Source organism: Clinocottus analis, unplaced genomic scaffold (genome assembly GCF_023055335.1).
Source record: "Clinocottus analis isolate CAN_PGR_092001 unplaced genomic scaffold, fCliAna1.0.p SCAF_7, whole genome shotgun sequence".
Taxonomy (NCBI): domain Eukaryota; kingdom Metazoa; phylum Chordata; class Actinopteri; order Perciformes; family Cottidae; genus Clinocottus; species Clinocottus analis.
The window spans coordinates 4,782,504-4,885,977 of NW_027176229.1; the positions used below are offsets into that span (position 1 = coordinate 4,782,504).

A 103,474-nucleotide genomic window follows, 5' to 3' on the forward strand; every position below is an offset into this window, starting at 1 on the left:
CTGGCCTCAGGGACTCATGGGACCCCCACCCTCATTGTTTTTTTTCCATGTAAAACACACAATCCCGTCCTTACTGTCCCACCTCGCGTAGCGTGGTGAAAACGGGCCCTGATGCCCTCACAAAGGGGCGACTGAAGCCTCCCCGTCTGAGGTCTCTCTGCAGTATCGGCTCAGGTTTGACTCACTCGCTGTATAATCTCCTAACTGGCTGCAAGTTTCCCTGCTTTCATGTGTCAGTCAAAGCTTACGAGAGCGGCAATGGAGCAAGCTGCCGCGTCTGTCGGAGGCTGATTAACTGTGAACGGATGAAAGTGGAGGGTTTTCCTTCCCCTGCGGGGGCCTGTTCCAACCCCCGAGATGTTTACACCAGCTCACCGTCCCAACAACCCGGCGTAATGAGTTTGATCAAATTCAAACGCGAGTCAACACTAATGTGTTGTAGAAGCCCGTTGCTTTCACGTGGGACTTTTCCCATTTCTCAGATCTGCCCCACATCCCCGGATTATGAAGAAAGCCTTCTGAAGTGGCTTTTGTTTTGGGTGTGTTTTATTTTTTTTGGTGTAATTTATGTCAGCTCCAGCTTTGCAGGTGGGCTTTGTCCCTTACCTCTTAATGCCTCATTGGTTGAGCAGCGTCTTCTGATGTTAACTCCTAATTTCAAGGCGTAGGTTGAAATGAAGATGGATTTCAGGATTAAGGTGTTGGCCCAAACAGAGTTTAGTGTTTGAGTTTGTTACTGGCAACACTTAATGCTGAGGAGGTTTGAGTCAGCTAATTCTAAGGTTGATAAAAACACAAGATGTTTGTTGTTTTTGTCACAACTTTGTTATATTTCAATACATTTATGCATTGCAAACAGCAGAAATAAATGCTCAATTAAAGAATAAATTTAAAAAAATCATCTTTTACATATGCTCATTTGATTGTGACATAAAAAAAAGCCCAAATCCAATCAAAAACAGATAGCTGTCAATATACAGCATAAATATACACATCCATCCATTAATAAATATGCAAACAATACGATGAGAAACACAGGTAAATTAGATGGACACCAACCAACTTTCTCTACATTGGAGACATATAACATATATTAAAAAAATAGTTCACAGAAATGTTCTTCCGTAAACATTTGAGGCGAGAGCTCAGAGAGGTTAAGCTTCAGGAGGCTCGTCCGCAGTTACACTGTGTCACGGGATGAAAAGCTTCTTCAATCTTAACACGTTTGTGTAGTCTTGTCGTCTAGCACTCCCTTTTTGTTTCCATTTCTTCTGTTTCTTTGCTCTAATGTTTCATGGTCTCTCCGTTGATGGGCTCGGTTCCATGCTTTAAAACCCTTTAAGGAATTCATGAAACGTCAACGGCGTGAACGGACGGGAAATTCCCTTCCGGTGCCGTTCAAATAGCGTGCGCGCTCACTGCTGAGTCTCGCTCAAACCGAGCACGCGGCCCGGGCGCTGAAGTCCACTGAGTGACCCGAAGCTGAACCTCGGCTTGTTGGAGGACTCATTGAAGGTGCCCCTCGAACACTAACTGCTCTTGACATGAAAACACAGTATAACTTTATCACTCGCAGGCCAGCTACTAGTGTGTCCCCCCCCCCCCCCCCCCCCGCCGCCCCCGTTTCAGGCACCAACATCAGAGGCTGAACTTCTTCCCCCGAGGCAATGTAATCCACTCAGCGACCAGCGACCGGCCGCTAGGACCCGAGGCTCATTTTTCATTGCAGTCAGTTCTTTTTATACTGGAGCACGTCATTCTCCCGGGCCACAGAAAAGGCAGATACCTCACTTTACTACACCACAGATGAGCGTAGCAGAGCAAAACAGCCCCAGCATGCCCAACCCACCCTTACAGATGTTCGTCCCCAGACCATGCCCAACACAGGAAGCCATTAAAGAGCAAATCAATCAGTCGGCATGTGTGGAAACTGGGGAGACAAACCTCCATGGAAAGCTTGTGGAGGGGCACATTGCCAGCGGGAGTGAGATGCACTACGTAGTTTGAACCAAATATAAATTCATTGCAGGCGCTTGGAAACTTGTGTTTTTATAAACACAAGAACTGGGTGGAAGTGATTTTCCCGATTTGGAGCGATTGAAATGCAAAGCAGTGGAGAGCACGGACAAAAGCAACGTGAGAGGAGAAAATGAATACTGGATTGTTTGCGTCTGCCTTTTATTTGCCTGGAGGGGAAATATTTTCAGAGCTCATTCTCATCCTGAGAAATAATTTCAGTGCATGGCGATAATCCCTCCAACAACATTCCCCTCAGATTTTTCCAACTGAAAGGAATACAAACCATTTTCAAAAGCTTTTTATGCACAGATCAAGTGTTCTCATGAATAAAGACGTGCAGCGTGGCTCTTCTCCTCGGCTTGCAAAGATGAGGTTTTGCTCCGTCGTGGTTGTTTGTTTCCCTTTGAAGGAGTTAAAGCGTTACCAACGCAGCTTCCTGTGACTCTCCTTCACCCTTTCAAAAACACGTTAAATCAAAGTAGACCGCAACCTGCAGCCCTTATGATTGAGTTTAATCTGCTTCAATCAGATCCCATTTAAAGTCACGTCTCTTATTGTTTTATTCACTCAAAACTGAGATGGCGAAGGTCATTTATATATGTTTAGGATTCACATCAAGGGGTTTGAATAAAAGAATACGCTTCTTTTTCATAATTATTTCTTCCAGGAGGATCATGCGATGGGTCGCTTGCGTCCGTGAGCGAGCGTGCAACTCGTGTCTGTCCCCAGCTAATCGAGCACTCTGCATACAATTTTCTGTTGCCCGGTTATGGATACATGCTCAAGAACCACTCATGACTCACACTTTCTCAAAAGATCTTGTATGGCCTGTATTTATATTGGCATTGAACGAGTTACTAATGAGTGCACATGTTGGAAGGATGCTTTATAAATGATGGAGTAAGTGTTTACTCATGCTTTACGAATGATAAATAGTGTGTAGTTATTATAAAGTGCTACCTGAGTTTCACATTTGTATTTTTGGCAAGATTGTAAGTGGCGACGTCGAGCCGATTGACAGCACGCATCGCTGTTTGTTTTTGAGTTTTTATTAAATGTGTTCAGCGACGCCTCGCAGCACTTTGGTGTCTAGACAGGCGGTTAGCCAGCTGTGGGTTTTATTAATTAAATCACACGATACATCAGCGGCTGTTGCAGGCACACCTGTGGAGATCTGCGCTCGACTGAGTGCACCTTTCCACTTTGATGCGCGTTTCCTCGCGTCGTCAATTCCTTGTCCCGTGTCACTGCCAGACGTTTGCGTGGCGTCTGTCCAAAGGAGAACCTTCAATCACAAGACGTAATCTGTCGAAGGACAACTTTATCCCCATGTACCTTAAGTCTCAGTATTTAAAGCTGAGCGAGTAATTCCCTGACTCTAGATTTATGATAGCACCTGTCTGTTAGCACAAGTGAACTGCCCCAGCAGGCCTGGGAATTCCCATCAAATCCAGCCCCAGAATCCCCCCAGATCATCAAGCACTTTGTTCTTGCCATCAGAGATAAAGCTGCGCAATCCTCCCCAACCATTACGCTTAATGATCTTCTTAGCTTGCCGCGATACGCCAAAGCTAGCTCCAAGAAGAAAGGCAACTTCAAAAGGCTTTAGTTCGTGTGTCCCCTCCCCTTTTTATCCTTATCGTGCACTGTGGAACTTGCCCGATGCACAAATATGATAAAGAAGGAATTAAATCTCTGTGTACGTTGAGTTTCATCTATGGATTTGTCTGTGGTTGTCAGTATGTGGGTGTGGATACAGTCTGAAACCCCGCAGTGGTAGTGACACCTTTCAAATGAACTCATATCGGGTGATACAAGCCCGCACTTGCCTCCGTCTCATCTTTTATTTTGACTGACGTTAGTGCCTTAACGAAGAAGATTTTAGTATTCAGCCGTTGTGACATGCAGTGCGTGTTTTTTTTTCAGTTTTTTTCTTCTAAATATGAGTGCATGAGATGACAAACTCACACGTGTTTCTGTAAACTTTTGCTCACTATCAAGACTTGTGCACTCTGTATCTCGTTCCCCCTCATGCGTTGGCCCTTGAGGCAGGTATTGTTTACTGTCTAGACACACCTGCTCGTGGTATCTGTGTGTTCTTCTCGGTGTGTGCCCGTGCATAGACCTGCTTGTGGACGCGCGTTTCGTACCGCAGCGGCGTCGAAGGTCCTTTTTATTTGTCTCGCTCGCTCCGGCGTATTAGGAATTCTGAACGTCGCGATTCATCATCTATTGTCTCTTCCTCAGGATGTCTGAACCCTCGAGGTTGAAGGTCTCATAAGCATCCGTGTTCCCATCCCCGCTCAGCCCCGACGCTATTGAGAGGACACAGCAGCCACGGCAGCGTCAGGTTAATTTCGTTGTTATTCATGTTGATGCGGAGGTGGAAGAGGAGGTTTACTTTGTTTTTTCTTCGCTCACTAAACCTGACACCTTTTAAGGTATTCCAAGTAGTATGGAAACTTCTCCAGTGCAATGATACCTGCAATCGATCCTTCTTGTGCCCTAAAGATTGCTATTTGTGTGGTCGTGCTCGCAGCCAATCACCATGAGCGTTCCTTCAGTAAACAGCACGTGTGATCGGCCCACAACCGCAGCGGCAACTGGCATTAATTTATTTATTTTTAGGATACTCTCTCCTGATTAAAACTATATCTTAAAGAATTACTTGATCAAACTAGTTTTTACACTTAAACATGTTTAAAAATGCGGGATTTAATACTTTTTTCTTGTGTACTGCAAAACAAGGAATTTGAAGAAGCCGCCGAGGAAATTGTGATGAGCATTTTTTTCCCCCATTTGTTAACATTTCGTAGACAAAATAATAATTCAGTTAATGAAAAAAGGCTTTCGTTTACCTGATTTCCTCTATGTGATCTGTATGGCATATGCTCTAATGCGACAGCTGAAACTTGTCTGTACTGTACAGCTCTGCATTTTGCTTGAAAACCCCACATGATATAAACTTCTAAAGTTCACAGATTACAAATGTAACACAGTCAAATTTAAGCAATTCAAATCGTCTGCAGCAGTCTCTCGCTGCTCCTCCTGTGGAGGCTCTGCATGCGCAGCGCGGCGTAATCCTCTGGATGCAAACAGATATCTCCGCTCAGTTTCAGTATGATTCACAGCCAAGGATTTGTCACGCTTTCTCAATTGAGTTTTCGAAGATCGCATGGAGGACACAGCCTCCCTCGACTAGTTTCATGTCATAAGTGGGATTGAGGTGCAGCGGGAGACGTGCCAGACGTCGGCCCAACGTGGTGTATTAGCGGCGCCTCCGCAGAGGATCGTCTTGTTCACAGCTTGAAACCATAAACCTGCAAACATACGTGACGTTCCTGGATCCTGTGGCCTGAAACGCGGCTCATGGATTTAGTTACCGCCGATATGTGTCACTATGGAACTGTTTAGCTGCTGAAATGCAACGTGACGTCAAGGCGCTTTTCATCTTTTTGTTCAGCTCTTGTACACAACGTAACCAAAGTTTGCATCCCCCCACGCGTGTTTCTCATCAGCAGTTTACACTTTACATATGTTGGGTTGTGGGTCTCACATTGCATTCCCCTCAATGGATGAAGCGGAGAAAAAAGTGGCCATCAGAGGATGTTTGCAACGTTGTCGAGGTTTGACATGGAAGGGGAAGTGTAAAAAACAAGTCTGGCCTCAATATACCCCACACAGCTCAAACCGCCTGGACAAAACAAAAAGCATTTGGATTGAAGTTGACTCAGTGCGGTGACCACTTTCTTCAAGTCTTTGAAGACGATGCTCAGAGGACTCTCAACAGAAACGCACCACTTGTGAATGTTAAGGACCCTTTTATAATTTGATTTGTTCTGTATTCGGGCAAAACAAGGTTTCTCAGAATTATGCAAAAGCCATCCAATCCCAAGAAGATATTCAGAATATGTTATTTCAGCCCAACAGAGACAAGTTTTTGTTGTTTAGAGGCCACAGTTGAGCTTTGTGCTCCATGTCGCTCTCCAACACGAAATGGCTCCGATGCTCCTTTTACTTATTATGAAATGTGCTGTCATTGTCACTATACCACAACCAATATGCATCTCCTCAGGATGAGCCCCACAAACCGACGCACAGGGCGAGGACATTGTTTCGCGGCGAGAAGGACCGGGCCAGCAACTCTCTGGCTTCCGGCTCTTTTCCAGGACTTTGATGAGTTAACACGAAGATATTTCTGACTTGGAAGAACGGATTTGGTGATGATGTTAGCCAAGATGTCCTTATTGTTGTTGGAAGTAAAGGGCGCATCTTATTTGTTATATTACATCAATCGCAAGCGTCAGGAAAGTTAAGTTATACAGTCTTCCAGTGCGTGAAGAATTGACCCCAGTGTGATCGGCCTCTTTTTTTTCTGTTCGTTTGTGATATTGCTTCTTAGTCGAATCTATTATAGTTTAAATATGTTCAAAATGAAAGCAAATTGAACAAATCACAGTCAATATGCCATCTTTCCATTGTTTTCCTACAGTTTCTCAGCACTACTGCTACTGCTGCCGCCCTGCTTCAAATACATTTTTACTGCATCACCCAATAAATCAGTCACGTTTATAGGATTTCCCAAAATTGGAATGATCACTTATGCAGGGACCGAGCTCTGGTTTACGAGGGCTGAGATGCTTTAAGTTTGGTTTTTGGTTTGGTTTTGGAACTTTTGAGGGCTTTTGGTATTTTCGCTCTTTTGAGGCTGGTGGCCAAGGCGCGAGAAACATGAATGGCTGGCGTCCAGTGCGGTTAAAGGAGGGCTACTGGGTCTATGTTTTACCAGCCATTCTCTTCCTGTGCTCAAGTTTTCTCTTCCTCTTCTCCTTTGTTCAACTGGAGGAACAAAACAACAATGCAACGTACTTACGTCAACCCACACATGATGTCATCTCGAAGGGGAAACAGTTTACATGTTTCTATATTCATGTCTCTTCGTTCTCTATCAATTTTAGGATTTATTGGCCGTCATCGTCACGGCATCATCAGTAAAGCCAACGCTGAAGAGCCTTAAACTTGCATCCTCTCTAAAGGCCAGCAGGGGCGACTCTGGTTGCAAAATGAAGTCTGGTTGTATAGAAGTCTATGAGAAAATGACTTTACTTGTCTCTTGATTCATTCCCTCAGTAAACATTGTAAACATAAGTGTATGGTCTCAATCTCTAGTTTCTTCCATACAGCATGATGTTCATGCACAAATATTGCAAATAGCCTTCAATGGTTGCAAAAATTCCAAGATGGCGACGAACTGATGGGCCGAACTCAAGGCTCCCTAACAAACAAACTAATGGGTGACGCTACGGCCTATTCAGGTACAATCCACGACTTTTACTCACCGAGTTGACTTCTTAGATCTCAGGGCACGGTGACATTGCCAAAAGGAAATCTGACGGGACAAGATACACAAGCAGTCAGACATGTTTTGAACAAACGTTCAAAGGTTAGCCAGGAAGAGATAACACAAGCAAACAGTAAACTTACTACTCTAACTCTCTGTTGTAAACATTCATTACAGTTTACAGCTGAGACTTTGAGGTTCAACTTTTAACCTATAAACGTACTTAAAGTGCGCACTGTGTGATGTGGACTTTTTATAGACAGACTATAACCTCCAAAGTAACCTTCAATTACCATGGAGGGTAAAATGTTCCCATAACTGACAGAAAAGACGCATGTAATACGCAAAATCAGACCCAAGTTGGAATAAACTGTGATAAACTTATTTACAGTAAATTATTCCTGATGAGAAGACAATAGTGCTCTGTCCACCTCGCATGCTTTCCCTGCCTGCTTTCTATTATTCCCCCTTTCCTTTTGCTGTCCCCTTTAGAGGAGATAAAGGCTGAGCAAAGTTACAACAAACATTCCTGAGGGTGTCACCCACCCGGAGCCTAATTAGAGACCCGGGAGGCCGAGCAAGACGGATGACTGCCGCGTGTGTCAGCGGAGAGAGGCGGAGGAGGGTTTGCGGTGCTGCTGGGGGCTGCTGGTTACGTGCAGGTGGCTGGACGTAAACGTTAGCTTTTATCTTGGCTTTGAACGCGGGTAAGCTCACGGGCCTGCACAGGTGTGTGTGTGTGTGTGTGTGTGTGTGTGATAGGAGTTGAGAGAAGATGGTGGTTGGGGGGGGGGGTTGTTCCTGCTGCAGATAGGGCCAGAGGCAGTCATTTGTCAAGGGGAGCCCACCTCAACAAAGCTTTGCTGGGGTCAGAGAGTGACACCATAATGTGCGTTGTCTGTGCAGCCACTAATGATGCGGCTCATATAGACGCTGATGTGGCCGCGTGGGGGTTGGTTGGCCGGGTCGAACAGACTTCAGACACCAACCAGATGCTTTGGTTGAGTCATGGCGTTGACTCACCCCCATAGGAGTAGATGTGAGAAGTTGTTCGTCAATGTGTGTGGCAGTGTGTTTTGTTTTTCATTGATGTAATGACACGAGCGGCGGCAGAGTTTATTTCGGCAGTGAGAGGAATGATCGGGCCAGCGAACGGTGACTCAGTGGTGAACCCGAAGAGGGAGATAAAAATATATGAATCAGTGTCCTTTTTATTGGCAGGTTCTTCAGTGTGTGCACGTCCCCTAAAGTTAGACCCAGAAACAAATTTCCATCAAACAAGTTTTGCAGGATCATTCTCATTTCAACACTTGGATTTGTTGTGTGTGCTCATGTTTTTAAAAGTGCTAATTCAGAGCATATTAGGGATTGCCTCCATGTGGCTCTCCGGCTGAGCCAACAGCTAACAGCTAGCAGCTAACAGCTAACATGGTGCAAACAACAACAAATGTACTGACAGTGTTTACTTGAGGAGGAGACTGCAGGGTGTTATGCTTTCATTATTGTTAGTAACCTCTGTATGAGCGCGGTGCAGCGCACACACACACACACACACGCACACACACGCACAAACGCCCACGTTGCTATTGTAAAAGCTACACAATGGCGAGGGCGTCTTTCCAGAAACAACATCCTGGATCCGGTGGATAATCCAGCCAACAATGGACTGTGATCAGTTTTTCATTGGAACTACTTCTTACTCAAGCTGCAACTGTCCTCCACGTATTTACTTGATTAATTGAGTTATTGTTTTTTGTCCGTAAAATGACAGAAAGTAGCGAGACCACACTTTGCCAGAGGCCAAAATGATTTATTCATGTTGTTGTTTATAGCATAAATGTATTACATTTGAGTTTGATTGACACACACTCTCTCTCTCTCTCTCTCTCTCTCTCTCTCTCTCTCTCTCTCTCTCTGTATGTATGTATGTATGTATGTATGTATGTATATGTATATATATATATATGTATATATATACATATATGTATATATACATATATGTATATATATATGTGTGTGTGTGTATATATATATGTATATATATATATATATATATATATATATATATATATATATATATACATATGTGTGTGTGTATATATATATATATGTATATATATATACATATGTGTGTGTATATATATATATATGTATATATATATACATATGTGTGTGTATATATATATATATATGTATATATATATATATATATATATATATATATATATATATATATATATATATATACATATATATATATATAATCTGTTCATACTGCTTCTCTTTACACTCTGGACAGATACAAACTACATTTCTCTGTTACAGTACTTGTACGATGTGCAATGACAATAAAGTTGAATCTGAAGGTAGTTGCATAACTCTGCTCCCAGTCGGGTCTGTGAGTTATCCTGAATACTCAGGAAACTGTTTCTATGAGGCACGCTGCTGTTGAGCTTTTACCTGTCACTTTTAATGCTCGGAGCACCACAAATGAATTTCCGTTCACATTTTTTTATTGCATTGAAGCGCTGGCAGGACTGTCAAAGACGGCAATGCTGGAATACAAAACACTGCATTTCTTTTCTCTTTTTTGGTCATCTGAGTGAATAGGCCTTTTACATTTTGTACCTCTCTCTCAGATGAGACTGAAATGAAATGGACTGTCAGAAGATTTGAGAGCTTCAAGTTTAATGCAACCAAAGATCCTCTCGGATGCCAAGAAGGAGAGACGGCAAAGGACAGAGGGAGACGTAGTTTTGTCCCAAAAATGTGGCATTACAATTCAGGGCCAGGCGCTCATGTTTACCCGAGAGAAAACAAGGACATGACATAGTCTTGGCTCCTGGATTTGTGAATTCAAAGCATCTGGGCCAACTTCAAATTCAGCTATGCACAACATCCCATTGGCAGGCAGGTCAGGGATGCCAGAGTACTTTCCAATACATCCCGGTGGATTATTCTTGCTGTGACCTCCACCCTCCGTCTTGCATAACAAAGCGGGCCGAGAGGGCTCGGCTCCTGCTGCCGGAAACGGGCACGCGTGGAGGACGGACTCCGGATACTCGAGATCCGATGTTCTCAACCAGATGAAAACAAAATCAGCGGAGCAATCTAAAAGGGCGAGCGCCCCCTCCCCCCCCCTCCTACGAAAAATAATTACGTGTGAATGGCAAGTGTGGAGGTTTCAATCTGAAGAGAGCAAAGACACTGAGTAGATTGTACAGTAACGCCAGCAGACCACAAGGAATGTGGAAAGGCAGCATGTATAGACATGCCCAACATGTGATCACACACACACACACACACACACACACACACACACACACAGACAAAGGAAGCCTTGCTATACTGACTGATAGCATTACGGGAAGATGGGCGGTAATGACAGGACTCCAGTTCAGGTTAATGATCGTATAGTTAATATTCAGTCTGAGGGCACTGAGACGCCTTTGTGCGAGCGCACACTCATAACAAGTCCCGTGCTAAATAAGGAGAATAATACAATGGATACTGTGGTGGAGGAAGTGTTCGGGTCCTTAGTTCAGTTCAAAGCATTAAGTCAAAGTAACGATGTAAAACGTTGCAATGATAGTTTATTGTGCACTCGATGAGCGTATACATATATATATATATATATATATATATATATATATATATATATATATATATATATATATATATATATGTATATATATATATATATATGTATATATATATATATATATATATATATATATATATATGTATATATATATATATATATGTATATATATATATATATATGTATATGTATGTGTCCGCTCTGGAAACAAGTGTTCATGTTTCATGTGCAAACATTCCACGATGTCTCCTTTCAGACTAGTGGGAAGTAAAACCATCCAAAAGCTCACATATCGGGGTTCATTTTACGACTCTTGCCTATTGGATCTTTAATGTTACACTTTGATAACGTTTCAGGAGACTTGCAACACAGAAATGTACCGTAATTGTCTTGATGTCGGGGGAAGTCTCACGTTGCTATCTGTTACAATACAAAGTGTTGCATATCTTTTAAGGCGGTTTTCTAAAACATATTTTTGTTCTCAGACATCTTCACCTCAGCAGCACTCACTGACACCAAACTTTCCAATTTTCATTCCTCTCAATGTCCTGAAGGTTTCCTCTGAGGGGTTTGTTCATATATCATTAAAAACCTGATTTAATTGCAGAATTGTAATTGTTCTGGCTGCTGAGTGATTCCCTCTTGAGAAAAACCTTTGACTCTAATATGTCAACACTATGAAACAATTTCTTTTAAAACACAGCTTTATCCCATGTTTAAAAACCTCTGGTTTCAGCCTCTCCGCAGTGTGAATATGTTCTGATTTCCTAGATTGCAAACTGACTGTGTTTTTGTTTTGGACCGTTCAGACCAAACAAAACATATGAAAACATTAGTTTTGGCTCTGGGAACATAATCAAGAACTAAAGTGTTGGAATAATGAATTGATAGAAAACAAGTGTTAGTTGCCGATGTAAAGATTTATCAGAAACTAATTTTAAAGTTTTTCATATCCTGATAGGTAGTTTAATATATTTAAATTAGTTTTTCGTTTTATGTTTGTATGTAAAATCATAAATCGCAAAGTACTAAAGCTGCAAAATATCCCCTTTGAAAGGGAGTGGAAAGAAATGTAAAGTGACAGAAAAAGTAGATACTGATGTAAAGTATCTCTGAATTGTACTTAAGTACAGTAATTGAGTAAGTATAATTAGTTATTGATGGAGCCTTTAATGGGATATATAATGCATACAATGTTAGTAGTTACTGACAACTGGTTTCAGAAAAGGTTAGACATCTCAGTCAACTGTCCGCATGGTTCAATAAGAAATCTCCATCCAGCGTCTCCTGGCCGAAAAGGGCACACGTCATTCCAGATTACTTTCCCAGTGCTCCTCATCTCAACCCCTGTCGGTTTGGCCAAAATAAAATGTTGGGCCTTCTTTTCCTCAAGAGCAGTGAGCTCATACGGGATCTTCTATTTTTAGGCCACCCGGCTGCGTTTGACGCTGCGGACTCCTCTTCATGCAGCTTCATGCAGCTTCATGCAGCTTCATGCAGCTTCATGGAGCTTCATGCAGCTTCATGCAGCTTCATGGAGCTTCATGCAGCTTCATGCAGCTTCATGCAGCTTCATGCAGCTTCATGGAGCTTCATGCAGCTTCATGGAGCTTCATGCAGCTTCATGCAGCTTCATGGAGCTTCATGCAGCTTCATGCAGCTTCATGGAGCTTCATGGAGCTTCATGCAGCTTCATGGAGCTTCATGCAGCTTCATGCAGCTTTATGGAGCTTCATGGAGCTTCATGCAGCTTCATGGAGCTTCATGCAGCTTTATGGAGCTTCATGGAGCTTCATGCAGCTTCATGCAGCTTCATGGAGCTTCATGCAGCTTCATGGAGCTTCATGCAGCTTCATGGAGCTTCATGGAGGTTCATGCAGCTTCATGCAGCTTTATGGAGCTTCATGGAGCTTCATGCAGCTTCATGGAGCTTCATGCAGCTTCATGGAGCTTCATGCAGCTTCATGCAGCTTCATGCAGCTTCATGCAGCTTCATGGAGCGGCGCGATGCTCGCAGGAAAACACACGAGGGCGCTGTTTCCCGTTTAGGAGGAGACTGCCAGTGTGACATGAAGGGGAGAAGTGGGCGCACATGCACGCGCGCAAACACACGCGCACACGCGCGCACACACACACACACACACACACACACACACACACACACACACACACACACCTGCTTATTGACAGTGAATAAGATAAGAAAAGCTTTAATGGACAATTCTAAAGGAAAAAGTCATCCAAGGAGTACAATTAGCGTTGCTTTTTTTCATCCATATTCTGGTTTTATTTTTAAATTGATTGAGTTTCATTAAGAAAGAACTTTCATTATATCCCAGAAATGTAAATATAATCTGCTTGTTTGTTTTAGTTTGTGACTCTTCTTAGAAGTAAATACACCTCGCCTCTGTGGAGCAGGATGAGCTAACAACTTCACTGTGGACATCAACAACTAAAACTCACACCAGAAACAAGTCTTGTGATTCCCCCAAATTGTGCCCATGGGACTCACTTCCATTGATTTAATATCAGGCAGACAAACAAAAATAAAAACGGCAATGTTTTTTTGATCACAACCTCAGCCGCAGGAAGAAAAAAAAAAATCGAATTTGCGTTTGAAATTCTTGGCAAGTCAAGTAATTCCCCGACCTCGTCCACGTCTTAATTAATCTCTCTTGCAATCAGCCACAAGCCCACCTACTGTAACGTCTTCTCTACTACGATCATGGGCAAGTCCCCCCCCCCACACACACACACTTCCACTTACAATTTAGCTATTAAAATGACGTATTGCCTTTGACTTGCCTTTGTGTGCATTTCAGTGTTGAGTACGTCGGAGCCCAGAGGCCTCCAAACATAATGGACCACCAATTACATTTCGACCCAACATAAAAACCGAGACACTACTCCCATAGTGCACGCTAGATACTAGTTATGATGCACGCACATCGTGGGCTGGCAACCGTTTATAAAAAAAAAGAGTGTTGCTGCCGTCTTTCCTGACATGCTCTTTTCTGTTCAGACGTGCTCAGCTTGACAGTCTTGTTGACATTTTGGGCCTAAACTATAGCCACCATGTTGGATGTCAACAGAAATAACCATTGCACCAATACATGACCCAAAAAAATGATCAATACATAACCATCTATTTGTTGGATTGAATAGTTCTTGTAATAGTTTATGTACAATAAGCACACAGTTGCATATTTGCGAGGTGGCAATCTGGGCCACCTTCCTCCATCCAGTACAATACATTATTGTAGAGCCTTTACTCTCTCTATGGGCCCCTATGTCTATATTTAGGCCCCTGCAGCAGACTGAATTCAATGTGCGTCACTGGTGCTGCATGTGTCCTGTAGCATCACCTCCATACTTTTTACTATAGGGGCCTCACAGTAAATGACTTAAAGCCAGTTGTTATTACTGGAATATGTTCAGAATTATATTCCAAAATCAGCTTATACTTTATTAACCTGCTGTTCGTCGCACCACTGAGTCCAGCCTCCAACCCCAGCAGCGCCACCCTCTCTCTCTCTCTCTCTCTCTCTCTCTCCTCCTCCTCCTCCTCCTCCTCCTCCTCCTCCTCAGTTCTTTCCGCCGCTTCCCCAGCGCTGCAGGTTGAATCTATTGCCCCTATTTCCTGTCACATGGGTTGGAAATCGGATCCCTGCATACTACTTACTATCTGTTGCCGTCTCCGTGGTGTCAGTGTAGCAGCGGCTCTAGGACCTGCCTTGAAGTTCAGGGACTTTTAACGCCGACCGAGGAGCGACTCCTGCACAGACCCGGACAGCAGCCAGCAGCCAGCAGCCAGCAGTCAGTCAGTCAGTCAGCAGCCAGTCAGTCAGCCAGTCAGTCAGTCAGCAGTCAGTCAGACAGTCCGGCAGCTCGCCGGTCTGCGCATCACGTCCGTCTGGCTGCACTTCACCTGAGAGGCAGCTCAGACTCTTTACTCACACGATGGACTCCTGGACGCTCACGTCTGCTCTGCTCCTCGTTGGGGCGATTTCTTCTGCGGCTTTTGGTGTCTTCGACACCGGTAAGTACAAACTTTTCCACTCGCCTCTTTCTGTGGAGGCATTCCGATGAATCTCTGCGTTTTTTTTTTTGTCTTCTTCTTTTTCGAAAGCGTCCCCAAAGTTGCTCTTTTGCGCGCCGGACAGACCGTTTATCCTGTCAATAGTGTCTACAACACACCACTAACGCACGCACGCGCGCGCGCGCGCGCACGCACGAGAGCGTGTTGATTGTTGCCATCCGGGACCGAAGGTGTCAGTGACTTCATGTACAGTTCATCGTCTGGTCCCAAAGCCCAGCGCGACGCTGTTTTACAAACTACGACGTCTCCACTTGGTGCTGACATGAAGGCGGCCAAAGCGACACACGAAAAGAAAAAAGGGGGAAAATTGTTTGGTTGTTATGAGAGTGAGGTCATGCGAGCCGAGGATCAGACTGCAGATACTGTGTTGCCTGCGCAGCGACATGGTAAACACTTCAAACCGCATCCAAAGGTCCTCAGACCCGTAGAGAGTCCCCGTGACGAACACACACACACACACGCACACACACACACACACACACACACACACACACACACACACACACACACACACACACACACACACACACACACAAAACACAAGCAAATCCGACCAAACAGGGTTTCAAGTACATCTGGAAAGAGCTCAGAAAACATCTGGAACCGACGTTATGTTGTTCGGAAAGCTACGTTTTTTTTTTATTTGAATCAGACCCAAACCGGCAGCTTTTACGCGCCGGCCTCTCCAGCACGCTGCGCGCGTCGGTGTGTGTGTGTGTGTGTGTGTGTGTGTGTGTGTGTGTGTGTGTGTGTGTGTGTGTGTGTGTGTGTGTGTGTGTGTGTGTGTGTGTGTTTACCTGCTCTGCATCGATTACTCAGCAGTCTTTTGGGATTTGGTCCCGTTGCCAACAGTTGTGGCAGTTATCCTGCATCATGCCTCTCACAGCGGGCTGCACGGCGTTATTTGTGTCTTTTTTTTATTATTGAACCCTACAGACCCACACCTTCCTCCTCCCCAAAAATAATAAACTCTGCACGCCCAGCTCCGTCATCTGATAGCATATCCGTTTAAGTTACCACCAGATTCAGATTAATACGCGGGGATGTGCGTGCGCGTCTATCTGCGGGAAACTTCAAAGCCACAGCCGGATCCCCACTCACTGAATATTTAGCTCCAATGTGCAGATCTAATAACAATGACCACACAAACCCAGCCTCTCCTTGCTGTAATTTGTGCCGCGTTTCATGTCGGAGCAGCAAATCCTCATGCTTTCCTTTTTAATTTTTTTGTCTCTTAATTATACCCCTGGATTTCAAATTAGAGGGTCCACCATCTGGGCTAGTGCGTAAGTACTCCCATGTGTACCTATGTATTAACAAAGTATTTAAAGCCATGGTGTTCCCCCTCATAACACTGGGGAGGAACAAAAAAAGGTTTATGTTTTAGTTTAAGTCAGCTGTGCCACATTTACTGTATGGTAAAACAATAATTTCATGCGTCTACAAGAAGTCAGTCTCTTGTTTGATGCTCTCTTTGCTCTGCTCGGATGTGTTTGCAGTGCGCAGGTCTGCACCAGTCATTGTTACTCCAGCTTTGTTTCTTATAATCACCCATTATTCCCTGAACGTCTGGAGCTGTGGAGTTCAAGAGGGGGAAAACCTTTTTTGCTGCAGAATCAAGGAGTTCGGCCTTGTTTTTATTCCAAAAGAAAACTACAGTTTTGTGCTCATGTTCAACAGGAGGAATCCAATCAGAGCGGGTTTGGCTCATGGTCGACTGGTGAGGGGGGAAATAGAAGACGCAGGTCGAGGGGAAAGTGGACGCACTGAACCACGAAGGGCTGCAGAAGAACTCCTTGATTTGTAGGACTGGTTGAATTATGCACCGCGTCATTCTTGTGGGGGTTTCGCATCGTCCAGAGGAAATTTATGAACGCGAACCCTTATCAGAAGAATCCATGTGCAAAACATGAATCCTTCAACTCGGCGGAATTTGCTTTTTTTTAGCGGCTGCAGAAAAGCCGGCCGGCCGCTGCTTCCTGTGACTCGTGTCTGAAACACGTACACTGGAGCGCCGTCGCCGTCCTGGTGCAGCTGCAGCATCGCATCAGCAGGGAGAGTGTGAACAGCAGAAGTGTCGTGCTGAGTGATACCGGTATACACACACACACACACACACACAACATATGAAGAGGAAGAGAGTGAACATGTAGTGGGTTGGAGATGTGTCGGTTGGAGAAGCGGCTAAGTGCCCCAATGCCAACTATCACATGAGACTCGTATCTTTAATGTGTGTGATTTCTCCTCCACCTGAACTCGGGGGCTTTAGAAAGGCTGCATGCTTATTTTGTCTCCCTGCGGCCCGCCCCGTTGCTCTCTTGCCAGCCGCTGAGGCCCTTCACACTAGCGTACACACACACACAAGTGGAAGCTGAATCCTGTCAGAGCTGTCGAGATGAGGCGTAATTGAGAGTTGCTTTGTAAGCCGGTAATGATGGAGTTGACGGTGTTGTTGACGAGCTGGTTAATCAGCGGGGAGTTATTTTGTGCTTGATCTTCCGGGTATCCGTGACCCGGCCTCACTGACAGGTCGACAACCGTCCCAGACTTCACTTCCATGTGTTTGCCTTTAGTTTCTGTTGATGAGGTTCAGGCCGGTGGGTTTTTTTTTTTTCGTGGAGCCGTGAAGTGTTGGCGTTCCAGAAAGGTGGCTCGCCGTTTACAGTGATCCCTTTTTTTTTTTTTTTACATTCAGGAGCGGAGTGAGCGAGCGGTTTTCCTGTTAGCACTTGCAGAGAGAGAACCGACAATCTTCCTCACTTGAGATCAGGGGATGATTAAAGGATGTAGGATGACATTTTGGGGAAATATGCTTCTTGGCTTTTCTTGCTTGCGACTTAGATGATAAGATCAATACCACTCTCATGTTCTTCTAACAGCCATCAGCTGGTTAGCTTACCTTAGCACAAAAACTGGAGGCGGGGAGGGGGGGGGGCTTTTTCAGGCCTCGACAACTTTGAGGTCAAGTACACCTTCTCTGAAACAGTTTGTACGCTTGTTTTAAAGGTACAGTTTGTAGGATTTGGTTGCAGATTGCAACCAACTGAGTCCCCTTCGCTAGCTCCTTCCTCCCTTTTCCAAGACCGCGGTAACGCGAGCCGCCGAGTGCAAAACCCTCGCTCAGAGGCCATCCTCGCTATGGTGACACTGCTGCAGGGCCAATGGGAGTCAGATGGTCGGTACCATGGTTTTGCATTCTGTGGCTCGTATTCCCGCACTTTCTCAAGCGTCTCGGAGAAGACCACGGTGGCCCTCGGGTAACCTATATAGAGACGACCATTGTTTCTGGTTTGCACGACCAAACATGGCGGGGCACTCTGTGTGGAGGACCAGATCCCGGAGGGTCATTCGAAGCAAACCAAAACTAAATTATTCTTAGTTTCAGCTGATTACGCACGAATGACAAACATAGCTGGGAATGTTATTTTCCATTTCTGCTCGTAGATCCTTGAAATGCTACTCACTGACCCTTGAAACGACGAGATATAACATGTTTAGTGACCTTTTTGAGGTTCTGGTAGAGGTGGAAACAGCCAAGCTAGCTGTTTCCACCTGTTTCCAGTCTTTGTGCTAAGCTAAGCTAACAAGCTGCTTGCTGCAACTTTAAATTTAATGGAGAAATACGAGAGCGCTATCAATACAGATAGTGAGTAAGCATATTTCCCAAGATATTCGGAGTACAGAAGCACATTTTGTCTTATTGACTGTGGAAACCCACGCAGGTCCGCAGTAATATTAAAAGGAGAAATCACTCTTTTTGAGCGGCTCAGCACTCTAAGTCATATTTAACCTGTGATGAGAGATTGTAAGAAGGCAGTCCTTTCATTCACAAGCTAGAAAGGTCAGCAACCATTGACCCACCCGATCCCAAGTTTATTATTATATTATTATCGTGAATAATAGCAACATGAATCCAGTAGAGCACCGGGCTCTTCTAAAGGACATCGAGCTCTGGCGGTGTCGAGCTGAGGCTCCAGGAGGAATGCACTCTCGTTGTGCGATCACAGGAGCTGTCAGAAATAAGTCCAAATGAAGAAAATCATGAGGGGAACATCAGGCTGTGCTCGACCAACTGAATATTGGCCTGATCGGAAGAGGCAAGAGGTTTCTTTCCTCCTTTTCATCTGCTCTTGGCCGAGTCTCTCTCTCTACTTAACTCGACATGCATGAAATAACTTGTAAGGCCACAGTGGGAGGATTTGCAGAGGCGACCCTCTGCAGTGAAGTATCTTATCAAAACTTACTTTCCGCAGGTAAGTTAATCCCGGAGCAGATGTTTAAAGCTTTTTACTCTCATTCAACACCGGTAGCTCTTCTTTGTTGCTCGAAGCATCGCAGCCACAAGACAGAGTGATGGGGTTGAATGGCAGCATGTGTTATGATTTCTTCTTTGTGGCTTGACATGCGTATAAGCTGCTGCATAAACATGGCAATCCTCTGTTTTATCTGGCAAACCCCGCTCTCTTTCCTGCTCCCTGTCTGATCGCCGTCCAGCCGGGCTCCATGTTGGCCTGGACTCTGTGAGAACCCGCAGACGGCAGCGGGAGTCGCCGTGCGGCGCAGCAGCTCGGAGACGCCGCTCGGACCTCCTGAACCGGAGCTCACGCCGAGCTTTGGATGTTTGTTTTTGGTGCTGGCAAACGGTCGAGCAGCTTCTGTGTTGAAGTGTGATTGAGGGAGGTCGACAGTACACGCGTTCCTGTTGTCAGATGTTGGGCTGAACATCAACTCAAAGTGTTGAGTGCTTGTGTGTGTGTGTGCGTGATTGTGTGTTTGGGTGTGTGCGTGCATATGCTTACTTGGGAAAAAGATGCCAGAAGCTTTTCAACATTCCCATGTAGGGATGATTGAGTATTTTGGTGTGTGTACTTCTGCTTCTGTATCATCAATCATCTTTAAAATCAATTACTGCTATCCGTTGAGGTTTAAAGTTCACTTTTCACGGTGGAAACTGTTGTTTCAGCAGAACATCTCTACCATGTAGTCAGTTTAGAAGGTCCTCTGGAGCTTTTGATCATATCACCTGGCCGACTCTGTCAGCAGATGATATCAGCCAGTTGTCATGAAGTCGCAGATGTTAAAATGTCCTTTTCTTCTCAACACTTGACGGACATCTTGTCCGTATTGGATCAAAAACTTCAAGTTCCACGTTGATTTCGTTGATTTTTTTTTGAACAAAAGGTCACTAATTCACTCGAGTAATCAACTCATCATCAAGAAAATCCACCACTGCGCGTGTGTTTTTGAGCGAAGGTTCAAATTCGAGGCAGCTGTTGCCGTCCGCAGCCTCCACAAACGTATAACATTCCTGCTCGCGTTTTGTAAGGGGGCCACATCAAGTGCCAACCCAAGAGGTCTCACATCCTCTATCTGATTTCCCTCATCCCACGCTTGCACACACACACACACACACACACACACACACACACACACACACACGCACACACAAACACACAAGCAACCGTCTGTCTTTGTCCAACACACAACTCCCTCACACAGCCAATCACCATATCTGTCTCGACTTAATCATCTCTCAACTTGTAAAAGCAGTTCATACAGTGCAGTTTATTACTGGCCGCCAACAACCCCGGAGACAGAGGGATCTTTGTGACTGTGTGTGTGTGTGTGAAAGAGAGAGAGAGAGAGAGAGAGAGGGAGAAAGAGACAGAGGTGCTCTGAATCGTCTGTCTCGGAAGATAATAACAGACCATCTTCAACCACGATCTGAGGAAACACAAGCTTGTCTTGGCAGAGGTGATCAGGAGTGTTGGTTTGAGGAGGGACGGCGGGTTCTTAAATAGTTTAACGTAAAAGCTTTCGGTGTGTGAGTAAACCATCTCTGCTCAGCGTGTGGAATTTCAGAGGGCATTGTGGGAAGGAGGCTCATGGGGTGCGGGTCTCAGATGTGGGCCGTGTGGTCCCAATCCAGCTCTTCCGGTCCGGAGATGGAGATAGAAACCTCTCCCCCTCCTGGTGAGCTTCTGCACTGCAGACACAAGTTCAGACAAACCGCTGGCGGTCGATCGGTGAACTGTGTGAGTGTGTGTGTGTGTGTGTGTGTGTGTGTGTGTGTGTGTACGTGCTGTGCTAACCAAGTACTTATGATAATAAGTCAGGGGAACCGATACCTTGCTACGAAATCAAAGCCGAAATTCAGAAAGCGTGACGATACTTGTTTTTACACTACGAGTACCGGGGATCGGGGCTCGAGACAGAAGGCGTCCTCTCATCCTGGGGACAATAAACAATTTCTCGGATAATGCTACATCAAAAACTAAAAGTCGATGAGGAATTTGGCATGAGGAGACTTGCTTAATGCGAGCTGTTAGCCGTTGGGCAGCACAGTCCTGCTCGGCTCAATATTAGGGAGCGAACGGCTAACGTACGGAGGTTACAGGTTATCATCATTTCTTTTTCAAAAGAGTAAGAGGAAACATTAGTGTTGCAGCTGTGCTCTTATTCTGACTTTTGGGATGCACGTCCCTTGCTTTTCATTCAAGGGCATGCAACGTGTCGGCATCCATCACCGGCCCACAGCACAATCTACCAGGGACACACGGTGGCTTTTACTGCCTATTGTCTCATCACTCATCGTAATCATGAGTAGGCTGATAAATGGGCTAATCTCCCCTAAAACCTTTTGTACAGTCTGTTAAACTTCATGCTCCTTTAAATGTCCTGTCGGCTGCACACAGGTCCAGTCAGCATGCCGTGGTTGTTTTCACAGCAAACCCGGTCAGCCTGGACAAGCCCACATGGAGCCCTCATGAATATTCAGCAAGACAAAAAAAACACACACAGACGCCAACAAAAACCAGCGACGCATATCGACTTCAACTGACACTGGGAGCGCAAGGTCACCGACATCAGACTGGGCTGCAGAGTTATTGCGATGTCAACGACATGCTCAAGAAATTGCAAAGCGCTTTGAACGAGTTATATTTCTCCGTTGGGAACGCCACAATGTTACTTTTTAATGGCTATTCAAACTTTGTAAAAGCCACAGACGATTGACCGAACATTTATTGCAGTTATTTTGATAATTGAGTCACTATTTTATCAAAAATGACTAAAAACTGCATACAGTTTTGTGTTTAGCTTTAAGATTGTTGGTTGGACAAAAACAAGAAAATAGTGGTTGGCAATTTTCAGGAATAACAGGCAGGAAGAAGCTCTTCCTTCGGTGTACATTTGTATGGTTCTTCATTGACAATAAGGCAGACATATAAACTAAATCATAGCTGATTATACAAACCTCCAGTGGCAGTAACACCAGCTCATAGTAGCTCGTGATAGATGCTGAGGCAGAGAGAGTTTCACTCATTGAGGAACCAGACAGAGTACGAAGTCTGAAATAGAAGGAAATAGAGCAGAGCATTTTCCTTTTTTTTTTTTGCATCCCAACACTCGTGGTACTCCACATGTTTTGACTTGTGAGGACAGGCCAAAGTTTTTGAAGAATTCCCTCATTTACTTGGCCGAAAGTAAAGTTGCATCTGGCTCACAGTTGGCCACAGAAGAAGAGCGAGAGAGCGAGAGAGCGAGAGAGAGAGAGAGAGAGAGAGAGAGAGAGAGAGAGAGAAAAAAAAGCTCCAGGTCAGAAATGTGTGCTTCTGTGTCAAGCTGGTGCCCATTTTACTTCCTGATGACCTCAGGGTGGTGCCCTAAGAAGGTCAAGTTGCGGGCAACGCCCTTCTTCTTCCATGCCGAGGGATCGGACCGCCCACAAAACCACCAACCACTAAGACGGAGAAACAGACCTAGTTATTATACACACAATCATGCTTATTATCGTGCCACTGTGAGTCGCGTCCTGTCGTGTTCAAAGGCTTACATTTGTTTTATCAAAGTGCCTCTCTCTCTCTGTAGTGCCCGGCTCGCTCCGAGCCTCCGTTTGAACTTCCGCTGGGTGCAGCTCTTCCATTTAAAAAAAGAAAAAAAGAAGAAGCGCCTGGTGTAAATCAACACCTGCTCCTGCTGTTTGCATCGGGCACGCAGAGCTGGCCGGGCCAGTCCTGGCTTCCAGGATCTAGGGTGGCGGCCATCGGAGGTGACGAGGCGCGACGGACGCGAGAGCTGCAGTGCGGCGAGAGAAACGGGAACCCCCGAAACAAAGTGTTGCGAGGTTGAGCGCGTCTTTCCGGTCCCTGATCCAGGGAGGCGGTCCCGTGCGGCAACATGGAATTAAGCTGTCAAAGCCGCTGCCGGCTGTACACAACTGTCAGACTCGAAGGAGATAAACAATGTTGAGGTGAGAGGCTGCGCTCGTGTGGCCAGAATGGCGGTTTGTGAGGTTTTGTTGCCCGAAGGTCAGTCAATACCAGTCGGGAGCATTTTATGAATGGGCTGTGACTCGTTGGTTTTGGATGCAGCTCTGTGAAGCAACATAACCGCCTCACTTATCCGTCCACGACTCCCCTTTCGTCTCAAGTTTTCTTCTCCCCTCTGCCTTGCAACCAATTCACCTCACTCTTCCCTTGTTTGCACATTTTAACACCATTATGTATGAGCTGTGTTCCCCGGCCTCTCCGTGTACCTTGACATTTGCGTATGCATGAGCAGACCCACTCCGGTGCCAGATGACTTTCTCCCCGAGCTTTTTTGACGTCGCTCGCTGCAGCGGCCTGAGCCCATCAGCTGGAGCACTCTCCAGGGCAAGAAGGGGTAAATCAAATAGTGAGAGAACAGTAATGAAATACCGTAGTGCCTCATGTTCTTCTATGAATTCTATTAACTCTCAAACAAACAATGGCTGTCATTATCAAAACTCAATTTAATTCACAGACAATGGAATTTTAAAGGTTTTAAGGCCCCGGGGGCATCGGGGGCCGATGCATGGAAAACATTACACAAAATATAACTTTCTCCCTCAAAGCCGGAGTTTGTATGCTAACGTGAAATCAAAATAGAGCGTTATCGGCTCTGGCCGCGTTGATAAAAGGACGCGCAACTTTGCCATTCCCTTGAACCGCTGATGTGTTTCTGCATTTCCAGGAGACGAGGGAGGAAAAAGCGATTATAATTCGGTTTGATTTGCTTCGGTTCAAGCTCAAAACCATTCTTGCTTCCTGTGTCTGTGTTTCTCTTTTTGAGCATGCTATTAATAACACGTATAAGTATGATTAAGGCAAATTATCTGTTATTCTTTCTTTGATTTAATAGTGTAACATGTTCCAAACATCTCGCTCCTGATTGGTTGGGTGTTTTTTTTTTTTTTTTTTTTGCAGGATCCTCCACGGACCGAGTTTCAAAGCAACCATGTATTTTTGTGGTGTCACTTTCAATTCTAAGTTTTGAGAAGCGTAACCAAGAACATAACGGGAGGATATTGAATTGCTACTGTGTGAGACATGACCTGTCCGACGAACCTTGTTTCTTTTTATACTGGAGTTGTGCTTGGGCCGGGGCCACTTAGGCCTGCGCTCTACTGCGGTAGAGTAATGGCAACCACTTTAAATAAATGGAGAGTAATTTCGCTGCTGAGCCCCGGGGTCTGGTTTGTGTCCAGCTGCAGCAGTTTGTGGCCGAAGAGGCAAATTGTCGCCTTTCCTCTTCGCAGGAAAACGCCCACAGACGGCGCTGATTTGACAAGGCCGAGCAAGTGGACATGGCTAAGTGGACAGGGCAAACACTTGGACAAGTGAACGGCGCAGACGTAGCTAAGTGGACGGCAAACAAAGGAACAACGCCAACAGCGGGCAGAGCTAAGAAGCCGTGACGGGGAACTGCGCAGCGGATGTTTCGGTGTGGTCGAACTTTTTGAAAGTATCTGGAAATGAACGGCCATTAAATGGAGCGGCGATACCCCGGCGACAGTTAGCTGGGCTTAAACAGATCTTGGACCCGACTTTACAAACACGAACATCTCAGTCAACCGCTTCCCACAAACAGCCTTTGTCCCTCCAGCCAGGGAGCCGCTGATATCCCCTTGCAGTGCGAGGCCCTTTGAAAGAGGCTCGGACTCAAAAGGGGTGAAACCCGAGTCGCCAAGAGGCCCTGATTCGGTTGTCCGTCCCGCATCGAAGGTGAATACAGCTCCCCGAGGTGAACACAAAAAAGGGCTAAGTCGACGGCGGCCTACGCGACACCGGCCCACGGCCAACGCCAACCGGGGGGTGGTCACACTCGGGTGATGCCGTGAAACAGAATCTGCCGGCCCTCAATGGATCCTCCCGTAATGGATCCCCCTCCCAGGGAGGCCAGTGGGATGCCTCCCACCCCCTTGTCTTTTACCACAGCCATCTGGTTCCCAGTACTGCTGCTCTTCCCACAGCCCGCACCAACCACAGCGAAAAAGGATCGCTTTCACAATCAAGATCAGAAACTGGAGACGTGGCCGGTTAAGAGGGGGTCTGAACGTGGAAACGCCGCGGTCCCCGTCCGCGGCAGCCTATTGTGCCGTTGTTAGTGTGTCCTCGGAGGTGCACTCTGTGGCGGTTTGTCTGACAACCTTTTGTGATTTGATCCAGTGCTCTGGCAGGTCAGTCGCACAAGATATTCCAACAGGAAAGATGTGCACTTTGGCGACAATGAGCGCCGACTGTTCGAAAGCCAACGAGTGTCACCAGGCGTTTCGGTGCAGCCAGAGATAAAGGCAAGACGTCTGGACGCAGAGGGGATTCTCACCACAACGTACGAGGATTTTAAAGTGTTAAAAACTCCAAACAAGCCAAAGAATGCTGAGGGAACAGACCAATGTCTCCATCCGTAGTTTACAAAGTTAAACAAAACAAACACGCTGGTGGCTTTTTTTTTTTTCTTCTTCTTTCTTTTTGGATGAATTTGCGACGCTCTGCAGGCGAGCACGCTGGAGATTCGTCGGCTGCAGATGGGAGCGCGTTCGTGCTTCACACACTGGGCTCGTTCCTCCACGCGCAAATAACAAATGAAGTCAACCGCAGCACTCAATATATTCATCTGTCACTGTTCCTCTGATGTTGCCTCTCCCATTCGTCTAATTCTCTGCCCTGTGCCGAAGGTGTGGTCCGACTGTAAAGAACATCCAGACAGAGAGGCCTACCCACCTTTTATATTCCTCTAGTTCTGTCAATTTGTATACGACGTCGAGGTTTAAGGGTTAAAGCAACACACACAAAATGTGACCGCTACTATTTAAAAATATATATATTTGTACGCGGCCGCACACAGAACGCAATGTCTCAGGAACGCCTGGAGGAGGTTTCTTTCATTTTTAGTTCAAACGTCCACCTGGATTCAAGGAAGAGCTGATTTGATTTCGGTGGTCAAAGGTCAAGGTCCCTGTGATCTCGCTTCTGTGCGTTTCTCGTCGCTGGGAACGCCGCCACGACTTCCTTCCAATTTGACACAAACGTGGACTTGGACTCAAGGATGAGCTGATAAGGGTTTGATGTTCAAAGGTCAATGTCAACCCAAAACCTTAAGAATTACTGTGCTAAATATGACACTTTACCACAAATGTCTATTCAGATTACATTGATGTGTAGGGCAACATGACAACCGCTAGGCAGCCATTCTGGTTTAAAGCAAAACGTCTTCTCTTTTTTTTTTAAATGGTTGCAGCTTCTCCCTGAAACGCAAAGCCACGGCTATTTTCATCCCCCAAATTATACTATTACGGTGTCACTTATGACAGCTGTCAGGAAATCTGCACAACAAGAAATAACGACTCAAAACTCGAGAGCAAAATCGGACACACTCTTCCAAACAGCAGCAAAGATGAAACGAGGAAGCGGGACAGTGTTTGAAGGATTAACCTGCGCCGCCATGAACATGAACATGGGTCATGGAAGGTTTACTGAACGTTCAGATCCTCAAAACCAAACAACAAACCATCTGCAAAAGCCCTGAGACTCTCAGATCCAGTAAATCTCTCCCGCCGCTTTACACAATGTAAGAGCTTGTCTCGCCTCGAGTCATGTCTTGTTTTAATAATGATATCTGTTAAGAATGAACAAGAAAAAGAGCTGAGCTTTTGATCTGGCGCGGCAGTGTGTTTTTTGTTGTTGTTTGCATTAGCAGGGCAGCTCCCTCCCCGAGGCCTTTTATTTATCCAAGTCAGACTTCATCTTCCCCTCAACCCTGTATTCACACAGGACGTCAGGAAAGAAGAGACCGAGGAGGTGGTGTGTGTGTGTGTGTGTGTGTGTGTGTGTGTGTGTGTGTGTGTGTGTTGCAACTGAAAGAGCTTCAACCCAAACCACATATAATTTACATTCCTCAGATAGCGGCTAACCTGAGCGCAAACAGGACGATCGAAAGCAGGTGTGTTTGAGCGACGACCCCTTTTTTCTTTCAGCGTCCTTTGAGCTAATATCTGGCTGGTGTGTCCCAGCTGACAGTGGCTGAACCTACAGGGGAGCAAAGGGCCCACATCTGGATCAGAGGACCCATCATTCGTGTACGGGCGAATCAAAATCGGCGGAGAAACGCGGAAAGCATCTCCTGCACGAGAGCCCGGGGGGCCGTGCTCGCCGTACACGATGTTACCGCACATTGATTACTGCCTTTTACCGGGATGGCCCATTGTGAGGAGAGGAGTTAGGGGACTTGACAGACACACAAACACTCGGAGGGCAATTTTTCACAGTGAGGGAGGGGGCGAGGGAGGGCGGGCGGGGGGGTGAGAATGGCGTCGCCTCGATGACACTGGGCCTACCGCCGAGGGAACAAAGGAGCCTGTGTGCATGTTTATGTGGGTGTCCTCCTTTCCCTCCACATCGCACCCATCTTAAAATACTGCGGCCGCTCCACTGATGAAAATTGCTCCCTTTCATTCTCGCTGTAAGTGCATCTGTGGGTGGGTGGGGGGGCTTTGGAATGATGTGGGTAGGAGAGCAGATTAACGCATGTTTTCTCACTGCTTGCGTTTATCGGAGCATCTGACACTGCAAGTTGACTGAGAGATCATTTTACCATCCATCTACAGGCCAGAACAACAACAGAGACAGGGAAAAAAGATCAGAGCGAGCTGAGAATACCCCCATGCGAAAGGCGCACACGGCCATTAGCAACTGTGCGCCATCCATCGTGACTTGTATCACAAGCTGTGGCTCTATCAAGCGGCTGCATGCGATGGGGAACCCGCAAGGGGTTGTGTTGTTTTCTCAGCGGGACGTTCCCTCTCCCCTTAAGCCCTGCGTCGGTCGTCTTGCTCGCCGCTCAAAAAGGCCCCGGCACACGGCTGCGACGCAGAGCGACAACTGTACCTTCGTGCTCGGACCGCTTCGTGTCGGAGACGCCGACTCTGTGTTTGCTGTTAACTTCACAAGCGTCGGTCTCTTGTCGGCCTCGGGTGTAGCGTGGGGACATTTTAAGAAAAATAAAACAGAGTTGACTTTGCCGGTGCTGTGAAGAAGAAGGAGAAAATTAGAGCCGGGTTTAACAATCTGTGGGATCATTAAAATGAACTTTGTCCCTCCCTGACTCCCTTTGTTTTCCTCTCTTCTTTCTTTTCTGCTTAATTTTGCTTCCCCTGCCACCTCCGCTGCCTTCACTTTTAATGCCACGCTCTAATTTGCAGTTTGGTTTGATTTAAGACGGATCGATCGCAGACACACTAATTGTTCACCCTCTGAAAGCCCTGAGCCGAACACCCTCAGCCCAATGCGTCTCGACTTATATAGAGTTCCTGCTTTCTCCTGGCTGTTAAAGTCTTGTTTACTCTGGTGTCAGAATTGGTTTAGAGACGCTTCAGAGGCGCGAGAGTTCACCCTCTGTTTGTTTAACCCTGAAACTCCCGTCTTCTTATCGCGCGGCGAGGCGTGTGATCGCCTCGATGTGTTAGTTTGTTAGAAACTACAAAAAAAAAAAACAAGAAAGAAAGTGCTTTAGAGGCAAAGAAACTTTCTTCTTCTTCTTTTTTTTTTCACCAGATGTGGATTATGATTTGAGGAAACGGTGAGGAGTAGCCAGAGAGAGGTAATTGAACGTGACACCTCGTCCGCCCTCATGTCAGGTTTGCTGGCGGGCCTCCGATGCCCATAATCTGCCAGTGGCTTTTTTCTTCCCAGGGTTTCAGGAAGTCCCTGAATGTCCTTTACGTCATTGTCTGCAGCCCATCAGTCACTCCCTGAACGTCTGCCAACCAAAACTCAAAGTTGTCCCTGCCCGTTGCATCCCGGTCCACTCACAGAGCCAACTCTCACTCAGTCTGCGCTGCGTCCCGTCAGAGATCCCGACCGCGACGGGAAATCCAACAAAGCGGGATGTCTTATCTGCTTCTGCATATTTGCTGATTGATTCTTTTTTTTTTAAACCTTCAGACGTAACACTTAGAAAAAGTCAAAGCTTTCTTTCTTTTTTTTTTTTTTAAAGAAGAAAGAAATAAAATGAAAAACGGGTATGCATTTTTTGTGCAACTTTTTTTTTTTTTTTGGCAGTGCGTTCAGCTCACCACCGGCTCCAGCAGATTAGACTCTTTCCATTACGGAGCTAAATAATAGGGGCCGCACTAGAGCAAGATGGGGCCATGTTTTATAGGTGCTACCCAGCAGCTTTGGCAGCGAGTCCTGCGGCTCTGTGGCTACTGTGGCAGTGAACCTTTTTGCAGAGGAAGAATGGCGGTGTTGGAGACTATTTTTGGACTGAATGAGGTCTTGGTTTATTGCCTGGTTATCTGGGGCTACAACCTCTGACAAAAGCATCAAATGAAGAGAAGGACCGTTAAACCCCATTGAGAAGTCAGCGTCGGCAGATTTAACTCGTTCAAGGCATCTGCTCTCAACACTTAAGAGGCGCTATTGCTTTCTGTTTGCACTTTCATCAGCCCTCTTTGCACAAAGTGTTTTTTCAACCTGACACTGGAGCGCAGAGATCAGAAAAAGAGGGACGGCGAGGTGTGGCCCTTTGACTGCCGAGTGCCCCCTCTGAGAGATCCCTGACCTCTCCTCGGCCACTTCCTCAAAAGAGCCTCGCTGAATGTGAAAACGTGGATAACGAATGTGAAGCAGTGCTCCTGAAGTCTTCCTCTGAAGTCTGATGTGGTTTTGATGTGGAAAGGGATGCTGCCGGGGGAAAAAGGGACCAGACTTGTGTTGCAGCCAGCTGTGCCCCCCCCCCCCCCCCCCCAACCTCCCTTCATAGAGAAGAAAACTGCAACCCACTACATCTGGCCCGGTTTGGCCCTGGCTGTGTTCTCACTACACTGACATTAATGAGCCCCGCAACGCTAATGGCAGCCAGGACGCAGTGGAGGGGAAACATATCGTGGCAGGTTGTGCATTCGTAATCTGGAGTTTCTGTCACCTTTGTTTGAAGGCTCTCTGAAAACCTTCTCACTGTGCATCCTCCTGCACGTGTCTCTTTCTGCTCATGCGCGAGGCCCGTTTCGATGCCCCGAGCGTGTAACATGGATGGAAGGAAGTTCTTCGTGCCGGCCCTCTTGGAGGAAGCGGTCGTCTGTAATTATCGCCGCTATTCATCCCTCGCAGAAACAAATAAGTGCTCGTGTGTGACCTGGCAGCGCGCCGCAGAGAAACCATTTGTTTGTCAGCTTGTTTGTTTGTGTTCTTGAGATCACGTGACCAACATACTCCTCTCCCTCCGTCCCCCGCCTCTCTCTCTCTCTCTCTCTCTCTCTCTCTCTCTCTCTTTCCCCCCGCCTCTCGTTCTTTCGGAGCATCAAGTGCATTTGAAGTTGCAATGTGGAAGTCATTAGCCACAAATCCCAACCAATATAATAACAGGGCGATTAGCTCTCTCTCAGTGATCCTCGGCTCTTTTCCTTTTTCTTTTCTTTTTCTTCCTTCTTCTCTCGTCGCCGCGTCGGTGCAGTACCCTGTGAGCGCAGGGCTCGGTCAAGGGCGAGTCCTCCTCTTCCATTTCCCGGACTTTTTCTATTTCTAGATATGCATGTATTTTATAGAAGCCCCCCCCCCCCCCCCCCTCCTCTCAAACACCCACTACCCCCACCCTTTCCTCCGCCTTTCATGCGGTGGAGGTTCTGTTTCCCATCACGGCCTCTGATGAAACCACAAGAAAGCTCGGGCCCGCGTGACGAGAGCGCAACAGTTGCTTGGTGACAGGGAGAAGGGGTGTGGCGTGCGCCCCGGCGTGCTGACGGCCCAATCAGCAGATGAGCTCGACATTTCCTCCGGGACGAGGGTGAAATGTCCACACCGCGCCAAAGCAAATTCGCCCTGTTTTTCTTCTCCGCTTGATCGATGTGTGGTCGTCCGCGGCGCTCTTAAAAAAGGGCCGTTCATCTTTAACGACGGCCTCACTTCTCTCCGAGGCCTTTGCAGATCTGCTACTTCCCATCCGCGCCGCAATCAAATGGGGCCTTGAAACCACCTGGAACACCCGCCTGCCCATCTCCCTCCCGGTGGCAAAAAAAAACAAAAAAAAAAAAAAAGGGAAACTGCTGCCATATTTACCCGCTCGTCCTGAAAAGCCAACTTGGCAGCAGCAGCAGCAGCAGCAGGGCGGGACGGTTGCCAGCAGCAGCAGCTCCTTCCAAGCGGACCATGTGCAGACGAGCTCTGCTTCATCCTGAAACGCCAGAGGAAAGTTTCCCGAAGCAGGAGGGAAGGAGGAGGGGGGACGGGGGGGCATTTACAAAGTCATTTGGCTCATTGATCCAGTGTGTTGAGCAGCGCCGCATGCAGCCAAGTTCAGTCATTTTAATACGCGCTCTTTGCGAAGGAGGAGATATTTTGAAGGACGTGAACTCATTTGGGATGCAGCCGGCTGCCCTGTGCCTGCCTGATGGTTTCCTCTCTGACTGTGGCAGTAACAGTCGTGATTGCTTTTGGGCAGCAGTGACTCATGGTTGTGCTTATACCGCTGCCAAACGCTCAATAGCGGCGTTTCCTTCGCTTTGTTTCATCTGCCGCGGACCGCCGGCATCCAGAACAATCGTAAAAAGCAATAAGGGATTCATCATGTGTCTCCTGTAAATATCATATTGGACATGCATATCCCAATGCCATCTTTCTTGAGCAACACCAGGGCAGCTGAGACTGATGTTGACATCAGAACACATGCTCATCTCCAAAGTCCTCCAAAGGTTAAACACCGATCCCTGCTGATCGCCCGCATCCGTTGTACAAGCAACAATTGAGACGGATGCATTATTGAACACGCCTGTGTGTGGGTAACAAAAGCACTGTTGTATTATGCTGTTTTCCTATTAAATTTTATGGAATAGTGTTCGGCCTCATTCGCCCTCAACTGGATTTACCGGTGGTTGATAACCTTGCATGGCGAGGTGGTATTAATTGTCCAAGAGAGCCATTCAGAGACAAGAGAGCAGCATCGTAGCCGCAGGAATCCGACACCCTGCGGCTTCTCGCTGCTGTTGAACTCCCGTCAGCCGTGCGATGGATGGCTGACGGGCTCGACTGAACAACACAGCCCAAACAACTTTAATTAACAGCAACTTTGGGTGACACACTGAGAACAGCTGGGCCCTTTGATTTACTTTCCAATGAAGTGCAGTACTTCTGCGGGGGATGCAGGAAGGCTGCAATGCGTGTTTGCGTGTTTGCGTGCAAGCTGGCGGCTGTAAATATTGCACAGCGCGGTCAAAAGTATCGGCGAGTCAATTACGAAACACGTGCAACTTCCACAAGATTTATTTCTTGCCAAGGCGCCCACGCTTCTGCCACATTACACACTTTCTGAACGGCTTATAATTAAATCGACGCAGTTCACGGATCTCCCACAAATAAAAGAACACACCGTATTTTTGCAGGTCTTCGAACTGTCGTTATTGATGCCACCGGGCTCCTCCGGACCTGTGAGACGGCATCGATATGGAGGTTGCCATCTAATTGCGAACAGCGACAGAGCACAGACGTTGTATTGGAAGGCCGTGAAGCCAAACGGTCCCCTAAGAAATGTGTGTCTGTGTATGAGTTGAAAGGGGAAAGACAGCAGAGAAGAGGAAAAAAAAAAGAAAGAGGTAAGACAGGAGAACAGGCAAGAGGGAGGAAAGAGAGGGGAAGTTGGGAAACGTTGGCGTCAGAAGAGATTGTGAAAGAGCCTTGGAGCACAGCTGGCTCACCAAGGGGTGTAATGACTGTCATATTGCAATGCATGAGCTCATCCTCAGACAGCTCCTCTTGATGAAAGGGGCCGGTCATCGGCGAAGCGCATACATAGCAACAAGACCCCGTAGAGACCAGCCAAACAAGCGAATATTGTTCTTTATCTCTGTAACGTTTGATTGACAGGCATTGAGGTGAACCAGTTTGATGCGCTCTCGCTTTGACGTGTTGAAAAAGCAGATAAGTGTTAATGCATATACGGCGTGGAGGGAAAATCCGAGCTTCAAACTGTCGCGCCCTCGCGGCACCGTTTCGACTCTTTGTGCAACTTCATGAATAAACACTGCAGATAGACGCTGTTCACTGGAGCGAGGGGGTGTCCCGCTCTGCCGCTGCAATCATGAGCACCTCCGGTATGAATAATCATAACAGTCTGATGATAAATTAATGTGTTCCACTCTAATGCATCAAAAGAGGAATTCAGTTGTTGCTCTTAAAACTCAGTGTGAGCGATGAGCGTCGCTGGCTCATAACGCTCCCATCAGCCATTGTTTATTTTAATTCCCCCTTTCAGGGAAGAAAAACCTTCCACCAGCCATTGTTTTGCCTTGGGAAACAAAATCTATCTCGCTCTGACTCGGCCACATGGTTGTCATACACTTCCTGGAAATTGGAGCCATGTTTGCTTTTGTTGTATATCTGAGGGCCATTTTCTTTTTTTCCCTCCTTCTCCTCCATGCTCCCACGTTGACGTTAATTAAAACAATACGGTGATTGATCTCGCTTTACCTCGTTTTCGCCGGATCTGAGATGAATTGCGCCTGGGCAAAGGATACCATTACTCCGAAGGAGTCGTCTGTGGTCCTTCCAAAACACATTAAAACATTTGAATAAGCACATCAGGGTATTTCACTGAATCCAGATTTTCAATAAAGCCCATCACATATGTGGCTGCCTTTTTATACGAGCACGTTTTAACGGCCCTCGCAAGGCTTTTGATTTCCTTCTTGATAGCCTCATCCCCTTGTTGAAGTGATTTGTCTCACCTCCTCCATCTCGTCGCTCTCTTTTCAGAGTGTTACACCGCCAACGGAGAAGACTACAGGGGCTTTCAGAACCAGACCAGCCTGCATGGTGGTAAACCCTGCCTCTTCTGGAATGAGACCTTCCAGCACCCTTACAACACCCTCAAATACCCCAACGGAGAGGGGGGTCTGGGCAGCCACAACTACTGCAGGTCAGTTCCTTTTACTCATTAAATACAACACGATAAGAGAGTGAACCAACTTCTTTTTTCAGCGTTTTGGTTGCAGATATTGTGGTAGAGACCGTCGGGTCATTAATGGAGGTTATGGGATTGAATATTGGGACGCAGGGTTGGGGGATGAAGACAACGTCGTCTCTCGGGGATAAGTCAGATTATGGGCAGATCTCTCTTGAGCAGTGTTTCCTTGTGGATTGTCACCCTTTATTGCAAAGTTGGGGGAAACTTGTTGGAGGCCTTTAAAGGTACTTTAAGTCTGTCTGAAAACATTCATGACAAATCAGCATCAGATTTATTTTCCCCAGAGGTCCCACTCATCTTAAGGATTGACATGTAGCATCAGCGGTTGCATTTATTAATTCATTATGCCAGAGGTGGCCAAACCTTTTTCACTGCGGGCCATAAAGAGAGCGGTGTAAGGAGTCACAGGCCAAACAATAGTGGACGTTTCTTGACTAGAAAAGCTCATGTGCCACAGATAATGATCTTTTCCTCAAAATAACTGCACAAAACTAGTGAAAAGTACTTTCAAAAGAATATTTGCTATTACAGTCATTTATTTCTGTTGGAACATATTACAAAAAGTTATTGTTTCAATAGTTTTAAACTCTGGTAGAGAACATAGATAAGGTGCCCACTTTAAGTATGATGATTTTTTGTGCAGGTCTGTAAGTCTGTTAAGTTAGAAAAGGCCGAAATAGCCAAATATAGTTTTATGTGAAAGGCTGAAAGGCCCACTTGAAAAATGCCAATACAAATTTGGACGTAAGATGTAAATTTGAAATGAAGATAAAACAGGCAGAAATAGTAAAATATTAAGTGTCTATCTAGTGTTTCATCTCCAATGTGCATTGTACATATGGGGCAATTTATTAGGTAACGGGGCACAGTTTGAATTAGACGGTGTTGACATGACTTCATGATGTCCTACTGGGCTGCAGATTGAGCTTAAGGTAAAAGTTTAGACATTATTCTGTAAGCTTTTCACTCATTTCATCACCCTGCATTTCAAGTGCGTGTCATCTGTCTGCAACCAGAAGAGGAACTGTCCCCCTTGTCTTTTTTATTGCCGTTATTATACAAAGCAATCTCCTCTTGCGCTGGATATCCATCAAGCAGCTTTGGCTCACAGTGTAAGCCTGACAGTCTTATTCCCAGCTATGACATTTCTGATGGATGTTATTGATGTCAAAATGCTGTGAGTAGCACCTTTTTAAAAACTCCGGCGGATGCTGATGTTTGACGGAGCTTTGAACTTCCCAGACAAAGCGCTCGGCTCCCTGAATAATTTAGAAGCAGGAAGTGTGAGCATCTGCTCAGCCGTTCACCTGCTCCGCCGTTTGATCGGCGGTCCCCAAACAGAACATTTAGGCCCCCCGTCATTGCGAGGGGACGCAAACACGCACTCGGAGGGCTCGCGTTAACTAATCTCCGTGCCTCATCCCCGGGATGCGAGGGGACGCGGTGGCTTCGGGCGTCTCAAAAACCCTTTTCTCTCCGTCCGTCACGCTCCGAGTTACGGCTGGCGGCGATGTGTGTGCGCCGCCGGTCCGAACTTGGTGCACTTGCAGGGAACCACGCTCTTTTTCGGGAGTCAGTTCAAATTCACCAAGACATCCAGAACAGTGGCTTGGCCCGGATTGCCAAGCCGTAAGAAACAGAACACCCTCCGCCTCCCCCTCCTTCCCTCCTCGGCCCCAAGCCTCCGAGACATTTCTCTAAGTCATGGTTGTAAACTCATAACGCAGCAATGCTTTGAAGTGGCGCTGGACGGATTTGTTTGTACTTGAACTGGATGGGAATCCTGAAGATTTACGAGTAGGATACATGCAGAGCATCGCGGAAGGCTTTCTCAGCACATTAGGAGCATATTATGTCCAACAAGCCATCCAAAATGGACGTCTTCATTGTTTGGATTGGGCTGTTTTCTTGGCCACCGATGCAGTTCGCAGCTTTTCCAACTCACTGACAGCTCAGAGCTTTGTTTCTTCCTGACAGAGGGATTTCTGTCACTGTAGCTGCAACGACTCCCGAGTCCCTCTAAGACCTTCTCCTTGTAAAGAGTCGGCGGAGCCACGGCGACCCAAGTGGCCACTTCATTGTGAAAAAGAAGCGGGATGGCATTCGCGGCATCTTTGCCCAGAGGTCAAGTATTTGTGCCGGTGCCTGCACGCAGAGAGGGTCATCCCGGCCGCCAAGCAGGATGGGTGATTAGTTTCATCACAGAAAGTGGGAGATGTCGTGCGACTGCGTCCCTCAATTTGGATCGCAAATCTCCTAATTTGCATGGAGTGCAATTTGCAAACTCTCTTGTTCACCTTCAAACTCTTTCTTGTCTTCCTACCCGTCCGTCTTTCATTTGCGGCCTAAATTTTTTGCGGGTATTCTTGGCTGGAGCACAGGAGATGGGAACTCTGAGACAAAAGTTGGGGGAGGGGGTTTAGCAAAGGAGAGGCAGTGCAGCTTTGGCACGTATGACCCCGAGGCAAATTGGGGTTTTACGAGATGAGAGCTGAGGCCAAGGCACAGGTGGATAATGCGAAGCTGCGTGTCTTAGCTTTAACGCGGCTATCGGGCGTGGAGAAGGACCACAAACTCACTCCCCCGTCCCATCGCTGGCATTTCCCCCCCGGTGGTGTTTTAAGGTCGAGAGGGCACCATAATGGAGCTGGAGAAAGAGCCCTTACAGCCCCCACATTTCATCTTTATAGCCCGCTATAAAAAACCCAGTGTAAGTGGGGAGACACTGGGCAGACGGGAAATGTCACATTGTTCCCCATGCGGAGAAAAGGAGCACAAAGCTTCAGGAAAAGGACAACAGCTCTCCTGTCTCAGCTGAGATTTAGCGAGACTCAAGAGTGAATATCACTCTGCTCATCATCAGCGGCGTCCGATTTTAGTATTCAGTGCGTAGGACTGAGTGACATTATCCGCTCGTGAGTCTGGTATCCAGCTTGGACGTTGCCTTTAAGGCCTTGTGCAAATTTACACTTAAACAAGCTTTTTCTTCTCTTCTTAAGTACGTTTTTGACCTTTTCTACTTCATGACATTCATGTGAAGAACGCCACACAAAAAGTACTGATATATATTTTGTTTATTGTTCCAACCGCTGATATCAGACCGCCCCCTTGCATTATTATGAGGGTGTGAAGTGTGTGACGGTTCAGTTGAAGCGTTCTGCCAGCCATTTCCTGGCTATTTATATGCAGGTGCGTGTGTGTGTGTATGCGTGTGTGTGTGTGTGTGTGTGTGTGTGTACTGTACAATTTATGAGCGTTCACTATGGCTTCTAGTGCTATTCCCTTACATAGATGAGATAATAGAAATGCCAGAGTGAATAGTGCTCCGCACGTTGATTGTAATTGAATCTCCATGATGTCAGGTGCAGATCTGAGGTCAGGCCAAGTTGTCGTTTGTGGGACTTTACGGTCCCAGTGCGCTGCTTTGTTAAATAGAGGAAGTTAATATAAGTGTGGAGCTAAAGTTTCAGCATGATAGTAATCTCAGAATTGAAGCAGTGGCAAATTTCATGCAATAAAATGCACCCTTTATATGTTCGTACGTTTGGCTTTGAAGGGTCAATTCACCCAAAATCACAATATTTTTTGCTGTGGAAAAGATTTTGCCTTTCCCGTTTGTTTCTGACGAGTCCAGTTTTGTTTGTCAGTTTGTTTTGGCGGCTCGCTGAAAATAGTACAATACCCATGAGCCCGCAGCCGCTGTTCCTATAGATTAGAAGGGTGTCCGAGGCGTGAATCCAAAATAAACCCAAAATGAAATGCATTTAAACTACCGATCATCAGTGCAATCTTTAGTTTTCGTGCCTGAATGCAAGCAGCTTTCACTGGACCTACTTTCTGCTGAAGAAATAAAAGAAAAGTGTCCACTAAGTGGGATCATTCCCCCTGTGTGCACTGAAAATGAAATTCCATTAATTGGACTGAAACAGATGAGAAATGATAAACGCTCCACATGGCGAGATCTCAGGGAGGTGAGGACATGATCCTTTCATTAGTCAGGAAACACGTGCGTGACGCGTCTCCCAGCCACACGGGACACATGGTGCGACGTCGCAGCCTCCTAATGAGCACAAGTGGACCGTGAGAGCGCAACAGTAGACTATACATATCGGCCCGCAACCAACGAGCCCTCTTCTTCAATACATGCATTCATGCAGCACAGCAGCAGGCAGCGGTTTGCATGCTAAATCATCCGAGTCAATTAAAGAGTCGTCTCTCAGGCAGTAAATTGCCAGACTCTGATCTGCCGTTGACCTGAGATCCCGACCCAGACGAACCTTTCACCGCCGATCTCCAATCAACATTTCTCATCGCTCCAATGGTGCAAAATCGGCTTCCATCGTGTTTTGCTTTCACTGCTTGCAACTTTTTTTTTGTACCCGAGAGACTAATGGGGACAACATTTTTTTTTAATTGGTCCAGAATTGAGGAAGAACGCTGCAGCTGCTCAACAGGCTGCAAAGTGTCTGACGGCGTTATGGGAAGGACGCGACACCTTGCGCTTGGTCTCGTGTCGGAGAAGTCTCCTTCTTCAGTCTCGTGTCGCATACACATTGAAATTGAAATCGGCTACACACACACACACACACACACACACACGCACACTTTTAGTGGTACTTTTACAGTACAGTCTGTGTAGCGGCTTAATACTGGACCAATGTTCAAATATGTTGCCCCTGTTAGTCACTTAGACACAAAAACATGAGGCGCTAAGCTCCAAGTTGAGAAATACTGAAGTTAGCTTTCAACTCAACAAACGTCTGAACGAATCTCTCGTTCAACTGGACGCATGTTATTCCCAGCTTTTGCTCATATAGTTTGATGGAAATTGTTTTGGAGATTTTTACACGTAGTTCCTTGGTGCCATAACTTTTCTGATTAAGGTGCACGGAAAATAGTTATAAAAAGGGGAAACCTTTTTGAGCAGCAGCCGGTCAGGAACAGCTGTTTTTCCTCTGTGTTTCAGATGCGAGCCGCTCTTGCCTTTAAGTGCAGGGCCGTATATGTCGAGCCTGGGAGGTAAAACGCACTGTGGCTACAATTGGCTTCGCGCCAAAGTGTGTGGCTCGCTCCGAGCAAAATGAATCGGCGTAATTGTGCCAATTAAGTGTCCAAACATCTTCTGTGATCTACCTCTGGGTATGGGAGAGTTTCAACAAGCTCCTCCACTCGGAGCCAATTGGCGGGCCGTCTCTGACGCACATGGATGCGAATGCAACCCCCCCCCCCCCTCCTCCGGCTCTCCCGAAAAGAACAAAAAAGAAAACGTAACACACACACACACACACACGTATACACACACTGGCAGCAACTTTCATCAGAGTGTCACCACAAGCACCAAAGTCTTTCTCTGTGCTGCCAGGTCAAACTAATGGATTTCCGTCCGGTGAGGTTTGCTCTTATCTGCACTGTTGCACCTCGGCTATTCTGACACTGTCTGTTTCCCAACCCCCCTCTCTCGCCTCTCTCTCTCTCACACACACACACACACACACACACACACACACACACACACAAACACACGGACTGGCACCTCGGGGCTGGATTGATTATGTTTCTCTGTCATGTTGGCTGGCCTATTCACCTTAGGCCTGTGGCTGATATTTCCATGCTCCTGCTAAAAGGGTGTGCAGGTGTGTGTGTGTGTGTGTGTGTGTGTGTAAAAGAGAGGGAGAAAACATCATTTGGGGACCAAGACTTTGGGAGCCAGGGCTTGGAGGGGCACATCTCGTCATTTACTGATCAAAGAGGCCGACGGGTCCGACATGGGACGGGTGGTCGACCGAGGATGTGTGTGTTTTTTTTCCATGCCGATGGTTGTAAATCATGTGAGCCTCCTTAGGGTGTGATTAGGAAAGTGCAGTAAATGGTTTTAGATGAGTTGATATAGATGGGTTGAGGAAAGAGGTCTTGGGAGTCTTATTTCAAACGGGGCTATTACCCGTTGACAGCCATGAAAAAGAGAAGCAGAGAGAGAAATAGAGAACGGGTATATTAATGTTTTTTTTCCAGTTCCTCAGTAGCCTCAGGCCAAACAAACAGGTTTCTGCCGCCATCAAAATGTACCGGACCACAAGGGTTTCCTGCAAACACAGGGACGTTTTCCTGGGATGTTTCGATGTTTCGATGGCAGTGTGTTCGGATAAAGTAAACGAGTAAATAAAAATGCGACTATAGATGAGCTCTCGCATCGCAAATTCGACAGGCCGCTCGAAAGAGAAGGATGAATGTTTGCCAGATATCGAAAGTGAGCGAGAAGCTTTTTGAGACACTTCAACTTGAGTTCAACCGACAGAAAATAAAAAGTCTCCGCGCCGACGTCTTTGTCCATTCCTCACTCTGAGAGTGAAAAGAGAGGAGGAAACTCCGGATGGTGTTTTTGATAGGAGAAGAAAAGAAATGGAAACGCCCTTCACAACTTTGCTCACAAAAGGCGTAACGGGATAGCGCAGCACCGCGGGGCTTTTTCAAGGTGCCACAATGAGGTGTGTCAGAGGAGAAGAGAAAAGGTCTCTGACAATTACAGTCAGGTCTGCGAAAGAAAAGAAAATAAAGAGCAAAGTCATCAAACTTTTTTAGACTTCATTTAGTCGACAGGGTGTGTATTCTTACAGTCCACGCTAATCCTGAAATAGAGCTTAAGGAGCTGAAGCGGCACCAGGATGAGCTCCCCCTGCACACGCGCTGCTTTGATATCGCTTATCCGCATTTTAGAAGTCGCCATGAGGGTCGTGATGCACAAAGTCGCATGATCACCCTGGAGATATGGAGCCTGCACCAAGCTTTTGAGGCATTTCTATTGTCAAACCCACTTCTCATCGCCTTTGTCGGTGAAAATTGAAATGCAAAAGCACCGAGGGGGCCTGTTAGCCTCATTATGATGGGTTAAAAGTGCCTTGATGATGTTCCAAAGAGGCCGCAGCCTCAGACAAAGGCGTAGCCCCATCAACCATCGCTTTTTTCCAGGTCTGCGTCTGGCCCCCGGGACAAAGGGCCCCACCCCTCCCTCCCCCCTCTCCCGACCTCCAACCATCTCCACCCATCAAAGACACATTGGTCTGGCCCTTGACTGACATGCGTGGACGGCCCCTCAGAGGAAGAGGCTAAACCAACAAGCGCCAGGGGAGTGCTGCTGGGGATGATTGACACCGCAAAGATAATCTTCCTCTGAGACATTATTGAGCATTCAGTCCTTTGCTGCGGGTCGTCAGTTGGTCTTTGTGCTGTTTTTTTTTTTTTTTTGCCCTCATAACTTCGCCGTCACCCTTCCTTCCCTCCTCCCTCCACCTCTTTTCATCCCATACGACGTCCCCAGCACACCTCTGCCTCCACTCTGACGCGAACGGATATCTGAAGACACGGATGTGTGCTTCCACACTGTTTCTTTTGTTTTGTTTTATACAGCCAGTGAATCCACGCAGCCAATCGGCAAACAGTCGTCCTGCGACTCCTGTGACACGTTGACATGTGTTACAAAGAATGTATTTCCGCCTGAAACATGGAAACATGCCTCCCGGCTGCAGAAATATTCAATTATTCACTGGTATTAGTGGTAATATTTATGAATTTATTGATGTATCGCCACTGGATTTTTGTATCCCTTTCCTCAGGCGAGAGGAAAGGGCACTGCAAAGGTCAAGGCAGAGTAATACATTTGTTTTTTGGGGTAACTAACTTCTCGCCCTCTGTGTCCACAGGAATCCTGACGGGGACGTTCAGCCGTGGTGCTACATCGCGGACCACGAAGACGGGATTTACTGGAGATACTGCGACATCCCGACGTGCCAGAGTAAGGGGCCGCCTTCGGCATTGCGTGGTTGTTTTTTCGGTCTCTCCGAAATTTCCTTACCTGCCGTTGGGAGCGGAGCGTGGTCACGCGGAGCGGCCGACTTCATATGCTCATCTGCTCGCTTGCCGAGAATATCTTTAACAGACTGTTGGCTTGTTCACAGCTATTAGCATCTAAAAAATGTCTCTAATTGCCTCCCGTCACCCCTCCTCCGGCCATGCCCGGGCCTGCCTTTGCTTTAATTTGAGCTGTCAATCACTGCCTCTGTGTGTGTGTTTTTGTGTGTGTGTGTGTTTCCTCTCTGGCTTTTAGCTTGTTTTGACACGTTTTTATGAAAAAAAAAAGTACTTGAGTGCTGATGCGCATCTACCTGTTTGTAGATATAGTTGCATGTTCTGTCTCCACCTCCAGTATTTCCTTGTTGCATGTGTGAGAGTTTGCGTCTGTCTTCTCTACCGGTTTGGCACACATTTACAAAGAGCTGCTTGGCTCTAATCCTATTCCCTGCACCTTTTTAACCGCTTCTGTTGAAAGGCGACTCAGGTGGATCCACCCGACACAGTTTTTGATGCCAAAGATCGTTATCCCTGCAGAAGACGTTCAGATATATAGCAAATTGCTGCGAGCCTTTTTTTTTTTAAAGTATCTGTCAAACATGCTGACATTTCCAAGGCAATAATCCCCTCATGTTCTTTACTCTTGCATTTATTTCCAATATATTGTTTTGCTATAGTGCAACCGTTAAAAGCCTCGTCTTAAAGCCACAAAGATAAGACAGCAGCATATGTTTGAACTTTGGCATGAGGCCGTGGAGGAGCAACGCTGAGACTCAGAGAGACGTTGTGAGTTTTCTGTGCAGTCGGTAGAGCCGCCACAACCCCTCCAGCTATCCCACCATCTTCCTGTCTGAGCAACATGCTTGCCTGAAGCCCGCTGTTTGAATGGCTTGCGTGTTCATGGGCATGGGAGCTTGTGTGCATCCCATTAGACGTTTGACTGACCTTTTTCAGACAACTGTCCATTTAGCTCATTTTTTTTCTAGGCCAATATCCCAAACCTTTGTGGTTTGGGTGGAGAGAGGAGAGCAGCCCACAATGTCTCCGCGAGGAATCGAGCTCGTCCCTTATCTTTGGCGAAATTAGGCCAGCTTTTGTTCCAGATGGGTTTGCCATGTGCTGGTTCAGCCTTGTTTTTGTCAAGGATCCAGTGCTGTGCATATGTGTAACTCATCCTCGCTTCGCCCGTATCAAATGCAGGTCCTACATGAGCGTTCCTCTTTCTGTGGGGAGGGGGGGGGGCAATTAAAGTCCAGCGTCCCGTCATGCAAGATAAGGAGGTTTGCTGTGAGCCGGAGGGTCCAGTGTCGGGAAAACATGCCCGCTCAGTGGAGACGGTTTCTCCATGCAGGGACCCCGAGGCGCTCGCTCTCATCTATTGTGAAAACGACAAGCGCCTCGTGGTGCCTCACCTTCCAGCGCTCTCAATCCGCCGCTGTTGTGAAAGATTCGGCTGCCGAGCGGGAGAATGCCGACGCTCTCTCTCTCTCGGTGTCAGTGTTCTCAGTCAGCGGCTGGCAACAAAAGGCTGAAAAACACAGCAGTGTGCCAGAGAGAGGGCAACAGCGCTCTTTGTTTTCATTTTGTCTGGCTTTTTGTTTTGTCTGGGCCTTCGTTTTGTCTACTTTTTTCCTTTTTTTTTTTGTTGTGCTTACGTTTGATGTTGCGTGGTTGGTAGTTGGTGGCCGCTCGCTGAGGCACCTGTAGCCTGCCAGCGGTCGGCCTGTTATCCGGCTGGGCTCCCTGTCATCTGGGGTCATGCCACCCTGGTGAGGGTGACACACCCTGCAGGTCACACGAGGCCAGAAACACATAGTTGGACGAGGTGGATTATAGCGTGGGTTAAGGCGGTCGTTGATCCCAGTAATCCCTTATGGCAGCAGTTATCATGTGGTGGAGTTATCGAAACACTTCAAAAAGGCGCGCCGTCAAGGCACATCGGCTACAGTACAAATTGAAATTTCACGGTGGACGCTGGTTTTGACGCCCTTCTCGTTCCCAGGCCACTGAATGCCCAGCGAGGCATGACGCTTCTCGTGTGAAATTCAACTGTTCATTACTGCGTCATCGACATCAAACCTCGGTCCGTAAGGCAGGGATTTTTATGTGGTGTGAAGGATTTGTTGGTGAGGCCGGTAATCTCTAGAACAGTGGTACCCCAGAAGATGCCACCTTGTTCCAGGACACAGACAGATGTGCAAAGCTGTGCTATCTGGCAGATGAGTTCAGCGAACTGAATGTGTCTCTTTAGAGCAAGGACACCAGCATGTAAAACTTGTGTGACGAGGTGGGTGGCTGCCAGAAGAAAGCAGAGCTGTGGAGAAGCTCTTCTGCAGAGGGAGATGTCGCCTGCTTTCCTCAGGTGGAGGGTTTTCTCCCTGGTGAGGAGCTGAGCCTGGAGAAGAGCATGATCACAAGCCCTGCCACCAAGACTGACAGTTTCTCACTGAAATGTAAATGCGAAAGCATTCAGTTAAATGAAACAATAATTGTTGACAGCTTAATAAATCCAACACTGACGGCACAGCGCTGTGTAGAAGTACTTATTATTGTTTTTGGCCAAAAATGCTTTGCACCGATTAGGGCGTATTTGGCTGAAAAAAGATTTGACTGAGGGTACATCACTGAAAAAAGCTTGAGAACCACTGCTCCAGAGTTAGCTCAATTTAAAAAGTGCATTGGATTCACACTTGTGATGAAAGATCCATTCACATTGCTGGTTGACAAGATGACGAGTTGAGATTGTAAAGAAAACCCTCGTTACCGACGTCGAGCAAAGCTTGAACTGTGCGTCAAACTGTTGTGACATCTGCAGAGGTCTCAATAATTGTTAACTTGACAATTGCTGTTGAGAACTTCATTTCTCAGAGTGTCTTCCATACTGGAAGGATATTCAGTTTTGGTGTGGCTCCTTTAAGCTGACGGGCGTTCGCTTCACAATGTGCCTCGGCTGACTTTGATTGACACAGAGTGAAACTGTACGGGTGAAGGCCTCGAGCGTTTATCCAGACAAAGACGCTTTGATCTGCACGCCGGGAGCTCATCTCAGAACAGCATAGTGTATAACCAAGAAGAACTTGTTGTTCCACTGTCTTTTCCTGCAGTCGAGAGGCTCGCAGCAGCTGTGAGGCTTTCCATTAATAGGACAATGGCTCTTAGAAACGCACTAAAACTCATTTCTTATTACTTTAAATGTGCACCCTGCAAGATCACAACAGGAACATCTCACTGGTGCAATAAAGTTCTTTTCTTAACTTTTACCCGACCAGATGCTGAGATTTCTTACTTCCTATAATCCCTATGCTGTTGAGGGTTTAAAGGCACATGTTACTTGCTTGGAAAGTTTCCTTTAGTCGCTTTTGAAAAAACCCTCAAGACGTTTCTGCTGAACCTGCATGATGACAATGTCTGATTTTGCGAGGAATCGGACCCGCTGGGTTAAGAATAACTATGTAGATGTAGCTGATGTTTTTGTTGACTTATATCGGTCATATAGAGTCATCATGATTAGTTTCATAACCAGTTAAAACATCCAGCACAGTAGCTTTCAGTAATCTTCACACATTAGTTGTGGTACTATTCTACCTCTGATTTAGACATAATGAGGACAGACTTGAAAAATAAACATTTCCCTCAGAATTTGGATAAAATATATTAATAATGTTATATTAATAATAGAATGACAATAACCCACTGTGTGGTACTGTACGGTCTTTCTTTGTTGTAAAGCCATCAATGCGTTGGCACCTGAGGTTTTAAGAGACTTGATGGCTTGAATACCTCACTTAAAGTAGGCTACACTTTATTTTAACCATAAAGGGATCATCTGATTAACCTCGTCTGTCACCGTGGAACAATATTCTTAATGACAGAGGCACCACATCCATCTGGCAAGCGAACCAGCCACACCTTGAAGACGTTAGAACAAAGTAGTTATTTATGTCGTTGGCCCACGGTTTAATTGGTGAGTGCTGAGGAAAAATATGCGGCGATGAGATATTGTCTTCATTAACAAAGATTTATGAAGCCGCTAAATGGCACTTTGAAGTTGTGAGACACTTGAGAGGATCGCCAGCTTGAATGAATCGGACCAGATATTCAGGTCCAAGGTGCTCTTGCTCAACCTTTTGGGTCTTTCTTTCACAGGTCTTTTTTTTATATTATTTTTTATTTCACTCTGCCTCAATTGCTGTAAATGTCCATCTTTTTTTGCTCAAGCACACGGCTGTTAAATTTACAGGTTTATGAAGTACAATAAATACCACCACTTCTTTGCAGTATGGAGATTTTTTGGATGAACACTTGACACAGAAACCTTAAAATGTACCAGTTAGCGCGACTGTTGCCAAAATAGGCTGTAATTAATATTGTTTTCCATATTGGCTGGATTATTTCTCTGGATAAACTGTAAATCAGTTGATCCCCTGACTTCCAGCGCCACCATGAGGCTCACATTTTGGATGTCTAGTTAGGTTTTTAAACTGATTGCCATGAAATTTGGTACAAACATCATTCATGATCCCCAGAGGATGAATCCTAATCTGATCCCTGAGTTTTCTTTCTACCTGCTGATCAAAGTTATCACTTATCCAGTGAAATCCTTCCACCTTTACTGGACGTATGGAAGTCCACAGACACCAGATTTAAGTCCAGGGTGAAATCTTTGGCATTTATTCTTAATAAATTACTTGCAAAGAGGATTTGGAGACAAGGAGAGGTCTGAGTGGGTGTCAAGACCAGACAGAAGCACAGCCAAATCATCAAGGGAATATGCAAGGCTAAAATGTGAAAAGATTGAGCTACTAAAAGATGACGCCCTGTACCTGTCTCCGCACCGACTTGTCTGACGGAAGGAGGAGAAAGCATCTGAAAAGATTTCGTAATACGCGGGAAAAGGGAAACGATTTCCTGAGACGAGAACAATTGGGAGTCAAAATAAGCAAGAGGCCGATACAAGACGATGTGGTCTGGAAAACAGGCTGAAGGACCACAGCTTTGCCCTCGTGGCTGCTGTGGTTGCCCGACCCAGGGATGCTTTCAGGTCCTGTTGTTGCAGAACGTATCTCACTCAACTGTCATTGCTTTCAGAGGCAGAATATTTCCCCTCGGTGGTCTCGTACCAGCTTTCACCACATCCCAGCCAGCGTACTGAGGCAGGTTCAGGCATCACTGAGTCGAGAGGAGTGTGTGTGTGTGTGTGTGTGTGTCTTTGTTTCTGTCCTTCTTACGGGGTGAAAACCGGCCAGAGATTTAGACCTACAAGGTGAGGACATTTCAAAGTGAACCGTTCCTCGCCTTTAAAAGACGCTGCTGTAGGTTAAAATGGTGAGGAAAACGGTTGGCGTGAGGTCAGTCGTGTTGTGCTGATGGTTAAGTCTTGGCAAGGCCATCGTACTGTTCTGTTCATTTATTCAAATAAATGGAAAAGAACGTTTAAAACGACTCAGCAAAATTTGAGACCTGTTAAATCTCAAAGACAGATTTCTAACAGATGATCCAATAGAGCAGAAAAAAAAGGAGCTTATCACGTTGCTGCCCCATAAAACTATGTTCATAAAAAGCTAATGAAAAGAATATTTGTGTGCACTCGCATGCAACCGGTGTCCAAAATTAGCCACACCGCCCCAGGCTCGTAAATAAAGATTATTTCCTTCCAACCAAATTAATTAGTAAATTCAGAGGTTTAACTTAAAAGCTGCGCACTCACACAATAGAAGCTTTTGTCTTCATATTGTTCCCATTCTTCCACATAGAAGTTAGCTTTCTGCTTAAATTAGACTTGTTAACCATTCACACACTGGAGAAGCAGGAGAGATGTTCAGAGAGATTGAGAGCAGCGAATCAGGAAAAAAACCAGATTTGACCCCAGTTTGATTTCTCTAAAAAATTAAGATTTAGCAAATTTTGCACCAGTTTTTAGCGGTTGACGTGCGCTAACTTTTTGTGTCAGTTCGACGTTCCCCTTTCACCTCCATCAGGCATGTCGTTGTTTGGCAGAGAGGAGCTTTGAACACACTCGTTGTTATTTTTGCTCTGACCTCTGACCCGCTCGTGGCTCCACCCACACCTGCCCTTAGGGGAAATACCTGCCTGCAGTGATGTGAGGAAACTCTCAAGACAGAAATTACAGAGTAGAAACTCTCACAAAAACAAGCCACAGGACGACAGGTAGATTTAATCTCTCAGCATCTCTCTGGCTCCTTCCCTCTCTCAACATGGCTGGGGTTAAATTAGCCGGGGCCATTAGAGAATTAAAGGTATTGATTACGAGGCAAGCCTGTTGTGTTGAATGTTTGCTAATGAGAACAAGTGGATGGTCATTGTTTAGTGCTCGTCTTTGGAAAGCGGAGTAGATGAATAGCGGTTCACCCGATTTAGCCCTCAGAAATGAGGGCTCAAAGCCAAATGCAGACCTGCATTGCTCTGAGCAGGTGCCATAAATGTCATTTTATTATTGGATTTTGTGAAGCTAGTCTAATTCAGGCTCACAAGGTGCGGTGTGCCTTATTTGTTTCAAAATGTCTTTGCATTGCGATAAAACAACCTACATGTTCGCAGCTGTGTGAGGCTGTTCTTAGAGCTAAGTGCTAACACCAGAATGCTAGCACGATCAAAACGACAATGCTAACATGTTTACAACATGTTCGCCATCTAGAGTTTAGCACGAAAGCAGTTTTTTGTCCTGATGGGTATTTGTATTCCAATAATCTTGACAATTCATCAATTTTTTTTTAGATATTTCACGAAAAATGACAAAGTCTGCTGGTGGCGTGAGTTGAAAGACAAGGAATCATTGGACGTTACTGTCTGCACCACAGTGTTAGATTGACCGCAGACTGTATATAGTGAGTAGATTCAGGTAGCTTGATGTCACCCATTTGTTTGTGGACTGTCGCTCTGAAGCCTTGAATTCGGCATTTCCGACATTTTTTTGTTTGGCATTGCCACCTTAACTTTTTTGAAAGTAACACAAGAAGTTGGAGCTGTGCACTCAAAGTACAGCCGAAAACCCTGAATAACACTTTAAGGCAACCAAAGATGTCGTAATTAACTTTCATGAAATGAAAACAAACTGTACAAAATCTGTACAAAAGTTGTAAGACAAAACACAAGACAGCTTCCAACCCGGACGACGCTGTAGTAGTGACCCGTCAATCAACTTGTAGCCCCGCCCTAAAGCAAACCCTGCTGTGTAGTCTATTTTACTCCAAAAGGGACCATAATTTACAAAATTAACAACCTGTTGTATTGAATGAGACTTAAAACCAGCGATTGAGACCATCGACTCATGTTTACAATGTTTACTGAGATAAAAAGAAATCATCAAAAAGGCTCATTTTCTCAAAGACTTTTATACACTGCCAACCTGACGGCTATTGGAAAGAGTTTAAAACACTTCCATCGACCAACATTGTGGCTCTTGATAAAGTGTCTCTCCGTATCTGGCCAAACTGTTCTCTGCACAGTCGCGGGGACTTCACCACCGCCGGTGACATTCAGATAAGGAGGACAACCTGCCACAGCGGACAAACAGGAAGTCGATCTCTTTGAAAGTGAATGATGATGAATGGAAGAGCGCCGCCGTGCGCGTCTAACGCCCGAGGTGGTTGCAGAGCGTCTGCCCGTCTTTTCATCCCCAAGTCGCTTCGGCGTCGAGTTCCTATGGGACTCCTCGGGACACAGACTATTTGGTTTGTCAGTGATGCAGTGTGGCGGCCATTTTTCATCTGTTCCCCGCATTGTTCGGCCCGGTCTCTGAGGAGGCACTAATTATTCATTTACAGCTTCGGCTCTTCCCTCTTCCCTCTAATTAGATGGTTAGTCACTCTCTTAGGGCCCCGGGCTTGGGGCATTGATCTCCTCCGTCCCAATGTTGTAACACACACACACACACACACACACACACACACACACAGAATTATTGAAATTGCATAAAAAAGGACATACCGATACAGTAAACATGCACGTAATCAACAAGAAACAGTGAAGTCTCCCTCCCTCTCTCTCTCTCTCTCTCTCTCTCTCTCTCTCTCTCTCTCTCTCTCTCTCTCTCTCTCTCTCTCTGCTGGAGACAAACACTTCTCTCATTCTGTCCAATAATAAGCTCCTTATTGTCCAACTGCAAACTGTTCCCGTTTACTGGCTGGATAATTTATGATCTCCATAGAAAAGCAAAGCATGAACCCCGACAGAAACACATAATAGCGACTCCCACCTCCTCACAAACAATACCGAGTTTCCAGACATGCTCGTCCTGGGGGAGTCGGTGGCATACTTTTTCCGTTTCTCTCGTGTTTCTGGCGGCGGAGTCGACTCCACTAATCACAGGCTGGATGAAACGCAGCAGCTGTATTTGTTTATGTATTGAATACACTGTAAAAGGGGTAATAAATGGAGCCGAGACACAATGACAGAGGCCGAATTTGATGGAGGAAGGTGGGGGGCAAAAATCACATAAACACCGACTGTGATAAGTGTTGTTGGTTTCCTTGATTTGTTGCACTTAGCATTCCTGTGCAGTGTGTGTGTGTGTGTGTGACTTGTTAACCTGCTGGCGGTGCAGTAATGGGTCAGTGGGAGGGTTTTCCAAGGCTTCGACACACCTGTGTGTTTTAAAAGTCATCGGGCCCTTTCGTGCCGCGCCTCACAAAGTGCTGCTTCTCCTCGTTCGACCTCGCGGCTTCAACGCCGCCTCTCGAATGCGTGCGCGCTAATTACTTTTTCTTTTGTTGTCTCTGTTTACAGTGTAAATGAAGGTTAATGAAGCGGCGGCGCTGCTGCTTTGGGGATGATTTTGCCCACGGTGAATGTTAAGGTTTTTTTTTTATTTTTTCAGTGTTTCCTTAAACAAATTCAGTTTGAACTCTCTCACGCTTCTGTCAGTCGTACTTCTCAGAGATCGATGTCTCTACTGCGGATTCATTTTAGTCAAAAGGGATATCAATGATGAGAAAAACAATCCATGAAAGAGATCTCTGTCTACAGGGTAAAACACAACATTTAACTATTAATGCGTTCACATTGCCGTCAGAAGACAAAGCGTGTGATGTTGGAGGAAAATGTAAACTCTGAAAGAGGATGTAACAGTCTAGCAGCCAGCTGCATTGAAGTCAATGTATATTTTTCTGTGTGAGGATTTATAGAGTATGTTTTTCCTCAGCAGTTTGACGTCAGCAATCTGAATGTAGTTTATATGAAACCTGGACCGCATCTTGCAATCCTGTATCATAATCTCAATTCAGAGTTTTGTCTCTAAACTCCTATAAACAACTTAGGGAAAAATGCCCCTTCAAATTTCTCATGGCCTAAATTAATCTATTTCAGAAACTCGTTTCATTTGACTATCAGTTGAAAACCTGAATATATTCATCTTCCTCTCTTAAATGACATTTTTATGTGTGAGTGCAGAGACAATACCGTAGAAAACTTTAAGGATCGTAGAAGGATAAAGTTGTGTTTTGTCCATCTGTTTTGTTTTTGATGGTTTTCGACACTCTGCTACGGACACATTTCAAAGGAATCGATGTTAATTCACCGCCCTAATGCTGGTGCTTTATTAAATGCGTTTTCAAGCTCTCCGGCTCTCGTATCTACATTTGTTCAGTGTCATCACGGCTTCCCTTGTAGATTACAGGATTATGGGCCCAACTGTGAAAATAGCTTTTGGACTGAAATCCTCCAGTGTTTCAAGTGTGATTATAAAGCCGAGACTTTAAAGGTTCGTTGCTCCTTCAGGCTTCATACTCGCTCCCTCTTACCTCATCTTCTAAGTGAAAATATGTGGCCCGCTGTGCCGGGTGGATACAAGCAAGCAGAGTCTGGCTGTTCAGAGCAAATCTATTTTGAAAAGAGAGACGTATTAAAGTCCATTACTCTGACTCTCCCTCTCTCCACCTCCATGCCTTTCTGATTTATTCCCTGGCTTTATTTGAGCTCTTTACCCTCTAGATGTCATATGCATTTACAACCCTAATTATGTTTGCTTTAAGCCCCTGTTGGTTACGTCTCCCTGTGCTCTTCTTTTTTCTTTTCTCGTTCTCCGTCTCTGATGTGTTCAGGGTCGGGGTGTCTCATTTTCCCTCCACGAGTCAGACACCCATGAACTTTGTTGTTTCGCCGGTTGCCCCCCGTGATGCATTGTGGGAAGGCAAATCCACCGCTCTCTCCCGAGCTAAGGCAGCAGGCTGCCAGGTTTGTGATGAACCTGGCTGCAGTCGAGCCGTGTTGACTTCTCTTGTGTCTGTTTTCTTTCTTTCTTCTCTCTCACTCCCCTCCCGCTGTGATCTCCTGAGGTTTCCAGAGGCCTGGTCCGGGCTGACTGCAGCATTTGTGCACCTTGTGTTTCCTCCATTCCTCCCCTCTGGCTTGTTAAAGTCTGAATTCCACCGGCGGCTTTGAAGTGTGTTGGACGTGTTTGTGTGTTGTTTTCATTTTATTGTACGTGGAGATATTTGCACTTGTTGCGCCTGCACAGCAGATGTGCTGAAGCAACAACACTTTGCTCTGGAGTTTTCATTTCAACGTGACGCCAAAATCTAAACACACCATAAACGCTGCGTGCCGGGAGAACGTGCGGTGCAGGCGGAGGCCGCCGCCGCCTCCGTCTCCAGTTGCGTAAAAAAAAAAAGAGAAAAGAAAAGGAATGAAGAAACCTGCGGCGCTCTGGTGTGATACGATCCCACCACCTGCTGCTCCTCAGACGGCGCTTCGCCGCCTCTGGGACGAGGGGAGGACAAAGACCGATACACTGACTGCGGCCTGCAATCTTCCTGTCAAAGCAACATGAAAAAGGGAGCGCTGCTGCCTTTAATCTGGCCGGTTGAGCCCCGCGGTGGCATTTTCTCCTCCGCTTTTCCCCAAACGCTCCAGTGGTACCTGGCCGCCTGCCTTGCTCGGAGAGAAGTTGCCGGTTCCCGACCAGGTGCTTATCTCTCCCCTCTTCTCGTCTCCCCTCCCCGCACACTTCACTTGGCATAATCCGGTGTATACTTGGGGTCGCGGATAGAAAAGAAACCGCTGTCAGCGCTGTCCCGCCTCACCCTGAACACGTGAAGATTCGTATTGCCGTCATGTTCGCCTTCAAGCCGGCACATAATCCCGCCCTGAGTTCTGCAAGTGTGCGCCGCGGAGTGTCGTTAAATGATTCAAACAACCGTTTTAAATCCATTTATAAAGCTTGGGCATGCTCGTGGCTGTGTACAAAAGCAATATTGCAGATGATTTATCGTCTTCAAGTGCTCGTCAAACTGCAGCAGCCATCGTTGCAGCTGCAGCCAGAATCTCACCGGTCACTCGCCGGTCAGCGAGCGAGGGGGTGAGGCTCGGAGAGCGGCCCTCTCTCTCTCTCTCTCTCTCTCTCTCTCTTCACTTCCCCCTCACCCCTCCCTCACGGTTACGGTCCGTGGTGGACATTCTTGCGGAATCTCGGACATTTTCTCCCAAAAGCCCTTTTGTGCCTCATTCTTACATAAACAGCGAGAATCGGCAGCGTCTGTTGCGCACGCAGAGGATCTTTGGTGCCAGCCAGAAGAAGTTAACATTAACAACTGGCACCCCAAACACGGTTCACATGTGTGGTCTCCATCGAGGTTACTTCAGTTCATGGAGGAGGTTTTGAGTGATGCGCTGCAACAATGATGTTACGCATATTCAGATTGCATGCTAATCCTTTTTCTTCTTGCCAATATATTCCTCAAGTGTAATACCGACATGCATGTCAATTTGAGTGATTTTCTGTTTCTTTCTGCCAAACAAAACAAACCTTGGGGGAGCTATTTGTTCGCCGGTGGAACTTGCTGTCATAAGACGAGCAGCGTTCAGCGTGCAAATGTTTGAGGAGAGGCGACACGGCGCCGAGCAGACGTTACGGCGCTCGCTCGGTCTTGGTGTTCACAACCAGGGGACCAGCGTCTCTCACCGTCCTCCAGCTCGTTTGTCAGACTTTGTAACTTCCACAAAAGCAGGACTGTCGTCGCAAACAAATGGACACGTAACATCCAACTTATGATCAAAAGTCGCCCAGGAAATACGCAGGGCGAAGGAACGGCACTGCAGCGCGGTTGGACTTGACCATTTTTGTTCTGCAGTGATTTGATTTCAAGCTGGGAGAAATTTCGACAAGAAGTTCTGTTTAAAAAACCTGAAGCGTCGGTCTGTTTGAGCCCCGTGTGAGAGTTGCTTCATAACTTAGTTCGGTAAAAGAACCGGGCGGTTTTGTAACCTCACATGCTTCAGATTTTTGCGTCAACTATTTTGGACTCTGTCTTTTTTTGCCGCTCTTGTCTTTCCCTAATGAGCATGTTTGTACCCTACGGTCGGATGACACATATTCCAGTTAGACCGAAGAGCCGTGGGCCAGATTAGCTTTTTGTACTTGCTGTGAAAATAACGTACTTCTGTTTGTCCAATCCGTTTTACCTCAAAACATGGGAATGAATCGAGAGCAAGCCTGTTTTAAAAAATCCCGATAATAAACCAATCACAAGAGGGCCGGAGGCCGCCGGAGGCTGGGTTGGCACCGTCTGAGCTATGACCTTGAGCGTAAAGGCTTTGGAGTGTTAAATCACTGCGCTGGATTGCATAGTCTATCGATAAATACACAGCGGATTAAGGGACAAATAGGATCTGAGAAGGTGTCCCCATCCGTCGGTATGGTCTGTGATCCATTTCAGATTGTCGGCCTATTTGTGTCACGCATCCCCCAGGTCTCACCCGACAAACATGTTCATGTTCGGTAGTTATTGATGTGACGGCGCTCGGCAGCTGTCGAAACCAAAAGCGGGTATTTAAAAAAAAGAAAAAAGTCAACCTGAGACGTGGAAGTACGTAGTTGCTGCTTTTTTAATGTTTTATGAACGCTCGGACAAAGTTTCTCTCAGAACGCATTCCAGATCGTAAAACTTTATTATTACAACAAAGTTATTATTGCCTGTGCCCTAATGTCACTGTTCTCGTGGCTTAAGGCTTTAATGAAGACCGAAGGTGTTGGAGTTGGCCTCCATCCAGATGTTCCTATTTGTCCAATGCCGTCTTTTTTCCTTCCATTTATTGGCACATCAAACTCTCAACACACACACACACACACACACACACACACACACACACACACACACACACACACACAGAAAACATTATGTTCCTAAACTGATGTGACTTGCTCTCACATCTGACAGTTTACATTTTCTAGATTCCAGTTCTCTCTCTTTCTCTCTTTCTCTCTCTCTCTCTCTCTCTCTCTCTCTCTCTCTCTCTCTCTCTCTCTTTCTCTCTTTCTCTCTCTCTCTCTCTCTCTCTCTCTCTCTCTCTCTCTCTCTCTCTCTCTCTCTATGACTCAAACATCCACGTCCGCTTCACCCTGCTCCTCCTCCTCTTCCTCTTTCCTTCTGGGGCCATATTGTTGACCAAATTCACACCGAAACATTCAGAGGGCCCTGAATACTTGTTGAGTTTGTCACCACAGCTTGTTCTTTGGGAGCGGGGTCTCTGAGGCAAAGTGTCTGGCACAAACTCACAAAGCTTCGCCATAACCACGAGGCTCACGAGGGTTAAAGACATGCTTGCATCCCCTCTGATGAATCTATGTGGGAAATCCTGCATATGAGAATCCAAATGACATAAACACCCTTTAATTCACGCGGGAAATGCTGACAACCCGCATCTGAGTGCAGATTGCGTCCACGTTGTTGGCGTGTCACTAACGTTATTCTTCACCCTCCTCTTGTCTCCCGACAGTGCCCGGCAACTTGGGCTGCTTCAAAGACAGCGGTGACCCGCCGACCCTGTCCGGCACCAGCGAGACCTCCAACAAACTCACCATCCAGAACTGTATTAGCTTCTGCAGGAAGCAGAGGTACAAGGTGAGATTTGAACCCGCAGTGGGAATCTATGGGAACCTGCAAGCGAAGAGATGTTCAGCGTCGTGTCTTAACTCGGATAAAAGCTGCCGGCTTCAGACGGAGAAGACGTTCAAAACATTGCAAACTATTGACTCCTTCGTCCCGACGCTCTGGACATGCTGGAAAGTTCGAACGTGTCTCCTAATTGGACGAAGAACAAGTCAGCAGTCAGTTCCCAGTTACTTGTCTCAAATGAACACGAGCTGGCTCCGGCAATAGTCGAGCTTTTATGTAAATCGTCTGCGTTTACTGGCAATTTCCTGACAGTTATCGCCATGGTGCCAAGTGCAGTTTATACTCTCTTTATTCAGCCGTCAAACGTCCTGTTTCAAACCGACCAGCGGAGGACAAATCATCGCAGCAATCGAGGCTGACAGCTGGAAATGAACGGTTATTAACCCACTGGGCACTTCCTCTTCAGTTTCCCCCCCTCTCATCTCTGTATCTGGCGTGCCCATTGTCCCAGCTTTAAACAGTGCCAGGTGTCCGTGTTCTGTCTCAGCAGATCCGGTTCAACTCCGTCTGCATTGTCAGATAATGACGGACCCCCCCCCCCCCCCCCCCGCGTCCCCTCCTCGCGCCACAGAAGATGTTACAGGATGTGGCGGCAGACTGGCATCGCCAGCCGGCCCTCGGACCGCCACCGTCCTCACTGCTCACGTGAACCACCAACGCCTCGGACGTGACTTCCCGACAACGCGCGTGCCTGAGGAGTTAGACATCAATCCATCGCTTGTTGGCTTCCGCCAACAAGTATTCACGTCGGCGTTACTTCACCAGACAGAATAATGCAACAAGGGCGCAGCTTGATAACGTCTCGGAGCGCCATAAATTCTCGATTTTCCATGACAAAAGACGCAGAGTGGGAAAGGATGCAGCACCTTCGTGTGTCGTGTGAATTCATTTCGGGGCCTGAATGCGGGACAATGCTGTCCTTTTTGAAAGGAGGACAATAGCTCTTTTGAGAACCAGCAGCCAGAGGTCGTGATGTGCGAAGTTTCCTTTTTTGACGTCTCGCATTCCCCCCGCTCCGGCGCTTTCAGGAGCGGTTTGCTCACAGTGGTGACGCGAGCGGCGGATAGGTGCTGTTTCTGTGAGGTTTATTCTCTGCACTGTGTGTGTGTGTGTTTGAGAGAAGGCTCCTAATCAGCTGAGAGGTCGTGCTTTTTCCAGACTCTGATCACAGCATCTTGTAATCATGAGAGAAAGAGCAATTAGGGCATTTTAGACTCGCGGCGCTTTAATTTCAAAGAGAGGAGCTCCATGCCGTGACCTGTTTACTAAGTGTTAACACACATCCAGCTAATACGAGACAAACAGCCCATAAAAGCACTTTTATTTGATTGTGTTGTGTATTTGCAAACATATTTCATTTTGATGCACAGTTTGTGATGTAATCATGTTTAGTTTTATTATGTGTTTACTAGAGAGAGCATCCTGAATCTCCTCGTTTCTTTCACAAAGTTTGTCTCTCGGACTGTTTTCATCGGCCGGCAACCACGGCAAATGTGTTTATAATGAAATGCATCGTGGTCCGTCTTACCCAAAGTTTGTTTTGAATTGCTGATGCGACGATTTGCATAACTCCTTTTGTTTTTTCCCCCCGCAGCTCGCCGGCATGGAGTCCGGATACGCCTGTTTCTGTGGCAACGAAGTGGACCAGCGTGATCACGGCGAGTCGCCGAGCATGGAGTGTAACCACGTTTGCTTCGGCGACCACACCCAGCCCTGCGGTGGAGACGGCTGGGTCATCATCTTCGACAGTGAGTGTTGACTCGTGCCGCTGCGATCCGTTCTCATCTGTGCTAATTTTGTATGAAATCTGACAAATTTATTGAAGGCTTTCCAAAGAAATAAAAGCAAAATCAATCGCATCTGTATCTGTGGTAATAACCACTAGTTCCCTTGAAAAACACATCTGCATTATTATTATCATACCTACAACCTTCCACGATTACAAATGACTGGAAATCAACACTTGTTTATTATACTATACAACTTTTTACATAATTATTGCCTTTTGCGCTGTGATGATAATCCGGTGTGTCAAAATGCATCCCCATTCAGCCATAACACACTGGGACATGTTACCAGGGAACTCGTGAGGCCAAAGATAACCAAGTTATCATCAGGCTCAACAGCTTCTAAGCCTCCAAAGCATCGCTGACGAGCTCTCTTTCCTTGTGCTCCTCCTTCCAGCTCGGGTTGGGGCCTGCGGTGGAAACTACTCCTCTCCGTCCGGAGTGATCTACTCCCCCGACTTCCCCGACAAGTACGGTGCCGGCCGCGTTTGCTACTGGACCGTCCACGTCCCGGGAGCCTACGCCATCCTCTTCAACTTCACCTTCTTTGAGATCTCCGACCAGACGGACATGGTGGAGCTCCTGGACGGCTACAGCAACCAGGTGGTGGCGCGCTTCGACTGGCGCAGCCCGCCGAGGGAGCTGGTGAACGTCACAAGCGACTATGTCATCCTGTACTTCTACTCAGATCGCACCAACCAGGCCCAGGGATTTGCTCTGCTTTACCAAGGTAGGGCTTCACCTGCAGTTTGGTATTTAATCTGAGAACGGGTTGTAGCTTGAAGAAAGGGTTTGTAGATTGAAGAAAGGGTTTGTAGATTGAAGAAAGGGTTTGTAGATTGAAGAAAGGGTTTGTAGATTGGGGAAAGGGTTTGTAGATTGGGGAAAGGGTTTGTAGATTGAGGAAAGGGTTTGTAGATTGAGGAAAGGGTTTGTAGATTGAGGAAAGGGTTTGTAGATTAAAGAAAGGGTTTGTAGATTAAAGAAAGGGTTTGTAGATTAAAGAAAGGGTTTGTAGATTGGGGAAAGGGTTTGTAGATTAAAGAAAGGGTTTGTAGATTGGGGAAAGGGTTTGTAGATTAAAGAAAGGGTTTGTAGATTAAAAAAAGGGTTTGTAGATTGGGTCATAGCCGACACAGGTGGTAACTTATCTATGGCTTATCCCCATAAGAGAACCCTATTTGATTCCTAGTTGGATGTTTTTAAAGGTTCCACCTGATACTCTTTCAGAGACTTCTACCCAGAACGCAACATAAAGAGAAATATCTAGAACCATCTGTGAAAAGTTGTACTCCAAACCCCCTTTATTCTCAGATGGAGACCGTGACACCACGGTCTCCATCTGAGAATATTCTGGATAGGACGTCCACAGATGGTTCTCGGTTCTTCTAAGGGTGCTAACAAGAATTGTTAGAGAGTTTCTACCAACATTTCTTTTACATCAAAAGGGTTGTATCAATAACCCACCAAGGGATTTCTACGGAGAACTTCTTTAAAATGTTAGGGGCGTCATTGAGAACCCACCAGGGGTTACCACCAAGAACCCCTTTTTAATCCCCAGGGTTTTTTTTATCAAGAACCCACCAGGTTTCTACTGAGAACAATTTTATATAACAAGCGTTTGATCAAGAACCCCCCATGTCGGTTCTTCCAAGAAGCCTTTTATATTTCAAGGTTTTCATCCAGAACCCACCCAGGGTTCCTCGTGAGGTCTGAAGGGCTGTGGCTGATGTGGTGCAGCGCATCCCTCAACAATCATAATTTTACAATTTGCGTTTTTGGGGCGTGTGGGTTTGTAGGATCTTATAACACCCACTCTTTTAACAATCCATGAGAAACTCTTTTTTCCAAAAAAGGGTAACTTGTGATAAAATGGGTTCTGAATGAAACTCTTAGTCTCATGAAGAACCTTTGAAAACACCTTTCTTTGAAAAAAAAAAAAAAAAGTGTGTGGAAAAAAAGATGTATTCTCATGGTTTGGTTTCAGTTTGAGCAGACAACCTGAACTACAGTACCCACCCTTCACATCTCCAGACAGCCACATTTGCATAATCAGGTGCGCTCTGACTCACCGGCTCCATGATGGAGTTTTGCATGGCAGCCCTGGTTTCGTGGACTAACGCCTGTTAGCTGTGGCGAGGCAGTTGTCACGCCACTGGCGGGCCCTTTTCTCTTTTCATTTGCTAGTCAATGTCTCACAGCCCCGGGTGATATTGCATATTTAAATAATGTTTTGTTTTTTTTAGCTCTCTTATCAAGCTGCAGCAGGCTGCTGTGCTTCTCCACAGTGCTCCTTGGTGGATTGCACAACGCGTTTGTATGCCACCTACATACAAAACACACTGATGCATCGCGCCCGTCTGATCATGATTTCACTGTAGAGCAGACACACAGGTGGGGAACCATAGCTCACAGAGAGCTGAAGACCTCACCGCAAATATTCTTTATCTCTCTCCAGACTAATGTGGAAAATGTAGAAAGACGAATGTGGAAAAGGAAAAGCTGTATATTACTGTATGTTCTCTCAGGCAGAGTCTCTGCGTGAGGAGTCTGAATGCACCAAAATACAATTGAATAGATTTATTTCTGGCGGCATGATAGTGGAGGTGACATTCAAGCTCACAGCTCGCTACACTGTGAGGCAATCTGTCCTCGCTCCTCCTCCCCGTCTCTCTCTCTGCCTCCATTTGTAATCCCCTGTCATTTTTCTCGCCGCCGGCATTATCGTAAAAACAATATCGGAAGGTCAAAATCCTCTGACCTCTGGACAGGCGCGATCCTTTACTGCTCACGTCTTAGTTGTTGTTTTGCGTGAAGCATCATGTCGCCAAGAAATGGAATGTGCCACATATGAGAAAAAAGGTCACCTCCTGAAGTAATAGGGTTTTTTTTCTCTTCTGAAAGATAGAGAGAAAAATACACAGTGACTTGGGAGCAGGGACAGCTAATAGAAACAGCAACAGAAAGACAACAGCCAAACAAAGTTAAAGTCGAAGTAGCGGCACTAAATACATCTTATATCTCCTCTGTGGCACGCTGAGCGGTCAAACCAGTAATTTCAAAATAAATGCTCACAGATGACGGCGGAGCGTTTCAGCTGAGCTCGGGTTTGAAGCGTGGTATTTTGTTTGCAAATGGGGAACATGTGGGAAGTTCTGGGAACATCGCAGTCAGGTTGAACTGTTATGTGAAAAGGAGGAAAACAAATCCCACAACGCTTCAACATCCAACCACCATTCAAGGAAGACTGGAACCAGCCTGGATCAAATAATATCTCAAATTCGTTTTGGGTGATTTAACCGAGGTTGGACACAAGATGGGTGGGTTTGAGTATTCGGTTTGGAGTGCAGTTCCTCGTCTTGCCACTAGGACTAAACGTTGTGGCGATGAGTTTCTTCATACGACATTTTTACAACTCTCAAGACAAGAGGAGGTATTTTTTTGCAGCTGACAAAACAAAACATCAGACACCATTTATTCATGTGCAGTATTTATGGCAGTTTGTCAAGCTGATACATTTTCAAAAGCATATTTTGAGTAAACCGCCATTTTTTATTTTTGGTGTGATCCTTATTAACTCACCCAACATCAAAATATGCTTTTAAAAAAAGTCTGTCATCTTCGTTGTCCTGATTGTGAGCCGGCCCTTGTGAGTCATCTTGAGTGCCTTCGACTTCTCTCGTCTAGTTTTAGCGTTAAAAAGGATTTTCGTGAACAATTATTCTTTGACAAAAAGCATACTGTCGGCGGTCTAAAGTAAGGAGCGACATGTCTTTCCCCTAACCGGGCTAATTAGGAAGAACTTTCAGCTTCAGGACGCTTTGTGAACTCGGCCCAGTTTGAAATATCTTAATTATTTCTGCTTTCATACTCACTTGAAAGAGATGTGAACTAATCCATTCTTTTTGAGATGTGTCTGGGGATGAATTAGAAAAAATCTTATCTCACTTCAAGATGACTAGAATCGCAGATTGCTGATAGATTACTTACAAAATGTCTCTCAGTGCAAATTAACATGTCAGAAAAACAATAATGAAAGAGTCAAGTGTGACACGCACACAGTCTGCGTTTTTTTTGTTTTGTTCTCAGAAGCAGGAAGAAAAACTCTTTAAAATCACACAGTGATTTTAAATAAATCGCGTCTATGTTTAGGAGTAAATGAAAGGCAGAGGAGATGTTATTTAGGATGCCGCTTTCCTCCGAGGAACACATAAAGGGGTTGAAATAGCGCGCGCTCTCTGGCGCTGTTGTGTTTTATGAAGCGAAACTCTCCCACATCTGGTGCCGAGAGCAGCTTTAAAACAAACCCAATTTATTGCAAAACACTTTTTTTTAAACCCATGTCTGCAGTGGACAGAGAAGTACTCGGCGCCACATGTTTACGGCACGCGAGAGGGTTTTTTTTTGTTGTTGTTGGTCAAAAGTCGATCTGTTCTTAACAAACGCGGTTAATATGGAATATTCGCTCGCGACGCAACAACAACGTGACGTATCTCGCGCTAACCGCTCGCTCGCTGCAACGGGCCCGGGTTTTACCCTCGGGGGTAATTAAAGGGGCGTTAAGTGATATGTGTCCTCAGCTTGTAGAAATTACATGGCAGAGCTTCTCCTCTTCTTCCGGGTCCCTGCGCCGCGCGCAGCACTCCGCTCCCTCGTGCTGCGGAGGCGAATAATGCCCCGGAAATATAGTCCCACGTAAGAGGTGATGTGTCCCATTGAAGAGAAGTGGCGCAGTAATCCATTAAAAGGTCCGGGCAATGAAGTGTGTGAGCAATGTTGATCTGAAGAATACACTTATGACTGGGCTCTATAACACATGTTCATGTAGTACAAGATGAATCATATGTTGCATTCAATGATGTAAATGGCAGTGTGTTCGCCCCGCCGTCCATCTTCACCCTTTTCTCTTGTTTTACTTCCCCGTTCATGGATAATTAAATGCAAATTTCACGACGCTAAACAAAGACTCGCTGTTCAGTGATTGTTATAAAAGCAGATGCGTCAGTTTTTGTGGATTTCAATGCGGCAACGTTACAGTTTCGGTTCACCGCTCACCTCTGCGTTGTTTTTCTTTTTCCTCTTCCTTGTGTAACAAGGTGATTACAGAACAAGTGAAGACAATTACATGGACACGTAAACAGCTGGAGGAGATTATACAAAGTACGACAAAGACAAATGACAAAAACAAATCTGCATTGTTCCTGGCCACATGTGGGCAGCTGTTTGCCTGAGCGAACCCTCTCAGAGGTCACTGCACGCCACCTGACAAAGTTAGGAGTGATCATAGTTAGAGGGAACATAGCGGAGCATTTAGCTGCTACACAACCCGATTTCCCCACTTTTCTTCTCAGAGGTCAAAAGCAGACCCCTGAAGAGAGTGAACATTTGCCTCAACCCGACTCGCTGAGCGTTCTGCTTGACGATGCGGTCTCCGCCGCTGATCCCGCCGCTTACTCTTTGTGTCCCCAGCGCTGCGAAGCCAAGACACCAGAACAATGGAGGCCGAGGGAGACGGGGAGGACCAGATGGGCGACGTCTCCAGCACGCTGGCTCCCCGGCTGGCCGGCGGCGGCGGCGGCGGCGTCACCGAGAGATCCAACAGCACCTCCAACGGACGTTCCTCCCAGATCCTCTACGTGATCACGTCCAGCCCCGGGAAACCGGAGCACAACATGCCAGGTCAGTGGGCTGGACGCGGCGAGACCACCGGCCACAGCGCTAGTACGTTAACACCCACGATACACTGCACCTCCGTCGACACCTCCTTCAGGCATGTTGTTGCTGGAGGCTTCAAGGAGCCCGGGCTCTCATTGTGCATGACCTGGTTTCTCTGGAAGTATTACAATCTACTTTTGATGAGGACGCTTGTGGAAGCTTTGGCCCAGAGTGATTTCCCGTGATCTCGCATTAAAGTAATTCCACTTGACGCTTGTTTTTGTTTTTCCCCCTGACTGTGACTCACAACTGAAGTTACTTTCGGGTCCCCTCCTGCTGATCACGACCAGGCCTCTTGTCAAACTTGTTTTACTGCTTTCTTCAAACATTACTCTTCTCCAAACTCCGAGTGCTCCGTCTCAAAGGGCCATCTGACGCACTTGCAGATGTGCACTGAGGATGCATCACCATTTCTTGACAATTTTCTGGCTGAACACCGCGAACAGCTGTTCCCAGCAGCGCTTGAATGATCCTCCGCTTGCTAATCCTTTCAGCCTGCTTCAGTTTGTTTTAATTACCGGGAGTCCACACCTGATGTCTTGTTCCTTGTGTGTCGCTGCCTCTCCTGCAGTGTGGACCATCTACGCCCTGGCCGCTCTCCTCATCCTGACCGTCGTAGCCATGGTGGCGAAGCTGCTGCTGCACATCACGGTCAAGTAAGTGTATGAGGGTGTGCGTCAGATGTCAGAGGGGGAAAAAAAGGTGAAAGGAAAGTATGAGATTCACGCAGTTGTTGAATTCTCTGCAGTTGTAGCGCTTTGGAAACGATCGAAATGAGAACATTTGGGAATTCTTCAAGTATTTAGCCGAGCTTCGGCCAAGAGGGACTCCATCCGATCACACATCGAAGAAATGCTAAATGAGTTACAGCCACACAGTTTAGAGAGTCCCTTCATTGAAGCACACGAATGGAAGCATAACAAGACTCTTGTCTTCAAATGATTAACTTTGTTTAATCATTTTTTTACTAGTTAAAGAACTTTACTTTCTTTCTAATGCTCGGCTGTTTTTCTGTCATTCAGTGTGTTATTCCCCATCCAAGTTCATTTGAATGAATGCAAAGGAGTTGGTCCAAAGCCAATGACTTTTCCTCATTTTTGATTCCTACAACATTGTAATGGACAAATGGCTCATGAAATAGTTATTTTTATTATTAATATTTCATCAACTTAGATGAAGTTGCTGATTTAAGGTGAATTAAATGAATTCCTAACTATAAGTGGAAGATACTAAATCCTACAAAAAACTTCCACGACTGTGATTAGTCAGTGTTTTAAATTAACCAGTTAGAAGGCAGCGTGACACTTATTGTGAATCTTTCCATGATTCTGTTTTCTAATTCCTCCGTTTCGCCTCCTCCCTCCTGTCATTTCTCTTCTCCTCTCCTCTCTCCACCTCTTCTCCTCATTTTCCCGCCCAGGTCTCCCAACATCCCAACAGTCAGCGGTTCCGACAGCTGCAGCCAGAGCACGGCGTCCTCCGAGCCGTGGATCATCCTGTACCGACCCTCCACCATCTCCCTCTTCAAGAAGAAGCTCAAGAACCACCACGGCGACCTCAGCCCCCTGGTGGGCAACTAGCGCCACTGCTGCGCTCCGCCGTGGACCAAAACGCTGCCGCCAACCCACCACCACCCTGTACGAGGGGCCGTCGGACGCCGGGCCGTCAGACAATGAAACTCTATGAGGCGCTACGCCGCCGAGCCAACAACCGAGTGGCTAATGACAACTGACTGAGTGACTGCTAATTAAGGGCCCGCGGGCCAACGTGGCCCGAGGGCCCTCCCATCCCGCTCGGCACCAAAAAGGTGTGTGGGGGGGAGGGGGAGGGGGGGTCGGGCGGGGCTGTCAGTGACCTCAGTGTGGGAGAGGAGCGCGATGGAGTAGATGGAGGACGCTTTTAACGCGCGCTCAAGCTTCTCTAGATCCACGGATGTCCCGAACAATCAGCACGCCTCCATAAAAAAAAAAGCCTTTCAGACTGCAGAGGGGAACAACAGCAGAATAACGGCTGACTTCACTGTTCATTTAGGATGCAGGGAGGTTTACCTCCTTCCTGGTGCTTCACAGTCACAATGGCAACCGCATCTTCACGGGGCATCGAGAAGAGGATGGAGAAGCAGAGTCTCTGATGCACACACACACACACACACACACACACACATGTGGCGTTACTCGGCTTGACAGTTTTGTACAAACTCTTCTAACTGCCTCATATGGACGACAAACACTTCCAGCCAAAAAAAAAAAAATCCTTCCATCCAAAGAGTTACATATTTATTTGTCCTTCTGATTCCATATGCAAACGTTTCCTCCTTGATTTGTTTGACTTGACGAGTCGCTTTCTGAGGAGAGGGAAGGTAGATATCACAGCACTTTGGGGATGAATCACTTGCTGCAAAAATGAAAAGATCACAGAGCGAGAGAGAGAGAGAGAGAGAGAGAGAAAGAGAGAGAGAGAGAGAGAGAGAGAGAGAGAGCGTTCGCCCACTCGCTCACTCGGCGCTCATGCGGATTCGGGCGGAGAGATAAGCAGCGTCGCTCACTGAAGCGGTTGGGCGGTGCAGTTTGCAGACAAACTGCCATTTAGGGAGGCTTGGGAAGATCTGAGGGCTTTTCTTGCTCGGTGGTGGGTGGGAGTCTTTCCGGTTTGATGGTGTTCAAGTGCCTTAAGGATCTCCTGTCCTCTTGTCTCAGCTGCATCACATCTGTTTCTTTCACGGGTCTCCCCTCACAAGAGTCGGCACTTCCTCAAAATCAGCGTGTTTCATTCCATTATAGGATTTCCACCCATTTTAAATGTTAAGTATAAAAAAAATGATCCACTTTTTGTACAGTGATTGAAAGCATTTGATATTAGTATTTTTTTTGTTTTTTTTGTACACTCAACTGAACACCTCTCCAGACTGGATCTTTTACATATTTTATTACATGCTGTTTGTTTTGTTTGTTTGTTTGTTTTTTCCAAAATGAACACACCGCCTGTTGGGACAGAACTCTTCATGCGGTAACGGACGAGGCTTCAAAGGAAAATCTGTCTTTCTAACTTCTGTGTGTGCTCTTATGTGTCGTCTCGGACATTTACTGAACATATTGTTCACATTAAGTTGTCTTTTGATTACAGGGGGGGTGAATAGTGATGTATATTATGTAATTCAGTGTGGGAATGACATTTATGTCCGCTCTTTAATTTTGTGTCTCGGCAAAGCTTTTGAGAGACACGTCAAAGTCCTTCCTCGTCAACTTGGCTTAAAGGTGGAACGCTCTTCTTTTTTTTTTCCTCCCTCCCGTTAGACAGCAGTAAAATACTTTAGTTCTACAAGACGCTGCAGACCTGGAAGGTTTTACTTGTCACCTTAATTTCCAGTCAAAAGGTTGAGCGCGAACAATATACCCAAACCGAAATACAACCAAAAGCACTCAATGGTACAATGCACAAGCTGTCAGCAGGTTTGTAGCTGTGACGGTTTTTCTGTGCATTGCTGTGACATTTAAACAACTTGAGAAAGGTCAAAATCCACTCGTCCCCCAATAGCATAGTAATTGGCCTTTTCCTGTCTCTGGACGTTTCTGCAGACGGTCGCCTCAGAAATCTTCCAATTTACGGACGGGACAAAGAAAAGAGTTTTGAAACGTCAGTGCACTTACAGATTTGCTTCTACTTACAACAGGACAGTACTTATTCAGCGTTGCGGTCGGTTTCAGTGCGACGAGAGGAAAAGAAGGAAACGTACTTTGTGCCGAGCAAACTGACAGCACTTGAGACAAAAGGTCATATTTTACACGACGTGATGCCGCAACACTGTGGCATTCGCGTCAAAAATATTTATGATTTTCCAAGAATCGGAACAGACTTTGAGGCGGATCAAATAAAAATTAAAAAATAACAATCAGAAGTTTGTGAAAATGTGACTCCGCCCCAGTCTGCCTGTCTGCTCGACTGTAAGTCTTGTTAATTATTGCAAGACACGAGCACATGCCCCTTGGTCTGTGATGTTCAGAGCCGCCCATGCGTACAGAGAGAGGGAGGGAGAGAGAGAGAGAAAAAGATGTGAGAACGATGGGAAATTACTGTGCGTTGAACTCAAACGCAAGCTAACGAAATCTGACAGTTCAAATCTAACACGGCCCTATTTGTTTGGATGGCCCGGTGAATTATGCAGACTCCCATCTTCTGTCCCGTCCTCCAGTCAATCGAGAGAGAGAGAGAGACAGAGAGAGAGAGAGAGAGAGAGAGAGAGAGAGAGAGGAGGGAGGGGGAATCCAGAGGGGGCCAACACGTTGTTTTCATGCAATTGTAAATAGCAAAATAATGAAATGTTTAATTTATACAGTAAATTATTGTTATTTTGTATGTGAATGGGATATAATCTATCTTTTGTATAAGTGAAGTATCTTTGTAGTTTATTTAATGTGTCCTGGTTGCAAAATAAACACTGTATGCATGTTTCTTAACGCTTGTGTCGTGCTTGTTCTTTTGTTTCGTGCCATTAATATTACGGACCAGAGCGGTTAGAAAGCAGCTAATCCCGATCACTTTTCCATTTGGACCCATTGCATTTATACGGCTGCAGCGTTTGCGCGGTGGGACATCTGCAACCCCCCTCGTTTTTCCCTTCTTTTCCTCTGTGGAGCTAAATGCTTATCAGATATGCAAAATGACTCCCAGACTGTTTGGAGATGCACACACATGGCGAGAGGATTTGCTTTTGGTGTGCCATGTGTAAGCCATTGGTTCCCCTCCGGGAAGAGGTCAAGCATGCAACCCGCACATTTCAGAGGGAAACAGCATGGGTTCGGATTTACAACTGAAACACTGTGAAAAAAAAGAAAGAAAACAAACACAGGAGGGACGTGTAATAAGCTGGAACACTTGAGATGTTTGGCCGTGAGGATTTCTTAATTTAGGAAAGATGTTTCCGTGTTGCTTTCATCAAGTGTTCGCCGTGAAAGTCGCAGCGTGTGCTCGCTATTTGTTGCTATTTGTCACTGCCAGAAGGTTTGCGGGCCAAACGCGCTCGTATGGAAGCGCATGTGCAATAACGAGGCCTCGCAATCTGTCAAAAAACTTGAAGGTGAAACTGCCAGAAAAACTTGCCAAAAAATCCCAAATCAAGTTCGCCTCTGACGCTTCTCACGGGGCCACATGTCACAGCGAGCGCCTTGGGCAGGACTTCTTTAACGAGTGGGCAGGAATACAATCATCTGTTTATCCATCACATTAAGATTAGCAGGACGGCTTTGCAGCCACAAAAAGCGACGTTCTCCTCCACTTCCACTATCTGTTTTTGCGAGGGTGCTGTTGCTGCGTCCTGCCCAAGACGATTGTGATTGTTTTAAAGAAATACAAAGAAGTCCGATAGGTCCCCGCTCCCTGCAGCAGAATGGTAATGTGAGGAGAGTCACAACTTTCTTGAGCACTAACATAAAGAGATCTAGTGATGCAAAGACGACAAGACCACTCAACTAGTTTTACCATCAGCTGCTCTCACAAACAAATGGGGGGAAACCCAAACAGTGGTGGAATGAGGCTGTCTGAGGGGCAGGGGCCCAACAAATAAATAAAAAGGGCAACAAATGCATGCAGTGGACCACCAATAAGCAGAGAGTCATGATGCATTTATGAGGGGCTATATGCAGGGCATCCTGAATCATGTCCGGGTCAGCATATGATTGTTAAACTTTAATATATTGTTCCCTCTCAGTTTTAGCTGCAACAGCAACATGACATTTCAGCTGTGCTTATTTGACACGCCATGTGAAAGTGTCCTCATTTATGAGATATGAAAGCACCGAGCATGCATTTTCAGATCAGTCTTACTCTTCAGTGGAGAGTACGTCTCAGGCGTTGCGTGGGCGTAACAATAATTGTGTTCTACCCGGACATTTCGGAAAACAAACGTTGGGATTGGCTCTGCATCGTGTTTGCCTCTCTAGAAGAGCACCAGCTCTTTATTGTATCTCATCTTACCATCCAAGAGGGCACTTTAGCTGCGTTTCTTCTTCTTTTGGATGAGGGCACCAGAGGGGGGCGAGCCCCAACATGAACCTGCTATTGGCCTCAGGTCACTTTGAGATTGTTTCATCTCCCGTTGGACACACACAGTTCCAGTACAGGAAACTAGACGCAGACGATTTCAAACGATGCTCTTACTCCCTCTACTGGTGATATGTTTGAGCACGTTTCCTGAAAAGTACCCCAATAATGATGCTCAGTGGCAACAGTGTCCATTACCGCTTGCCGGGGTAGTCCAAATTATGATGTTTTTGTATGAAATTTAGCAAAAGAATCTGAATGAATATTCTCTTCTGTTATCCATACAAGCACCGTAAGACATCCCGTCTCTGTGGCCTTCTGCTCTCCCTCCCATTGACCTCAAAATGTGTGTCTTTTTTTCTCTCTCTCAAAAGCAATTGTGAAGCTGAAACATTAATCCAGCAGCGAGACACAGAGACTTCTCATCACTCCTCTGGGTCCATGTGAAAAAGCGGCGGCCCATTTTCCTCCCACGGGCAAGGAAAAGAGCGATGTAAACGGATCCTTTTGAACCCGAGTCGACCAGTAATTAAGGCAACAAAGAGACAATACACGGCCGTGTCTGGTTACTGTCAGAACGAGAAAGTGAGAAGAATGGAAGACAATATCTGCCACTTTCTGCACTCAGGGTGCTGAAGTCAGGTAGATTAGGAGAGACACTGTCCTTGATGGATTCGTGCATTGTAGAACTGTGTGAAAGAGGCTCGCTGGCCGTGCAGGAACTTGTCTGTTTTGATCCGCCTCGCTCTGCAATATCGTCCATGACCCTGCTGCAATTAAGGCGCTCTCATGCCCTTCAGTGGTTTTGAGAGCATGCGTTGGCCTGTTTAAGGCTTGAGATGTCCCTTCTATTACTGGAGCTTTGTGCTGCTGAGAGCTGCTCATACACACTCCCTTTCCACCCCCGCAATCAGGACAGTGGATTAGTGCTGAAAAAATATTTTTTTGAAACAATAAGATGTTCTAAGATCATTTAAGACATGTATCAGGCAACATTTTTTAAATATTCACTGGCTCCAGCTATCTTAAATATCAGGACCTGTAGCATCTATGTCATTGTGGAGCAGGGACACAGATGGTAGAGCTGGTGAGACAGTAATTGTACTGTCGGTGACTCGATTCCCGCTCCTCCTGTCCACATGCCAAAGTCACCCTGAATAAAGCACTTGACCCAAATGCATGTTGTTTTATAAGAATCAATGCAAATGATTGTAAGATAATATTATTATTTCATTTCTGGTAAAGATGGGACTCTATCACCATTATTTGACATTTTATACTGTATTGATCAATTAATCAAAACATTTGCATGGTTGGTCTCAATGTTGCATCTCTTCAGTTAGAAGAATAACTCAGATGAGGCCTCTTGGTACCTTTATGATAATAACTAAATTAAGTATGTAATTTTATCCCTATGAATTCTTATAGTTCCTCAAAGCATAAACAATGGTCCTGAAAATACTCACACCCAAACGACACTTCTAATTATTCATGCATTAATGTAAAGTGTAGCAGAACATGTTATACTAATGAACAACATTCAAGTATGGTCAAAAATACACCCCCAATATAGTAACAAAATACATATGTATGGGTATATATATATATATATATATATATATATATATATATATATATAAATAATCAAATATTTATATTATGATTATATGATATATATTTATATTTATAATAAATATATAAATAATAATATATATTTATACATATTAAATAAATATATATATATATATATATGTATGCTGCTGTATCCTACACACTACAGCTGTGTCGATCACAAATATATTTTGGCCCAACACCTTTTACTTTTGCTCTACTTTTGTGTAAGATTATAGTTTTTAAGAGCGTGTTTTTTAATTATTTTATGCCTCCATATTTATTGGAGCATGTGATCTAATATTTGTGTTTCCAAAGATCGCTTGTAAATGTAATTGCACGATAATTAACCCCAAACCTGAAACAACCCCTCGGGCTCATGCAGAGCGTCAACACGAGAATCCGTCGCATGTGAATTACGTCAGAGCGTCGCGCAGTTTTGTAAGCAGCCAACATGGCCGCATCCATGAGACCGCTGCTCCGGAGGGCGATCCGTTATTCTCACAGAAATATCAGCGTTGCCTCTGCTGGAGTTGCAGGTCGGTCGGGTTGCTGTCGGGGTCCGTCAACCTGTCGGTGTTTCAGCGATGTTGCCGGAGACAGAAGCACACATTTCGGGTTTGAAACGGTGCCAGAAAGCGAGAAGGCGAAGAAAGGTGAGCTCGAGAAAAAGCTCCTCTCGGATTCGTCCTGCACGGAAGTTCAATGAGAAATCTCGCATTTTAAACGTTTTCCGCCTCTCGGTAAATGCACACAGCCTGAGGAGCGGGACGTCACGTGGTTTTGGCATTGTGACAATTTGCTAAACAATTCGGCTTATATTTGATCCAGGAAGTGACACCTCCGAACTGAGGGTACTGGAGGGGCTAAACGGATTTGTGTTTACTGTAAAAGGCTATGAAACATGGCGAATTGAAGCGGTGGGCAGTAAAGTGTTTACAGAGGTTATAACTTGTGTCTCCCCAAGCTATAACCTCTGTAAAAACAAATACAAATAGTGCACAAGATATAACCTCTGTAAAAACATATATGAATAGTGCACAAGATATAACCTCTGTAAAAACAAATACAAATAGTGCACAAAATATAACCTTTGTAAAAACATATATGAATAGTGCACAAGATATAACCTCTGTAAAAACATATACAAATAATGCACAAGATGTAACCTCTGTAAAAACATATATGAATAGTCCACAAGATATAATAATAGTCCACAAGTCCACCTCTGTAAAAACATACAAATTACAATTATTGTGCACAAGAGATAACGGTATGGGAAACTTTATTTTCCTAAATTTGATGGGTGTGAAAGAGCGTCTCTCTCTCTCCGTCTCTGTCTCGCAGTGTACAAGGTGTTTGAGAACGTGGCACAGAAGTATGACACCATGAACGACGCCATGAGTCTGGGAATTCATCGCCTGTGGAAGGACATACTGTTGCACGTCATGCACCCGCAGCCCGGCGCGCAACTCTTGGACGTGGCGGGCGGAACAGGTAAACGTGCATCATCTGCGAAACATCAAAACAGTTATTTTTTTATGTAATATTTGTGATGATCATTATCCACCTCCCTCGCAGGTGACATCGCCTTCCGTTTCCTGGACTACGTTCGCGCTCAGCAAGAGCGGCAGAAGCGGCGGGCGGCGCGGTCCATGCAGACGCCGTCGTGGGCGGACATTTCCAATAGCTACTCATCGGGGGACGCGGTCGGCCCCCAGGAATCCAGGGCCGTGGTCTGTGACATCAACAAGGAGATGCTGAGAGTGGGCAAGCAGAAAGCCGACAGCATGGGCATCAGTGCTGGTAAGCGTTTGACCGTCGAACTGCTTGAAGGGACATCTGGAGCGCGTTCACGTGGACACAGGACAGGTGTTTTTGAGGGGACGTCCCATTCACGAGCCAGATCCACTGTAGCATGTGAACTCCAGGTTTCTGGTACTAGGGCTGGGTATCAAACCTTCACCGCCATAACAACACAAAATAACATACACCGTCCAGTGTTGTAAGCTGCCGTTGATTTTTATTACATTTCTTCTTTCTCGTTTTATTATTTTTGACGTTGGGTGTCTCTTCTGTGCATCAGGTCTGTCGTGGGTGACGGGGGACGCCGAGGAGCTTCCCTTTGATGACGACCTGTTCGATGTTTACACCATCGCCTTCGGCATTCGAAACGTGACCCACATAGATCAGGTAACGTGACGCTCGTGAGGACGGTCGACGTGTTGCTCGGGACAACGTGCAGAGAGAGGACGTTGCAACAAATTCATATTCATGTGCTTTCAAAACAACGTTGTTTGAGGTTACTTTTTTGAAATTATTGATACATTAACACCTCTTGCACATGTATTCATGCCACTCGGTTAAACTTGTTTGTTGAATTGGCAAAAATAAAAAAGTCCAAACATTTTAAATGGTCCAAAATCAAATGACAATTAACGGGAAAAAGCAGCAAACTCTCACATTTAAGACGATGTAATCAACACATACTTTTGCTTGATAACAAACTTGATTATTACTAAAATAATGGTAAAAAATGGTTGTTAATGTCTTTTTTCTTTTTCTTGAAGGCGCTGCAGGAGGCTCTGCGGGTTCTGAAGCCCGGCGGCAGATTCATGTGCTTAGAGTTCAGCAAAGTGACAAATCCTGTTTTGTCGAGGTGAGGAGCGGCGTTCACAGGAATCAAACGTGTGACTCTGAGGCGTCGGAGACTCATTACTGCCGTCACACCTCTTAAGGGCTGCAGCTTTTCTTTTTTCTTGTTGAGGTTGTTGTGTGTTCATGGAAAGTTCAAGGTGTCTTAAATAACTCGTACAAAATAGTCTCACCATATTCTCGAAGCAGCATTTTTTTCTTTTTTTTTATAACAGATACCCTACTATTTTAAGACATTTCCCCGAAAAGCTTGGCTTTACTAAACAAAAATGTAATGTTTCTTAGATTAATATTTTTTTGTCTAAATAGATGTTGTCTGACCATAATCTTCACATTTTAGAAACAACCATTTGCTTTGTGTGGTTTGGACGAACAGCGCCCTCTTCTGGTTTTGTACCTCAAAGCACGTCATCCGATTGGCTGTTGGGAAAGACTTTGGCTGCTTCAAAGGCCATGTTTAAAAGATTAGTGAACAATGTTAGCAGGGGATTATGCTCTGATAAAAAAGATGCACTTTTGCTGTGTTTTTTCAGACTTTATGACGAATACAGTTTCAAGATGATACCAGTTTTGGGAGAGGTGATCGCAGGAGACTGGAAGTCGTACCAGTATCTAGTAGAAAGCATTCGCAAGTTCCCGGACCAGGTGAGGAAAAAAAAAATCTCTCCCCATATCTAACGTTTCAACTCTCTCATTTGTATTTGATTCACCTCAAGAGCTAGCAACACAATCTCGTTCTTCGATAACAAACAAATACTATTAGCAATTCTTTGTTTATTATATTTATATGTATTATGTTATAGCACAATTAAGGGAATTGGAGCCTTAAAAATGTCTTTGTATACGTTGAACATTGATAAAAGTGAATGCACTTTAGTTATCATCACAACAGCGATGTCATGTAAGAGCTCAACTCCTAAAGGCTGATTTATAATCGGGTTTTACGCAGAGAAGCAAGCACGCAAGACACACATGGACCCCCTCGCGTCGTCAAATCAGCCATTTTGCGTGCGTCACCCAAGATTTCGGACTATCCGTCAAAGCTACTCGAGCTGTTGCTTTGTCTGCTCAGCAATTTATTAATAAAAAAAATAGTGTATTCATAGAAAATCATCTGCGGCATCAGAAACTGTAACTATCTTTCTTTTTTTCAAGTGTGATTAATGACAAATATTTCTGTTGATTGACGAATTGATTAAAACATTTTTTTTGCAGGGCTATTAGTCACATTTCTTCAAGCTTGTGCGATTTGTGTCATTGGTTTTTACTCTGCAGTCATGTCACGTTGTGGATTCGATGCTAGCGAGTCATTTCCTGTGCTCTTGTTCCTCTACAGGAGGAGTTTCAGCACATGATTGAGGACGCAGGTTTCTACTGTGTGAAGTACCACAACTTCACCGGTGGAGTTGTGGCTCTTCACTCCGGTTTCAAGCTGTGAGATGCTCGTTGGACATCTGCGTTGCAGGCGGTTCTGCCTGTATGAAACTCTGTCTGCAGAGTTCTCGAACATGAATTGTAGAGCATCCCAGAGCTCATCTCTGCAGACGTCCTGCTCAACGTCTGCACAGATTTATTGGTCTATTTTCCTGCTGATTTTTATTTTGGGGTTCAATGGCAATTAAATGAGAACCGAAAAATATGTCGGCAGTGTTGGGACTATTGGCAAATGAGTGACACTAATGTAGTGCAGTTAGTTTTCATATTTTTTTTTCAATACAACTTGGTAACAATGAATAAAATGTGCTGAAAAAAATTTGCGGTATCTGAACTGATTATTCTCTGAGCTACAAAAGGCAAACGTGTGCCTGTGTCCTTGAGACACTGGAGCAGGAAATACCAGGTGAAGTTTTTAATACTTTTTGTATGGCCTGTAAACACAATGTCATAAAAAAATTCATATGCCATACAAGTGTTATGTAATAAATATCAGTGTGATATAGCATGCCATAAGTGTTGTGAAATGTTGAAAAATGGTAATAAATCAATCTTTTGCACATTTTGTCCATTGCCCGATTGATAATGATTCAAGGTCAATTTGATACATTCTAAATTTCAATATCTTCTAGCTACTTAGGTCTTATTTATTTGTGATTATTATTGGTGATTAGATTATTTGATGCCAAACACCAATATGATACCGTCAAAGTCGGGTTACAAGCCGCTCCTACCTTTGGTGGGTGTCTGCGCTGAAGCAGGCTAGCGCTGCTGCTAGCTGCCCTCGTCGGGTGTCGAGCCGGGGCTGGCCGCGCTACTGTCGGTGGTTGTCGGGGAGCTAGCAGCAGTGCTAGCTGGCTACAGTGGGAAGTCAGCAGCAGTGCTAGCTGGCTACAGTGGGAAGTTAGCAGCAGTGCTAGCTGGCTACAGTGGGGCGCTAACAGCAGTTCTCGCTGGCTACAGTGGGAAGTTAGCAGCAGTGCTAACTGGCTACAGTGGGGCGCTAACAGCAGTGCTAGCTGGTTACATCAGGGAGCTAGCAGCAGTGTTAGCTGGCTACAGCGTGGAGCTAGCAGCAGTGCTAGCTGGCTACAGCGGGGAACTAGCAGCAGTGCTAGCTGGCTACAGCGGGGAACTAGCAGCAGTGCTAGCTGGCTACAGCGGGGAACTAGCAGCAGTGCTAGCTGGCTACAGCGGGGAGCTAGCGGTGACACCCACTGAAGGTAGTAGCGGCTTCACTGGCTTGTAACCCGACTTTTAAAGTATGCGGTTGCGTCCCTTTGTGGATTTAGTGTTAATTGCGCAAGTGTTTAAGGATGCAGGTTTGTGAAGCGCTCCAACCTCACCTCTTCACTCTGGTTTCAACGTGGGAGATATTTCATGATGCCTATGAAAAAATGTAAACAATATTAAGTCTGGCTGTGTGCTCTTCTGTAGGCAGCAGAAAATAGAAAAGAGGACACCACAACATGAGTTACTTGAATAAAACTGTATATTTTACAGATCTTTGTACACTTTAATTACAAAACTGTATGGTACTAAAGTTTTAAAATCAGTTTTTTGGTCAGAGAAGATTTAATCGTCTTGTGTGCAATTACCATGTATATACAAAGTCTCATGTTAGTGATTTTTCTCAAAATAAAAAGCAACCAAATAACTCAAACGTTCATACACTCTGAACATAAGACATGGCTTAAAGATAAATATATTAGTAAATAAATATTCAGAGAACATATTTCCATTCATGAAATGTGTTTGCTATACAGGTACAGAAATATACACAGATTGATTTCTACCCTCTTTTTTTTAAACATTTGTAATGGTAATGACAGAAAATAATTATATTCTTAAAAAATTAAAAAATATTAATTTTTGTACACATTTAATCTTCTTAAGTGCTAGAAACAATAACAAAAAATAAAATTAAATAGTGACTCAAGTACCCCAAAATGTTATATTTGCAGTAGGTACATATCTCTATGCAAAAGGCAAGATTAGATTCTCACTTGATTACAGCACTGGGTTAACTTATAAATAGGGTTATTTCAGAAGGTTTTCCTCTGTGTAGAGAATGTGTATATTTCATAGAAACAGTATAAAAACAGTCTGCAGGACAAACAGAAAGGCATGAATGAAAAGCATTGATATCGCGAGTATGTATTATGCATGGCACGATATGATTCAAACGGATACACTGTGGTATGTATAACTGCATCGTAAAAAAAAAAAAAAAAAAGTCACAGTACAATAAGAAAACCCTTATGAAATATGAGTCTTTTCCAGCTACTTTCCTTTGGCCTTTTGATACATGCTTGAACCTTTTATTTTTTTTAATAGATATTTATTAGAGCATGCCTCATTGAGGAAATCGGGTATATGACAGCAAAAAAAAAAAAAAGATTTAGGGCTTCCAAACAAGAAGTAGTGTGCTAAACTCTACTTCTGAAGAAATCTACTGACCCCGAGACACTGTCAACTTTCCACTGGAGTTCGACGAGAAGCGGCGCAGTGTCCTTTAGATATTGCTACAAACTGCTGACCAGCATAAGGCTTTCATGTTGCTCTGGCACATCTCATACAGGCAGGCCACTACTGGACAGAAATGCAATGCATAAAACAAATTCTGTATTATATTGAATAGAGACCAGTGTCAGCCTTGCATTCACATTTCTATGCATTTCTTTTCTGTAATTTTATTTTATATATATATATATATATATATATATATATATATATATATATATATATATATATATATATATATATATATATATATATATATAAATATATATTTATATTTATATTTATATATATATATATATATATATATATATAAATATATATATATATAAATATAAATATTTATATATATATAAATATAAATATTTATATATAAATATTTATATATATATATATATATAAATATTTATATATATATATATATATAAATATTTATATATATATATATAAATATTTATATATATATATATATATATATATATATAAATATTTATATAAATATTTATTTATATATATATATATATATATATATATATATAAATATTTATATATATATATATAAATATTTATATATATATATATATAAATATTTATATATATATATATATAAATATTTATATATATATATATATATATATATATATATATATAAATATTTATATAAATATTTATATATATATATATATATATATATATATAAATATTTATATATATATATATATATATATATATATAAATATTTATATATATATATATATATATATATATATATATATATATATATATATATATAGTTTCTTCTCCTCAGAGAAATGTGTGGGTCACAGACACCTAGAGAGACCCATTTCCCTGCTTTTGAAAAAAGTAAAACAAAAAGTAAAACAAAAAACAATCATGTCTTTCTGTTTTGGTATAGCTATGTCCGTACAACCTATTTGAGTTGGTGGTTGGAGCTTTATAGGCAGTCAGTGTTCATGTGTGCACATATACATGTAGATGCTTGTGAATTAAGAGTGTACTTTTTTTTTTTTTTTTGGAGGAAAAAAAAAATCAATACAATTGTTTTCAAAAAGATGGGAGTCTAGATATCTGGTTTCCTTGTTTAAAAAAAAAGAAATCTCACAAGAAATGGGCCCGGATTGCTTAGCGCAGAAGGGGCCTAACCCTTGGTGGCAGCAGACCGTCTTGTAAATAGATGCCCATCCCAACCTCCTTCTAAAGGTTCACTTGACAACCTCCATCCACATTTGCAGTATCCCTCTTGTCTCGGCGCCACGGTAACGCGGTTTGGCGCCGAAGACATTCGCGGCCCGCAGGAATGAACTTGATCACACTGTCGACAAAACGACAGGCCATCTCAGTAGAAATCCACACAATCGAAGATGATAACATTCAGCGCTCGGAGCGCACGGTTAGAACAAGGCAGCTGAGGGTTTCAATGATTGACTGACTGATTCAGTACCAAATACATACTTTTGACCGAGTCCCGTCTCTCTGGGCTCAAGTTCATATACCCAGACCCCCCTCGTTCGTCGGCGTACTGCTTCCCAATGCAGCGGGGCTCGCACAGAGCGGCGGGTGAAACAAAGCCCTGGCCTCGTCCTCCTGAGGGTACGGCTGACCTCTCAACGGTCCTGAGGTGAAGTAACCCTCCCTTATCTCGTGTCGCTCCCCTGTCCGCACATCGGCCTCCGCCGCGACACCAACGGGCAGCAGACCGCCCTGGGTCTCCGCCCCTGTGCCCAGTTCACAATCCGTGTCCTCGGGAATTATGGGTATCCTCTGGTTGAGTTCGCAGCAGCCCTGTCCGGAGCAGGCGTCCGAGTCCGCGTGAGCGTACTGCACGTTGACGGCGTAGTCCTCGGCGTAGCGGCCCGCGGCGGCCCGGTGCACCTTCATCTCTTTGTAGAAGCAGCAGGGCAGCCCTTCGTAGCTCACCTGCTCCGAGGAAGGGCACATGTGCTCGGGGGCAAAGTAGTTCTTGGAGGCGGAGCTCTGAAAGTCCAGCCCCCTGTGGAAGCGCGCCGTGGCCAGAGGCCCCGCATGGTCCGAGTCCGGCCCTTTGCACTCCACATTGGGAGGGAGCACCTCAAAGCAGCAGCTGCAGGCCGCCGCCCCCCTGAGCTCCCCCGACTCCTCCAGCGCCCCTTTCCCCCGGTCTGCTCCGGCCGCCTCCGGCGCCGCGGCTGAGGTAGTGCTAGTGTTGCTGTTCTCCCTGGGTTCCAGTGATGAGCGACTGCTGTAGTTGGGCTCCAAACTGCAGTTGGAGAGGTGGTCCCCCGAGTTGTACCCCGAAGCCCCGGGCGGGAGCTGGAGGCAGTCGTGCCCCAAAGGGCCCGGGCACGACGACGAGTCCTCGGCGGGAACTGTGGTGCAAGCCGCCGCCCCCGCCGCCCCCGCTGCCGCTGCCGCCGCCGCCGCCGCCTCCCCAACGGAGCCCCGGCACGGGCTCTTACTCCGGTAGACGTACGGGTCGTAGTCGCTGCTCAGCGAGCTGCGGAAGGTGGAGCAACTGCCGTACACCCCCTGGTTGCTGACCTCAGTGCAGTCCAACATGGAGTCGCTGGAGGAGCAGTGGCACTGGCCCGAGCTGCTGCTGCTGCTGTCACTGCCGGGGCAGTCGGCGAGGTAACCGCTGCACACCGAGCGGTGGCCATGGTAACAGCTCAGGCCAGAAGTGCTGCCGGTTTCGCCGATCCGGGAAGAGGAGGCGGGCGCCATGTGTACCACTGTGGGGTACAACAGCCCCTGCTGAAAGGCCCTGCTGTGGTGGCCCTTGTGGGGCCCTCCCCCTCCCCCTCCCGCAAGCTGCCCGGCCACAGCGGGCCCCTGGCTGCCATCAGGCGGTTGAGGGAAAGTCAACCCCTGAAAATAGTAGTGCTGGTACATTGTCTCGTACTGCGAGAAGCAGGCCGCGCGGGAAAAGCTGCGGCCGTGGAACTTGGGCCGCTTGAAGGCCCCGTGATGCGGCTGCGCCGGGTAGGCGGGGGGTCCGCGGTGCTCCAGTCCGCAGTGGTGGGGGTTGAGCGAGTGGTCCAGGTGGAGGGCCGGGTGGTAGCTCCGGAGAAAGGCAGACGCCGATTGGGCCGGGTACAGCGGGTCGGCGTGCTGGTCCGCGGTGAGCATGGTGATGGGGTTGCCGTGGGGGTCCATGCTGGTCCGGGTCGGAAAGGCCGTCACCTGGCCGGCACGGTGCACCCGGCCCGGGTAGTGGACCGGCAGCACCACCCGCTGCCGGCCGTGCACCGGGTTGCCAGGGTCCATGCACGCCGGTCCGGGGTTTCCCTTCTTTTGCTCTGAGAAAAGACAACAAGGAAGAGTCGCCACGTGAACGTCTCTCCTTCATAAGCGGAGAACTGGCCCCTGTTCCTGACAACGTAATGCGCACCGACTCACCGATGATGTTGTGCCGACAGTGCGGACACGTGTGATGCTGCAGGAGCCAGGGGTCCACGCATTTCTTGTGAAATCTGTGAGCGCAGGGGATGACGCGCAGCTCCTGTTGGGGGAAGAGACGCCTAAAGGTCAGATTCTACCCGGACCGCCGTGTACAAATGCCACATCGCAGCAAACACTGTCGGATAAACAGAGACACTTAAAAGGAGATGAGGCAATCAAAGTATTATTGATTACCTCAATGGAACGTTTATTGACGTATTATTTGTAGACTTTAAAGGCTGTTCAAAGATGTAATGTAAGAGGAAATATAGTGGAGCACCTTTATTTCTTACAAACAATAAATGCAGCAATATGATATTTTGTAAACGTTCTATACTGAGACTTTGTTTATTCTTTCTGACATTCTATATCATAATTTTACTAATTCATTTTTTAATTCATTTAAAAATGAATTCAAATGAAATATTTTGCCATACATTTTCCAATTTCTTTTGTTTATAACATATACTATGATTAGTTTAAAAAGGCTTTTATGTGTCATACTGGACTATGTCTTATTATCGATGTAAAGTAAATAAAGATAGTGTGTTGCTGAGAACTCAAAGAGGAAAAGGTGTATTGACTTTAATGTCAAGACTCCTGTGTGTGTGTATTTTTGTATGTGTGTGTGTATTTGTGTGTGTGTGCGTGCGTCTGAATGTCCAGAAGGGGGCAGCAGAGCCGTACAGAACCGTCACGTTGAACCCTCGTCAGGTTCGTACCCCCGAGAGGACAAACTTCACATCACGGCACAAACAAAAGGATCGGCGGCGGCGGCGGCGGCGGCACAGTCGACGTTCAATGTCAACACTCTTCCCGGGAAACAAACCAACAGGAGGCTTACACTCGTGGATTGACATGAAAAGAATGCGACACTTTGTGCTCGGATGGAGACTTGGCACGGAGGAATTCCAAGACACAACAGCAGGAGTGCTGTGAATATGAATCATAATATTCTTCTGCAGCGAGAGCTCTTTCACTGACATAAATACTTTACTCTATAGCTTAACGTGACTCAGCTTTGGGATTTCTCCCCCCCCCCCTCCAGCTTTTGTTGCTCACTTCACTGCTTAAAAAGCACTTTGATGCCATTCAGCCTTTTATATCGCCACTTCCTCTGTGCAAGCCTGGCGCCACGCTTTGTTGTGTTTTCTTCTCCTACTTACTAAAAAAGACACACACACACACACACACACACACGCACACACGTCCCACTGGGCACTGGGTTTTGTCCGTGTGATGAGGATGAGCACCGCTCTTACAGTAAAACCTCAAAGTCCAACATCAGGATACATATTTTGACAATGACTCCTCTGGAGGATTACAGAAGGCCACAGTGGGAAAACAGGAAGCTTAATTCCAACCCGATGCACTCTGGGTACCGTTATCTCTCCAGGTGCTCTCAAAGACGGCACTAAACATCCGAGAAAGGCGCCGGAAAAGAACGTCACCGAAAAAGAACCGCGGGGCTGCGGTCCCCGAGCACGTCGGGGGAACTTCCATCCTATTGTCCGCAGAGCTGCTTTATGTTTCATGTCGACAGAACGTGAAATGAAAGGAAAACAAACGCAGTGGGGAGAGAGGAGCACGCAAACACTGCCAGTTCAGTGCTGTTGTTTCTGCGTTTTGTGTCCGGGGGAAGAAATTGTGAGTCAAAATGCTCCACTGTTCATGCATTTGTATTATTATTTTTTTCATAATGATTTTGTTTATTCTTTTTCAAGGTACTTTATTTATTTTTTTCATACATTTTGGCACCAATCAACCACAACCATAAGATCCTTCTCTTGGAGCAAAAGCTGCAGACGATGAAGCGGCTAATAGGAAGAAAATGCAAACAAGCTGCAGATTAAGTGCCCTAATATTAATTTAACGTAGTTATTACACTATATCGTAATATAGTATCTGGGATGCAACTCTAATTTATTTTATAGTATCATTTTTCCTGGACCTTTTAACCCAACTTTCTCTTAGCTTTTGAATCTCAGAATGGATGCAGAAAAATTCAGATAGATTCAATACAGGCGCGTTCGGCCATGACACTTCTGTGGACCGACCTGATGGCGAGTTTCACAATAGTCTCCGTACGTTTGAACTTGGCTGCCTCCGTATTCCCCGTGAGAGCGATTCTTGTCGTCGTGCCGCTTGGACATCAAAGTCCCCAGAGCAGACGACGACGCCATTATAAACTTTTTAAAAAAAAAAAAGAGGACAAAGTGTCTTCTCTTACCTCCCCGTCGATGTACTTCTCCAGACAGATGGCGCAGTCAGCGGTGGAGCTGCTGCTCAGCGAATCAGAGACCCCGCAGCTGCTCTCGCGCTGGCCCTTTCCCTTGGCCTTGAACTTTCTCGTCTCCATCTTCTCCAAGGCTTGGATGGCCATTCGGTTCATGGAGCTCTGCGGGGGGAGAGAGAGCGTCAGTGGGGGAATAGCCACATGTTTGCTCGGCCGCTGAGACTGTAAGAAGCCATGGGGGGACAGGAACATCCTGGTAAATATCTGTTGTTCCTCGTTCTCAATAGCAGAGCGGCTAGGATTTTAGACAATTGTTTTTGTGTTTCCTAAAAAAAAAAAAGGGAAGTTGAAAAGAATATATATAATTGCCATATATACGAGTTGACATATGCAGAACCACTTATTGGGATCAAAGTTAATGAGAGCAGCAGTCTTTGGGATTTATAGCAGTCACTGCATGAACTGCTAGTGCATTGCTCACGTAAAAAAAAAAAAAGAGTTATTTATGCTCAGGCTTCAACTCTCCGGAGTTGGGTTTCTTCCTCTAAGTCGCCTCACGGCTCGATAAAAGAAGACCTTTTAAGGACTTGTGGATATCCTGGTGGGGCAAGAGAGCAATGAACTTTGCCACCAAAGTCATTTCTCATCACAGGGTTGACAAAAATTGTAATTAACTTTAGTCCTGTGAGGGGGCAAAAAGCAGCAACAATATATTGAGGGAGGAGCGGCTGCTACATGCGACAGATGTGCCCCAGATGTGAGCGGCGCTCTTAATTAACCACCAGAAGGAAGTCACGACCCAGTCATCCGCTGTTGTGTCTCACACGTACACACGGTTTTGTCATGACACCTCTGTGTGTGCGTTGGGCTCCAACCGCTCATCGGCGTTAATTAAATGCTAACCCTGATTCCTGCGCACCGCGCAACCTTTTGTCAACGCGCGAGAGGAAATCAACAGCGGCGGCGGCGCTACCGTCACCGCAACGCCCCCCACCTCCCGTGGGCCCCACGTGTCTCAAACGAGTCTAAAGTTTTCCTCGGCTTGTCGCGACGAGCAGACACCGACCTGGCTTCTCCTCTGCTTGAGTTTGATCTTGATGAGCAGAATGAGGCAGACCAGCGACACCACCACGAAGAACGCCAGGAAGATGCCCATGTCGAAATATTCCGTGGGCTGCTGTGGAGAAGGAGGGGCGACAGAAACACACACTTGTCAAATAATCTTCACGAACAATTTGTAAAAAAAAAAAAATTATGTCACTTATTTGACTTCACATCACGCAAATACGAAATACAACACGGGGGACCCTCCCTCGCACACGATTTCAGAATAAATACATGGTTGATTGTTCATGTGCTTTTATTTCCATCTGAGAATATTTCGATGGCCATCGGCACGCCACCAAACAGTCAGGAGAGTGAAGCAGGGAAATGTAACGTTGGCCGGATTTAAAAGAAACAGAATATATTAGAATATTTTCTAATATTGGGGAAACCGGACTGACAGTGAAACACATTTACGACTCAAAAACAGCGTCGAGAGGTTTCACTTCCAGCTCAGTTCCATGTTTGAAAATGTTCTGAATATACTGTAAACTTGAGCTGGGCCTTTCTTTTAGGTGTCTAAAATATGTTTTCCCGCTGCCCCGTCCACAGAGGTCCATTACTTAATCTACTGTAGGTACATACAACCTGATTCAAAACACCCCAACTCCCCTTCAAGGGGGCGATGGACTCACTGAAAATGGCCAGATTGTTTTATTCTTCATCAGAAAAGAAAGAAACTGCTTTCGGACGGTCCTTTCTCTCGGGCTTTCATTATGTCAAGTTATTTGACCTCAAAGTGTGCCGCTTCTCTTATCAAATATTCAGAGCAAACAAACAGCTCTTTGAATGGCTGATATTAATCTTCCACAGTGCTGCGAGGAGAGAGAGAGAGCGAGAGAGAGAGAGAGAGAGAGAGAGAGAGAGAGAGAGAGAGAGAAAAAGTCCTCGGCCTCGGGGGCAGTGGAGAGCGGAGAAGAAAGGAAAAGGGTCAGATTTCACAGCTGGAATTTTCGTTTGTCTTCACATCTAAAAAAAACTCTGTTTGGTGCGCAGGCCTCACAAACATGTCCACCTCTTCCTCATGTTCCTCCCATGTGCCTTAGATTAGTCTCTCTCTCACACACACACACACACACACACAGTGTGGTTGGAGGTTTTGGCATGTGTGCTTACCCTCGGTGGTCGGTGTTGTATCCGAGCGCGAGCCACTTTCTGCTTGTTGACGATGTTCATCAACTTGACGGCGTCGTTGCCCTTCACGTAAACCACCGGCCGCTTCAGAGGATCCTCCGCGATCTGGTTGAGCTGAGGAGAGACGGAGCTGTATCAAACACAGATGTCCTAATACAGCAGAAAAATGCTTGGCATCATGGGAAATGTAGTGTTTATTTCCAACTTCAGCTGTCCTGGTGATTAAAAGCCAGAATATCTCGCCGCCCTGCTGCTAGACCGTTATTTTTTTAATATCGTCTTTATGTACGTTTCTGAATCCCTCTAAGTTTAATGGATGTGCAATGCTAAAGCGGTGGATTATCTTATTAAAGTTAAACATTCAGACAGAAAGGTCTCGTGTTAAGGATTTAAGCGGCATCTAGATTGCAACCAACTGAAATTTCTCAAACTTTCGTGGCGGAAACCAAAAGTCTTTTACCGAGCTTCTGCAGAAACATGGCGGCCGGCTTTGCGTAGAGGACCAACGCCTCATTCAAAGCTAACATTTAGGCGATTGCACACGCGAGAAAGCATACCGAGTACTATCAGGTTCCAACTCTGCCAATAGGTCCTTTCTAAATGCTAGACGCTGTACCTTTAAATATGGAAAGGTCACAATGGAGGACCACAGCAAATGCAAACAAGGAACAGGCACCCAGAGTTCAAGGAATAATATAACGTCTTTATAGTGTTGTATAGCCTGAGTGCATGGGAAGTGGAAAAAAAGGCATGAAGTCCTCTCTTCTACCAACTAGAGAACATGACCTCTAGGCTCCAGAAATGGAAAACTGTGGTCTAAGTTTGCCCGAGCAGTCAATGAAGAGTATGTTCTGGCTTTTAAGTCAGTTGACATACTCCTTTTTACTCCTCCTCTCGTCTGCTGCTTGGAATCTGTAATTTGAAAAGCCCAGGGGAAATACCGGGGATATTCACATTTCTATTTGCTCCTGCTGCCGTCACGTTCTCCAGTGAAATGCTGTGTGTTCTGGTTTCAAAGTACAGACGTCGGAAACGTTTGATCTCTCGCTGGAGTCTGGAGACGACTCCACCGAGGCTCCAGCTCGGCCTCTGACAAACAATACACCATCATAAGTCCATTAAAAAAAACAAAATAAAGCCCCAAAAACTTGAACGTATGTATTAAACTGTCTCAGTACAAATAGAGGCCTATAACTTCGTAAAGCCTCGTTCTCGCTAAGCTCCTCCCCCCTGCCCCTCGGCCTTGTGGGTCCTGTCTCTGTTGATCGGGCCGCTCCGACTGGAAAAGCCTCTCGGGGGGAATTTACCACAGCCGCCCCGCGCTGCCTTTCATGTGGTCTCTCTCTCCCTTTTATCTCTCAGAGAGGCGCTTTACGACCCAGCGGCAGAGGAGAGGAGGCGAGGGAACGAAGAACCCAAAAAAAAAAAAAAAAAAACCTCTGCAAGTCCAGACCTGGCGTGTCGAGGATGAATACCACAGGATAATTCTTGCGACAAAGGCGCAACTTGTGTATCTCTGAGCAGCCCCGAAGAACGAGCGCGAGGAGAAGTAGGAACGCGAGGATGCGCGCGACGAGAAATGTGCACTTTGTTCTTGCCGCCCCCCCCCCCCCCTCCCAAAAAGTGCACTCGCAGACACATTTATATAGCGTCTGCGAGGTGTTGTGAGGTAATGCGTGCTACCTGTGCAATTATGAGCTTAACAAGAGTTTGGTCATGGTCGAGTGAAAGCTGAACCTGGATATCCATTTTCAGTGAGAGGCGCATGCGCACTCCTCCAAAAGTTCGGGGGTAACTTTGAGGTCTGCACAAACCTGGTCGATGGCATCCGGATTCTCCGAGACATCAAAGATGACAGCTGTGGCTCCCCGCTGCACTGCTCGCTTTGCCTGCAAAACAAGTTTTGGAAAAAAAATAAAAATCGTTAGATATATTCAACAACAGGGAACAAAAAGAAAGGGGAAAAACAAGTGGAATATGTGTGATCGCGATGCCAACCGCACATTTCCACATCCAGGCCGCCAGAGGGCGCTCTCAGCCCGAGTGAAACGTGCCGATCGTCTGAAGCGCGAGCAGACGGGGAGGAAAAGAAGACCCGACAGAAGTAAACAAGCCACTGATGTCACTCCGCGAGGACGCGCACGCGGCCCCCGGACCCTCCGTTTCTCTGAAGTCCCCATGTCACACTCGACGTGAACCTGCACTGCATTACGCCAAAAATTTAAAAAAAACAGCAGCAGCAAAGAAGCATGACTGCTGCATACGCGTGACAGGAGCTGACGATGCATTAATGCGCGCGCGCGCACGCGTGTGTGCTGTAACTCTGCAGGCTGCGCGCGCTCAGGAAAGTCGAACTAAAGTTGTCGCGGATTTCCAATTACATTAAAAAAAAAAAAAGTGACCTTATTTTTATCTGAGAGCGGGGAGAGTCGCAGCACAGAGGTCTTTTAAAGACTTCTGCTGAAGGCGAGAGATAAAGGAAGCGCTTGGATCTGCAGAACCTCAACTATCTCTTCGCACAATCCAAATTGGCTTCCCCTCGTCTGACGGGGGGGCTTTATCTAAACTGCAGCTTTCCCCATACAACCCGTTCTCACCCCGCTTGATTCACGGCGCCCTATTTAGACAACGTTTTGATGTCGGCCCTACATGATCTAAAATAGCTGCTGGGATCATATCCTGGTGTTATCGAGGGCCTCTGGGTTGCTGCCAGCGGCGAGAGCTCCTCATAACTGGAGGGGGAGGGAGGATCAAAGTGACAATGTACAGTACTGTGACTGCTGCCGAGTGGCTCCAGTGTCATCACTGCAAGGCAGAGGCCCCTTATAGAGAGAGGAGGGAGGCAAGCAGAGGAGAAGAAGTGGGAAAGAGACATGAGGCAAGTAGGGGAGAATAAGGTAGGAAGGAGACAGGAGCCAAACAGAGGAGAAGAAGGAAAGAGAAAGGAGGCAAGCGGAGGAGAAGAAAGTAGAAAGGAGACATGAGGCAAGCAGGTGAGAATAAGGTAGGAGAGGAGGCAAGCAGAGAAGAAAGTAAAAAAGAGGCAAGAGGAAAAGAAGCTAGGAAGGATGCAAGCAGAGGAGAGGAGGCAAGCAGAGGAGAAAGTAGGAAAGAGGCAAGAGGAAAAGAAGCTAGGAAGGATGCAAGCAGAGTAGAATAAAGTAGGTAGGAGACAGGAGGCAAGCAGAGTAGAAGATAGTAGGAAGGAGACAGGAGGCAAGCAGAGGAGAAGAAAGTGGGAAAGAGGCAAGAGGGAAAGAAGCTAGGTAGGACGCAAGCAGGGTAGAATAAAGTAGGTAGGAGACAGGAGGCAAGCAGAGTAGAAGATAGTAGGAAGGAGACAGGAGGCAAGCAGAGGAGAAGAAGGAAAGAGAAAGGAGGCAAGCAGAGGAGAAGAAAGGAGACATGAGGCAAGCAGGTGAGAATAAGGTAGGAGAGGAGGCAAGCAGAGGAGAAGAAAGTAGGAAAGAGGCAAGAGGAAAAGAAGCTAGTAAGGACACAAGCAGAGTAGAATAAAGTAGGAAGGAGACAGGAAGCAAGCAGAGGAGAAGAAGGTACTAAAGATACATCACGCTGTATTGATGAAGACTTGAATTGAGAGATTGAGACATGGACTTGTGTATGTTTACTGAGGGAATAAATTAAGAGAGACGTAGAGTCATTTTCTCACAGACTTCTATGCAACCAGACTTCTACGCAACCAGAGGCGCCGCCCCCTGCTGGCCATTAGAGAGAATGCTAGTTCAGGAGACTTGTGTATTCTCACACGCATCGAGCCGTTCAGTGACCACTCGTCTCTGGATTGCAACGCATCCGTGTGTCAGGACCTCGTTATTTACGATTTGGATTTGTGACTGTTATCTCAGTTATTTAATAATCTGTCGATCATTTCTCCCGACTAACGTCGTAACTCCCCACAGTCGTAACGACACAACATAACCGCCAACGTTTGTGAGGTCGAAAAAGACCTCATCCAAATTGTCCGCAACTACTTTTTTTTTTTTTTTACACCGTGAACAAACTTATTTCAGCGCTACCATGTCTGTCAAGCACGATTTAGATTTTAAAAGACTGCTGTAAAACCTGATGGATTACATTCTTTTGAGGTAGCTGCACTACTTCCCCTCCTCCCCGTGTGCACCGCCAGTCTTTAGAAAGAGGTTAATGATTAAACGCAGCTGTCCAAGAAGTAGCACGTGAAGCGATTCAACCGGTTGAAGCCGTCGACTGCTTTTCCCTCCAAGAGCGAGAAGGAGAGCCAGAGGCGTGTTTGCATCCTCCCCCGCAATCAATACCCGTGAACAACGACACTAAATATAGGAAACACGCAACGCGCGTGTTCTGAGCTGCAGGTACCTCTCTGGTGGGACGACGACGGCTGCTGCCGCGCGGACAAGTCGCAGCAAGAGGAACATAGGAGGAACTCACAAAAGGCCTTTGATATAAAAAAAACCTCCCCCCCCCGCCCCTCCCACTTGGTTTAATCCACGGACAAAATGCTTATGAATCTGACTTCCACAGTTTATTAAAGACTAATTAACCCTGCAAACTGATTTGATCACCCCAACCCCCGCCGTGGCCGCAGAAAATGAAGAAGAAGAAAAAGCTCCTCCAACTTTCTGCCTCCTTTACATAAACTAACATCGCTCTTTTTCTTTCTTCTCACACTTTATTTGCACTTGGGAGAGTTCAAAAATCTCTCTCTCCCTCTCAGCTTTTCCCTCTCAGCTTTTCCCTCTCACCCAGTTCCCGCTCAGCTGCCAGGCTCCAGCCTCCATTTAATTCCGCACAAGTCTGCCTCTTTGATGTTCGCGCTCCCAGTTAATAATTAATGGCTCTCGGTAAGACGCTTGGAGAAGAAAGAGATCTCCCTCCTAAAGAATCTCCACTCGGGCAGGCCCGCGCCGCGCAGTGCAGGGACTTGCCTGACGACAACAAAAATGCAGCCACGGGCAAACTGACGCTCTTAAAAAAAAAAAAGACATGACACAGCTCCCTCCCAACACCATTATAAAAGTGAAATAAAAAAAACTACAACCTCGGACACTGTGTTCCTGCGTGAGGAGATGTTGTGCAAGACCGAAGTGAGCCCTCGGCTGCAAACTTAAAAATAAAAAGTATGAAATGCTTGAAATGTACATAAAACTGAATTAAATTACTTAATTTATAAGAAACTTTATTAATTTGTTTGTTACCGAATGAAGTTGACAAGTTAACTTAACACAACTGTGTTAAGTTGGATGGATGTAATAATTTCATTGTTTATAAAATCAGTGGTTGGCCCAAATATTTGTATAATCAGATATTTCACAAAGCAGCAACAATTTGGGAAAAGTCTAATTGACGACCACAGATGCATTGTTGTTGTTGTTGTTGTTTTCCTTCCCCGATTTGTTTCGTGACCCGAAGTTTTGGAACCACTGGAATTATTTTGCCAGAAGTGAAATGGTAAAGCGCCGCATGAATCCATCACGCAGGGTTTCTATATGCAGGAGTTTTAACAACCTTGTGGTACGTTACTTAAAGAGGACCCGCTGCGCCTCCACCGGGGACGAATAGGAAGAAGAGAGTCAATCGAGAACCAGAAATCCTACAAAAAAAAAAAGAGTGCAGAATAATAAATAATAATATATCACTGCTGAAACATCTTGCTGTGCTTGATGAAGCCGAGAGCAGAGAAGAGCGGGGTGACGGGTGAAACTGCTGCTGAAACAAACTTCCGGCTGAGAATTTAAGGTGCAATCTTCCCCGAAAAAAGAAAGAAAGAAAGAAAGAAGAAGAACCGCAGCAGAAAGCGCAGAGAACCCAGTCTAGACACAGAGGAAAATGAAAGCTATGTTTAGCATCCCGAAGTGAGCCTGCCAGCTCCAGAGATCTGAGGGAGAGGAATTCTCACTCGTCTGGAAAGAGACTTTTCTCAGCGCATGGCGCTCCCCTCCATCGTTCACGTGGGGCAGTCTCTCTCTCTCTCTCTCTCTCTCTCTCTCTCTCTCTCTCTCTCTCTCTCTCTCTCTCTCCCCAATTAAGTCTTCAGAAGAATCTCCACTGCTATTATGCTGTAATTTCATGTTGCCTCCTGGCTTAACGGTTTATTAAAAGATAAAGGCATACTTTTCTCCCTTGGATTTTCTTATATGTGGTCACACCCCCTCTCTCTCTCTCTCTCTCTCTCTCTCTTTTTCTTCTCCTCTCTTCCCTCACAGAGCAGGCGCGCGCCCCAAGACTTTATATACATTCAACTGAAATAAAAGCAAAGCTTTTGCGGGCGTCATTCGATTGGAAGCCCCGCGAGAAAAAGAAGAAGAAAAAAAAAAAGCGACCGTTCATCGTTCACTCTCCCGTACGTCCTGTACTTTCGTCGCACACTGAAGCCATCTGTGCCATCATGACACTTTCATCGCAACCGGATTCAGCCGGCATTTCAGCAGGCGCATAACTCGTGCCCTTCTGCTTGATGCGTAACGCTCCCCCGACAGTCGGTTGATCTGTCGTAACAGTATATTGTGTTTGCAGAGACTCCAGATAATCTGCGTCGGCGGCGTGATTTATAATCAACTGGTTTGACGCCGTCGCCGGATCCGCTGCGAAATAAAGACTTCCCTGTTCCCACATGGTCCTGAAAACCATTCATGACGTTGAACTTAAACCACCTCGCTGGCATTCTGCTCATAACCTCTTCTCATGAGTCCACTTCCACTCGCATGTAAAGCTTTGAGTCACGGCCAGGAAAGCTCACACCTGAAGGCGGCTTGATACTCGGGTTTTACGCAGAGACGCAAGACCCGCGAGACCCGCAAGAGCCGCCTTGCGTAGTCCCGCCAGCCATCTTGCGTGCGTCGCCCAAAATTTCGGACTATCTGACAAAGCTACGCAAGCCATTCGCAGCCCGCCAGACTGTGATTGGTCCGCTAACCACATCCTTCCTGAGTCTCGCATTTCTGGTTTCATAGCATAATACCGCCATTTTTAAAAGCCCAAAAAAGGCGGGAACCATAAACCAAAACGAGTCCGTTGATGCAACTGCGCGGCCAACCGCAGGTCGAGTTGCAAGAGTGTATATCGCCCTTAAGGTGCGGATTAAAATGTGGTAAAGAAAAGCTAAACAAAGAAAAACATTCCTTCATTGTTAAACTTTTTCCCCAACACCTCCCCAAACGTTTTACCCATACCTGTGTAATATTTATTTGAACGCTGTTGAGCGTTTTACACAAGTCCCAGGGTATTTCTCAAGCGGCATAAAACACGTTTACGGAGCCCGAAAAAAACGAGCTCTCAGGCTACAGCTAAACTACTGCAAGATATAAAATACAAAACGATCTCCGTCCACACGGCAATCTTTGAAAACGTGTCGACGAGGTACTGTTGCCGGTGGACCGTCTTTCGGGTCGAAGCTGCAGCCACGGATTTTATTATACCACTAGTGGACAGACACACATGGAAACATGTTCACAGCCACCACACATCTCACGTGTGTAGTGTCGTTTAGGCTAACGTGTTAGCACATAGCTGCCGGTTGGTACATCCAGTATAGCAATATGTGCACTCTTCTTTCGGCTTCGTTTTGGTCTACACCAACTCATCTGGCTTTTTAAGAGGGAGAGCGATGGATCACAAAGCTGAATTTTCTTTTGAATTGCAAAGAAATAGAAAAGCCTCGTGCCTCCAGAAACAAGCGGGGCCATTTTGAGAACCGTCCACGTGTGAAGTAGGACGCGCATCATACAAACAAGCATTTGTATCCTCTGTAGCACACCGCATACAGCGCTGGGAATCAAACCTCAATTAAAAAATCAATTAAAAAAAAAAATCACTTGGCAGTGGAATCAAATTTCTTTGACCAGATGGCTGATGATCTACATTTGAAAAGGTCGCAGATTTATATTTCAGGAAGGTCGACCTCCAGGTTAGGTTTTGGCCCAGCGTCTTCAAATGAAGAAACAAAGGGGTTTGTGGGTAAACTTCACACCAGCTCAGGAAGACAGAGAGACAGAGACAAGTAGACACACACACACACACACACACATAAGAGTCGTGGAGCAAACACACAAAGCGATGACTAGCCCACAGCTCTGGTCCCCTTTGGATCTACATGTTTTTCTACAAAAGGCACTATCTTCCAGCTTGGTGAGAAAAGCATCTTTAAAAAAAATAAAAATAAACGGCTCTCTGGGGCTACAAAAACATCAGATCAGAGGAAGCCCGAGGTTTTCCACAGCGATGCTTCTATTTAAAAGCTCAAAAGCATCTCTCAATGTGTCCGTGCATTACTGACAACCGTGCCTTCCTCTTCCTCACCTCGGCTTTCCCGACCAGTAACCACCACCGACCCTCCTCCCACCTCCGATTCGGTCTCTGCCTCAGCGCACAATGTGGGGTGGCCATTCACCCACCATTGCATAACCGGAATTATACAAGAGAATTGTGCTATCAAAGTGTGTGTGTGTGTCTGTGTGTGTGTGGGGCACCTTTGAGGGGGCCTGCAAGCAGACCTTGGCAACGAGCCGGACCCATTAAAGAGCCGAGGGAGAGACCGAGGAGGACTGGGGGAGAACTCCCTCATCATAAGACCCCTCATGTCTCCCTTTCATATCCGATTCCTGCACCTTGCCAAATCCTGAACCCGATATTCACTGTAAACTCACAGAAAACTGCAAGAATGCATTTGAATGACGAGTCCCCGGAGCATATTTTTAATGACTTACACTGGCAGGAAACGCAGTTGACTGAACTTCTCTTTTTAAATAAAAAGAACGAAGAAAAAAGATGAAAGCCTTCATCGGGAATCGCGACAAAGAGATAACTCTGAAACATTTAAAAAGGCTTAACATCCAGCGGCTCTGGAAAGAAAGAAAGCTTTCCGAGGAAACACAATAGCGGTTTCTATTTGTCCGTCCTCTCGATCTTGCTTGTTTTTCCGTTTCTGGCGCTGGCGCTGGCGTTTCGATGACGGCCGGGGTCTTTGCCTGATGCTGTGAAGACGAGATAAACGATGCTCGCGCGCCGGAGTCAGAAGTTCTCGTGAAACTTAAACATCTTTCTTTCTAAATATACATGTTTTGTCTCGCTTGTTGTGTGCACCAGATGCAGCGCTTCCTGCCCCCCCCGCCCCGCCTCCCCTCTTCCCTCGGTTTGATGTCCCGCGTGGCGTCGGGCCCGCCGCGCTCGCACAAAACGCGTTGGCTCCGGCCGCCGCCGATGAAGGAGCCTTCTGGGGGTTTTCTCTCTTCCCCGCTGCGAGACCAAAACACTGGGGCCGAAAGGAACCGACGACCGCTAATTAAATTTCCTCCACTTTTCCTCTCCGTCCCTCCCATGTTGTTTTCTTACCGGTCGTGGGCTCGGGCCCTTTGTGACTCACAGGAAAATAAACAAACTTTTACGGCCGGGGCAGAGAATACTACTTTTTTAAAGTGCTTTTTCTCAACTGGCGTTTTGGTAGAAAGTGACGAGAAGTCTTGATTACTGATTTTTTTTTTTTAAATTAAATTGTTTAACAAACACCAATATCAGTTCATTTGATTATCTACCGTCAGTCAAAAAGCCCTTTGTGTCTGTGAATCTGTTTCAAAGAACAGCGTCGAGTGAAGAAATACCCATAAATATTGAAAATGTTAAAAAACTGAGCGACAACTTGTCATAAAAAAATAGAAAAAAATCATACATTTTGATAGAATGTATTTTGGCGTTTCGGCTCCGTGAGGACGACCTGAAGGTGGAAGAAACCGTTCCTGGTGTTGAGAAGTCTGAATTATTTGTTTTTTCATGAGATGAGGAAGACATTGACCAAGACGAGAGAAACTACATTCATGCCGGCTGCTCGCCCCCCAGCACGTAATAGATCACATCTCAAGTGGTTTTCTTCAACTGTCGAGCCAGTTTTGCGTATGAAAACAGTCGAAAACTGATCTGAGACATGTGGCGCTGTCCGAGGGATCATATGACAGATCACACAGAACACTTTGCTTTTAATATTTCATTTGTAGTTTCGTGGCTTTTAACGTCAGGTAAACTGCACACAGCAGCTTTTCCGGCTCCCGTCTTTACACGCACCGTGAACCGAACGCAGTCTCACCGCGCGGCGACTTCCCTCCTTCCTTTTAATTCGTCTGCAGTCGGATGTTTTTTCTTCTCTGACCGTGTCCCTGCTTGCATGTGAAGAGAAGTCGCTGTAGCTGCCTCCCTCTCTCTCTCTCTCTCTCTCGCTCTCGTCATACTCCATCTTGCTGCTGGAGGAGTGGGATGGGTGTTGTGGGGCGGGGGAGGACAGTCGTCTTATCCTCGGGCCAACAAGGCGGGGCGGGGTCCGGCCCCTCGTCCGGCTTCCTCCGCCGCCGCCGCCGCATCTCTCTCCTCTCCCGAGCAGTGAGCCAGCAGAGGAGGCCGACTGCACATCTGGTTGTTCTGGAGAGGAAGCTGACGGTCCGCCATCTCTCTGAAAGGAGGAGGAGGAGCTCTCCTTCTGACCGAGTGGCACCCCTTTGAAAAGAGCCACCGCTGTCAGATTCAAAGTCGGCCGCGAATGCACTTGGAGCAAAAGTTTTAGCGTCGGACTATTGTCAGACTCACGATGGCCAGTTTTTTCTTTATTCATTTTTTATTGCATCAAAATCGATGTAACAGAACCAAAGATACCTTTACATCAATGCGCTCTTCTTCTTCGTCTGCCTTAATGACCCAGACTGCAACCCGGCCACCTACAGTTTGTTCAGAGATTTGTGTTATGCTAGCAGCTGCTAATGTAGCGTCGCGCCGCTAGCCTCAAACAGCTAAATGAGACACTAAACAATTGAGCCCACATTGCCTCTGTGCTTGGATGACGTACGCGTGATCCCGAATAAAAATGTTGAATCATCTCATTTTAAATGTCACAAAATCGGCATAAAAAGGGCACAAAGGAGAACCGTTGATCTACAAAATGCTGGCCGAGTTCTCTCTCTTCGCCAAAACCCTTAACAGGCGCCTTCTCCTTTCACTGCATCCAACAAAGATATCGTCCAGGCTGGAAATGTGAAGCGGGATTTGAACCAACCGTGGCAGCGAGATGGTGCGACAATCGGGTGCGTTTAGCTCTACTATCTACGACTCCATCAATCCCCCAATACTGCAACGCCACGGCGTCTTTGTCTTCAGGAAATGACACACCGACTCCCAGGATATATCCAGGACCCACGAGGTGGCGTCCTCAAGTCCCGTCTGGAGGCACTGTCCCTCTCCTCAACAGCCAGTCACTCTGAAGACCGGGGACGTCTCGACCAAACAGTCACGCACTTCTCCAACGCAAAGAATGAACCAAAGTTATTTTTACGTCACATGACAAAAGTCGACCGCCATCCGGATTTTTTTTTTTTTTTTTGAAATCGCCCGCCAGTGTCTGGCCCCGTTGCTGCCAGGTGCATTCCCATTCCTCGCCCCCTCCCTATCTCTGCGTTTCTCTTTCTCTTCTTCCATTACCTCACTGTCTCGGAGCATGGGCAGCTCCGATGTCGCCCCACCCCCCACACACACACACACACACACACACACACACTTCCTCTCCATCTCCCTGTGCCGGGCACAACCTTGGCTTCCCTGGCGGAGCATGAAAGAAAGTTCAAACCACAAGAGCAGGATGACATTTTTTCACCCCCGCTAACCCTTCCAGTAGAGGAATCGTCTGTAGCGGGAAGAGGCATCAGATTAGCGGTGCGGGGACCGGAGGAGGGGACTTAGGTTTCCAGCTTGGCGTGCCAGGCCGGGGGCCCCGGGACCTTAAAGACAACGCGGCACGGCGTGCGCGGCGGGGCGCGAGGAGCCCGACAAAGCGGCGGGCTTAGGCGGAGATGAGGAGGCGAGAGACGGGGCTTTAGGTGACGTCCGCTCCCGTCTTTTTCGCAGATTTACTCCTTTCTTTTTTTCTTTCCACGGCTCATCTTTCGATCCAGCGCTGCCTCTAACACCACCCACCCCGAACATCCCCCCACCCGCCCGCCCGCCCGCCCGCCGTCGGTTCCTGCGTCCGGTCTCAGCGACGGGAGAACCGTGAGCGGTGGCCGCTGCCTGACTTTCAAATAATTGTGATCAAGGACACACACAAAACAAGAAGAAAAGAAATCAATACAACTCCAACATCCCTCTCATTTCCCCTCCTCTCTTTATTTTCTTCCCTCGCCCCCCCTCTCCCTCTCTCTCTCTCTCTCTCTCTCTCTCTCTCTCTCCCTCCATCTCTCATCTTAAATCCCCAGGGCTCCTTTCTTCTCTCTTTAAATGGGGGCCTGAGCTGTGAAGTCTAATAATGGTCATTTGGCCTCCCATTGAAAGCGGGGTAATTCGGCCCAGGGACGGCTCACTTTGAGCCACATGACACAAGGAGCTTCCCAGTGACCATGGCAACGGGCGCAGTGGGATCCCGGGTGCCTCCGAACGCCGTGAAAACGTGGCGAAGCGGTGATTTAGGAGAGGGACCTGCTTTTTTTTTTTCTTCTGTTTAGGTGCTGATGGGTGGGGATAGTAGTAGGAAGACGGGTGAGGGTTGAGAGAGAGAGAGAGAGAGAGACAGAGAGAGAGAGAGAGAGAGAGAGAGAGAGAGACCCCTGTCTGGTCGCAGTGGAAACCTCCCGACACCCCGCCAGGAAGAGCGGTCAAGATAATATCAGCAAGTTTAGGCGTACACAAACATGAAAGGAGAGCCCGAGAGGCCCCCGAGTGTTCCCCCTTTCTTTTTTTCTCCCCTCCCTGCTGCTCCGCCTCTCTTTCTTTCTTTTCCTTTCTTTCTTCCGTCCAAGTTTTTTAAAGCGTTTGCTCATGGGTTTTGGGGCGAGGGGCAGGTGGAGAGGAAGCTGCGGAGTTAGCTCGTGCATGTCTTTGCCCCCCCCCCCCTCTAGTTTATCGGTACTGTCACTTTAAATGATTTTATTTTGGTTGATTGCATCCAAAAAAAGGGGCCCCTAAGAAGAAGAAAGCGAGTGTGTGGATGATGGGGAACCAATGAGAACTGTGTTTTGTTTTCACGGTAAAAAAACAAATGCTTTCTGGAAGTATTGAAGTTAGGAAAACATCTGTCAATGGCAGAGGAGGACGTTCTCAGACGAAGGGCCGTTAAGTGAAAGCGTCCCTCAAGGCAGAGAACATGACCAGCCTCCATTATGCTTCATGCTACGTTTAAACAACTCAAAATCCACTTTCAATTTGCCGCTCTCAAGTGAAAGGAAGTGAGCACAAGCACAGGAGGGGGGTGTGGGGGGGGGGGGTGGGGGGGCTCGTCGATTACTCTGCATCTTCACGGCGCCGCTATGAAAAGATTTGTGTTATTAAACTCTCAGGGCAGAAAAAAAGAAAAAGAAAAGAAGCTCATCATCTGAATCGAACAAAAGCCGCCGTTGTAAATCAATCACCGTCGTGGCTGTCGCTGCAATTTAACAAAACACTCCAGAGTGTAAAACGCTGGCAATTTTCTTCCTCTCTTCCCCGCCTTTCTCTCCGTCATCAAGGCGCTCCGCTTCACGACGGCCTTTGTGGAGCGTGAGATGAGAACGCGTGGAGGGCGGGAAGAAAAAAAAAAGAAGAAAAAGAGGAAAGACGAGACGACGAGAGCGACGCGGTGAGTCACTCGTCCGTCTGCGGCGAGACACAAAGCTGATCGGCCGGCCTTCTGGTCCTTCTCATCCCGAGTACGGCGAGGAGGAGCTGATGCTGCGTGCAGACATGGCCCACTGGCGAGCGTGCTGCATTAGAAGCGGGCCCGAAAAACTCTGTGTGTGTGTGTGTGTGTGTGTGTGTGTGTGTGTGTGTGTGTGTGGGGGCCAAAATGCAGCCAGTCCCAGGCCGGCATTGAAGCTCCTTTACAACAAGCCCTGCGGCTTGACACCCTACTGGCACTGCCGTGGCCCCGGGACGACCTCCAGCACACACCTGAGTGTGTAGGACAGCGAACCTGGCCGCAGGCTCGGAGCCAGTTGCCCGCAATATCACACTCGTCTGCCGGTTGCCTTTTTTTTTTTTTTTTTTTCATTTAATGCACACACAAGCTCACACACTAACGCACACACACACACACACACACACACACACACCACCCTCTCTGTAGCTCTGGCTGAGATGCCAGACACGGTGAGAGTCCAAAAGCCACTTAGCACTAAGACGCAACAGCTGTTTGCTCCGGCCGGCCCATAGTGCCAACTTGAGGGCCACGGGAGAAAGACACACACACACAGACACACAGATATATATATATTTATATATATGTGTGTGTGTGTGTGTGACAAATACGGAGCTTTCCACCCAGGATGCACTTCTTGTTTTCTTTTTATCGGTTGTGTGCCGCTGGCTAAAACTTGAAAGTTGTATTTCTGGAGATGTGTCAGTGACAAGACGTTGAAGCGTTTCTCGGCGCTGCAGTTATTGTCGAGTGCTTTGTAGCGGCCGGTCTCGAGCCAGTTGCCCTCCGCTGCCATGAAATGTTGTGTTGGCCGGGTGCTTAAGGTGGAACCGATCGCGGTTCAGAGACGAGCTGGTCAAGGGCACACACACACACGCACAAACACGCACAAACACACACACAAAAGATACTTGCTTTACACAAGCTGCGTGGCAGCGTGGGAGGAATGAGTCGCATTTTTATGCTCATGTTTGTACAGAAAAAAGGAAAAAAAGTTGTATCGAGCGAGACACAAATCCCAGCCGCCCACTCACCAAACGCGTTCGCCTTCGTCATCTCCTCGAGAAGCCAAACGCCCCCCCCCCCCCCCCCCTTCCTACCTCTCTCTGTCCTCTAACTCCCACTCCTCTTCCTCTATGGACTCTGCCACCACTCCCCCCCCCCCTCCCCGCTGCCCCTGGGTGCCCGGGTTGGGGGCTGATGTCATGAGAGCCGGAGGAGGATGAAAGGGGAAAAGCCGGCGCGCTAAGGCCCCGTGAGGCCATTGGACTGACACCGCGCGCACTTGAAAGACGAGATATCTCCCTGGCGCGGCGACAAAGACCCTGACCGGCCCGGGCCACCGCCCGCCGAGAGCCGGCGGCGTGATTTCATGTTCCAGAGGAGCTGCCAGAGATCGCAGTGTATGTGTGTGAAAGGCAGCGCTGGGAAGAAGAGAGGGGGAGGCCCGGCTTTCTGAGAAGAAGTCAGGCAGCGAGGGAGGAAATGACAACCAGAAGATACGTTACGGACCGCAGAAAATAGTTTGACTTGAGCGCGGAGACGGTGGATGTGTGAATCGCGACACTAAAAAGGGAAAGGCGCCGCGCTTGCGGCGTCATCCTCATGTGACTCCACAACTCGGACACTTCCCGGCTTCGGTAGGAACCCAGTTGCTCGCGGTATTGCCCGTGCTGTTGGGAGGGGGTCGCGGGGCAGTCGCAGCGGCATACACACAGGAGCCAGGAGGTTTGACGGCCTTGGCCGGACAGGAAGTGCAGGAAAAAACTGTGTACATATGTGTGACACAAGCAGCACTTGCACGTGGACTTCAGAGGCCGGCGTGACCGACCTCTCTTCCTCCACTTCCTCTGGCGCTAATGTTTGCAGGTTTTCTCTGCGAGCGGTCGGGGGGGGGGGGGGGGGGGCAAAAAACCATTAGCCACCAAGCGGCATTTATTTCGTAAAAGCTAGATAATAATAAAAAAAACAACACACATATTGATATATGTGATACATCAGCCAATTGGGACTGGAGAAATAAAAGGAAAGGTTCCTTCCTTGTGTTGACCGGCTCCTCAGCACAGCTGGGGGCCTCGTGTTCCCAGACACTTTATATTTAGACATGGATTGGCGTAAAACAGCATTTTTCTCTCCTACAATTCTTTTTTTTTTTTTAGGGGACGCCCGGGGGGGCGTTCACTGGCATCCTGTAACTGAATGGACTCTAAATGGACCAGACAAGACCCCGACACTGTTGGTGGCAAAGTGGCAGCAAGTGGAGTGGGCTCTTGGGTTCAGTCAGGGGCCAGTCGGGCAGAGCGGGGGGGGGGGGGGAGGGCCGGGGCGTGGATTGCCGAGCACGAGGCCAACGAGGCGGGGCGAGTGTGTGAGAGTGGGCACAGTCTGCGGACTGGGACTGGGCATGGCGGCCCGGCTGCCAGGGCAGAGTGAGCGGACTGGCAGGGGGGTCAACACGGCGATGTCTGGCCCCGGCGAATTTAAAAAACAAAGAAGAAAAAACAGAAGAAAAAAAAAAATCAGCGTGCCAACGCGAAGCAGCCCAGCTGTGTGCGGGCCCCCCGGGGGTGAGGGTCCGTCAAGATGCAACGATGGGCTATCCCTCCGCTAATTAATATCCTGGCAGAGTAAACAGCGTGGCCCGGGAGGTTAGCGAGGCTGGCCCGAGGCCAAAAAGGTCAAGGTTCCTGCCGTCCTCGCTGCAGCCGGCATCGAACCCAGAACGCAGAAAAATAAAAATGAACCGGCGGCTCTTCAGCGCTGTCCTTTGACTGGTTGCAACGAGCGGCCGGGACGGGGCGTCTGGTACCCAGGTGGTCCCTCATGGCTTAGTTGTCTCGGGCACAGCATCTCTCAAATCTGCTGATTTAGCATGTTCTAACACCGGCTGAACTACAAACATCCGGTTCACATTGGTGTGACTCCTCAAAAGAGTACGTAGCATATAGCGCTCCTCCAACACTCAGGACGCACGGTGGACAGCAATACAACTCTTTTTCTTTTCCCCGCGCATTCTTCTTCACAGTGCCTACATTACCCACAATGCAACTCGGCCCAGCTCAGACTTCACACGGCTCCCTCCGGACAAAAGGCTTTGTGCATTTCTGTCCACGTGCCGTGTGCACTGGCGCTCCCGGGGAACTGTAAACAAACCGGTGGAGTTCCACATTCGGACGCTCGCGACCTGAAACGCCCCGCACGGCTCCTCCCGGCCGCTCTGCCGGCCTGCAGCCGCGCATCACCCCCCGCCGAGCACCGTGACGCCTCCTGAGTGCGAGAGCTCAACATTCAGTCCGTTTCCAGGGTCTCGGCATGAGCCAGGCGGCGAGGACGGCGCTCCCATTACCGGGTGTGTTCGGACACAAGGGCTCCTTAAATTATGAATGGCTGCTCTCGTTCTGTCATGGAGCGTGCACAGGATGAATGAGACTGTAGCCCCTCCCCCCTCTCCCCCCCCGCCTCCCCTCCCCCCCCCCGCCTCAACCTCGGGAAATGTTGGTACATTCCATTAAGAGGAACACTTAATTAAAGCATGATAAAACAGCACTCGGGAGACTCCAGCGGGGTCTGGGAGCACTGGAGGAGGGGAGGGGGAGGATGAGGGGATGAAGGGGGGGGGAGGGGAGGGAGAGGTGGTGGACAGAGGGGGGGAGGGGGGATTCACTTCAGTCTCTTCCCCCTCTGCGATGGGAAGTGAGAAACTAAATAAAACCAAAGCATCCTCGTCTCTGGGAGACATAAAAAAATATATATTTTTCTTTAAAAAAAAATTTTTAAAAAGGGTTTCATTAAGTACACGGGGGAAGACGTTTCCTCAACCCGAGCGCACGCAGCAGGCGACAACCGTCTGCACGCGCAAGTCACCGCGCTGTGAAAACATCTCACGGCCGAAACATTCAAAACACCCGACGGTGTCGCCCGTGTGCTTTTCAGCTGAACCCTTGACACTGCGTTTGCAGGCAAACATCAATCATCATCATCATCTCAGCGTATTCAGGTGAAAATTAGCTGCAAAAAAAAAAACAAACACAAACATGACCCTGTACTTTGAACCTTCAATTGAGGGAAAGCGCTCCGGTCAGAACGACAGCGTCCATGCGAA

At 46.5% G+C, this 103,474-nt stretch overlaps 3 protein-coding genes across 4 annotated transcripts; 2 read left to right on the forward strand and 1 right to left on the reverse strand.

The window, feature by feature from the left end:
• Positions 1-23,338: 23,338 nt before the first annotated feature.
• On the forward strand, positions 23,339-65,354 carry kremen1 (kringle containing transmembrane protein 1). Its single transcript, XM_068604959.1, has 9 exons — positions 23,339-23,369; positions 34,104-34,266; positions 42,012-42,103; positions 55,891-56,015; positions 57,664-57,817; positions 58,254-58,586; positions 63,326-63,535; positions 64,143-64,227; positions 64,992-65,354. Exons 1-9 carry the CDS (start codon positions 23,339-23,341, stop codon positions 65,149-65,151), a joined length of 1,353 nt encoding a protein of 450 aa, XP_068461060.1. The 3' UTR covers positions 65,152-65,354.
• Positions 65,355-71,670: 6,316 nt separating this feature from the next.
• On the forward strand, positions 71,671-75,776 carry coq5 (coenzyme Q5, methyltransferase). The gene is made up of 7 exons (XM_068566392.1): positions 71,671-71,874; positions 72,566-72,715; positions 72,800-73,024; positions 73,305-73,411; positions 73,789-73,877; positions 74,407-74,518; positions 75,210-75,776. Exons 1-7 carry the CDS (start codon positions 71,673-71,675, stop codon positions 75,309-75,311), a joined length of 987 nt encoding a protein of 328 aa, XP_068422493.1. The 5' UTR covers positions 71,671-71,672; the 3' UTR covers positions 75,312-75,776.
• A 2,860-nt stretch (positions 75,777-78,636) lies between these two features.
• Positions 78,637-87,725, reverse strand: znrf3 (zinc and ring finger 3). Of its 2 annotated transcripts, none has more exons than XM_068605390.1 (6): positions 87,554-87,725; positions 85,722-85,853; positions 84,568-84,675; positions 83,496-83,663; positions 81,224-81,326; positions 78,637-81,123 (listed from the first exon to the last, which is right to left on the reverse strand). In XM_068605390.1, exons 2-6 carry the CDS (start codon positions 85,779-85,781, stop codon positions 79,334-79,336), a joined length of 2,229 nt encoding a protein of 742 aa, XP_068461491.1. In that variant the 5' UTR covers positions 85,782-85,853; positions 87,554-87,725; the 3' UTR covers positions 78,637-79,333. The 2 variants fall into 2 exon arrangements, with proteins under 2 accessions (XP_068461491.1, XP_068461490.1); XM_068605389.1 differs by having other exon boundaries at positions 84,568-84,678.
• Positions 87,726-103,474: the final 15,749 nt, after the last annotated feature.

What these genes read in the sequence shown, in the direction of transcription:
- kremen1 (XM_068604959.1), top strand. Translation starts at nt 23,339, where the DNA reads ATGGCGGTTTGTGAGGTTTTGTTGCCCGAAG. An exon ending in TGAGGTTTTGTTGCCCGAAG is followed by an intron (nt 23,370 to 34,103) that starts GTCAGTCAATAC and finishes CTCTCTTTTCAG; the next exon opens with AGTGTTACACCGCCAACGGA. An exon ending in ATTTGCTCTGCTTTACCAAG is followed by an intron (nt 58,587 to 63,325) that starts GTAGGGCTTCAC and finishes TTGTGTCCCCAG; the next exon opens with CGCTGCGAAGCCAAGACACC.
- coq5 (XM_068566392.1), top strand. Translation starts at nt 71,673, where the DNA reads ATGGCCGCATCCATGAGACCGCTGCTCCGGAGGGCGATCCGTTATTCT. An exon ending in CAGCATGGGCATCAGTGCTG is followed by an intron (nt 73,025 to 73,304) that starts GTAAGCGTTTGA and finishes TCTGTGCATCAG; the next exon opens with GTCTGTCGTGGGTGACGGGG. An exon ending in ACGTGACCCACATAGATCAG is followed by an intron (nt 73,412 to 73,788) that starts GTAACGTGACGC and finishes TTTTTCTTGAAG; the next exon opens with GCGCTGCAGGAGGCTCTGCG.
- znrf3 (XM_068605389.1), bottom strand. Translation starts at nt 85,781, where the DNA reads ATGAACATCGTCAACAAGCAGAAAGTGGCTCGCGCTCGGATACAACAC. An exon ending in AGAAGTACATCGACGGGGAG is followed by an intron (nt 81,327 to 83,495) that starts GTAAGAGAAGAC and finishes TTCCCCCAACAG; the next exon opens with GAGCTGCGCGTCATCCCCTG. An exon ending in CTGTCGGCACAACATCATCG is followed by an intron (nt 81,124 to 81,223) that starts GTGAGTCGGTGC and finishes GTCTTTTCTCAG; the next exon opens with AGCAAAAGAAGGGAAACCCC.